The 101,175-nt window shown below is 40.0% G+C and overlaps 2 protein-coding genes across 2 annotated transcripts; both read right to left on the bottom strand.

Moving 5' to 3' along the window:
* Positions 1–12,172: 12,172 nt before the first annotated feature.
* LOC121297913 (gastrula zinc finger protein XlCGF7.1-like) lies at positions 12,173–23,764 on the bottom strand. The gene is made up of 2 exons (XM_041224548.1): positions 23,583–23,764; positions 12,173–13,821 (listed from the first exon to the last, which is right to left on the bottom strand). The coding sequence occupies exon 2, from the start codon at positions 13,770–13,772 to the stop codon at positions 12,828–12,830; it is 945 nt and encodes a 314-aa protein (XP_041080482.1). The 5' UTR covers positions 13,773–13,821; positions 23,583–23,764; the 3' UTR covers positions 12,173–12,827.
* Positions 23,765–31,609: 7,845 nt separating this feature from the next.
* LOC121297908 (zinc finger protein 501-like) lies at positions 31,610–59,957 on the bottom strand. Its single transcript, XM_041224537.1, has 2 exons — positions 59,821–59,957; positions 31,610–33,514 (listed from the first exon to the last, which is right to left on the bottom strand). Exon 2 carries the CDS (start codon positions 33,463–33,465, stop codon positions 32,098–32,100), a length of 1,368 nt encoding a protein of 455 aa, XP_041080471.1. The 5' UTR covers positions 33,466–33,514; positions 59,821–59,957; the 3' UTR covers positions 31,610–32,097.
* Between the last annotated feature and the right edge of the window lie 41,218 nt (positions 59,958–101,175).

Raw genomic sequence — 101,175 nt, 5'->3', positions numbered from 1 at the left:
GAGTTGGTCCTCTGCTACCTGTAGGCAGCGATAAAGAGAACAGCAGCCCAGATAGCAGAGTCTCCAGCGCAAAAGGGAGAAGGCTCCTGTCTCCAGCGCCCGGAATGAGGGAGCATTAGCGTCCAGCACCCAGATGGGGGGAGCAGAAACCTCTAGCGCCTAGAAGGGGGGAGCACAAACATCCAGCGCCCACGAAAAGGAACAGAGCAGGAGCTGCCACTGCCTCCACCGTCAGAGGGAGAAGGGCCACTGTTCCCGCCTCCACAGCAATGGGAGGAGCACGACGGCTGACAGCCTTGCCATTAGCAGCCTTTCCGCTGCTGGAGTGTGCCACACCACTGTCAGCATGTCCGCTGACAGCACTGCCACTGGCAGCATTTCTGCTACCAGTGGTTCAGCAGGAGGAAGAACTCGCCCCGCTGTCAGCATGTCTGTTGACAGCATTGCCAGTAGCAGCCTGGCTATTGGCAACATTGCCACCCAACAACCCCTTGAAGTCGCTGTTCTTGGCCAAGTACTTTGAGCGAGACTTTGGGGATTTTAAAGGGGGGAGGTGGCCATTGAGGCCATGTGTGCTGTGCACACGGGGGGAGGTATGCAGCAAAGTGTCCTGCTCCTGTGTGTATTTTTGTGTTATATGTTGCATGTGGTGTGTTAATGTTGGTGTGTAGGAATTGATGCACGGGCTTTAAATGAGTCTGTGTAGTGCAAGTGATTTAAAATATATAGTTGTACTTAGGCACAGGGATTTGCACAAACCCTTCACGTGCAGATAAGGTATGAATATTCATATTCAGTAAGGGCACATTTCTAACCATTAACCCAGATAAGAGAATTTTGTTTTGGACTCTGATTATTATTATTATTATTATTATTATTATTAACTAGTCATTTAGCAGACACTTTTATCCAAAGCAAATTACAAAAAGTTGGGGGTGAACTATGCATCACATCGGACCTCAATTTTACGTCTCATCCGATGGACAGAGCACAAAGGTTAAGTGACTTGCTCAGAATCACACACAGTGAGCTAGTGGCTGAGCTGGGAGTGAACTGCAAACCTCCTGGTAACAAGCCCCTTTCTTTAACCACTGGACCACTCTTCTACCTGATAGGTCATGTCAGAAGCTTACTGACTGAAGCATACAGAAGCATACACAGTAGGCAATGCATCCCTAATAACTTAATGTGCAGCAGCCTTGACCTCAGGAGCTGAAGCAACTCCTTTCATCTTCTTCTCAGTTCTGGGACATCGTCCCGCATGCTCCATCTTGAAAAACAGAGAAGACACAAGATCAGTTTAACAGTCTACTGTAACACACACCTCTATGATTACTCACTGGGAAGCGGGGGTGACAGGAAGTTGTTTAAATACTTTGCAAGGAGGTTCTCAAAATTAGGAGCTAACCTGCTTGCCCCTGACCTACTTAGATGAAGTCCAGCCTTCTTATAAAACCTATTTCTTCTCCAGAAACAATTCCAGTTATTTATAAAACCCAGACCCTCTTGAGCACACCAGTCAGCTACCCATGCATTTCCAGCCCTAATTCTGCTGAATTTTTCATCCCCACAACCAATAACAGGTAATAGACCTGCCATAATAATTCTGCATCCTGACCTTTTTAATTGTTTTGTTAATGATCTGGTCCTCTTTTAGAACTCAAAATGTCCAATTTCTTATGTCGTTTTTACCTAGGTGTGTAATGACCACAGACTCTTTTTTACCGATTAATTAATGCACACTCTTGATTCAAGGTTCTTAGTTTTTGCTCCAGAGGCAGGTAACAGTTTTGTCAACGTGGAGAACAATTGAGTCGCCCACTAAAAAGACCTCCCCCCTATTTACAGTCAACGCACCGCCAATGTTGCTCAGTGCTTGGAATCTGTTAGATAATTTGATATCCTCTGTATTTTGACTACTTATTTGTCTCCTCTTCCTACCTTGTCTAGCATTTTATTCCACCAATAGCATTAAAGAAAAAAAAAAAAACATAAATCAATGATGTCACTGCACAGCTCAACCAGTTAGATGTCAGTATCCTAAAAGTGGGTAAGTATTGCCAGGTATTACCCCTGCTTTCTGTGGTCAATGTATTTCACTCACAGCATGGTACAGACACATCACATGTCACTGTGCATAAAGCAGACTATATATTTTTGTATGGCGTTTTTTAAACACATAGCCTTGATATATCATAAATGTATACAAAGATTCCCTACGTCATATACTACAGTACTTAAGGATTGCGTGGTTCCTCATATTATTTAACATCACTCATATACTTTTATAATCTAATATTTTACTGGTTTTGATCAGGGAGCTAAATACTGTCATGAAAGATAATCCCTACCTTGGCTTCCAGAAGAGCAGAACCATAGTTCAGATGAATAGATTCAGGAACGCAAGCAATCCGCAACGACTAGATTTTTGCCTTTAATAAACTGTCACAAACAGGATCAAATTGCCCAAATCAACGAGCATTAATTATAAATAAAGAAATCGATGAAACCCAAATTTAGTCTGGAATTATAATAATTATTAACTGTTGAAATGTATTTTGTTTATCTCCTATCCCGCACCAATACAATACTTTTTTTTTTTTTTTAAATTACACTTTAAAAAAAAAAAAAAAGAGTTGGATTATTAAAGCAAAAAAGACAAACAGATACTTTCTTCCGGGATCCAAACGAAATTCAGTGCAGAATGTCTTCCAAAAACTGCCGAAAAACAATTCTATGCCAGATCTATCTAACAAGATCGCTTTTTGTTTGTTAAAGGAAATTCAAACTCAAAATTATGTCCCTCTTCTGTCAACACCACTAAACTGCCCGCCAACTTACAGCACAGGAATCCGCACAAAATGTCACAACACCGGCCTGACGTGCCTCGTTTCCATGGAGACGGTGTACAGTGCTGGCGGCCTGTTCAGTTCCCATCCCCAGAGTTTTACACATCGCCCCTTCCCAGCTTGAGAAAATGGTTAAGTAGTTTTAGTTCCGACAAGTTTTATAGCAGCATATTTGGGGGGGGGACGACCTGGACATTTGTCCACGGCCCTGGGCCGCCGAGAGGGGCCGCATCCCAGGTTAAAATAAATACATAAATAAAAATGTCTATTTTCCAGTTTAAAATCCAACCCGCTTGCCTGTGATCGCGCTGCTAAACACTGGAATCTCTCGCACGCTGGAGGACGCGAGAGAGTGCGAGAGAGAGACTAACAGAAAACAATGGAAAAACTTTGCTGCGCAGCGAAACAAACAAAACAAACAAACAAAGAAAAACTAACAAACAAACAAACAAAACAACTAATCAAATTTCGGTTTTAAAGCCTATAAAAATGAAGTAACGATAACAGCAAATGAATCCGAACAACCGGCCAACGAGAGTTTTGGCGGCTCTTGTGGGATAACGTTCTGGAGATAGTCGACAAAACTACAAAATCCATTCAAGCACAAAACATCGAACTGTCAGTGGTAGGTGAATTACTTGAATCTCTGAAAACATTTCTGGATGAGATTCGTGATCATTTTGATGATTTTGAAAACCGCGCAATGGAAACTGCAGTGCTGAAAAAATAATATTTGAAATATCGAGACGAAGAGCGACGGCAGATACACCAGTGCTCTGCAGGATCACGGTTGCTCCCATGTAAAGTTTTACTACAGGGCTGACAGATTTAGTGTCCGGGTTTTCGCAAGGATCTGGATACTTTTTCAACAGATTAAACGCTTATGTTGCAGTGCATAACTTGTTTTGCTTCCTTACCGACTTTCAGAACATGTCAGAATATGACATAAAAAACAAAGCTGCTGCACTCGTAAAATCCTATCCTTCAGATCTGGACCAATATCTCCCACCAGAAATGCTCCAGTTTACTAAATATGTTTCTGGCAAAGACACGAGATTTGTCCTGAATTGCAAAGTCATTTCCACGTTTCCGAATGTCACCCCTACTCTGCGCATTTACCTATCTTTAATGTGCACTAACTGTTCTGGAGAATGACCATTCTCTTGCATGGGACTCATTAAGAATGAACTGAGAGCCACCATGAACCAGGATCCTCTAAACAGCCTTGCCATCATATCCACAAAATGTGACATAATGAGAAAACTGCATTTTACTGACATTATTAGAGACTTTGCACAGATGAAATTGAGAAGAAGATTAATTTAAGGTAAGTGTATAATTTGCTGTTTAGTAAACATGTTGTTTAGTTTTCTGATAGACTGTGGCATTTACTAACATTGTAATATTCCTAACATTGTCTTTTTTGGGGGGTGGGGGGGTGGGGGGGGGGGGGGGGGTTCTGGTTCCATGTCCAAGGGCCCATTATACCAAAATCCGGCCCTGATTAGACGGTATCTTTTAGTGTGAACCCCTTGTGTATTTCAGGGTGACCCGCTTTTGAAAGTTTTGATTTCATACACTGCTCATCTATCATCACTTCTGACGTGAATGTGCGGCACCGGAGAGTTTCTGAATCACGATCTGCACAACCTGTCCATGTCACAGCTTCTCAATGTCTGCTACATGAACACACACACACACATATATATATATATATATATATATATATATATATATATATATATATATATATATATATATATATAATATAAGAACATAAGAACATAAGAAAACATAATATGATATTTATAATGCACATTTTTATTTCCTGCGTGCAGTACCTTACACTTTTCTCTATTAAATGTCATTTGCCATGTGTCTGCCCAGTTCTGAATCTTGTCTAGATCATTTTGAATGACCTTTGCTGCTGCAACAGTGTTTGCCACTCCTCCTACTTTTGTGTTGTCTGCAAATTTAACAAGTTTGCTTACTATACCAGAATCTAAATCATTAATGTAGATTAGGAATAGCAGAGGACCTAATACTGATCCCTGTGGTTACCACACTCCATTCTGAGGTTTTTCCTCTAATAAGTACTTTCTGTTTTCCACATGTTAACCTCTCCCTAATCCATGTACATGTGTTTCCTTGATTTCCAACTGCGTTCAGTTTGAGAATTAATCTTTTGTGCGGGACTTTGTCAAAAGCTTTCTGGAAATCTAAATAAACCATGTCATATGCTTTGCAATTATCCATTATCGATGTTGCATCCTCAAAAAAATCAAGCAAGTTAGTTAGACACGATCTCCCTTTCCTAAAACCATGTTGACTGTCTCCCAGGACCCTGTTACCATATAGGTAATTTTCCATTTTGGATCTTATTATAGTTTCCATAAGTTTGCATATAATAGAAGTCAGGCTTACTGGTCTGTAGTTACCTGGTTCAGTTTTGTTTCCCTTTTTGTGGATCGGTATTACGTTTGCAATTTTCCAGTCTGTCGGTACCACCCCTGTGTCAAGAGACTGCTGCATGATCTTGGTTAGCGGTTTGTAAATTACTTCTTTCATTTCTTTGAGTACTACTGGGAGGATCTCATCCGGCCCAGGGGATTTGTTTATTTTAAGATCCTAGTCACTTTAACACTTCTGCCTCAGTTCTGCTAAAGTTATTTAAAACTGGATAGGAACTGGATGACATGTGGGGCATGTTGTCAGTATCTTCCTTTGTAAAAACTTGTGAAAAGTAATCATTTAATATATTTGCTATTTTTTTTTCTTCATCTACGATTTTGCCATTTGTATCTCTTAAACATTTAATCTCCTCTTTGAATGTTCGCTTGCTGTTGTAATATTGGAAAAACATTTTGGAATTGGTTTTAGCTCCCTTAGCAATGTTCATTTCTATTTCTCTCTTGGCCTTTCTAACTTCCTTTTTGAATTGCGTTTGCAGTTCTGTGTACTCTTTCTGCGTACTTTCTTTTTGGTCCTTTTTTAATGCTCTGTAAAGTGCCTTTTTTCGCTGAATATTTTTTTTAATTGATCTTGTGATGAGTCAAAGGGTTTTCGGTCTGTGATTCAGCCTCCCGACAGTAGATGGCATCAAACCAACTCGGGACTTCCCTTACCAAGATCTCGTGACCATGGCAAAAGTCATCTTTTGAGGGGCGGCACCTTGGTGAGGGGCGGAAGTACGAGTATGTAACTTCCAGCCACTGGAGTCAAGTGAAGGAGAAGGACACGTGTCGGTTGGGGATTGGTGTTCCACTGACTACAGAGGCGGGACATTACATACTAAAGGGAACGTACTACTGTGTTCGGGGTTGGTCCGAAAGTAAAGTAGGAGGAGTAACGGGTGGAGGGAGAGTCTGGTTTTGTGCAGCGGGATTTTTGAAACACTAACATTTCTTTTGTCTTTTTTTTGTTTATGTATGGTCACCACGAAGACAAATTAAAGACGAGTCATCACAGTTTGTTTTGGATTCCACCCCTGCACTCCTTCCCTCACACCATTTTGTTTTCGTTTGTTATTTAATCCTTTTGTTGTGTATAGAAAATAAAAATATATTATTTTATTTCTGTACACATAAATTACTGTCTGGACATTCCATTTAATACACTCTCGCCTCACAGATCTATTAAACCATTTTGGCAATTTAGTTTTACATTTAGATTTGTCTACTTTAGGGATGTAATTGTTTTGCGCCTCTAGTACTACATTTTTGAAGAACAACCATCCTTCTTCTGTGGGTGTTTTCTCTATTTTACTCCAGTCTGCTTCTGTTAGTCTCTGTTTCATACCTTCATAGTTTGCTTTTCTAAAATTGTAAACCTTAGCTTTAGTCATTACTTTTGGGGTTTTAAAAAACACTTCAAATGAGACCATGTTGTGGTCTGAGTTTGCCAGTGGTTCTCTGACCTCTGTTTTAGTTATTCTATCTTTGTTATTTGAAAAGACTAAATCAAGGCATGCCTCCCCTCTAGTCGGTGCCTTGACAAATTGTGTTAGGAAGCAGTCATTTGTCATTTCCACCATTTCAATTTCATCCTTCGTGCTACCCACCGGGTTTTCCCATTTTGTTTGGGGGAAGTTGAAATCCGCCATTAGTATGGCTTCTCCTTTGCTACACGCATTTCTAATGTCATTGTATAACAGATTATTTTGCTCATCGTCTGAATCTGGCGGTCTATAGCATGCTGCTATTATTATGCCCTTTGAATTTTTGTCCTTATTCTGACCCATATTGATTCGTTTTTATTTTCTTTGTCCAGGTTTAACACCTGGGCTTCAAGACTGTTTCTTATGTACAGCACTACCCCTCCTCCTCTTCTGTCCTGCCTGTCTTTCCTATACAGTGTATACCCACAAATATTATATTCGTCCCCATCACTCTCAGACAACCACGTTTCTGTAACACCTATCACATCATAGTTACTTGTTAGTGCAGTAGCTTCAAGTTCTAGAATTTTGTTTCTGATACTTCTAGCATTTAGATAAATACATTTAATTGTTGTCTTACCTGAGTTGTTGTTCTTGTTTTGATGCGGTCTCCCTTCTGTTTTTTTGTTGATTTCTTCCCCCTTCCTTTCTAGTTTAAATGCTTCTGAACCTGTTCAAGGATCTTTTCTCCAAGTAGACTGGTTCCCTTGCTATTTAAGTGCAGTCCGTCCCGTCTATACAGATAGTCCTTGTTGTAGAATGTGGTCCAATGATCAAGATAGGTGAAGCCTTCCCGTGTGCACCACGTCTTCAGCCATTCGTTTTGATTAATTATTTCCAGCTGTCCATATGGTCCTTTGCAAGGTGCCGGTAGTATACCAGAAAATACCACAGTTTTTGGTTTTCTCTTTTAATTTCCTTCCTAGCTCTCTGAATTTGTTTTGCAGGGATTTTGGTCTGTCTCTTCCAATGTTGTTTGTACCGATGTGGACGACTACTACCGGGTCGTCTCCTGTTCGTTCTAGGAGCCTGTCCACGTTCTCAGTGATGTGCTTGACCGAGGCTCCCGGAAGGCAGCACACTGTTGTAGTAAGGGGGTCCAAACTGCAAACTGAACTTGCTGTGTTTCTCAATATGGAGTCCCCAACAATCATGACCTCCCTTCTTTTTGCTGTCTGGTCACCACTGTCAATAGGGTACTGGATGTTGTTCCTTTCATTCTCTTGTTGTTGGTTCTGCTCATCAAAATTCTGAAGTGACTCAAATTTGTTGGTTGTTTTGATTTCTGGTGGTTGTGTTTGACGAAGTTTCTTTTTTTCCCTGCTTCTGCCTACCTGAACCCAGCTGTTCCGACCTTCTATCTCCCTGGTGGCTTTCATTCTGTTAGGGGTGATGCAGACTTCCATGAATTGTGGTTGTGCCAGTTCCTCAAGATCCTGTTGCTGTCTCACTTCTTCCAGCTCCATTTCTAGCATACTTACTAGTTTATGCAAATCCTGGATCGCGCGGCACTTTACGCACACTTGGTTTAGCTCTGCTGGGTTTTCTCGGATTTCCCACATCAAGCAGGTGTCACAGATTACTGGCTTGAAGACCATGTTGAGGGTTTTTTTTTTTTTTTGAAGTTTAGTTTCTTCTGCAGCTGTCAGCCTGCTTTCCAACTGCTTCTAAACTGCTCTGTACTTTTCCACGCCTGTACTTCTCCCACTCGCTGTCGCTTCCACTCGCTGTCACTGGGAGGACTGCCTCGTTTAACTGCGTTGTTTTGCTGTGCTGTTGGCTCCTCCCCTCGCCCGTGTCTCAGAACGGTGCTGAATTTGAATAATAACACAGGCAGAGGGGGAGACCCGTTCTAAAAATAAACAAACAAATAATGTACGACGCTCCTCGCCCTGTCAAAGTGAATTATACCCAACCCCTACATCTAACCCCTAAACCTTACCCCCTACCCTTAAACCTAACCCTAAACCTAACCTCTACCCCAACCCTTAAACCTAACCCTATCTGTCTCTATTCAAACTAACTCAATTTCAAAATTGAGTCTTATTATCAGGAGTCTAAGCCAAATGCATCCTGTCGGTTTTTATTGAAGTTACAGAAACAAATCAAGATGTTTCAAAACTCAAATTCTCTTTACAATGTGAGAGCTGTCATCAAATCTTCTGAGAGGTATTTAATTTATTGAAAGTCTCGCTCAAAGATTAATAGGTAGGAATACTTTTCCCCTTCATGTCTGCATGCATTTACAGACACAGGCTGGCAATCTCTATGGGATCCAGTGCATAAAACAAGCAGCAGATACTGATCCGGAACAAATGGGAGTCCACAGCATCACAGCTTCCACACGAAGGGTGACAGAAAAGGCTAATTTATGAAACAAGACCACAGGTCTTATCGCCTCACACGTCTGCTGCATTGTCGTTTTCACAGGAGATGGAATTCTTCATACCACGCTATCCTTTGAATTCTACTGAGAACACTTGTAACATCAAGGCCAGTGTTCCACACGACAGTAGGCGAGTAAAACTTATTTTGGGTGAGTAAAATGCAACTTTGAGTACTTTCAATAAATACTGTACTTATTTTAATGCTGACTTGTGAGGTATACATGAACTACATACTTACATTTTAGCTCCAATTTTACTTTGAACTACTGTATAAAAACTTAAAAACAACAATTACTCTTATTTGCTTTATTGACCACAAAAGAATATGGCTGTGAAGCAGATGGAATACACTTAAACGACTGCATGCACATACTATATATTTCTTATTGGTCACCTTGATACAACAATATAAAGCATCCCAACTCTCCAAACACAGACTATTGTATTTATTGAATAGCTTTCAGTTGACAGATTGGTAGGTTAATTTGAGGTGGACAAGACAGTGCTGAAGAATCCATTTACTTATTCATCTGTCACAAACATGCATTGGTCATGTATTTCTGGCAGTTCCAGATTCGTTCTCTAGCTGCCTCATGCAGTACAATACCACTGAGACGCTGGGAACCAATGAAGTACAAGAAGCTTGATAACAAGCTGTATTCTTGATGCATTCAATTGAAACATAATGCAGATTTTTAGAATGCGTAAAACACCTGGTACGCAGCGTATCTGGAGCGCTGCTCAAGACCACGTAGCGTTGACACACCAAGTCCTTAAAACTTCTCAGATTCCAATTTCACACACGCAGCTGAAAATAGCATTGGTCAGCTTGTCCTAATGACAGGGTAGTTTCATGAAGCAATGTTCATTTTTTTTAATGACAGGCTGTTTTATGGCTTATGTTACTACACCAGCGAGCACTTGGATGTGTGTGTAATATTTCCACTAGAGTCTCCTTTGGGAGATGAGAGGTTCTGAGAGGAGAGTCAAGCAGCTGGACTAATGTTAGACCTGTAAGGTATGAGACATGAAGACATGCTGGGGAAATTTATTTACATGAGAATAAAGAGGAGTAGAGGGAGATTTCATCAAAGCCTTTACAAATCTAAAAGGTTCATCCTAATCACAAGACCACAAGCCGTGTCTACAGTATAGTGTTGCAGTATAGTTTTGGAAAACATACTTTAACAATCTTTAACTTGCGCCCGCAAGATCAGTTATTAATTATTCTAAAACCATAATCATTTAAATTGTTACACATTTGTTACACTACAAAGAGTCATTGCACCTTGTATCCACCAGGTGTCGCCCTTCTTAATCCTTCACAGGAAGAAAATTGTTTACTGGGGTTTCAGAAAGACATTCTGAATTAAAAGATAAGATCAGCTTTGTTTGTTTCTAGAAGACTGGCAGGTCAGCAGAGCATGCATTCTAAACCATTCCCCAATGAAAATCTTTTCACGGCACTTTTGATTTATAGTTTGGGGTATTGTGTTTTATTTTGCACTTTTTGTACAGCTTGCTGTATTAGTCCTCTGTGTGTTACCATCGCTGGTAACGTCACACGACCACCTTTATTTTACTTTCGTTTTCTGTTTGTTTGTTAATAAAACCTGTGCGCCTGTGCCGGCGTTTTTCAACATCAACACCACGTCTGTCTGTGTATGCTTGAACAGCGGCGACCCACACGCGTGAATAAGAGGAAGACCCTGTCACATCCTGTTACCAGTATCTAGTCCTTTGAAGTAGATCAATCAAGAATGTTTTGTGGCGAAGGTTGGGTTGAGGGAAAGACAAACCTGCTTAACATCACAGCATCTAAGAATGGAAATGTCACTTTACCAAGTACATTCAATTAAAACTACCAGTGTTCCCCACATCGGCCCGCATACCCGTGACCCTTAGAAGTACCCCCAGGGGTATGCGCCCCCCCGGTTGAAAACCCCTGGCCTAACAGAAAACACAAACACAACTTGTTAACTATTATGAATAATTTAATCCCAAGATCCTATAGAATTTTGTTAACTCCAATCTGCTCTTGTAGATCTCTTGCTGTACCCCTCCTCTATGCACTGGCCTGCGCACCGTAGTACTAGATCCTCAGCTAAGGCATTATCCTTCACTACTAATATGTCAGATATCATTTGTTGTAATCCTAACTTGTTGCATCCTATTTCATATTGTATTTTACTAGTTGTATTTGCCTTACTGTAAACTTTTGAATAGAGTGTGAATTGGAGATGAAAACTGGAGTTCTGATCCCCATGTTAAAGCATAACATTCCAGACTTGACACCTTGAATGTGAGATTCAATTGAATCCATTGTTTTAATTGATCTCCACAGAGCACTCTTGCGAGGAATGTTTACTGCACCTGGTCTCTTGTTCCCAATGTAATGGATACACAGGCTGTCAGATACCGTGTGTTTCGTTTAGTTTCTTTGTTATAAAACACCAAAATAATCAATATACACTTTTTTTCAGAATCTTCCAGTATTTTTATCTAAAAAGCAATCAAGTTTCATTGTCATTCGAGTTCAAACTGTACTGGGTGTGACCTCTCGTGAGTCAGGACTGAAACATGACTGGATGTGGCTCTCTACTGCACACCATACAATCCACCCAATACACTGGGCCATTTAATCCAGTTTATTTTTCACACCTCTGAAAACAGAACACATAGGGCCATACGTTTTAAAGCATTTACTCCAGTCGTTAATTAAGTCTGATTTTTTTGAAAGATGAAAAATGAAACAGATGCTAGTTCTGTAAAGTTTTTCTTTCAAAAAACAGGTGTTAATTAAATTGTTTTCTCTTTGAAAATATAGCCCACAACATTTTCTCCCATCACCTCAAACTTAATCTCAAACTGTTTGATGGATAATCACTCCCCAGGAGCTATTCAGACCAGTGTAATCTATAGAAAACAAACAAAAAAGTTTTTGTTTTATACAACTTTAATTGAAGTTAATAATAAACCAAAAATACAAAGTTCTCTATGTGTAAAGAAATAGGACATTGGGCTTTAACAGCTGATATTCACATGCATTTGGTTAGGATCAACAGAAACGTATATCTTCTGTCTAACTACTATAAAACACAATATCGCATCCTTTTAACAGTTATATCATTCATCCACATAGCCTCTATTTCCTTTGTTATATAAAAGTGTTACATTCAATTGAGACGTTTCTTGTTGAACTCAATAGATTCTTTGAACTTACTCGTAATATCTAACCAAGCTTCTTTATATTTACAGCAGGAATTCAAACATGTTGTCCTTTCACTTAAAACTTTCTCAAATCCAATACACAACATATACTTTTTATATCTTTTCTGGTTCTGCGGCCCAAATTAGTAAACTGCAAATGTGTTGTGTTTGATTGGTTTTGATTTGTGGCAAACTCTGGTAATTTCATAGTTCCTTTTTTGCAGAGATTACCAATTTGGTTGTTCAGTTAAATTAACCATGAGAGACTCATCAGTCCTTCCAAGGTTCAAAGATGTCCTCTCTGAGCTTGGTGTAGAAAAGTTATTTCTGGCATGCTTTTTGATTTTAGGTTGTTTCAAGGGTTCAGTTTGGCAGATTACTTTTAACAGTCTAATTTCTGACTCTTTCCCCGAGGGCTGATGTCCTTAAAGTTTAGGATTGTGGTTATATTCCTCTGTGAATTTGCTGGTGTTGTTTAAGGAGTCCTAACCGACTGAAACTCTTCTCACATTCTGCACACCGATATGGCTTCTCTCCAGTGTGAATGCGCTGATGTGTTTTAAGACTTGTTAAATGATAAAAACTCTTGCCACATTCAGTACACTGATGTGGTTTCTCTCCTGTATGAGTTCGCTGGTGTGTTTTAAGGCTTGTTAAATGGTAAAAACTCTTCTCGCATTCTGAACAGTGATATGTTTTTTCTCCTGTGTGAATACGCTGGTGGTTTTTGAAGTGCCCGGATTCATTGAAACTTTTCTCACATTCAGTACAATGATAGGGTTTCTCTCCTGTGTGAATACGCAGATGTGTTCTAAGGTGTCCTAACTGACTGAAACTCTTCTCACATTCAATACAGTGATATGGTTTCTCCCCTGTGTGAATTCGCTGGTGTGTTTTAAGGCTTTGTAACTGATTAAAACACTTTCCACATTCAGAACAGGGATATGGCTTTTCTCCAGTGTGAATTCTCAAGTGTTTCTTCAAAATTCCTAACTGACTAAAAGTCTTTCCACATTCCGCACAGTGATGTGGTTTAACTCCTGTGTGAACTCGCTGGTGTCTTTTAAGGTATCGTAATTCGTTGTAACTTTTCTCACAGTCAATGCAGGGATACAGTTTCACTCCTGTGTGAACGTGTTGGTGTCTTTCAAAATTTACTAAAGAACTGAAACTCTCCCCACACTCAGTACACTGATGGTAGCTGCTTGTGTGTTTGGAATGGTCAGACACAGAATCCTGAATGGTCTCCAGTGACAAAGGTTCCTCTTCAAAGACGTCCTCAGACTCCTCCTCTTTAATTTGGACAAGCTCCACTTCAAAGACCTCTTCTTTAATATGGACCGATTCCAGTTCAGGGACCTCATCTTTAATGTGGACGTGTTCCATCATTGATCCTTGCCTCACACCAGTTTAATAATCCAGTTGATCTTTCCAACCTCTGAAAAACAGAACAGAAGCTTTACAATGTAATCCTACATTTAAAAAGCACTGCATATATATTACAGTGACATAGATACAGATTATTTTCATGTTTTAGTCTTTTTTGTGAATAGAAATCTGTGGTCCGTATTCATTTACCAGGCACTTAGATGTGGCTAAGAGTTAAACGTGTAAAATTGGAGTTAAACATGTCTGGCTAAAATGGCTTTCAATGAAACTTCAACCAATACTTAAAAAACGACTCAAACATCCTTTTAGCTGTGTATCTAAACGTGATAGGCAGGGTTGAGCTGTGTTCATGCAGATACAAGTAACAAACGTTCAGCTAAATGCATCTAAATGTGATAGGCAGGGTTTAGCTGTGTTCATGCAGATACAAGTAACACACTTTCAGCTAATGAGCATCAAAAGGACAGCAGATAGGATTAGTTTCATGTTTAATGTTCCCATGATTTCTAGGCTACAGCAATGAATCATCGAATTTCAGCTGAAATAAATTAATGCAAAGTAATTATTAGGCATTAGCTAACAATTAATAAGATGTCCCTTTAATTACAATATACACTAAAACGGCATATAGTAAATAAGTTTGATGCTAAAACAACATACAAGGCAGTAAAAACAGTTTCCTTATATATATATATATATATTATATATATATATATATATATTATATATATATATATATATATATAAACATTGCTTAATAGTAGTCTTAAAAAAAAGTTGATGGCAATTAAGGTGAATGTGGGGGTGTGACAGGGAGGACCCTGTTGCTGGTTCTTGCACAACGAGAAATATTGCTAGGCAGCTGTAATAAAAAAAAATGTGTTTTAGAAAGTTCTAGAAATGCGTTCGAATTCATCTTTGCCCTTGCCCTATAATAACCCCATATCTTATATAACTTGTTTTTGTCACGTTTATATAACTTGTTTTGGTTAGAATGTTCTAGGGAAAGGAATAGTTTATTCAGAGGGCCGAGCCTCGAGGGAGTGATCTGGCCAATTACTCTCTCGCATGCAAAAGCCTAACTTGGTAAGTTATAAAGGACGGGGTTCTCCTCTGCTCTGATGAGAGTCAGCCGTGAGGATTAGCGCGCAGTCCTGCTCGGTAATTTCTTGGAGACAGCTGCTTTCTCTTACCAGGGTCGAAGGGCTCTCCCGATCCGCTTGGAAGGGTAAGAATTAGTTCAGTTGCCTCTCATGGATTGTATTGATCTGTGATTAATATAATCTTTGTATGTAACCTTGTTGGGTTGTGTCCCGTTAGGGATATCGTTATTCGCAGTATAGCATCTGTGTATGTAACTGCGTGTGTGTGTGAAATAATAAAGGACCTTTTAAAATTACTCTGTGAAGTAATTGTTCACTTCTTCAATTCCTTATTTACTTCCACATCAACTTCCTTTTAAATTTAAAGTAATTAAATTTCACACAACAGCAGCTAATTGGTAGGCTCGCCCGGTGCTGAAGTATGGGGGGTGTGCCCGGGGAGCCTGCACGCAGCTCAAGACGACCGCACCGCCGTGCTACACAGGACAGGTGCTTTGTTTACATCGAGGAGGAGAGTGTCCACAGGGTAACTACTACGGAACTCTTCAACTGCAAGACGGAGCTTGTGAAGGCAATGCTCAGCCAGGACTGCCGTAAAGACGAGTCTGGGACTTCAGGAGCAACAGCAGTAGGTTAGTTTAAGATGTTGATCCCAACCTGTATACAGAAGGTTTCGTATTGTAGTAGGCCCCTGGAACGGGACGTCTCTTTTATTGAGGCTAGCGCTCGCCATGTGTGACAAATTTTTCTTTTTAGCTTTGTTTTGTTTTCTTTCTTAAATTTGACAGTAGAGCTACCACTGCTGGTACCCTAGTGTACCTTAGTGTACCCCAGTGTGTTTATTAAATCTGCGCACATGTGCAGCGTGTAACACCCAATGCTCTGTGTTTGACTCATTATTATTCAGTGACAACCAACACAGGTAACATGTTGTACTAGATTTGCACAGGTGCCAAAAACAGAAGAATGGAAGAGATCTCTGAAGGGTTTGAGGGAGCTGGAATTCCACGCTATGAACGGGAAACACGTCCTTATCAAGCCAACACCTGCAGGTGGTTCCTATTATTTTAACTATAAGAACATGTTTAGCATTGTGTTGCTTGCTGTAGTGGATGAAGATTACAAGTTTGTATAGATGTAGGCTGGAATGTGCTTGTGTCAGATGGAGGGGTATTCCACAATTCCACCTTAGGACAAGCACTAGATCATAGAAAACTAGGAATCCCTCAACTGAAACAGAACCTCTGCTGTATGCATTTGTGGCTGATGATGCTTTCCCCCTAAAGAAAACATCATGAAGCCATATGGAACACATGCTTTATATGGCGAGAATCGCATTGAAATTATTTTTTTAATTACCGATTGAGTAGGGCTAGGCGAAAATGCATTTGGTATACTATCGAACCGTTTTCGGAAGTCCCCCATGACTCCAGAACCAGAGAAAGTCAAACAGATCGTTATGGCTGTCTGCTCACCTTGGCAGGTTAATGTAGTATAAATGTCAAGGTCATAAAATGATATACAAATACCTGAATGCTAACTGAATCTCACTACATGTAAATATATTTTCAGCATATTAAAAAAAAAGAAATTGCTTGGTATATTATAATCAGTTGGCCACTTTGCACTTCCTAACCAAATTACTCTACAGTGACCAAGTTACAATAATCACCCTGTATCTATGAGATATATGTATTTAGAAAACGATTGAGGGCGAACAGCCAATCAGCTTCCAGCTCTTGCAGGCTTCTATTTTGCATAGATGCCTGCTGGAACAAAAGTTCTTAACTGTGAATTACATTTTAAAATCAATCTGTGCATAAATGCTGTCTTTTTCCCTTAACATTCACAACTAATCTGATAACATAAAAGCTACTTAAACATACTTTCTGACGATGGTCTATCGAAATCATGTCTGTGACAGGACACCGTAATGAAAGCTCAATTCGCAGCTATACTGGACAGCAAATTAACACGGCAGACCAAATTGGTCCACAATTCTGTCATCGGCTGGATCCAAACAACAGCCTCACTCCAAACCAGCCAGTCAAACTGCCAACCCTGTTTCAGTTCTTTCAGCACCAGCCAATCCACTCCCTGCCTGCTTGAATGATGCCCCGCCTCCAACAACAAGTTTTGAGTGAGACTCAATACTACACAGACGATTCAACAATTGTACATGTCCAGATAAATTACAATAAGGAGAGTAAATAAATATGTTATTCAAATAATAATAATTTTAATAAATTTAAACAGCGGTACAGCATCATTGTTTAATATACAGTAGCAGCTCGGGGCTTTAGACTACTTTTATTTCAGATCATTGGAAAAAAAAAAAAAGTCTTGCATTGCACATGCTCTACTAAGAGAGCCAGGGGTAAGCTTTAAGTTTAACTATTTATTTTAGAGTGACCTGCTTTCCACAAAGAATGACACTTTGTATCAAATACAAACCAATTAACATAAACTGCTGCTACATCAAACAAATAGTGGTACAACATTATATACAATGATTATTTAGCCTTTTTATTTTCTCTCATTTGAGTTTGCTTATTACTGATTTTATTGTATTTTATAACTGCTCTTATATGTAATGTGATATTTTGCAACAACTGTAAGTCACCCTGGACAAGGGCGTCTGGTAAGAAATAATTAATGAAATAAATCAAATAATAATAAATAAGCACCACATTTGTGTCAAAAGCAGAACTAGGTAGCAAAGTTTTAAATAACATGTTTACACAGATAATCACAAATAAACTAATATAAAAAGGGGGTAGTGTCTTGCTTTCATCTTGGCAAATTTGTCAACACCAGTCTGTAATAGTAGCTGTACACAGCATATTTTGACCTTTTTTATGCACGAAAATAACCTTTCATTTGCCAAACTAATACTAACATTTGCATACGGTGAAAATATGGTAGAAAAATAATTGCTTCCATTGAATCCACTGATTTTCATGTATAACACTGCCTAACCGTTTATTATGATTTAAACTTCATATTCAAAGTCACATTTTAAAACAGTAATTGTAACAGTACATTTCAATCAGAATGTATTAAATACTGTAGTACACCACCTTCAATATCATTTCTAACACTCTACTGTGAAAAACACAACGATGCGTTTAGCAGCTATACATTCCGTTACCATGATTTCTGTTTGTTTGTAGTTTAAATTATATTTTGTGAACTGCAATACCGAACACTATTGATCATTTCACACTTATCCCAGTATTAAAAAAAAAAAAAAAGAAAACCTGAATTTAAACAAATGACAAGAATCTAAAATTAAAAAGGTCAAATTGAAACCCCAAAACACACAGCACAGCCCTACACATGAAACCTTGTTTTCAAATCTATGGTACTTTTTCTTTTGAGCATGGATAAATAATTGTATCTGGACATAAGCAATATTAATAGTTTCTTCTGCAAATGAATCCCTCCTTGCTGTCTTGCTGTGTTTAATTTCTTCCATTTTCCACCTTCTGTGGCAAACATATCTGACATGACCCTTTGACTCATCAGGGCGTCAATAACATTACATTATTATAGAAATAATGCAGTGCACTTCTGTCTTGTGGATATAATCACTGGACAACAATGAACTATCAATCAAAAATAAATGAGTGTCGCCGATGCTGAGATTCTGAGCACAAGCAATTACATCGCATAGCGACCGTCGCCGACTTCATTCTGGATCCGGGTCAGAGTAGAAAAGAATGATGCTTGAAAAACGTATTTTATTCGTTTGTGGAGAAACAGTCGACCACCTTAGATGTGATTATATTACGTGTCAGGAGGAAAAAGATGATGATCTATCAGTTACAAGGAAACCCACAAATGGCTGCCAAAAGGGCCTCTGGCAAGGCACAGACTTATCTTATAAACTAAAGATATTATTTATGTTTTTTGTAAATTTGAAAATAAGTGATACTGCTTGCTTAATACATGAACCTGACGTTTAAATGCAGCAATCTAGTAAAAGTTACCATGGAAAAATAAAACAAAATAAAACACACCGGTCGCTAAGGTATTAGCAGATAAGAAAAAAATCATGTTGTGCAATTTATAAAATTATTTCTGAGTCTACTTTGTGGTCAAGCATGTATTTGTTGGGATGTTTAAAAAAAAAAAAAATCACAAGAGTTTACAAGAAGCATGTTTAGAAGCTTTCAAGACAAAATTTCCCTGGCACGTGTTTTACTATAATATATATATATATATATATATATATATATATATATATATATATATATATATATATATATAAACATTTTTCAACATTTTGCAAGTGACTCTGCAGCAGATGCTTAGTTCACACACCTAGTCTCTAAGTTGCCTTGTATAAATGTGATAGCTAAATAAAGCCATAATAATAATACTGTAAATATTGCATGCATTTTGGTAGAAAAACTCTAGAAAATGCAGTGGAACTTGACAGGTTATACACAAGTCCTTTAAAAATTCGGGGTTCAGCAGTTATAAAACTGAAAGAACGTCAAGAAAAATCAGAATTGCACAAAGCAGCAGTAATAGTTGCCAATGATTTCATATCTGTAATTCACAAACTAAAACACCTTTATATCGGGAGTTGAATTTAGTGTATGGAGAAAAATACATGCAGAAGCTATTTTTATATATTATAATGGTACTGGCATGACAGTGTTCTTTTGTGTACCACACCCACAACTGAACTTCAGAATGACAGAATAGAGCTGTGTACCGAGTATCAATATCTCAAAGTATTAAACATTTATGATCTGCAAAAACTGGATGATATTGGTCATCCAAGATCACTGGTCATCTAAGATCACGGGTCAAAGTGAACAGTGCAGTTATATTTTACCAACCGTTCCCACAGTAGTCATGAGCTGTGACATCTCTGGTGGCTGTGCTTTTACTACAGAGCCCTCCGCTCCGCCTCCTCCTCGCTCACTTAACAGGTAGGTCAACTAAAAGCACTTTTTTATGTACATGTGCGACATAAAAATGTACAAGCTATGAAAATGATTCTATGTGACATGCGACAAAGCATACTGGCTCTGTTTCTACTATATGGCTTCCCTTTCAGATTAGTGCTGGGTTCCGAATATTCAAACAAATATTTTTTGACATGTATTCGGATACAAAAATCAGATGTTTGCATTAGTTACAAATGACACAAACACCTTGCACTTATTTACCATCTCACCAGAATTTGCACGACAGTTTAAAAAAAAAAAAGGCAAATGAAACGCGTTGTGCTGCTTTAGAGGAGATTCTCATGGGACAGTAAAAAGGCAAGCAAGTCACACTGAATTAAACAGTACCCAACTTCCTGAAAATGTTGTGTAGTGATTTTTATATATATTTTCTATATTATTCAGTACTGTGCAAAAGTTTTAGGCAGGTGTGAAAAAATGTTGTAAAGTAAGAATGCTTTCAAAAATAGACATGTTAATAGTTTATATTTATCAATTTACAAAATGCAAAGTGAGTGAACAGAAGAAAAATCTACATCAAATCAATATTTGGTGAGACCACCCTTTGCCTTCAAAACAGCATCAATTCTTCTAGGTACACTTGCACAAAGTCAGGGATTTTGTAGGCATATAGTCAGGTGTATGATTAAACAATTATACCAAACAGGTGCTAATGATCATCAATTCAATATGTAGGTTGAAACACTATCATTAACTGAAACAGAAACAGCTGTGTAGGAGGAATAAAACTGGGTGAGGAACAGCCAAATTCAGCTAACAAGGTGAGGTTGCTGAAGACACTTTACTGTCAAAAGTCATACACCATGGCAAGACTAAGCACAGCAACAAGACACAAGGTAGTGCATCAGCAAAGTCTCTCCCAGGCAGAAATTTCAAGGCAGACAGGGGTTTCCAGCTCTTTTGAAGAAGCACAAAGAAACGGGCAACGTTGAGGACTGTAGACGCAGTGGTCAGCCAAGGAAACTTACTGCAGCAGATGAAAGGCACATCATGCTTACTTCCCTTCGCAATCAGAAGATGTCCAGCAATACCATCAGCTCAGAATTGGCAGAAAACATTGGCACCCTGGTACACCCATCTACTGTCCGGAAAAGTCTGGTCAGAAGTGGCCTTCACGGAAGACTAAAAAGCCATACCTCCGACGTGGAAACAAGGCCAAGCGACTCAACTATGCACGAAAACACAGGAACTGGGGTGCAGAAAAATGGCAGCAGGTGCTCTGGATTGATGAGTCAAAATTTGAAATATCTGGCTGTAGCAGAAGGCAGTTTGTTCGCCGAAGGGCTGGAGAGCGGTACACGAATGAGTGTCTGCAGGCAACAGTGAAGCATGGTGGAGGTTCCTTGCAAGTTTGGGGCTGCATTTCTGCAAATGGTGTCGGGGATTTGGTCACAATTAATGGTCTCCTCAATTCTGAGAAGTACAGGCAGATACTTATCCATCAGGGAGGCATCTGATTGGCCCCAAATTTATTCTGCAGCATGACAACGGCCCCAAACATACAGCGAAAGTCATTAAGAACTATCTTCAGCATAAAGAAGAACAAGGATTCCTGGAAGTGATGGTATGGCCCCCACAGAGCCTTGATCTCAACATCATTGAGTCTGTCTGGGATTACATGGAGAGAGAGAAGCAACTGAGGCTGCCTAAATCCACAGAAGAACTGTGGTGAGTTTGTTTGGGCCAACATACCTGCCAAGTTCCTTCAAAAACTGCAAGTGTACCTAGAAGAATTGATGCTGTTTTGAAGGCAAAGAGTGGTCACACCAAGTATTGATTTGATGTAGATTTTTCTTCTGTTCACTCACTTTGCATTTTGTAAATTGATAAATATAAACTATTAACATGTCTATTTTTGAAAGCATTCTTACTTTACAACATTTTTTCACACCTGCCTAAAACTTTTTCACAGTACTGTATATGTTTTTGTTGCGACTTCCTGTTAGGTGGAATGTAATAAACAAGAACCAAAATGGTGAATTGTTTTCCCCTTCACTTTACAACACCATTTCCACGTTTGTTTTATCTGAAGTGTTTAAAGTTAATTTTCACTTTTCGTTTGCTTGTTCAGCTACAAAACGACACAAGTAAACCTCATGTTATTACTTTAAGAAAACGTGTCAACGGCCACTTTACCGTGAAGAAACGGCAATGGCAAGGAATGAAAAAAAAAAAAAATCTGTGTTAACGTTATGTACTATTTATTTCGGGAATAAACAAAACAATGTTTAACTTGAGCTGCTATTTGGCATCCTTTGTTTTGTAGTTAATTCACTGCGGTTAAGTAAGTCCTTAACAACTTATTCTTCACTCCTGGGATATTTCTCTAGTTGAACGTGTTACATATTATAAGGTCTTGCTGTAAAATAAAGGCGCACATACACACGGGCCACGCCCCCTGCTGCTATGCTGTCTCTGTGTTCAGAGCAATATAATGGCTTTAATTACTTAAATATCCAAATGAATACTTAAATTACGGGCGAATATCCGAACATGCAAAACCTGTGTTCGTACCTGTACTATTTCAGAGCTGTGCCTGTCTCATGCCATTATTAAGAGGGGTGTGTAACTCTCATCATAACAATACAATACAGACCTCAACTGCTGAAGTGTTTTAAGGGGCTTAAAGATATGCCACTATGAAAGATTTCCATTGAACAAACCAGCATGGTTTTGTTTATAATCAAAAGCTGTTAACTGATAACTTGCAATTCATAATCTACTAACAAAATGCTACCATTTCTTAATTCATACACCCTCAAAATCAAAACATTACAATGTTAACAATAAGGGAATCCAAATAAAACGTACGCAGTTTAAAACTGCAGTAAACAACCACATTATTATTGTATCTATAGTTTAGCATTTATGTACTACTTAATCCAAACCATGTGGACAGTCCAGTTTGTTTATATTCTTCAGTGTTAGGTGAGGGGGCACTTTAAATTATAAGACATGCACTGTTCACTGTAGGTTTTCTTCAAAAAACACTACTGGTCAACGTGTTGCGATTTTAGAGCACTTCGCTGTGTACTATATATACCATATATCATGTAATAACTCTAGCAAGAACCAGACTCTTGGTACTTGATAATTTTACTAACACTTCTAACCAGGACTGGCTGGGTAGTTACAGGTCACCAACACTGCCTCGCTTTGCAGGGTTGTTTTTTCCGAACAGCTGCGTGTGCCACTTTGATCTTAGCTGGCAACTGAAGGCAGCAGCTGCCAGGAGCTACAGAACGATGCTCAATTAGCACAACTCGCCTGTCAGGAGAACCACCCCTGTAAAGTAGATCTGTATTAATGGACACATTGTAAATAAGATTAGCATGGGAGTAGACGTGTTTCTTTGGTTTGGCTATACAGCTAGAATTAACCTACACAAACTGTGCCACACCGATCGTGACTGGATACTGAAGGCACGAGCGTGAACTACAAAGCAATGCCTCGTTCTATTGGTATCCAGCAAGTGGAAGCTCGGGACACAAAACATTTATTCGTAATGGCTTAGTTGTAGGATATACTTTAAGTTTAGGCCTTAACCACAGGTTCCGATGTGATACCACACAGAATATGAAAATAAACACACCTAATATGTGTCTGCCTCTCTTAATACTTATACTTTTGAAATATAAACAGTTTAAAATGCATTTCAAACAGTGTGAATATCTTGTTTGCGAGTGAACTGTAGTTTTCTGCAGTTCATATGGATAGCTTACCAACAGTTTCGCTTAGCTTCCCGAGTTATCCAGCACTAGCAGCCAAGAACCACAGGGGTTAAAAGAAATATAATCATGTAGATCACACAGAAGCGAGAGAGATAAATCAAGTTCAACTGCGGGTTGATTCTCAACAACTCTGTGTACGTTATTTTGGTAAACAAACAAACTTCCGTCTCCTGTGGGTGTCACATAGAATAAAGCCACCAGGACTTTCTACACACGAGTTCCGCTAACGTTGATGATCTACTCTGATAAGGCGAGGTACAGGACAGCAGAAGCTTTGTCTACAAAAAGGAAAAGCAGTGAAAAACAAAAGGCCGGTTGTTGATTTGTTGTTTTAAAAACGAGAAGTCTGTCTCACAAGTGCAATGATCTAGTCAGCGATACCGAGATATTTAGGCCTATTTAGTGAGCGAGCAGTCCGAGTTGGGTTATCCAGCAGCTCTTTATACTCAGGCGCCACTGTCTCCAGACCCTCTTGATAGTATATTACATACTGTACTCCCTGGACACTAAACCAGCCATTAGTCTATTTATATATTCTATGTTTCGTATCTTCTTAAGCTGTTTTTGTTTAGCTGAGATTTTCTGAGTTTCTTTTTCAAGGGATTTTAATGGATTATAATTGATTTGACACGAAATTACCCCCCAAAAAACAAACCAAAACAAACAACAACAAAAAAACAAACAAAAAAAAAAAGTGGTGACACCTGCATTTTCAACACAAACTGCTGTTCGTATGTTACATATCCTGATATTGACTCCAAAGTGGAGTAGATCATTAAAATGTTCGTATTTTGGATTTGAACATGTTATATTTGATGATAACTCAAACGTGCACATTTTATAAAATAATTGAAAGAAGTAATGCATTCTGAATGTAGATATTTACATATAGCAAATAAAATATGATTTTTCTTGTAGTGTAATTATTGACACTATATGTAACATAAATAATGCACTTATGTGTGTGTGTAACTGTGGCAATGTGCCCCGTCCATGTGTTTATTATGTGTTATATGCTGTGTGTGTGGTTCACAGGTGGATTCTGTAGCACAGGTGATGTAAAATGTATAACTGTGTTTAGACATGGGGATGGCACAATCAGTTCACGTGCAGATTTAACTTCACTGTCCACATATGGAGTCAGAAGAGGGATAAACAACACCTCCGACTCGGACCAGGGAGTATTGCATTTTTAAATTATTTTTCCGAAAAGTGTTTTGAAGAGGAAAGGTGTGGGTTTTTTTGTGAAAAAAAAATGGAAAGCTGGGTGTGTGGAGACCGCCGCAATGACCTGGAGGACCTCCTTGGTGGCCTCGAGGACCAAGGCTGGTGCTTTGCCTGCGGGGAGTTCGGGCACGCGGTGGCTATCTGCCTTTTCCGAGAGGAGGAAGAGGAGGAGAAGCGGGAAAGGAATGCTGAAGTAGCAGCAATAACAGCAAACACAGCAACAGCAGGAAGAGGTCGGGGATGATGGCTGGGAGGCCTTTTTAAGAAACCTCGCTGGGGTGTTGTTCCCCGGCTTTGGGGCATATGGGCACACGTTGGTGGGGTGGGGTTGCCTGCGGCTCTGCATCGCCCCGGGAGGCCAGCTCTGCTCTGCCTGGGGTTGCTGCCAGCCCTGCTTTGCCATAGGAAATACTATGGCCAGAGCCCCACAATGGGGGGCTGCCGGCTACGAAGAAAGGGGGAGGTCAGGAAACCACCTTCCCCTGCAGCACTTTCTCTGCAGGAAATTCGGTGGCCGGAGCTCCTGAAGAGGGAGCTGCCGGCTACAGAGCGGAAGGTCAGGCGACCACCCCCACAGGCAGCCGGTCAGCTGCCTGGTTTGTCATGGCTGGAGGAGCCAGAAGGGTGGGGTGGGGGGGTATGTGTCAATGTGACCCGCCCATGTGTGCATTATGTGTTATATGTTCTGTATATGTGGTTCACGTAGAGTGGGTTATGTAGCACAGGTGATGTAAAATGTATAATTGTGTTTAGACACTGGGATAGCACAATCACTTCACCTGCAGATTAAAAGGGGTATTTGTATGGAAGCATGGGAAGTGCACATATTAGTTAACATGCAGATGTACTGAGATTCCAAATTGAATGATTGATTAGCAATCGAGTCTCGGTACAGCTGCATAAAAGCAGCATGTTTTCACTCACTTAGGTTTGTGTGTTCGGTGAGTGGAGAACGGGTGTGGAGAGGAGAAATAAAAAGTAAAAGAAAATAAATTGCTACAACGTGCTGGAAGCACCAGCACAGTCTATTTCTTAGTGTATGTTCGTTTTGTTTGTCTATTTATTTTGGCCCAAAGTGTCGTACTCCTTCGTACATCATCACCTTCTTCAGTGTGCAGTCAGTGTCGCTTAATGTTGACCTCTTATTTCTTCTTTGTTGCCATCTCTAAAAATTAATTCTTGCAAAGTTCTTAAACAATTCATGGGTTATATATGAGTGTTTGAAGGACTTGTGGTGAAATAATTGACGTGATAATCCGTCTCCTTCACAGTTTTATAATTGTCTGTCCACGTGAGGCACCACCACTATATAAAACACTTCAATCTGTCGACAGCAAATCATAATTCATCACGCAGTTGTACCTGTAATTTAGATATCCAAAAACTGCATGAAATACCTGTTTCTATACCACTGGAAAAAACAGATGGAGGCTGCTTACCAAGACAACAAAGAAGAAATAAGAGGTCAACAGTTCCTCTGTAGCCCTATGACAAACCACTTGCATATAAAGATTATACACATTTTATGGATTTAGTTTTACGGATTTATTTATTTATACTTATTTTATGGTTTCTCTTGGTTTAAACTCAAACTATTTGTACAATATAACCCAAAACAACATACACACGTTTGAACATTTTTTAAATTGTGAAGGAGACAGATTACGGGGCCATTTTTGATACTTTCAGCCTTTTTGCGGGGTCATAAAATAGTTAAAGTAGGTTAGCAGAACTGCATACTGAAAGTCAGTTATTATGAGCACACTTAAGCAATTTGAAAGTGATATCTCTTCTACTTTAGAACGAACATGCTCTTAAAAAAATAACGCAAGAACTGGACATTTTTTGCAACACAGAAATACTGAAGCGGTGGTACTTATTTTGCATGAATTCTACAGAAGTCCTCCCTGCTATCTGTACACAAGCATTCACAGGGCCACTGACTTTCTAAATATCATTTTTGCATCCTCAAAGTCACTCCAAAATGAGACGCATTTCAGGAATGCACACACACACACACATACACACACCAAAAGGTGGTGTATCTCATCAAATCTTCATCACTGAGCTTAAATATTTGGCCTGGTTTCATACTTGACCTGTATCTTCCACTACACAAAATAGAAGTAAAATCATAATGAGGTGGGAAGCTCTGGTTGAGTTGACACGGAACGATCCTAGTGCATCGTCAGTCTTTTCTCAAAGCGGGAATCTGTTCTACCTGAGCATTTTTCACATTGGTTTCCAACATTGTTACGTTAATATATCTGAAATGTCGGGTTCGCTAAACTAAAGATGGCGAATGGTAGGGTGGTCATTTAATAAAACTGTGTTACTTCAAAAATTTCTTTTTTTGTTATATAAATCCATACCTTGCACAGTTGATAACAAATAAATGCAATGAAGTAATTTTAAACTTTTGACTGTGCTCCCACTTTTGGTACTAGGTATTGGAGACTCTCCTAGATTATGTGCATATTCTTTAATTTACAATGTTGTAAACAGATTGTTTTCCTTAAAATGGTGTTGCCAAACATGAAATCTACTCGACAAAACATGTGTTGATTCGTTAAGCAAGGCTAAACTAACATGGTGCTAACTACAGTGTGGATGCTTTAAACTAGACTAAGTAAACCACTTTCTGCCTGCTCAGTAATAAGTGCTTACAAAGCGGATTAATAAAATACACACAAGAAAACCTTGTCATGTATGAGCTACCAGATTAACCAGGATACAATAAAGGACTGAAACGTCTTCAACAATTTATCAACCTTATACAGTGTTACCTAGTTTATACTATAAGCGTTTACTTTGATTCATCGTGGTTTTTACCCTTGTTTTACTTGCAAATGATTTCCCCAGCATAAAAAAACAAATGATAATAAATAAATGAAAATTAATAGGATTTATGGAAAGTTTATTTGACCAGAACACATAGCATAAAACACAAATATTTTACACTGGAAGGTCGTATAGATTGAATTTAACAAAACAACTGTAAATTACATACCAATGTCTATGTTCACTATTATAAATGTAATACAAAAACAGGATGGATATATCAAATATAAAAACAAAAACAAGTATCTGCCCTTTTAGATTAAAATAGTACAATTGTTGCACTGGTTCAGAAGCTTAGTGGCTTCGTGTTTTGCTATAGTCTCTTTTTAGGATGTCCAGATGAGTAGGCATTTCTAGTTTTGGTATGCTGAGAGCAGCAAAACAATGCTGAACTATCAGCTGGCAGACCTCTACAAAGCACTACAAGATTTAGGAATGGGTACAAATCCCATTCCACAGTGAGCAAAACAAAGTGTGAAAGTTAGTGAAACTGGCTCACAATGTGTCATCAGTCGTTAGTTACACAGTGTGGTTAGTATTGAGCCTGTACTGTACATACTCCAATTGCGAAGCTGTAATAGTAAATAAACACATTCTCCTTTCTGAATAAGCCTGAGGAGATGATGAGGACAATTCAATCTACAAATTTGAGTTTGATTTCTAAGCCACTGTTCCTGGCTCTCCTTCACTATCACTTTGCATTTGAGTTCTTTGTGCCAATACTGTGCACGGACAGGCCTACAGTGTACAGTTTTAAAGATGTATCTCACCTCAAATGTTGGTACGTGTATTTTAAATAAAGCTTTGTTTTGCTTAAGTTGGCTGCAGCTCTTTCAGTAAGTATCATGCTCCTGCAATCCAAGCAGAATCAGTTACAATAGCAGCAGTGTGTGTGCGTGTTTTATAGAATTCCTATAAACATGGCTTCTGCCACGTCGTTACTGTTAAGTGTAAGCTTGTGTCTACCATTTACTGGAGATAGTGTAAACGGTAAGCAACTACTTATATTAAAAGTTTCTTTTAAACTCTGATTTACAAACTTAATTTGTAATAAAGCTTTGTATATATGTCTTTCTAATTAAAATGCTTTCTGCCTCTGTTTGGCTGGGTAAATAATGGGAATACAGCTTTACTTAGCTCCTGTTCAAGCCAGTTACAAGCACATGTCCAAATAACTTGGTTTACTTTTGGTTGAGGAAAATGATCCACTGTTAGCACATCTTTCCTTTCCCGCGCATGAGAGAATATAGAAGGCAATGGAGCGTCAGCAAGCTCCTGTTATTTTTCTCAGTGTATATTTAAAACGTTTCTTGGGCCCATCAAGTTTCTTTTTGATGCAATGTGCTATATTGGAAATGCTGCCCGTCATGCAATACTACTCACTTTCATTGCAAAATCACTTAGAAAACGCTACATCTTTCTTACAATGTATTTGTACTTCCTAAAACCTGTTTATCTAGGCCTACAAGAATACAATCACATTCTGACACAAATATGTATTTAATATAAACTGTAAACAAATACTCATGTGTAAAATACAATTTACCTTAAAATGACTTGAGTTGCCTCTCTCTCTCTCTCTCTCTAGATGGAATTTTATGAAAAAATATATAAAGTAGTGCCTGCTTTCCACACACAAAAAATATGTTACCGCTCTGGAAATCCATGAGTCAATTAGGTTACAGATTATGATCCTCTTGTGAGCCACAGGAGAGAAATGTTACATTTTTTAACCGCTGTTGCAATGCTTACGTGTTTGTGTACAACATAGGATACAAAACCCAGTCAAAAGTGTCTGTTTTCACTACGGTGAGCAATTACACTGGGACAGTGTAGCAGATGTATGATTTCACCAGATTATCAACAGATAAAACAGATCTATTCTCGGTTAGTTATATAATGTAAAGGGAGGGGATCCCTCTTGTGTTCTTTTAGAGGTACTGAAAATAGGATTTTCCCGGGGTTTAGTAACACAGCAGACTGAACCATTGCAGTACATGGGGGTGTATGTAATATTAAGGGTAAGATAACTAATGTCACATTTCACGTATGTGGAAAAATATCATTGAGGTTCGGGGTGTAAATGGTAGTGATAAATATAAATGTGGGTATTGTCACCATGGAAATCATTTTTACAATATGGGTAAAATGGTTCAGTCCAGAAGTAACAAACATATTAAGTTCGTCATTGCTCCTTCCCAGTCTGAACTGTGTGAATGAGGTGGCTGAACTGTGGGAGGCGACTGATTACACTATGTAACACAGTTTTTGTTCCTGGGTAGTAAGTGTTATTTTCTAATTGCTTATGCCTCAAAAGATAGACTGTAAGTACAGTATAAACGTAAATCTCGAAAAACTACTCACTTCTAAATCTTTTGTAGTCATCTTTGTATTACCTTAGTATAAATACATGTTATTTTGGATTCAAAATTACGATTATACAGTACAGTATAAAGTACAGTATAATCGTAAATCTCGAAAAACTACTCACTTCTAAATCTTTTGTAGTCATCTTTGTATTACTTTAGTATAAATACATGTTAATTTGGATTCATATGTTGTTTTTTTCTGACTTTATGTGAACGAAAAGACACACATTTGCCCGTTTTCCCATTGGAAATAGTGATATTTTGAAATATCACTGTCCTGGTCACAAAAGCAAATTTTGTGGGGAATAATAGCCATTTTCTATACTTTTGAGGCATAAGCAATTAGGAAATAACACTTACTACCCAGGAACAAAAAAAAAAAAAAAAAAATTGTTACACTGTGTTAGATTTTTATCACAGGCAAGATAAAAAGAAAAAGGGAATCTGAAACTAAAGATCGGTCTACACAAATTATTTCATCAAACACAACACAGTCAATTCATACTTAGATCACAGAGTAACCACCTGTTACCACTTGTGCAGCAATCAATTACCCTGTGATGTAATTAGTTACAATAACATAGGTGTACGTTTGCTCAATTGATGATCATTTTGGAGGGCCCCTTAGTGGATTAGAGGTCATCTAAATGTAATCTAGTAAAACCTGTCTAATCTGGCATCGCTCAAGACCTTGGGACGCTTGGGGTTATACAGTGTGCTGGTTTACTGGGAAATCTAATACTGTACCAAAATGGATAAACGGCAAACTATTTGAACACTTTAAAAACTTTATTGCAGTTAATACAGTAGAAGTGCTGTGCAGGTATATTCCTGTGTAATTTTGTGTTTTACTGGAGATATATAATACCTGAGGGACATCTGTGAATCTATGCGACATACTTGACTAGACATTTTGAAGAAAAAAAAAAAAAAAATCACATGGTGAAAGACTGCATAGTCAGCTTTACATTGATTAGACAGACTCACAAATCATACTGGATTCCTGAATAGACAGAATCGGGATTGTACAGAGGACTATAACCGTAAGAGACAGGATCGGGATTGTACAGAGGATCATAACTGGTTTGTAGAGGGGCTGGATTAACCCTTTGCGGTCCTATGTTGGACCAGGTCCGACATTACAATTTTCCCTTTCCAAAAAGACAAAGCACAGGTCTCTAATCGTTTTTTCTCCAGAAAAAGTTGAGAAAACCTTTTAATGGCCGAGTGAGACCAATAAGAGCCAAATGAAGCCGGAAAAAACAGGGTGTATCTGATAACCCCATGCATCACATAGATAACACTGACATAAACAAAGGACATTGCTGCTTCTGCATCCAGCGCTCAAAGAATATCTCAGACATTTGCAGAGCTTTTGAGATGTTATAGTAATAAAATAATGACTTGAATCGCATTATTGAGGTGATAAAACGAGTGACCAGGAGAGAACTTATCAGTATGCATATCTATAAAGAGGTATGTGAAAAATACAGTGGACAAGGGGTAGGGCTTGGCTGGAGATACAGTACTGGAGTGTCCTTTTGTGATTCAATGCCTTTTAAACCTGTTTTACTCGGGGGGGGGGGGGGGGGGCATTTTTTTTTACGTGTGTAAAATAAACAGCGTGTGTGAAAATAAATTGGACCTGGCGCACCCGAATATATGGACCACAAAGGCTTAAACAGGATTTACTGTACTAAGCTCACTATAGTGGTTGTTTGTGGCTGCTGCTTCTTCATTCTCAACTCCCAAGTACAGTGATTCAGGAGTGAATGTTTCTATTGGTTATCCTGGACCGGCTTCTTTTAAAACTACACAAAGATAATTCAGCAGCTTTAGTTCTAGATCTCTTTTGTTCGTTGGGGATCCTTTCGTATGGTGTTGTTCCGTTTCTATCCCCAGTTGACAATTTGTGGGTTCCATGGACAGAATTAAGAAATTGTAAATGTGTTCCCCCTCTGTTTGGTTTTGTTTCATGCCCGGTTAAGGTAATTGGATTGTTACTTTCATTACAAATCAAGTCACTTCCTTGAAGTATGACATGCTCATGGGGGCTCAGTTGACCGGTTTCACTCCTGTGTGTGCATCTGCTTGTGTTTTTTAAAGCTTCCCAGCTGATTAAAAGTCTGCTCACAATGGGTACAGTGATAGGGTCTGTTCCCAGTGTGAGTCCGCATGTGGCTTTTAAGGGTTCCCAATTCATTGAAACACTTTCCACATTCAGAGCAGTGGTAGGGTTTCACTCCTGTGTGAATTCGCTGGTGTGTTTTAAGGCTTCCTAACAGATTGAAGCTTTTCCCACACTCAGTACAGAGATAAGGTTTCTCTCCTGTATGAATTCGCTGGTGATTTTTAAGGTGTTCTGATCGATTAAAACACTTACCGCATTCAGTACAGCTAAACGGTTTCTCGCCTGTGTGAATTCGCTGGTGTTTCCTAAGGTTCCCTAATACATTGAAACTCTTTCCACATTCAGAGCAGTGATAAGGCTTTTCTCCTGTATGAATTTGCTTGTGCTTTTTAAGGGTTCCTAACAGATTGAAACATTTCCCACATATAGAACAGCAATAGGGTTTCTCTCCCGTATGAATTTTCTTGTGATTTTTAAGGTGCTCAGATCGGTTAAAACTCTTCTCGCATTCAGTACAGCGATATGGTTTCTCTCCTGTGTGAATTCGTTGATGTTTGTTAAGGTTCCCTAATTCATTGAAACTCTTGCCACATTCAGTACAATGATACGGCTTCTCTCCTGTGTGAATTCGCCGGTGTCTCGTAAGGGTTCCTAATTCTTTAAAACTCTTCCCACATGCTGTACAAGGATAGGGCTTCTCTCCTGTGTGAACTCTCAGATGCAATTTAAGCTGCCAGAACTGACAGAAAATCTTTCCGCATTCACTACAGTGATGGCCACTACGTATTGATTTGGAATGACCTGGCACTGAATCTTTAAGATTTACAGTCCCAGGGGGTAAGGAAGAGATTGGTCTTTGTTCATATGCAGGGTGCATGTTGACAGCTTTCCTATAAGAGATGCATTGTTTCTGCTTATTGGACTCTTTTTTTACTAAAGGGTCAGGCTTGGATACGTTTGGTTCAAAGTGGACAGGTTCCAGCTCAGGGAGAACCACTTTAATGTAGATAGGTTCTAGTTCAGAGCGCTCCACTTTAATGTGGACAAGTTCCAGGTCAGGGACCTCCTCTTTAATGTGGACAAGTTCCAGGTCAGGGGCCTCCTCTTTAATGTGGACAAGTTCCAGGTCAGGGGCCTCCACTTTAATTTGGACAAGTTCCAGGTCAGGGACCTCCTCTTTAATTTGGACAAGTTCAAATTCAGGGACCTCCTCTTTAATGTGGACAAGTTCCAGGTCAGGGACCTCCTCTTTAATGTGGACAAGTTCCAGGTCAGGGGCCTCCTCTTTAATATGGACAGCTTCCATCTTAGATCTTTGTCTTATAAAAATACACTTCCTGCTCAGTATCTCTGCTCTGAAAAATAGAACAGAAGTGTTACAACAGGAAAAAGGAAGCATATATTGTATTGTGGCATATATCTGGTCAACTGTCTTGTATTAACTTGTTTTTGAATAACAGTGTATTGGGTCAATAATGAATGGTGTGTGGGGCAATGTATTAAGGATTCAATTCACTTTTGCTTTGGCGCTATTCTGTAAATGATTCCCATGAGTGTATGCAGCACTAGAGGGTCACGCTGTGCTGCTGTACTCTTATCTGCAGCTGCACAATCGGCTAGATGCTGTGATTCCATGTAAGAAGTTGGAGGGGACTTTTATTATTATAATAGTTTATTATTTATTTTTTTAATGTTACAATTTTTGTCAAAACATTGGCATGTTTGCTTTTCTTTGTTCAGCATATCTGTGAATGTCAACCTCTTGTAAGTTACTGAAATTATTTGACGTGAAAGTCCCTCTCAGACCTCTTTTTATGTATAGGGGTGTCCATACTTTTTCCAAAGCAGGCCAGGATTAAAGGTTCAGTCCATGAAGGGCTGGTACTCAGCTGGTAGTTTATCTAACTTGACTAAAAATACATTTCAGAATAAAATTCATCAACATTTGTATTTGAGGTTATTTTCATTTTATTTAAAAAAAATGGCAATTTGGAGTAAATAGTTTTGCGAATCTTGTCCATGGCCATTAGATCCCTTATTGCAAGGTTTAACCAAATACCAACATCAACTTAAGAACCTGTAGTCTTTTACTTGTGTTTATAGCCAGGCTGATTAGAAAGTAAGTTTACCACATCAACGCACCATATCATTGATGTGGCAAACTTACTTTCTAAAATCACCCCGTACTGTCGCCTCCGCTTAGAACGGGCGCGTTTGTGTTACGTAATTCACCCACCATGATTGGTGGACGGTATAAACTCCCACACAATAACCTGACAATCAAACTGTCCCCCAATCACCAATACAGTAGTCAAAACAAACACGCGTGTATGCGGTTAACAATCTTTATTAAGACACCCATTACACTAATAATAATTTTTAAAAAATCTATTAAAACCTATGAATGTAATAAAAAGTAAGTACAAAAAAGTATAGTCTGCAGTTTTTTTTTCACTGGCAAATGGCAGCAGCCCCTAAGAAATGTGCCTGACAGACTGGCCCATCCATAGATAAGCAAAGCTGGGCGGCCGCGACTGGAGAGTAAAAAATGGATGCCTACTACAGAGAATGAAATGAGGGTATTTATTTCTTTGATGTTACAATGGGTTGCAATGAAACCTTATCAGGATTGGTACTGGTCAAAACGATTTATTCTGCTGATGCTGATTGATACATACCCGTACCCAAAACTGTGGAAGATAGTAAGCAAGTTTACCACATCAATTCATAGAAGTTATTTATACTTACATAATGCTACCATGGGGAAAAATTATGTTATGTTGTGATTTACAGAGTTATAATGCTACAGTTATAAATAAATTGTTGTTATTTAACTTCTATTGAAATAATATTTCAGTTTTTCATAACAATAAAAGTTTGTGTGTGTTTTTTTTTTAAATAAAGCAAACATTATTTTGCAAACTTTCCAAATTGCTTATTTGAGGGCGAAGAATGAAAAATCTGCAAAAAACTAATGCAAATATTCAACATGGAAATCGCCAAAGTAAATGGGCTGCTGGGTGGTTAAGTAAGAGTACATCCGAAAAATGTGTCCGGATTTGATTTGTTATTGGCAACACAAATACTACCTGAAACGCACATGTGAAATAAACACTCAAGAGACATCGGCAATACAATTTGCCAACGGCAGTCAGACGACAGAAGCATCAAGAATAAACTTTCCTTTGGAGAATTCTCGGGGCCCCACACCAAACCTTTCACTGAATAATTAACTAACCACTCGTGGATGGACAATTATTTACACTGGTTAGACAGGTGCAAAAGTCCCTGCCCATAACAATGAGGGGGAATTTGAATTGCGACCACGTTTTTACTTGAACAAGACAGCTGTGCAAAAAAGTAACTCTATGCAAATAAGTCCCTAGCCCATATGAATGAAATTAGAATTGTACTTTAAAATAACAACCACAAGCAAAACAAGTAAAATAAAAAAGGAGGGCTGAACTACAGGAGAGGAGGAGAGAACATTTTAAACTGCACTATTTGGTGTGTCTAACTGGATAGACTTACAGCAATATTTCTTTGGGAAGAATTATGAATCATTTTGTGCCTTGCACTTGCTTTATAAATGGCTGTGTTACTTGCAAGTGTACCAGCTATTGAGAGGAACGGTATCAGTTAGCGAAGCGCAAGAACTGCCTGACTATACAGCGAGGATATTTTACGTGTTTTCAGGGTATTGGCACAGCAAAAGTAAATTAGGCAAAAGTACCATTTCACATTTAATTTGTAGTTCCCAACAGTCTTAGGCGAAATGTAGAATAAAAGTCAATACCTGTCATACAGCTAGAGAAATAAGTCGCCAAAGTAAGGTAAACATGTCCTAATCCTTTTTGTCCAGACCCCAGGCTCTTTCTCCACACTCTTTCTCCACACATAGGTACATTACAGGACATCCGAGTTTAATGAAATTGACTTGTTTTGTTAACATGGAAATATACTAAGGAACGCACTTATTGTGACGACCATATCATTTATATTAAATTATTTATTTCTGTTTTAAAATGGAACATTTGCCTGCAAAAAATATCTTTTTATAGAAATATAAAAAAAAGGTCTGGTATAGGTGGGATTTTAAACTATAACCATCAGTTTGCAAGCGTGTTGTTACTGCCAGTGCAAAAACAAGCAGTATTTTGAAAGATTAAGTCAGCCAGCTGAAATTCTCAGGACTTCGTTATATTGCAGATTTTTTAGTCATCTTCACTATCAGATATAAATACTGTATGAAACTAAAATAAATACTCAGCAGTTCTTGTTCAGCTGTACATTAGTGAAGATCTTTGTACATAAAGGTCGGCATGCTTTCATATATTTTAACTTTCAAATTCACAAATATATTGGAACGACCCGGAGAATTGCCTTGTTGCAGGACTTGTTGTCTGTTCAGTTTGTCAGGAATTCTCTGTCGTTCCAAATAAAACAAACAGTTTGAGAATTCAACACTGTCTCCATGACTACTACTTCATAAACATGAAAACGTTACAATACCAGTGCTCGAGTCCCCCCCAAAAATGTGCCAGAACCCACTACATAATTTCAACAACAGTTCAAAATTAACTAAGAATAGCATTCAGTAGAAGCATGTTCATCTGAACAGCTGGGGAACAAACTGGTTCATATTCAGATGTTTACAAAAACAGCAATACGCACACTCACACACATATATATTGCACTCTAAAGGTTTATTTAAAAATGTGTGTTTTTCTAATAGCCCAAAACCTGATTATTACACTGCGTCACTCTGCAAAGCACACCTGACAGTGGTGCTGAAGCGTTATATACAAGTACACTCAATATAAAACTGAATCAAACAAGTGAAGCACTGTGTGTGTTTTATTTGTATGTACATACATATCAGTTCATTGCTTTAATAATTTTTAAAAAACGTAAAAAAAGGAAAAACTATAAAACTGAATACAGTACTGAAAACAAGTTTCAATACTATTCTCAAAACAGCAGGCTGTATTTCATAGTGCTGCTGGTCCTACAGTTTGACACTTGCATTTGTGTGGATATTTCCCCCAGCAAAATAATGATGTGCAGATTCTGCAACTGTCGCTGGAATATGAGTGGAAAGACATCGTGACATAATGCGGATCGTGAACACATCACGAGTGCGAGAAAAAAAGAACACAGTGTATTAAAGAGCAGTGTTTTAATACTGTACGTTTAGTCGTTCTACATTTAGACATGTGCATATAGTTTACTTATATAGTTTATTGCAGGAGAAAAGCGTTTTGTATCATTAACTGTAACAAAACAGTTTGTGTCCTTATCAAAAAAGGCATGAATTAAGACTGATGAGAACTAGCAATACTTTTCTTTTTTGTGTGCATTTATATGACCGGCTACCGCTACGTTAAAATTTGGTGACGTTGGTGTTTTGTAACTGAACTGTATCACGCAACATTTGACAGGCTGTACAAAATGTCAGTTTATCAGCTGAGATGATTACTGGTTGTTGGTTGCATTGGAAATGAATTGTTACTTGAATGGTTACTTAGTAAAGCCCGGCCACGCAGCATTTGACAGGCTGCACAAAATAAGCAACAACAATCTGTATTTTGTACTAGTATGCAGATTCTTTGTTTTATTTCAAGTGGTGCAAAGTTTGCACTGAAGCAAATGCTGTTTTTGTTTTCAATGGATTTTAATTAGTGAATCTGCTTAATGTTTAAATACGGAGAAACCCCAAGCTTGTTGTATACTGGAGCCCTGCTTCAGCGCAATGTGATTGAAATACAAATCCTATCAGGATTATTATTATTAGTATTATTATTTTTTTAATGGGTAGATTTCTATATGTACAACTATTATAACAGCACCACAATAGTAGGGCAGTGTGTGTATATATATACACACACACACACACACACACACACACACACACACACACCGAGTGTACAAAACATTAGGAACACCTGCTCTTTCCATGAAATAGACTAGGTGAATCCAGGTGAAAGCTATGATCCCTTATTGATGTAACCTGTTAAATCCACTTCAAATCAGTATAGATGAAGGGGAGACAAGTTAAAGAAGGATTTTTAAGCCTTGACACAATTGAGACATGGATTGTGTATGTGTGCCATTCAGAGGGTAAATGGACAAAAGATTTAAATGCCTTTGAACGGGGTATGGTAGTGGTGCCAGGTGCACTGGTTTGAGTGTGTCAAGAACTGCAATGCTGCTGGGTTTTTTCACGCTCAACAGTTACACGTGTGTATCAAGGATGGTCCACCACCCAAAGGACATCCAGTCAATGGCAGGCCAGTGGTCGAAAATGGCTCATTGATGAAAAAGGCCAAAGGAGGCTGACACGATTTGTGCAGAGTAAGAGACAGGCTACAGTTAGTCAACTGACAGTTCAGTACAACATTGGTGCCGAAAGACCCATAAAAGAATGCACAACTCGTACCTTGACACGAATGGGGTATGGCAGCTGATGGCCTAACAGAGTTCCACTTCTTTCAGCAAAACACAAGAAACTGCGGTTGCAGTGGGCTAAGGAACGAAAACAATGGACACTGGAGGATTGGAAAAACATTGCCTGGTCTGGTGAATCCCGGTTCCTGCTGTTTCATGCTGATGGGAGGACTAGGGTATGGAGAAAGCCACGAGTACATGCATCCATCATGCCACATGTCAACATTGCAGGCTGGTGGTGGTGTGATGGTGTGGGGTGTGATTTCATGGCACACTGGGCCCCTTGATAAAAGTGGAGCAACATTTGAATGCCACAGGATATCTGAACATCATTGCCAATCAGGTGCATCCCTTCATGGCAGCAGTGTATCCATCTCCTAATGGATTTTTTCAGCAGGATAATGCCCCATACCACAAGGCTAGGATTGCCCAGGAATGGTTCCACAAACATGACAGTTAATTCAGCTTACTGCAGAGACCTGCCCAGTCACCAGATCTCAATACAATTGAGCATCTGTGGGATGAGATGGAATGAGCTACTCTGAGTTGAGATCCACTACCAGCCAACTTGATACAACTGTGGGAAGCATTGGAGTCAACATGGGCCAGCATCCCTGTGGAACACTTTCAGCACCTTAAATGGCCTGACAAATTGAGGCTGTTCTGAGGGCAAAAGGGGGTGCAACTCAATATTAAAAAGTTGTTCCTAATGTTTTGTACACTCAGTGTATATACATACACGGAACAAAAATATAAATGCAACATGCAACAATTTCAAAGATTTTACTGAGTTACAGTTCATATAAGGAAATCAGTCAATTGAAATAAATTCATTAGGCCCTAATCTATTGATTTCACATGACTGGGAATACAGATATGCACCTGTTGGCCACAGATACCTTTAAAAAAAGGTAGGGGCGTGGATTAGTAAACCACAGTATCTTCTTTGAACACCATTTGCCTCATGCAGCGTGATCTCCTTCGCATAGAGTTGATCAGGCTGTTGATTGCAGCCTGTGGAATGTTGTCCCACTCCTCTTCAATGGCTCCGATCCAGAGCATCCCAAACATGCTCAATGGGTGACATGTCTGATGAGTATGCAGGCCATGGAAGAACTGGGACATTTTCAGCTTCCAGGAATTGTGTACAGATCCTTGCGACATGGGGCCGTGCATTATCATGCTGAAACATGAGGTGATGGCGGCGGATGAATGGCATGACAATGGGCCTCAGGATCTCGTCAGGTATCTCTGTGCATTCAAATTGCAATTGTGTTCACTGTCCGTAGCTTATGCCTGCCCATACCATAACCCCACCGCCACCATGGGGCACTCTGTTCACAATGTTGACATCGGCAAAACGCATGCCCACACGACGCCATACACGCTGTCTGCCATCTGCCCAGTACAGTCGAAACCGGGATTCATCCGTGAACAGCACACTTCTCCAGCGTGCCAGTGGCCATCGAAGGTGAGCATTTGCCCACTGAAGTCAGTTACGACGCCGAACTGCAGTCAGGTCAAGACCCTGGTGAGGACGACGAGCATGCAGATGAACTTCCCTGAGACAGTTTCTGCAGAAATTCGTTTGTGCAAACCCTCAGCTGTCCAGGTGGCTGGTCTCAGGCGACGATCCCGCAGGTGAAGAAGCCAGATGTGGAGGTCCTAGGCTGGCTCGGTTACACGTGGTCTGCGGTTGTGGGGCCGGTTGAACGTACTGCCAAATTCTCGAAAATGACTCTGGAGGCAGCTTATGGTAGAAAAATGAACATTCAATTCTCTGGCAACAATTCTGGTAGACATTCCTGCAGTCAGCATGCCAATTGCACGCTCCCTCAAAACTTGAGACATCTGTGGCATTGTGTTGTGTGACAAAACTGCACATTTTAGAGTGGCCTTTTATTGTCCCCAGCACAAGGTGCACCTGTGTAATGATCATGCTGTTTAATCAGCTTCTTGATATGGCACACCTGTCCGGTGGATGGATTATCTTGGCAAAGGAGAAATGCTCATTAACAGGGATGTACACAAATTTGTGCACAAAAGCTTTTTGGGCGTATGGAAAATTTCTGGGATCTTATTTCAGCTCATGAAACATGGGACCAACACGTTGCGTTTATATTTTTGTTCATATATATATGCACACACATATATCGGGGATCTATGTTTAGATTTTTAACTACTGGCCCCTCGGGCCACTGAGCTACTGTTTTTACTGGCCCGGATGCAATTTTATCTGGCCCAATATATTTATATATTTTTTCATGATGGTTTTTATTTTCCATACATTTCTAACTGTGTATGGAACCAGAGAAAGCCCACGTCTCAAAAGAAAGTGGCTAAACGAAGCCTTTCAATATATGTTACTTCAGCCATTCAACATGTACATAGCATGTGCTAAAAGTAGTACGGTAATCCAAACTTGGATAACATTGAAATTAAAAAGATAATTTAACGTTATGATGAATATAAAGACATACTAAATGTTAAGCAGAACAACACAGTGAAGAAAAGGCAAGATAATTGAAGTCGGAAAGGAGTTATTTTTTAACTCTGGACTGCAGTTCAATGTAAAACATCTACTGTTGACTTTCTGTGAATGGATGGAGTAACGTCAACATTTGCACTGAGCATTAAAAGTACAACCAGGTGTCCTTGTTTTGAATTATTTACAGGTTATTAAATAAACAAAGTAACCTGACTTCATCTGATGTCAGTACTTGATGGCTAGTTGTAATTAGTAATGTTAAACTATTGTAATTTTGGAATGTATTTTCTATTTTGGCCAGGTTACAATATTTACACTAAGATTATGTTAGAAATATTATTTGTTAGAATTAAACAGATGTACAATATTTAGGTTGCTATATGACAGGTGTTATTTTATTCTGAATACACTACAGCAAAAATTATTATTTGGTGGTTTGCGCAATATTATGCTACTGTTGCTTTAATTGGAAGAGATGCGCGCTGTGACATTGCTGCTGCTTATTGAATTCTGTGTATTTTAATTCAGTAATCAAAAGAAAAAACTTGTGCCTAAGGAAATAGGGTACAGAGCGAAGAAATCTCATCTTGGACATTGTTTGAACACACGCATTTGCCTTTTATTCTTGGGAGCGTAAGGGACCAGAGTTCGGATAATCGAATTCAAATAGGAAACTATTCGAAATTCCTATCCCTAATAATAAACACTATTAAAACAATATTCATAATACAAAATAATAACAATCATACTTAAAGTGTTGTGACTGCTGAAGCCTCTCCCAAGTCAGCGCCACTCTTGCTGAGTGAAACCAATGATTCTGGAAAAACTCTGAACGGCATTTTTGAGCCGAACACATCGGATCCCAAATCAAAAAGTTTGACAATTTGATTGCGTATCCGGGTATCCATCGGGACATCTTACTGCGAGACTGGATATGTAAATGAAATGTTGAATTCACAACAAATAAAGCTGCTGTTTATCTGCAAGTCTGGGAAAATGACGCCAAATAAGGCAAAACGTTACTTTTTTTTTCCTCTGTCATAATGAAGCCTCCACTCTAAATGTTGGTCTTCATTTTCTTTCATAATTACATTGTTTATGATTTATTGATTTCAGTGCGTCCTTTTGGCTTATTAGTTGCTTAGTTGTAGAAAACCCGTTTTGCCGTGGGAACGAGTACCAACACAGCACTTCGGAGCGCAGTCTCAGATTCTTACTGTACAACAAATATGACACGCAGCAGGAAAGTTAGGATTAGTTTGTAGTTATGTTTTTAAAAAATGGTTTGTAAATTAATTTTCAGCTTTTTGAAACACTGGTCCGTTTTCCTGAATTCATGAAAGAGAAGCCACACACACACACACACACACACACACACACACACACACACACACAACACATAAGAACATAAGAAAGTTTACAAACGAGAGGAGGCCATTCGGCCCATCTTGCTCGTTTGGTTGTTAGTAGCTTATTGATCCCAAAATCTCATCAAGCAGCTTCTTGAAGGATCCCAGGGTGTCAGCTTCAACAACATTACTGGGGAGTTGATTCCAGACCCTCACAATTCTCTGTGTAAAAAAGTGTCTCCTATTTTCTGTTCTGAATGCCCCTTTTTCTAAACTCCATTTGTGACCCCTGGTCCTTGTTTCTTTTTTCAGGCTGAAAAAGTCCCTTGGGTCGACACTGTCAATACCTTTTAGAATTTTGAATGCTTGAATTAGGTCGCCACGTAGTCTTCTTTGTTCAAGACTGAACAGATTCAATTCTTTTAGCCTGTCTGCATATGACATGCCTTTTAAGCCCGGAATAATTCTGGTCGCTCTTCTTTGCACTCTTTCTAGAGCAGCAATATCTTTTTTGTAGCGAGGTGACCAGAACTGAACACAATATTCAAGATGAGGTCTTACTAGTGCATTGTACAGTTTTAACATTACTTCCCTTGATTTAAATTCAACACTTTTCACAATGTATCCGAGCATCTTGTTAGCCTTTTTTATAGCTTCCCCACATTGTCTAGATGAAGACATTTCTGAGTCAACAAAAACTCCTAGGTCTTTTTCATAGATTCCTTCTCCAATTTCAGTATCTCCCATATGATATTTATAATGTACATTTTTATTTCCTGCGTGCAGTACCTTACACTTTTCTCTATTAAATGTCATTTGCCATGTATCTGCCCAGTTCTGAATCTTGTCTAGATTCAGACCCCTGACCAATTCTCTCATATTACTGAATTACAAATGGTACATTGAAATTTCATTCTGTTCGATATTTTATTTTAAAACACTTAAACTCAAAATCAATTATTGTAAGGTGACATTGGTTTTATGTTGGGAAATATTTTTAAGGAAAATAAAAAACTGAAATATCTTACTTGCATAAGTATTCAACCCCCACACATTAATATTTGGTAGAGCCACCTTTCTCTGCAATAACAGCTTTAAGTCTTTTGGGGTAAGTATGTACCAGCTTTGCACAGTGTTGGAGTGACTTGACAGATTTGCTCCGGTTGTTCAGGTTGGTTGGTTGACACTTGTGGACCGCAATTTTCAAATAGTGCCACAGATTCTCAATGGGATTGAGATCAGACTTTGACTGGGCCACTATAGGACATTCACCTTTTTGTTCTTGAGCCATTCCAATGTTGCTTTGGCCTTGTGCTTGGAGTCATTGTCCTGCTGCAAGGTGAATTTCATCCCAAGCTTCAGTTTTTTAGCGGACTGAAGCAGATTCTCTTGCAGTATTTTCCTGTATTTTGCTCCATCCATTCTTCCTTCAATTGTAGCAAGATGCCCAGTCCCTGCTGATGAGAAGCATCCCCACAGCATGATGCTGCCACCACTATACTTCACTGTAGGAATGGTGTGTCTTGAGGCATGGGCAGTGTTAGGTTTGCACCACACATAGCGCTTTGAGTTTTGGCCAAAAAGTTCTATCTTGGTCTCATCTGACCACAAAACCTTTTCCCACATCGCAGCTGGGTCACTCTCATGCTTTCTGGCAAACTCCAGACGTGCTTTCAGATGGTACTTTTTGAGTAACGGCTTCTTTCTTGCAACCCTCCCATACAGGCCAGTGTTATGCAGAGCTCTTGATATGGTTGACTGGTGCACCACTACTCCACTCCCACCCACTGAACTCTGTAGCTTCTTCAAAGTGATTGTTGGCCTCTCTGTGGCTTCTCTCACAAGTCTCCTTCTTGTTTGAGCGCTGAGTTTTGAGGGACGGCCTTTTCTTGGCAGTGCCTGGGTGGTGTGATGCAGCTTCCACTTCCTGATTATTGATCCAATTGTGCTCACTGGGATATCCAAACACTTGGATATTATTTTGTACCCTTTCCCTAATCTATGCATTTGTATTACTTCATCTCTAACTTCTGTAGAATGCTCTTTGGTCTTCATTTTCATTCAGATTCACAGCCTTACCAACGATCCTTCAACAGTGGGGTTTTTATCCAGAAAATGTGACAGCAACTTTAATGGTTCACAGGTGGAGGCCAATGGTAAGGTAATTGTGTCCTCGTTTGGGCAATTTCTTTCATCGGTGCAAACTGGGAGCTACCACAGCACAGGGGTTGAATACTTATGCAAGCAAGATATTTCAGTTTTTTATTTTCTTAAAAATATTTCCCAACATAAAACCAATGTCACCTTACAATAATTGATTTTCAGTTTAAGTGTTTTAAAATAAAATATCGAACAGAATGAAATTTGTAATTCAATAATATGAGCGAATTGGTCAGGGGTCTGAATACTTTTGCAAGCCACTGTATATATACACATACACACACATATACATATACATTATATATATATATATATATATATATATATATATATAAATTAAATATAGTAGTTAAATATAACTGGCCCAGTCAGGCCTGTGGTGCTTCATAACTACCGGCCAAACCAAATTGGTTTATACCACTTATAACACGGCCACCTGACATTTGTGGGAAGAAAAACAAAAACAAATAATTAAAACACATTTAAATTAAGATAAAACCAGAAACTTTTATTGTGTATATATCCGCAGTGTAATATAGTCCCAAATTTAATTCATTGTTCGCTTATTAAAAATAAATTGCACATGTTCGTTTATTGTGAATTTCTGCATCAAAAATACCATCTCAATAGAAACTAGAGGGCTGCGCACAAACTGGATGATGGGTGGAGTTTCAAATTGCACTAAGGAAGTAAGGAGAGCAGCTGATAGAGACTGAAGCCGGATCTTGAAGTGAGTTTGTTAACTTGATATATACAAGCATTTACTATAAAGTTTACACATATTCTAAAAGAATGAAAATGTACTAGATTTCAAAGTATGTTTTTGTTATTTGTCAGACCCCCTTGCGTCCCAGTCGTGCCAGATTAAGTTGATGATTGAACCAGACTTTACACACCAATCTGACCGCGGTGTCAGGGGACAGTATCTCAGTTTCCTGCAGATGTTTAAAACTTCTACTGTTAATATAACTTTAGTCCAGCTCAGTGTTATAAAACTGGAGGCTGAATACTGGTCCTTAGTTTAACTTGCACTGGCATAAAATTCCCTTATGTTGTTGAGATTTTCTTGGACTTATTTCCATAAAATGAATGTCAATATTTTTTTTCTTTAAGTACATTAACCAGCCCATGCTGTAGTTTTTTTTTTGTGTGTTTTTTTCAATCTTTGCTTTCTTCTATTTCATTTAGCTGTTCCTCATCAACTGTTGTGTCTGTTCTTGCTGGTGCTCTTTTATTTTTTTTTCAGATGGACTGCTGTCTTCACTCAGAAAGCTGGTATTGTAAAAGTTATGTGGATTTTCATCCCCAAATATATTAAAGGAAATAAGTGAAATGCCACTCATTTTTGGCAGTGGTCATGTGATTTAGAATGTAGTGGTGCGTAGTGATTTATTCAGTGTGAAGCAGCTCATTAGTATGCAAGCCATAGTATATATGGTATATATACGCACAGTCATGTGATGCTGTTTAACCAATCAGGTGGTTATTTTTCCAAGGTTATTTTTCCAATATATATATATATAAATATATATATATATATATATATATATAAATTTTATATATACACACAGTATTTTATAGAGGGCATGGGCAGTATTACTGTAAAAAGGCAGTTGATTAAAAAGATTGAGGGACTGTATATTACTGTTCTAATGAATTATGAGAAATTATTTTTCTGTGTGAGATCTGTCAAAATGTTAAGAAAAGCAGATGTTTAATAAAAATATGTATAGTTAAAACATGATGTACACTCAGCTACTATTGATATACATCTATTTGAATTGTTTTATTAATGTGTAAAAATGATATCTGTGAAAAATAAAACGAAAAATTATAAAAAACAAGAAAAAAGAATTTCACAGGGCTACGAGTATAACCTTTTAAATACCATGTCAGTCCCTGTTTGAATACAATTTTAACTTAAAACAAACTAATACACATTATATTGGACTTGACATAACAAATTATCCATTAAAAATCACACTATATTATTACTAACACTTAAGAATGGACATGCAGAAGATATTCACATACGCAGAGATATTTAAATATGAATTGCAAAAGCCGTTCAAAGAGAGGCTATGGTGGTGCTCGTGTTAATTAAATGTTAACCCTTTCCTAAACTGATACTGCTGCTTAATTATCGTGAGGCAGCATGACAATAGACTAGTTTATGAAATTCCAACAGTAAAATACATCTTAAATATTTCTTATTTCATTATGTACTTTATGTAGGAGCTCAGATATAGAATAACATACAGAAAAACAACTACAGAGTAAATATTAGCTGACTTCAGCACAACTTTCCAAAAAAAAAAAAAAAAAAAAAAACACCCTCATGTTTCCTGTTAGCAAGCTGGCAGTGTAGATAAGCTCCGCACACAGAAATATTAAACTGCAGTGCAGAAAAGTTTCAATTGAAAGAACGCTAGGTATCTGTACTTGCAAAGTAGTTGCAGATTTAAGCTTTGGAAACTTGGTAGCTTTACCTATAAATACAACACAGTGACTCGGATTGTATATGTTACACAGGGAACGAAACTCCTGTGTTTATGTTAAATTGAGTAGAATATATGCTATTACAACTGAACAAAAACGGTCCCATAGATTAGTGCTAAAAGCCAATGCCTGGCTTCATTGCAGGGAGCCATGCACTCACAGGCTCCAATCTGCAGCTCAGGTAAAAGTTTGGCATCCCCCTATAGAATGAACTCATTTTGCTTCATGCAGTCGAATGAAACCAGCTGAATAATGTTACGTTAACATACTGAATGACATACCGCTTTCTAGTTTTCTATATCACTTAACAAAAAACTGACAAAAATTGACATTTCTAAATCTAACATTAAATGCTGTACTATTAATGGTTTCCAGTAGACTTTTGCAATATAATTTAGTAGTTTCTTTGATTACAGGATGTTAAATAAAATATCTAATTTCTGTTCAGTTTTATTTAGTATTATGTCTCAGTCCTAAAATTCTAGTTAATGCAAAACCTTTGGTCATAGCTGTAGGCTGCTGGTTGACTAAAAAATAAAACATTTCTGAATTTAAATTGTTAAGTAAAACTGTGTTTTTTTCTGTGGTCAATAATTAGCTTTATATATGAATCCAACACTTTGACCTTGACTTAAGTTTACTGGCCTTGGCGCCATCTACAAAGTTATTTCAAATTAACAGTGAGGCCTTACTGGAGTTGATGCAACAAGCGAAACTGTACAGCATTGTGACAAAATGAATAGAACGTATAGTTTTGATAAGTATCTTTCACACCACAGGCAACAAGACAGGCGACACAGGAGCGACAAGAAGTAAACAGGACTGTATCCTATATTGTGTGATTTGTTGCGCGACAACTATGGAATTGACCAAACAGAGAACAGTGTCAATGCATGTGGTCCTGAAACTTTTCAAAGGCACTGCTACTAACCAGAAATGAGTGGTTTGACTACTACCTTGTCAAGAAACTTAGCCAAGACTGGCAGGTTAGAAATGGGTCTAACATTACTCAAAACAGTACAATCTACTTTGATTTTTTGAGCAGAAGCTTAACCAAAGCAGTTTTGAAAGCCATTGTATTGTCATCATTACCCAGATAACTCAATACTCTTACCTCATCAAGGGATCTAACTGGAATTGGATCTAAGGAAGAGGTAGAAGATTTCATCTGCATCATTCAAATTTTATAATCAATTTGACAGTTCAAATAAGAATCATCCCAAGGTTATTGCTATGTGTAACCTACACTGGAAGCATTAAATCATTCAAAACGATCTTAAGCATCTGTGAGCGAGAGCTAACAGCCTTCACCAGTCCCCAGTGCAAATCACTTGCATTCCTACAGTATTGTGGAAAACGAATGCATACATACTCCTGAGCCAAGGTACCCATTTCTTACCTGTCCTTATATTACTGAAGTATTTGATTTAAAATGAATCTCCTTTTAGAGAAATCACTTTTTATTTTTCAATCAGATTCCAAATTGTTTTTGCAAAACTGATAAAATAAATGCTTTCTAAAACACCTGTTTCCAAAAACTGCAATAGTATAGATTTGCTTTATTTTGTATTATTATTTACAGTATGCAATTCTTTTAAATAATTATTTTTAAAAGATTAAATCAGAAAACAAAACGCAAAACAGGTTGTAAATCTTTTTTATGACCAAAACCTGTTTTACTCCAAACACTTGCACTCTTACGCTTCACACTTAACTGAGTGTATGGTGATAAGTACGGTATTGCTGATGTACAGCCCTAGTCCAGAAAGGGGCTCGCAGACTACTCTACCAATTACCCTCCCTTGGATCATGGGAAACAATTGAAGCATCGTAAAAAAAACAACTATTGATTCTTAAATGTAATATTTAATAACGCAGCAAAACTGCACCTTTAGCTCATCTACTCTGAATCTCTAACTGATTAATTAAGCAAGCAGGTCAACTAAAAACACTTTCCACAGCATTTAAAATGAACATGCAACACATGTTACAGTATATTATTGCCTAACATACTTCAATGTAACTCGGATCTGTGTTAGGGTTTCAAATTGTGATTCTTCATTAAATCATTCAACCAAAAAAGAAACAAAACCTGACTATATACACGTCAAGGCAAGACTTCAATAAAGAAAGAATCAAAGTTGAAAATTCAGATCACTTCAAAACTGCACCTTCTTTTGTCAGTTACATGAGAAAAATAAAACAGTATTGGCATCAATATCTGCCTATTACTGGCATAATCGGAATCACAATCAGTTCATCCTGTATATGAATAGTTTGGGATGAAAGCTGGTCTGCTAACAATAAGGCCAGCACCTCTAGTTACGAGAATTGCTATGGATATTTTGACAGATCTGTCGACCTGGCCACTAATGTACTCGCCAAGCTGCATCAAAATTGCACGTACATTTCATGTTCAAAGACAGCTCTCTCTCGGAGGATTGTGGGAAGAGCTTGCAGGGAGGCAGTAGCGTTTGAACGCTAGGGGGTAGGAGGGTTTTTTTTTGGCTACATTTTTTGCAATATTCTTTAATTATTTGTTAATCATTTAGTTTGTTTATATTTATTTTTGTTTCGTTGTTTTGGTTTGCATTTTACTGTTTATCAAGTAGTGTGTGTGTGTGTGTGTGTGTGTAGATCCCATTATGGCATCTCACTCTGGAGGGCTGGGGGCTCTCAGCTGCGACATTGGGTTAGCTGCTTGCCGGATACCGGCGTGTTGCCTGCTAGCAGTAGGAGAGGTAGTCGGCTATGAAAACATAGTGTCGGCTTCCCGCATGAATCAGAGGATTGTCATCATTTTAAAAGAGGTATTGCTGGTCAATCAACTGTAGGAGGAAAGATTTTCAGTTGAAGGAGATTTTATTCAAGTGTCCCCCTTAGTAACCCCTTTGCCAAGGTTATTATGTCTAATGTGCCACCATTTTTAAAAAATGAGACCTTGGAGAATGAACTTGCCCGGTATGGCAAGCTGGTGTCCCCAGTTAAAAACATTTCATTAGGGTGTAAAAATGTTAATGTTAAGCATGTCCTGTATTTTTGGAGACAGGCATTTTTACTGCTGAATAATCCGGGGCAGGTGATTGATGTAGCTTGAAGCTTCAGTGTAGATAGAGGGTACGGGCTGTGTTGTATTTGTTAGCTCAAACACAAAGTGGTACTTTAACTGTGGGGAACAAGGACACCAAAGGAGAGCCTGCCTGAGAAAAAACAGAAATGAGGAAAGGCAGGAGCAGGGTACTGATGGCAGGAAGTTGGCTGGGGATGTTGGGGGTGAACGGGAGGATGAGTCAGCTCCCTGTCGCAGCGACAGCCGGAGTCTGCAGAGACCAGGGAGCCGCCGAATCGAATGGAGCCGCCGACACCACAGCCAAGGCTGAAGAGACTCAGCCGCAGTCCTTTCCAAAATGAAATTACTGAAAATGATGAGTCATTTGTCATGGTAACTAAAAAAAAAAAAAAAACAGATAATATACACTAAAAAATAAGGACCCTTTAGATCTGCCTAACAGTGAACTGGGAACGGAGCAGAGCCCCGAGTCTGTGCTGGAGGGGTGCCTGCAGTCTCAGGCAGGGGTGTCTGTCCCTCCTGATATGAAGGCAGAGGGGAGCGGCACGGTGATGGGCTCTAAACCCAGCGCTGTTCAGCTCTCTTCTCTCTCTGAACCCCAGCAAAAAGGAGACAGAGGCGGTGGAGGTGGAGAGAGACATGGATGGCGGAGCAGACAGCAAGGACGGAGCAGATGAAATGGAGGTGGAGCTCTCTGACTCCTCGTTTATCTCTGACATCCCTGATAGCCAACCCATTAACAGAGGAGAAAAAAGTTTATACCCTTGATGAAGAATACAAATGGAGAATACAAAAGGGAAAAGGAGGGTTGAAATTGAAAACTTCTTTCCAGATCTGAGATTGTTCCTCCACTCAGCACACATCGTCACACGAAAGGCAACATTAGAGGAATTTGACCAACAAAAAAGGTACCATCTTAAAAAATGTTCCCAGTAGCCTCTCTGACCACCACTGCCTGGTAGTTACAGTAATACCTACCACTGACTCTCACAGCACCTCCTACATGCATTTTAATGTAAAGTTATTACAGGACACAGTTATTGTAATGCAATTTCAGTAAATCTGGAACATACACAAAAAAGAAAAAACACTCTATAAAAACTTGAGGCAGTGGTGGGACTTTGGTAAAACAGAGATTAAAATCTTTTGCCAGCAATACACACTCAATTCAACTGGGTCACTGAACGCAGCGGTGAGAGAGGGAGCAGATGCTGGGCAGCCTGCTGAAGGAGAGAGTGAAGGTGCTGATGCGCTCTCGCTTCATGGAACTGAAAGACATGGACACCCCCTCCAGTTTCTTTTTTGGCTTGGAGAGGAGGAGAGCAGACAGCTGGCACATGCATTGCATCTGGATGCCTTGCGGCAGGGAGCTGTACAGCCGGGAGGGGATTAGCGGGGAGGCAGTAAAATTTTATACTGAATTATATAGTAAAGAGCCATGTGACCAACAGGATATGGACCTGCTGCTTCAGGTTTTGCCCACCCTTAGCGAAGAACAACAACATCAATTAGATAAGCCGCTAACATATCAGGAGCTGACCACTGCTGTTACACAGCTTTCAAACAGAAAAGCTCCTGGCATTGACGGACTGCCCGCTGAATTTTAAAAAAAAAATCTTGACTGCGATTAAAAAAAATGGAGACCTGTTTCGCTTTTATATTCTGATTTTAAAATAAATTTCAAAATGTCTGGCCAATAGATTAAAAATATGTATAGGAGCTGTGTCATAAAGATGGCCGGAGTGGGGGACGTCAGACCAGAAACAGTATCCAGGAAATAAAACGACAGAGAGGTGGAGTTTGGTGGAGCTGAGCGAATGATCTCGCTCAGCATTTAATAAATTAATAGTCAGAAATTAAACGGTTGTAAGACAAACAAAAACACAGGACATGGCACTGGTAACCAAAATAAACAGACAAACAAAACGGATTAACACTAAACAAAACACGGTGAGCAGATATTTTAACTATTACTATTATTATTACAATTATTACCTCTGTCTCCCATCCTGTTTCCCACTCACCGAACACACAACCCCAAGTGAGTGAAAACATGCAGCTGTACCGAGACTCGACTGCTAATCAATCATTCAATTGGACTTGTGGTACAACTGCACATGAACTAATAAAGTGCAATTCCCCGTGCTCACATATTATTACATTTACATGCATGTGAGGTGCTGTGCAATCCTCGTGCCTAACTACAATCCCGTGTACCAATGACTATACACCAACATTAACACACAACATACGACACAAAATACACACAGGGGCGGGCACTTTGCCACAAGATGTAATTCACATGGACCAAACTTACTGTATACCAGGACACTCCATTTTTGATCATTTGTTTTTAATTCGTGACTTTTTATCAATGGCTAATACATGCAATTTGAATGTTGGGCTGGTCTCTTTAGATCAGGAGAAGGCGTTTGACAGGGTCGACCACACATACCTTTTTAAAACCTTGGGAGCCTTCGGGGTTGGCCTTGTTTTTATTTCTTACATTCAGCTTTTACACTTAATGTTTTTAGCATTTTAAAGATCAGCAATGGGCTTAGTCAACCCTTCCCAGTGTGCATGGGTATTAAGCAAGGCTGCTCCCTGTCTGGAATGATTTATTCACTGGCCATAGAGCCCCTGCTGCACCTACTAAGGGGCAGGCTGGTTGGCTGGGCAGTGCCCTCCTCACCCTCCCCTGTCACAGTGAAGGTTTCTGCATATGCAGATGATGTGAATGTGTTTGTGTGCAGTGACGGAGACAACAAGGCACTACAACAGAGCCTGCACACATTCCAGAGAGCATCTACGGCAAGAGTTAACTGGGCAAAGTGTGACGGCTTCCTGTCAGGCAGTTGGCATGATTGCACACCCCCTGTCCTGCCCGAGGCGCTGAGATGGGACAGGACAGGTATAAAAGTGTTGGGTGTGTTTTTCGGAGTGGAGACTTGCAGAAAAACTGGGAGGGCCTGGTGGAGAGGGTGAGGGAGTGGCTGCAGAGATGGAAAGGACCGCTGATCCAGCTGTCCTTTAGGGGAAGGGTCCTGGTGATTAATAATCTGGTGGCCTCCATGCTGTGGCACAGACTGGTGTGTCTGGACCCTCCCCGGGGTATGGTGCAAGAGATCCAGAGAATACTGCTGGAGTTCTTCTGGAGCGGGAGACATTAGTTGCAGCCAGCAGTCCTGTATCTCTCCACTGATGAAGGGGGGCAGGGGCTGGTCAGCATTACCAGCAGGGTAGCAGCCTTCAGACTGCAGACGGTGCAGAGGCTCCTGTACGCTGGGGAGGAGACTCATTGGAAGAGGCTAGCTTTTTTTCTCAGCAGAATGGGGGGCTGGGGATAGGCAAACATCTGTTTTTAATCGAGAATACTGGATTAGCGAAAAAAGGTCTCCCTTGTTTTTACTTGAGTGTTTTAGATGCCTGGAGCGCAGTGATTGAGGAGAGAGATGAGGGGTCTCTGACAGGCAGGGTCCTGTTGGAGGAGCCCCTATTCTTCAATCCGCTCTTCCCTGTGCGTTTCTTTCAGTCGATGATGCTCTGTGCCAGTTTTGTGAGGGCAGGAGTGACCAGGCTGAGCCATTTGATCAACCTTGACCTCTCCTGCTGGTTGACTGCTACACAGCTGGCTGGGCAACTGGGCTGGCACTCTGAGAGGCTGGTAGAGAAAATGGTTAGTGAGCTGTAAGCTCTCTCTCCCCCCGAGCTCAGGGAGACTTTGAGGGAGGAGATATCCAGTGGCACAGAGCAGAGACAAGACTTCATCTTTCCAGGGTTGCTAGTGTGTCCAGCAGTAGGTGAAGGAGGGGGAATAAAGGGAATGAGGGAACGCTACTCAACTTTAACAGTTAAAGAATTAACTCTTCACACAACAGGGAGTAAGAAAATCTACCAGTTGTGTGTGAAGATATCACATTTTCACCAGTTGAGGGAGTTGGTGTATTCAAGGTGGAAGGGATGTTTGGAGGTAGAGGAGGGGCACAGGCCAGTATGGAGGGTGCTGTATAAACTGCCTCTCACCAACAGAGTGGAGGACCTGCTGTGGAGGATCCTGCACTGTATTGTGTTCACCGGCAGGTTTCTCCACAGAGTTGATTCCAGTAATAGCTCAGAGTGCTGTTTTTAAACTAAATAATAACCTGGAGGACTTCCAGGAGAGGTGGTGTGTGGGAGACACCATGTGTGATGTAAGTGAGGAGGGGGGAGCTCCAGTTTTTGTTCTAATTTTAATTTTATTAATTTTTTTTTATTGTTTTACAGTGTTTTTATTAATTTTGGCTTTAATCTGTTTTTAACAGAAAGACACTGTTTTTTATTATTTTTTATGATCCTTTTATCCTGTTTAAAATCTGTTTAAGGAGAACATGATGTATTTTAGGATTTTTTAAATTCTGCCTAGGCAGTAGGAATCTTAATTTTTCTTGTGTTTTACCTTTATTGAATTTTAGAGGATTTTATTTGGAATGTTTAAATAAAGGATCTTAAAAGTCAACAGTTTAAATACCCAATGTATGTATATTTCCACACATTTGGGTATGCAAGCTTTTGATGACATTTCTCTCTCTCTCTCATAATAACTACAGCACACTTACTGAACCTGACTGCTGGCACCTGCTCATTTAAAAAGGTAGTGATGGTAGTAAGGGCCAATAATACTGCCTTAAATAGCTGGCTACTGAAGGAAGCAGCCATGCGAGCTACAGAATAATAACTCTAGCAAGAACCGGATTCCTGGCACTTGATCATTTTACTAACACTTCTGACCAGGACTGGGTGGGTAGTTACAGGTCACCAACATTGCCTCGCTTTGCAGGGTTGGTTTTTCCAAACAGACTGCCTGTGCCACTTTGATCTTAGCTGGCAATGGAAGGCAGCAGTCATAGGAGCTACAGAACGATGCCCAATTAGCACAACTCGTCTGTCAGGAGAACCACCCCTGTAAAGTAGATCTGTACTAATGGACACATTGTAAATAAGATTAGCATGGGAGTACACGTGTTTCTTTGTTTGGCTATACAGCTAGAATTAACCTACACAAACTGTGCCACACCGATTGTGACTGGATACTGAAGGCACGAGCGTGAATTACAAAACAATGCCTCATTCTATTAGTATCCAGCAAGTGGAAGCTCGGGACACAAAACATTTTACTCCCTTCGCCTTGGTTGTATTAAGTCTACTTTTAAGTTTTTAGGCCATAAGCCGGAACGAGATGGAACGGTACTTTAATCAATTCAACTGCTTTAAAAAACAGCATAGAAAGTTACACACACATGAGGAGAGTATTTTACCAATCAGAACACATTAATAATGCGCTGTCATTAACCTGTTCGGGCCCAGAACCTTCTTTTTATCACCAAAAAAGCTCCCCGAACACTGGGTTCCGAAGGTGCAAAGACGATGAAAATCACACACATAATAAAACTAAGTGAGAACAACATAATACTATTGAAAAAAACCCATCTGTTAAATCCACTTCAATCAGTGTAGATGAAGGGGAGACAGGTTAGAGAAGGAATTTTAAGCCTTGACACATTGAGACAATGATTGTGTATGTGTGCCATTCAGAGGGTAAATGGGCAAGACAAAAGATTTAAGTGCCTTTTAACAGGGTATGGTAGTAGGTGCCAAAGGCCCCGGTTTGAGTGTGTCAAGAACTGCAATGCTGCTGGGTTTTCACACTCAACAGTTTCCCGTGTGTATCAAGGATGGTCCACCAACCAAAGGACATCCAGCCAACGGCAGGCCAGGTTCCTGCTGTTTCATGCTGATGGGAGGACTAGGGTATGGAGAAAACCACATGACTACATGCATCCATCATACCGCGTGCCAGCATTGCAGGCTGGTGGTGGTGGTGTGAGGTGTGTTTTCATGGCACACACTGGGCTCCTTGATAAAAGTGGAGCAACGTTTGAATGCCACAGGATATCTGAACATCATTGCCAATCAGGTGCATTCCTTCATGGCAGCAGTGTATCCATCTGCTAATGAATTTTTTCAGCAGGATAATGCCCCATGCCACAAGGCTAGGATTGTCCAGGAATGGTTTCACGAACATGACAGTGAATTCTGCTTACTGCAGTGGCCTGCCCAGTCACCAGATCTCAATCCAATTGAGCATCTGGGGGTGAGATGGAACAAGCTATTCGGAGTAGAGATCCACTACCAGCCAACTTGACACAACTATGGGAAGCATTGGAGTCAACATGGGCCAGCATTCCTGTGGAACGCTTTTGACACCTTGTAGAGTCCATGCCCCGATGAATTGAGGCTGTTCTGAGGGCAAAAGGGGGTGCAACTCAATGTTAGGAAGGTGTTCCTAATGTTTTGTACTCTCGGTGTATGTACATATATTTGATACAAAATGGATACAATGCAATTACAGTACAAAGGCAAGCAAATATACTACCTTACAGTTATGTAGTTTACAATATGTAACGAAAAATTAGCAAACAAAGCAAAAGAGTTTAAATTTTCATATTACACAGGATGACTTCAAATACAGAAACTCTGATGCTTTTCACATTTTCTTCTTTAAAAAAAAATTGTTTTTACATTGTGTGTCACATGCATAAACAAATAAATAAAATAAAATAAACAGAATAAAGAAACATACAAACTGTTTTGTTTTTATGTCTGTTCAATTTGGGAAACTCCTGTCTTGTCTAGTGCTGTGTGTATGTGTCTGAATACAAGAGAAATGAAACAATGTATTTTGCACTAAATGAGTTGCTGCTATATTAAACTATGTAACCATGCAATGCCTGAGAAAGAACAACTGAACCTTTGAAATACTGTATTGAATTGAAGTATTTGGCTTACACACTAACTAACAGACAGCACTAGTTTGTGCAATATGAGAATTAAAACACACAGTCTGAGTTGGGATTTGAACTGGTAACCACATGGTATGAAGCCTTTGTCTTTAACCACTGGGCCAACTTACCCAAGCTCCATTGAATACCTTGCTAATTCAACTTTTTAACCCTCAACTCTGTTCTTTTCTTATGTCATTCTTAGCTGAGTCCATGACAATTTGTCCAATAATTGCACTGTAGCCTATAATATTCTGTGCACAGAGCGAACACAACTACTAATGTAACAGGAGGAGGGAGAAGGAGGTGTTTTGGGCAGGGGTGTGTTGGGGGCTATTGTTGGTTATTCAGGCAAGCAAGGGAGGGAGGGAGCACTGAATGGCTGGATGTTGTGAGCACGGGTGTGGAGTGTGATTGTGGGATTATCTGGGGTGTTTATTATTGGGCTTTGTGGTGGCCGCCGGGGTTTACAAATAACTTTGTTTATTAGCTGCCTTAGTCTTTTATTTGCTCCTAGTTCCTGTTCCCTTTTTCTTATTAATTTAATAAACACTAGCTTGAGATGCTAGGTCTGACATGCTCTGCCTCATTTGTACCCACAGGGGTTGTATGTTACATTACAGGATAATGAAACCCCAATCTCATTATGCCCAACAGACATCACGTTAAAAATGCGATCCAGTTTAACAATCCGACCTACATCTCACTTGTTTTACATTTTTACTACTTTGCCGCTTTTGCATCTCACTCTAAAAACAGTTTCATCAATAACGCTATCTTGTTAAAGTGAACAATCAACAATTTCTAAGTGGTAACACAGTCAACATCTTAAAAGTACACACATATTTTTTCTTATAGCCTATTATTACTTAAAATATGTACATCTAGTAATAGGGACGAATTGTCGCAGAGGCACATTGTCGGGGACGAATTGTACCCTTGGGTCGTACCTCACTATTCTAATCTATCTATTAGTGATGCATGGACCAAGAAGAAGCGCATGGGAACCCAGGAACAAGCTGATGATCGCTAGCCCCTTCTCATAATTCAGTCTACAACATCCAGCATACCACAAGCTTATCAACACAACCTTGAATTGCTGTCAACCCTAAGCACATTCAGCAGTTTACCGAAGTCATGACATTTTGGAGAAATGAGTACCAAGTTCTCAGCATACCACATTAACTATTACACTGATTATGAGAAAGTAAAAATACAGAATGTTACAAGCGTTCAAACAGCACCAGATAAAAGGTTCCACATCTAACCTTTTTTGCTCAATTTTGTTTTCCTGAGATTACAACACATTGTTGAAATTTGCTTCTAGTGCTTGCTTAATCAGTAAAAACAAGATCTGGTCAATAACATGATACTCTCTGTGGTCACATGTAGTGTTCCAAACCAGTACAGTATTAAAGTAGTGATCAGCACCTCTTTGCAGGTGCTTCTATCAAGGCTGAAAAGTGTAATGTGTAAAGTCTAGTGACAGTGAAAATCAATAAGCATCCCCTGGGCTGAATACCCATTCTTCAATTTGCAGTAGATCAATTCATATTAACCCATTGCATGCAAGGAATTGGCAATTACATGTCGGTTAACACTTCGGACAGTTTTTGTAAGTATGTTGCTCACTGTATCAGCTGTATCCCCCCCCACCAGCAGCTTCTGGGCAGCTTTATTAATCAAGCTGTTTATTGCACGGAATGGGCTGTTAAAGGTTGGTTGTATTTTGGTGATAAAAAGAAGGTTCTAGGTCGGAACGGGTTAATGATAGCGCATTATTAAACGGTTCTGATTGGCACTATATTCTCCTCACGTGTGTGTGTAACTTTATATGCTGTTTTTTTAAAGCAATTGAATTCATTAAAGTACCGTCCCGGGCCGTTCTGTCTTGTTCCAGCTTTTACAGCATCCCTCATTTTCACACTATGAAAACCAGGAATAACGAATTTGGATTTGCCTCTCGTACTACGTATACAGTAGAACCCCGGAGTTACGAACACCAAACATGAACTGACCGGTCTATTAAACCCCCACTTTCAACCACAAGTATGCAAATCACTCAGTCATGCGTGCAATGCAACCAGATAGGTGCTCATACATACGTTTTAATCGGTGTCTTTGCTACAGTTACGATTCTAATGGTAACTTCAATTTAGCCTTTTTCTATTTATAGTACTGCTTTAAAGACTTTAGGACCATAACAATGTGAGTATTGTATTACTGTGCTGTATCCCTGTATTATTCTTCAAATTGAGTGGGTACATAGCAGGTGTAAACATTTATTAAAACCATTAACTATTTTCCATAATTACGGACATTTCCTACTTACGCACAACCTCCATTCACAAAGGAGTTCGTAACAATTTGAGGTTGTTTTTAACTATAAACATTTTAAAATACATTTCAAACAGTTTAATCAGTTTGTTTGAATTGAACTGTTTTCCACAGTCCCGATGTAGTGTTATTTTGTGGTACATGTTAAAACGTGGTACGCTCTGTACAGCATTTCCGCGGGCATGCGCAAATTATTTTAGCAAATCATTTGTACTGGGTTTTGCCCTTAAAGTTATTTTTAACATAAATATCTTAACAATTCAGCAAATGTATGCGACTAACTGACGAGCAACAACAAATGAGGTTATCTAAAATTGTAAACGTATACGATTTGGGGGGTGAGCTACATTTTGTCTTGTTCGTAGTGATTTGCGCAGTAGTCAATCACATTAACAGCGTATCGTTTTCAGGCGTTACACGGGTCAGGTTTTGGTACGGGTAACATATTGTGACGATGGACCACTTACTGGCCCTGCTGGTATGGACAACTTACCGACAGTTTCCCGACTCCCGAGCTGGTTAAAAGAAAGATAATCATGAACATTACAAAACAAAGCGAAAAATAAAATTCATCTGCGGGTTGATTCTCTGCAACTCAATTCGGTTGCTTATTTTGGTAAACAAAGAGCTTCTGTTTCCTGGGGGGGGGGGGGTCACATAAAATAAAGCCACCACGACTTCCCACACACGAGTTCCGCGTAACATTGGTTCCCTACTCTGACAGTAGCAGTGTCGGACAGTGTCGACGCAAGGGACTTTTTTAGCCTGAAAAAAGAAACAAGGACCAGGGGTCACAAATGGAGTTTAGAAAAAGGGGCATTCAGAACAGAAAATAGGAGACACTTTTTTACACAGAGAATTGTGAGGGTCTGGAATCAACTCCCCAGTAATGTTGTTGAAGCTGACACCCTGGGATCCTTCAAGAAGCTGCTTGATGAGATTTTGGGATCAATAAGCTACTAACAACCAAACGAGCAAGATGGGCCGAATGGCCTCCTCTCGTTTGTAAACTTTCTTATGTTCTTATGACAGGATAAGGTGTACAGTTCTTAATTCAGTTTGACGTTTTTCACGTTTTGTTTCTCTTTTCTTGTTTTGGGTTATGCAATAAACACAGTCTTGTACCATCAATCGTTGTAATTCTTTCTAATTCATGTATTATATTTGTTTTCGCTTTTGGAAATGTAGAAGAGCTGCCTTAAACAACTTCTAATTGTATTTGCTTTTGTTTTAACGCCAAAAATGGCAGGTAAGCAACGCAAAATCTGATTGCAACGTGCAACGTATATCAGTTTTTACTGCAGCGCACTGTGCTTGAAATGTAAATGTACCTTATTATTTTTAACCGAGCCGTCCCCTCAGACTGGGCTCAAGTCTTCGCGCTTCTCTCTCACCCTCCTCCCCCCAAAATCGTAGCTGCTCTCTTCAACAGCAAAAACAAAGCACATTTATTGTACCGTCTCAGCTAATCAATCGTACTGCTGACCAAAGCGACTTACCGCGGATCAGGTAAAATTAGGGCTGTGTTCTTTTCACGGTAAATAAATAAATAAATAAATACAAGCTTATTTCCCTACATTTCATTGTCTAAAAATTGGTATTTTAAGACATTAAACAATTAAACATAATACGTATTAAAGGAAAGTCTCTATTCGTCTCGTAGACCCCACCTCCCACGGAGAGGGGTACTACTCGAGGTATTTTTTGGTACCCCGGAGTGGTGAACTGGGCAGCGGACCTTCTTTCTAGGGAGGGTGTGCATCCGTCAGAGTGGCAGCTCCACCCTCAGGTGATGGAGTGCATTTGGGAACAATTCGGGAAGGCGCAGGTTGTACTCCCTCCACCACTTAGACGGTCCACTACGCATAAACGCCCTAGCCCACGAGGGGCCCAGGACACTCCTTTACACATTCCCGCTGATACCGTTGCCCCCGAATTACCAGCCTGGATTTTAAGCATCTGTGGGAAAGTGAGGCACTCTCCCCAGACACAGCGGTCGGCTTGGTGCATATAGTCTGGTTCAATCATCCACTTAATCTGTTAAAACTGTTTAATGATATATTTAGGATACTGTTTAATTACTGGTGATTAAAAAACACATTTTAAAAAAGACAGACTACACAGTATTTATACAAAAATGTATGCTTTAATTAAGTTAGAAGATTTACAAATGGAATGAACAGAGATAGAAACAATAACATTGAGCTATAAAGCACAATATGTTCAACAATATTAATCATATGCATGACAGAGTAAATACAGTAATCATTATAATAATAAACAAGTTCAAATAAATACATCAAACAGATAAACATGAGATTGTACCAAACAAATGTGCTACATCTCAGCAAAGCTGCACTTGTGTGCATGTGTGACAGACAGGTACTGTACACAGGTGTGGGAGTGCTGTGTGTGTGTGTGGTGCAGACAGGTACTGTTCATGGGTGTTGCAGTGCTTTGTGTGTGTGTGTGTGTGTGACAGACAGGTACTGTACACAGGTGTGGGAGTGCTGTGTGTGTGTGTGGTGCAGACAGGTACTGTTCATGGGTATTGCAGTGCTGTGTGTGTGTGTGTGTGTGTGTGTGTGTGTGTGACAGACAAGTACTGTACACAGGTGTGGGAGTGTTGTGTGTGTGTGGTGCAGACAGGTATTGTACATGGGTGTTGCAGTCACAGCCTGTCAGCTCGATTAGAGCTCAGACAGCATCTTTCAACAACAATAAAGCGAGACACAAACAGTCCAGTAATGTTGCTTGATTCTGATATCGGGCACTGTTCAGATAGGCTATAAGTAAGGTGTCTGATTTTCAGGTTTTACCAGATTTAACCCAGTTTCTCCCCCGAAAACTCCCCGACTAGGCACATATTTCGAATAAACACATGCGTAGTTGTCTGTGATTCAAATGCAACAGAGCAGAACTGGCTACCTATTAGAAAAATGTGTCTTCTTAGTGTAATATACATATTTATCAGATTTTTCAAAATTACAGCAATATAGCTTTAATGTTTTTGCTTTTGTTGCACACTTTTCTCGCCAGTTATTTGTTTTATGAGTGTGTGTTTAAGCCAAGAGCATTTAGATGTAAGTCGATCATTTTTCTTTGTAAGACAGCATGGTTTCGTTTTCCTGTATGTAATGTTTGCAATTATACTTGCAACTCCACTACAAAATAAAACTTGATTGGAATGGAGAAATGCCTCCATATACAGTGTGTGTATGGGAGAGGGAGAGAGAGAGCGAGAGAGAGAGAGAGAGAGAGAGAGAGAGAGAGAGAGATGTCGTCAAAAGCTTGCATACCCAAATATGTGGAAATATACATACATTGGGGATTTAAACAGTTGGCTACAACTTTGTACTTAAGCATTTATTTCTTTATACATAAAACCAGATTTCTACATGAATAGTTATTCTTTCTTGATTATATATTTAAAGAAAACCACGGAAATCAGACGCCCTAACTATAAGCAGCTCTGCTAAGTAAAAAAAAAAAGGGATTTGTTTTATAAAGTTATTTATTTCTCAATTATGTGTGTGAACCTTTATGAACATTTTCCTAAAACTTTTCTCAGCGGAAGGGAACCTGACAAATCATTAAAAGTTCAAGGTAAATGCAGGGTTTAAAGTGCTTATTTAAAGAAATAATGAGAAAAATATTTTTCTCCAGTGGTGGTCAACTACCAGACAATAGAGCCTTCATGGTGGGACACTATCGCTTCATTATATACATGGTTGCGATCTGTTCTTCCTGGAAGAAGTTCATGAGCATAGTGAAAATGTTCTTGTCAAATCAAATGTATTCAATAAACATTTAAATAATTCATGTTTTCTTAATTCTTCTTTTCATTGCTTTCCCATCAGTCTGGCATTTGATGCCATGCTTATTCATGTCTGTATTAATGCTGCAGCTAAAATGAAATGGAATATGAAGTTAATACACTTGAAGGAAAAAACAAAAAACCTTACATTACTTTAAAGTGCTTTTCATTAAAGAATCATTATATCTAACAGACACACAAGGACAGCAGCACCTGGAACAAGACATCACAGTCTGAAATGATGTTATTTACTGTTATTAACAGTATGATCTGTCCCTCGGAACTAGGAGCACTTTTAGTTTAAGGCCCTGGCTCAACATTTACCCAGGACAGTTCTGCCACATATTGCAACAAGCAAGTTTAAAAATAAAGTCACATGCACTGGTCCTTAAACTAATATAATTAACATAAAGTGTTAAATGTCAAAGTAACTTAAAAACATTTCGATTTTTACATATCTGTACGTTTTTGAAACTGAAAACTATGCACACCTCATGTACAGCAGGTTCACTACATATTATTTTTCTACAGAATTTGTGTAGATCATGGAAAACTTTATTTTCACTTTCACTCTGGTCCAGAATTGGTCAGATTTGCAGGAACATTGTTATTTCAATAAGAAGATGGACATGCGTCTGGAACAATAATCTGACTAGTTAACCTACCTCATAGATGGGAGACTTCAGAGAGCAAGCCTGTGCCAGCTTTGAACACATTTTGGTCTTCAGGGCCTGAAAATTATAAAAGGGACACGTGAGCTAAGAATGAAAACACTTTACCTTTTAAGTTCAACATTCAACATCTCTAAAACTTTTCTTTCTTATGTTTTAGCATTGTTATTGTAGAAAACTCAATAGTTGAAGCTGGTCTCATGTCTTTTGGAGCACTCCAAAACCAACCTTTTTATTTCTAAGTATGAAACTACAGTAGAATCATAAATGAACAAACCTATCCGAGTCTTGAATATAATGTGTAGTTCTGAATCCATCAAAGACATTTTCATTATGTTAACATATTATTCTTTTTTTTTAAATAAACACATGCACTATAACGTTTCGTGAAGAATTATCTTCATTCATGAACAATTTAACTGTTTTAAACAATTTAAATTTACCAGAATCATTATAACTGGGACAGCCAAGATAGCTAAGCCACACATGACAATGATGGCAACAGCGAACCCAGGAAAGGGCCTTTGGGTGGCTGTGTTGACTGCTGTTGTGGGGGCTGTAGTTGGGGCCACAGTTGCTGCTGTAGTGGGGGCCACAGTTGCTGCTGTAGTGGGGGCCACAGTTGCTGCTGTAGTGGGGGCTGTGGTTGCTGCTGTAATAGCGGCTGTTGTTACTGCTTTAGTGGGGGCTGGAGATGTTGCTGTAGTTGGGGTCGCAGTTACTGGTGCAGTTGGGGCCGGAGATACAGTTGCAGTAGTGGCTGGAGTTGCTGCTGTAGTGGTGTCCATTGATGCTGCTGTAGTTGGAGCCACAGTTGCTGCTGTAGTGGGGGCAACAGTTGTATAGTTGGGGCAGCTTTTTCTGCAGTAGTGGGGGCCACAGTTGCTGCTGTAGTAGTGGCCGCAGATGCTGCTGTAGTGGGGGCTGGTGATGCTGCTGCAGTTGGGGCCACGGTTGCTGCTGTAGTGGGGGCCACGGTTGCTGCTGTAGTTGGGGCCTCAGTTGCTGCTGTAGTTGGGGCCACAGTTGCTGCTGTAGTTGGGGCCACAGATGCTGCTGTAGTGGGGGCTGGTGATGCTGCTGCAGTTGGGGCCACGGTTGCTGCTGTAGTTGGGGCTATGGTTGCTGCTGTAGTTGGGGCCACAGTTGCTGCTGTAGTTGGGGCCACAGATGCTGCTGTAGTTGGGGCCACAGATGCTGCTGTAGTGGGGGCCACGGTTGCTGCTGCAGTTGGGGCCACGGTTGCTGCTGTAGTTGGGGCCTCAGTTGCTGCTGTAGTTGGGGCCACAGTTGCTGCTGTAGTTGGGGCCACAGTTGCTGCTGTAGTTGGGGCCACGGTTGCTGCTGTAGTTGGTGTCTCAGTTGCTGTTGTTGTTGGTGTCTCAGTTGCTGTTGTTGTTGGTGTCTCAGTTGCTGTTGTTGTTGGTGTCTCAGTTGCTGTTGTTGTTGGTGTCTCAGTTGCTGTTGTTGTCGGTGTCTCAGTTGCTGCTGTTGTTGGTGTCTCAGTTGCTGCTGTAGTTGGTGTCTCAGTTGCTGCTGTAGTTGGGGCCTCAGTTGCTGCTGTTGTTGGTGTCTCAGTTGCTGCTGTTGTCGGTGTCTCAGTTGCTGCTGTTGTTGGTGTCTCAGTTGCTGTTGTTGTTGGTGTCTCAGTTGCTGCTGTTGTTGGTGTCTCAGTTGCTGTTGTTGTTGGTGTCTCAGTTGCTGTTGTTGTTGGTGTCTCAGTTGCTGTTGTTGTTGGTGTCTCAGTTGCTGTTGTTGTCGGTGTCTCAGTTGCTGCTGTAGTTGGTGTCTCAGTTGCTGCTGTTGTTGGTGTCTCAGTTGCTGTTGTTGTCGGTGTCTCAGTTGCTGCTGTAGTTGGGGCACACAGTTGCTGCTGTAGTTGGGGCCACAGATGCTGCTGTAGTGGGGGCTGGTGATGCTGCTGCAGTTGGGGCCACGGTTGCTGCTGTAGTGGGGGCCGTAGTTGCTGCTGTTGTTGGTGTCTCAGTTGCTGCTGTAGTGGGGGCCACAGTTGCTGCTGTAGTGGGGGCTGTGGTTGCTGCTGTAATAGCGGCTGTTGTTACTGCTTTAGTGGGGGCTGGAGATGTTGCTGTAGTTGGGGTCGCAGTTACTGGTGCAGTTGGGGCCGGAGATACAGTTGCAGTAGTGGCTGGAGTTGCTGCTGTAGTGGTGTCCATTGATGCTGCTGTAGTTGGAGCCACAGTTGCTGCTGCAGTGGGGGCAACAGTTGTATAGTGGGGGCAGCTTTTCCTGCAGTAGTTGGGGCCACAGTTGCTGCTGTAGTAGTGTCCGCAGATGCTGCTGTAGTGGGGGCCACATGCTGCTGTAGTTGGGGCCACGGTTGCTGCTGTAGTTGGGGCCTCAGTTGCTGCTGTAGTTGGGGCCACAGATGCTGCTGTAGTGGGGGCTGGTGATGCTGCTGCAGTTGGGGCCACGGTTGCTGCTGTAGTGGGGGCCACAGTTGCTGCTGTAGTTGGTGCCTCAGTTGCTGCTGTAGTGGGGCTGTAGTTGGGGCCACAGTTGCTGCTGTAGTTGGGGCCACAGTTGCTGCTGTAGTTGGGGCCTCAGTTGCTGCTGTAGTTGGGGCCACAGTTGCTGCTGTAGTTGTTGGGCCTCAGTTGCTGCTGTAGTTGGGGCCACAGTTGCTGCTGTAGTTGGGGCCTCAGTTGCTGCTGTAGTTGGTGTCTCAGTTGCTGCTGTAGTTGGGACCACAGTTGCTGCTGTAGTGGGGGCCTCAGTTGCTGCTGTTGTTGGGGTCTGCAGTTGCTGCTGTAGTTGGTGCCACAGTTGCTGCTGTAGTTGGTGCCACAGTTGCTGCTGTTGTTGGTGTCTCAGTTGCTGCTGTAGTGGGGGCTGGTGATGCTGCTGCAGTTGGGGCCACGGTTGCTGCTGTAGTGGGGGCCGTAGTTGCTGCTGTTGTTGGTGTCTCAGTTGCTGCTGTAGTGGGGGCTGTGGTTGCTGCTGTAATAGCGGCTGTTGTTACTGCTTTAGTGGGGGCTGGAGATGTTGCTGTAGTTGGGGTCGCAGTTACTGGTGCAGCTGGGGCCGGAGATACAGTTGCACTAGTGGCTGGAGTTGCTGCTGTAGTGGTGTCCATTGATGCTGCTGTAGTTGGAGCCACAGTTGCTGCTGTAGTGGGGGCAACAGTTGTATAGTGGGGGCAGCTTTTCCTGCAGTAGTGGGGGCCACAGTTGCTGCTGTAGTAGGGGCCGCAGATGCTGCTGTAGTTGGGGCCACAGATGCTGCTGTAGTTGGGGCCACAGTTGCTGCTGTAGTAGGGGCCTCAGTTGCTGCTGTAGTTGGGGCCACAGTTGCTGCTGTAGTTGGGGCTGTGGTTGCTGTGCTGCAGTTGGGGCCACGGTTGCTGCTGTAGTTGGGGCCTCAGTTGCTGCTGTTGTTGGTGTCTCAGTTGCTGCTGTTGTGGGTGTCTCAGTTGCTGTTGTTGTCGGTGTCTCAGTTGCTGTTGTTGTCGGTGTCTCAGTTGCTGCTGTAGTTGGTGTCTCAGTTGCTGCTGTTGTTGGTGTCTCAGTTGCTGCTGTAGTTGGGGCCTCAGTTGCTGCTGTTGTCGGTGTCTCAGTTGCTGCTGTAGTTGGGGCCTCAGTTGCTGCTGTAGTTGGGGCCACAGTTGCTGCTGTTGTTGGTGTCTCAGTTGCTGTTGTTGTCGGTGTCTCAGTTGCTGTTGTTGTTGGTGTCTCAGTTGCTGCTGTTGTTGGTGTCTCAGTTGCTGTTGTTGTCGGTGTCTCAGTTGCTGCTGTAGTTGGTGTCTCAGTTGCTGCTGTTGTTGGTGTCTCAGTTGCTGCTGTAGTTGGTGTCTCAGTTGCTGCTGTAGTTGGGGCCACAGTTGCTGCTGTAGTTGGGGCCTCAGTTGCTGCTGTAGTGGGGGCCACAGATGCTGCTGTAGTTGGGGCCGCGGTTGCTGCTGCAGTTGGGGCCACAGTTGCTGCTGTAGTAGTGGCCGCAGTTGCTGCTGTAGTTGGGGTCTCAGTTGCTGCTGTAGTGGGGGCCACAGTTGCTGCTGTAGTGGGGGCCACAGTTGCTGCTGTAATAGCGGCTGTTGTTACTGCTTTAGTGGGGGCTGGAGATGTTGCTGTAGTTGGGGTCGCAGTTACTGGTGCAGTTGGGGCCGGAGATACAGTTGCACTAGTGGCTGGAGTTGCTGCTGTAGTGGTGTCCATTGATGCTGCTGTAGTTGGAGCCACAGTTGCTGCTGTAGTGGGGGCAACAGTTGTATAGTGGGGGCAGCTTTTCCTGCAGTAGTGGGGGCCACAGTTGCTGCTGTAGTAGTGGCCGCAGATGCTGCTGTAGTGGGGGCTGGTGATGCTGCTGCAGTTGGGGCCACGGTTGCTGCTGTAGTTGGGGCCTCAGTTGCTGCTGTAGTTGGGGCCACAGTTGCTGCTGTAGTTGGGGCCACAGATGCTGCTGTAGTGGGGGCTGGTGATGCTGCTGCAGTTGGGGCCACGGTTGCTGCTGTAGTTGGGGCCGCAGTTGCTGCTGTTGTTGGTGTCTCAGTTGCTGCTGTAGTGGGGGCCACAGTTGCTGCTGTTGTTGGTGTCTCAGTTGCTGTTGTTGTCGGTGTCTCAGTTGCTGCTGTAGTTGGTGTCTCAGTTGCTGCTGTTGTTGGTGTCTCAGTTGCTGCTGTTGTTGGGGTCTCAGTTGCTGTTGTTGTTGGTGTCTCAGTTGCTGTTGTTGTCGGTGTCTCAGTTGCTGCTGTTGTTGGTGTCTCAGTTGCTGCTGTAGTTGGTGCCTCAGTTGCTGCTGTAGTTGGTGTCTCAGTTGCTGCTGTTGTTGGTGTCTCAGTTGCTGTTGTTGTCGGTGTCTCAGTTGCTGCTGTTGTTGGTGTCTCAGTTGCTGTTGTTGTTGGTGTCTCAGTTGCTGCTGTAGTTGGTGTCTCAGTTGCTGCTGTTGTTGGTGTCTCAGTTGCTGCTGTTGTTGGTGTCTCAGTTGCTGTCTCAGTTGCTGCTGTAGTTGGGGCCACAGTTGCTGCTGTAGTTGGGGCCACAGATGCTGCTGTAGTGGGGGCTGGTGATGCTGCTGCAGTTGGGGCCACGGTTGCTGCTGTAGTGGGGGCCGTAGTTGCTGCTGTTGTTGGTGTCTCAGTTGCTGCTGTAGTGGGGGCCACAGTTGCTGCTGTAGTTGGTGTCTCAGTTGCTGCTGTAGTTGGTGTCTCAGTTGCTGTTGTTGTCGGTGTCTCAGTTGCCGCTGTAGTTGTGGCCGCAGCTGCTGATTGGGCTGTGGCTGCAGCTGCTGATTGGGCTGTGGCTGCAGCTGCTGATTGGGCTGTGACCGCAGGTGCACCTGCTCCTTGGGTTGGTGCCCAACTGTATGCTGTATAAATAAATACAAAATAAAAAACTGAAGGTAAGTATTTGAGTTCTTTTATTGAAATTATATAAGTGTAGCAACAGTCATCTGAGGATCTACGTCAGCATTTAATGTATATATTACCCTGTCAAAAATGCAATTAAAATGTTTAAAATGTTTCTAATTTATTACAAATGTTGCTGCTGTTGGTTCAATTTTCAGCACTACCAGTAAAGATATGCTAATATTTTCAAAAGGTTGCCAGTGCTGAAGTATAGCTTTTTATATTATAAGAACACAAGAGGATTCAGGTATGACAGGAGGCCATTCTGCCGATGTAAGCTCACCTGGTTCCTAAAAGCTGTTTGATCTCCGGACTTTGTCAAGTTGGGTCTTCAAGGATCCAAGTGATTCTGTCTCAACATCTAGGTAGCCCATTCCATACCCTCTATCACCACTTCATTTCTGGTCCTGGTTTCTGTACTGCGAATAAAATATTTTCTCAATTTTTTTAAACATTTTAAAGACTTCAATCATCTCCCCTAAGTTAACTAAATAAAAGCAGTTCTTTATCCCTGGGGTCAGTCTGGTTGCTCATCTTTGGACTCTCTCCAGGGCAACAATGCCCCTTGGTGCTCTGGTGACCAGTTCTGTAAGTGCCATCTCACCAGCGAATTATACAACCTCAATTTTGGACACAGCAGTCAGTTAACCCTGTCCAAGCAAATATGTACACTACATACATTACAAACTCTGAATGCAGCATCGTATAAATACCAGAAACTATTGTTTTTTTAATGCTCAGAAGTTGCCTCACCTCACAAAGGACCACAAATGTAATTCCTGTGCAATTTCTCTTGCGTATGATAAACTGCTTGTACATGTACTTGTGCTAATGGAAGCATCACAGTAAAGCTGAGCTGCCAATATATATGAAAACAATATAAATTCAGGGCTGGATTTATACCACAGGGAAGGAATTGGAAACAATTTAAACCTACCTATCAGAGCGAAAATCACTTTCAATTGTCGCAGCTGCATTCTGGTTGCTGTGATTTACCTGCTCACCAGAAATCTAGAAAGAGAAAGATGAAAGAAGGAGACAATGATATGATTAGAGTTTACCATGGTAGGATAAACACATACAATATTGGTAAATATTATCACTTTTCATAAAGAAACAGGGGGCACACCCTGTAGAAAAATACTTTCTGTTGAACTCCCTCGGCTATGAGCAGATTTACACAGTTATGAATCACAGAGAGGTGACTGAATAAAACAGTAAAAGCTGCAGTCCTGTTTATCACATATGTCCCATAATGAATGTCTCTCTTCTCTAATTCAAATGCCAACTGTTCACAGACTTTCACAGAATTTAAGCTTTCCACACACAGTACCATATGATTTAGCTTAAATATTTAATACTGACATGTTTAAAAGCTCCAATTACAAAAGAAGCAAGTGTACTCATTGTATAATATATTCTTAACATAATCTGTAATCTAAATATGAATATTCCTTTCAATCATTCATTTTAAATAAAATGCAGTGGTCAATGCAATCAATCAAAACATCAGTTTCAGCCATACAGCCTTTACTATTATTATTATTATTATTATTATTATATTATTATTATTATTATTATTATTATTATTATTATTATTATTCCAGTTATAAATACATTTAAAAAGACTCACACCCTATTAGATGTTAGATATTCTTCACTTTGATACAGAAAAGGGTTCTATTTTAATAACACAAAACATGGTTTATTTAGATTTCCAGAAAGCTTTTGACAAAGTCCCGCACAAAAGATTAATTCTCAAACTGAACGCAGTTGGGATTCAAAGAAACACAAGTACATGGATTAGGGAGTGGTTAACATGTAGAAAACAGAAAGTACTGATTAGAGGAAAAACCTCAGAATGGAGTGTGGTAACCAGTGGTGTACCACAGGGATCAGTATTAGGTCCTCTGCTATTCCTAATCTACATTAATGATTTAGATTCTGGTATAGTAAGCAAACTTGTTAAATTTGCAGACGACACAAAAATAGGAGGAGTGGCAAACACTGTTGTAGCAGCAAAGGTCATTCAAAATGATTTAGACAAGATTCAGAACTGGGCAGACACATGGCAAATGACATTTAATAGAGAAAAGTGTAAGGTACTGCACGCAGGAAATAAAAATGTACATTATAAATATCATATGGGAGATACTGAAATTGGAGAAGGAATCTATGAAAAAGACGTAGGAGTTTTTGTTGTCTCAGAAATGTCTTCATCTAGACAATGTGGGGAAGCTATAAAAAAGGCTAACAAGATGCTCGGATACATTGTGAAAAGTGTTGAATTTAAATCAAGGGAAGTAATGTTAAAACTGTACAATGCACTAGTAAGACCTCATCTTGAATATTGTGTTCAGTTCTGGTCACCTCGCTATAAAAAAGATATTGCTGCTCTAGAAAGAGTGCAAAGAAGAGCGACCAGAATTATTCCGGGCTTAAAAGGCATGTCATATGCAGACAGGCTAAAAGAATTGAATCTGTTCAGTATTGAACAAAGAAGACTACGCGGCGACCTAATTCAAGGACTCAAAATTCTAAAAGGTATTGACAATGTCGACCCAAGGGACTTTTTCGACATGAAAAAAGAAACAAGGACCAGGGGTCACAAATGGAGATTAGACAAAGGGGCATTCAGAACAGAAAATAGGAGACACTTTTTTACACAGAGAATTATTGAGGGTCTGGAATCAACTCCCCAGTAATGTTGTTGAAGCTGACACCCTGGGATCCTTCAAGAAGCTGCTTGATGAGATTCTGGGATCAATAAGCTACTAACAACCAAACCAGCAAGATGGGCCGAATGGCCTCCTCTCGTTTGTAAACTTTCTTATGTTCTTAAAAGAAACTTCATAAATTCAGTGACAAACTTTTCGATTTTCAAAAACGTCATCAGTGAGCAGACTTCTAGAAGAAATGTAAGTTTCTTTTGGTATTTCTCAGTTTAGCACTATTGGGTGTAGTAACAGCAGTACTGAGATACATTGAATTAACCAGCCCACACATTCTCCCCCGTCTCCGTATATACTTTCTAATAAATAGGCGTATAACAATGGGGATAGGGCTGCCACCTGTCCGGGGATGACTCGGACAATCTGGGAATTGGTATCTGTGTCTCGGTGGCAGGAATTAACAAACCCAGACGCCCTAATGTCCGTTTTTAAATGAAGCGCATAAGAAACACCGACCTTCCATTAATTTTTTCTTTGACATAGCTTATAACGGGACATTTTGGAGTGGAATTTATTTTGACTTTATTGTCGGTTTTCGCCAATAATGCTTCCATCAATCAGAGTGTGGCATACAGTGTGCGATCCCGCCCTCTGACAGACTGATGGAACGCAGCACAGGTTAAAGAAGCGCGCGCTGGACAAGGGGAAGAATGTGTGGCAGTGTAAACTGCGTCTGCTGCTGTGGTACCTGTAGGACTGGTCTTTTTCATGTTAAGCTTTTTTTTTTTTTTTTTTTTACAAGGGGTTCATTAAGTAGCAGCCAACATTGTTTTATGCCAGACTTGTTGGAAAATCTGTAACAGTGGTTCAAATTTGGATTGTTATTGTCGATACGTGTAGATCCTACTATCTACCGTGCAGGTAACACAAAGTCTTATTTGTTGTTCTAGTTGCTGCGGTGACAGATGCTATAACTAGTTAGTTTAAATTAGATAGTGTTTTAGCAGACACATTTCATTAAGTAAACATGCATTTGAATGTTTTTAAAATTAAAAGTAGAAATACAAAACTTGTGAACGTGCTAGTGATAATTGCCAATTCAAAAACCGTCAAAATCTACCAAGGTAGCATATCTGCATGACACAAGAGCTGTAAAATAATTCTGACTGTCAAAAACGGGCTTTTCAAGCTCAAATTAAAGAAAAAAAAAAAAACAAAAAAAAAAAAAAAAAAAAAAAAAAAGCATGTGGACAGGATCGACGCTTCAGAAATTGCATTGACTTACTACAGCGTTACTCATCACCACAGCTACTTGTCTCAGGTAAGATTAGCCTCTAATGTACCGTGATACTATTTTTCTGGCTTTGATTGCTAGAAATATCAAGCGCACAGTACTGTGTATACTGCATGATTATTGATTTGTACCGAGATCTGGTGGGATAGAGCTGGGCTGACTGAGAAATAGGTTCGAGTTTGGTCTGTGGAAAAGGTGGCAACCCTAAGTGGGGATGTCTTATACTGTAACATAGATATTATAAAACATAATGTATACTTTTTAAAGTGAAATATATGCAACTTTTGATTGTTTGTTGTAATGACAATGTCAGATAGTGAGGTGGTACATGATACAGACTTATCTAGGAAGAGAAAGAAAACTCGGTATCATTGACCTGTGACCCATCTTTAATAGGGGCAGGGTGAGTCTGCCCATGGAAAGAACAAGGAGAGACAGGATGTGTGGTTTGGGAAAACAACATTAGAAAAAGTTTACAGACGAGAGGAGGCCATTAGGCCCATCTTGCTTGTTTGGTTGTTAGTAGCTTATTGATCCCAGAATCTCATCAAGCAGCTTCTTGAAGGATCACAGGGTCTCAGCTTCAACAACATTAAAAGTAAACGTTATTGTGAGCACAAACAAACATGAAAGTGTGGATAAAAATATGCAGCAGGAGGAGGAGTGGGGGGAAAGGGAAACAAAGAAAAAAAATCAGTTGAAAAGAAATAGGAAACATAGTACAGAAAGTGAAACTGAAGATGAAACACAGGAAAGTAGGAGGGATGTTGAAAGTAATGGTAAAGAATATGTAGTTATTATGAAAACTTTAGAGGAAAAAAACAATTGGATTAAAAGTGGGGTTGGGAACATTGAAAAGGCAAAGGAAGTGCAGGAATGTGATTTGTTGGTCGCGTGTAAAGCAGGCTCAAATGAAACAATTACTGGAGTTAAAAATGTTAGATAAAGTAAAAATAAAATGCCAGTTACCTAAAAGCAAGTTAACAAGACATTTTTTTTATTGCCATAAATAAACTGCTAGCCAAGGTTAACTGTATAACAGAACATCATTCAGAATTGCCGACCTGCAGACAAGGGGGCCTGTCGCTCGCATTCCTCATGCCAGCATGATTATTTTCTCCTGCTGAAGGTTCAAAACAGTTTAGAATCGGGCTTCAAACCACTTATTCTTCCTCCCCACAATTTCTTTCATTACACACCACACTCCCGCTGTCCTTATTGTAATACAGACTACTCAAAACGTCAGAGAAATTCGTAATGATCTCTTTCACAGTCTGAAGCCATGTATATCTCTCAGCTGTTCCTGGTAGTGTTCCCCTAGTGATGTCACGTTAACTTTGTGCATCTCCGGTGCGTTGTCGGTATTTTCTGGAATTATTGGTAGTTTTACATCTCTCAGTGCTCTAAAATTGATCATGGAGATTTAATTTCTTGCTCATTATGAAAATAAACCAAGTATGACCCCATCACCAAAAAATGTTTTTCTATCGTGGGGTTTCCATGAGCATCAATTTACACGTAAAATGGCGATGCGCCTGCACGTTTGGGAGAATTACTCGTGTAAATAAGAACATAAGAAAGTTTACAAACGAGAGGAGGCCATTCGGCCCATCTTGCTGGTTTGGTTGTTAGTAGCTTATTGATCCCAAAATCTCATCAAGCAGCTTCTTGAAGGATCCCAGGGTGTCAGCTTCAACAACATTACTGGGGAGTTGATTCCAGACCCTCACAATTCTCTGTGTAAAAAAGTGTCTCCTATTTTCTGTTCTGAATGCCCCTTTTTCTAAACTCCATTTGTGACCCCTGGTCCTTGTTTCTTTTTTCAGGCTGAAAAAGTCCCTTGGGTCGACACTGTCAATACCTTTTAGAATTTTGAATGCTTGAATTAGTTCGCCACGTAGTCTTCTTTGTTCAAGACTGAACAGATTCAATTCTTGTGCACAAATCAGGTTTGTGGCTGAAAAAAACGGCCAAAGAGAGGGATAGGGTAAATCTCAATACTCGTGTAAATGACGAAACGCACAGGAAAATCCACACCCAGTTTCGCATGGAAACCTGCATTTCACGCAAAATTGTTAATGAGCGTGTTTAACCTTAACTATAAATATTGCAAGGGAGAGGTCAGCTGTTACTGTGGATTCCAAGACGGCAGAAAGTCGTGGCTGATGGGCGATTTTATTGTTAGCAGTGGTGTAGTTCACCTTAATGATAGTGCAGACGTTTTTTTTTTTTTGTTTGTTTTTTGCTGTGTCTGATATGTCATGTTGTATATCTGTGGGTTTACAGTTCTGTATAAAACCACTTACCATGAACTGTGTTATGCCCTTGTTATAGTATTAAAGTACCTTTGCTGTAAAAAAAGCTAAAATTAAACAGTGAGTTGCTTAAATCTATATACATACACACATCTCCACTGGTTTTCAACCATGGTGATCTGCAATACCTGTTGGTCAGTTTCATTTTATATCTCCGAGTTTATTTTTAATGTATTAGTTGTAAGATACATTAGTTGAAACAGTATTCACTACTAATGACATTTGAAAAACAATTTGAGCAAGAGCAGTAAAACACATTATTAACCAGCCAGGCACGAGGGATTTTGCTTTATTACAGCAGCTTAGATTCTCTCTGTACAGGTTCTTAGCGCATGGAAACCACATTTTCACAAAATTCCACTAGTAATCTTCAAAAACAGCACAAGTACTTTATGCATAGCTAATTTACATATAAAGCCCGGTTTACTCAAGTAAAGTAAACTGAGCGAATGGAAACCGAAAAAAGCATTTTACATGAGACATTTTACTCATATAAATGTATCGAGTTTTAAAAAAAAATTGCATGTAAACCTCATGTATGTGAGATATGGACTTTAAAGGTCTCTAATTGTAAACTTGTACATGCATTTCTACATTAAAAATAGAAAATACTGATCCCTCGTAATGAAGTAAAATCATGTGTTGGAATAAATCCTTTTCTGGTCTATGCTGTATAACAGACATTTTCTTTCTAAATAATTTAGAATCCTTTCACCAAAAAAACGTTATTTGAACATTTATGACAATAAAATAATGTTGTGTATTTTAATATATATTTTGATATAAATGAACTGCTCTGGGCTGTTGTTAAAGACAATAATAACATTCTAAACGTTTTCATAGATACCAGCAACTATGCTTTATTAACCCATTAAGTACCAAATTACATTTTCAGAACAAGCTGTATGCATTTAATATGATACATTACATTTATACTTTAATTTTGTGGTTAAAACAGGTTAAATTATCCTAACTATATAATTAAAGAGAAGATTAAACTAGCAGGTAGATGCCAGTTAAAAATGCTACAATGGCACTGAATGGGTTAATAAAAGGAGACTTTGAAAAAATGTGTTTAAATAAGTTAAGCATTAAAGCATTTAGATAATAAATGATTGTGTTACTGACCTGCTTTTTGAAAGGGTTTTGTAGTGTGTCCTAGGTCCTTCGTGCCTGCTTGGCAGTACAATCCCAAAGCCTTGTCGATAGAGCGGGCGAAGCACTTCACTAAGTGTCGATATTAGTGAGATAACTGATCTACTCATTCATTTGTATTTATATTTAAAGACAGACAAGGGGTGACAACAAATGACGTAACAACAATAACATGAATGCACAACCTTTGAGTCACTGCTGCACCCAGACTGACGCAGAGCCCGTTATACTGTACTTGTATATTTTCTGAGCGGGGTGTATAGTATGTGTAACCATGCATGACAATAACCAACCCTTGAGGTACAAGGGATATACAGTATGTGTCCCACAAATAAAATTATGCTAACTTTCTTATTCTTGCAATGAGGTGCAGAAACACGGTTTAAAATGTACTGATAGGTTGGATCTGGTCATCCAAGTTATCTGTTACCTTGTGATACTTGAGTCTCAAATGCATTTTAAAGAAGAAACTGTTTGAACAACAGCTATATAATTCAGAATCGAGGAAACATTTGAATGAGGACAACATGTTTGGGGAAGGCTATCACGAAAATTTAGAACTTACAAGTAAAACTTTATTTTATTGAAAAGTCCACATAGCTAAAAAGTGAGACATTTTGTATTTATTTCAGATCAACAACCACAAAAATATTGGTCATTGCTGCTAGCTGCCTTACTTTGGCATTTGCAGTTTTGAACAGTCACAATTATATTGTAATTATAGGTTATTTTATTTAACCTACTGTGGAATGCTAGTTATTATTAATAATAATAATAAAAACAATAATTAACTGATTTTCTAGGCGTTTCTGGGATGTACATGACATTGATTTGTACATAAGAGTCAGATAGATTCATGTCGTTGGGTGGGGTCTTTTCCATTCCTTCTGTGTCCTGACGTCAGGCTGTGATGTTTATACCTTGTGAAATTTCTACATGTTTAAATGCTGCATGGCAATGTACTGTACAATAGTGCTATAGTTAACCACCATCTTCTTCATTAACATACTGTATAACAAACATTCTTACTGTTTATATTCGTACTGTACAAAACAAAATACAGGCATAGGGAACTGTGATTATTATATTGTGTGTTACACATTACCAAATTAATCCCAGGACTGAGCTACTGAAAGAAAGGCTTGAACTGAATCTATTTAGTCTGGAACAAAGAAGAAGTGGGGGGGGGGGGTCTGATTGGTGTTATTTTGTATTTGTGTTTTATGATGTATTTATTTGTAAATGTATTGATGTCGTAGCTGTATGTTTTGTTTTTTGTACTGTGTTGCAGTGTGGATGGGAAGTCCCACCCACATTAATAAACTTGTGCAGACTGTGGCCGAGGGGTAATAGAATAATTACTAGATAGTTAAATCCCTCTGAAGCCCTGTTTTGACCCACCAGCCAATCATGGCAAAGAGGTTGAGCGAGGGTGTGTCACTCTGACCTCTTTGATTGGTGGAGGGGTGGGTCCTGGAGGAGGGGGGGGGGGGTGGATCCCATAAAAATGACGCTCTCCTATTCCTTGGGAGGATAGCTAACAGGATACCATCCAGCGGAAGCTCTGGCCGGAGAACTGGAGTGAACACAGAGCATAAAAGTCTATGTACAAAGAAAAAGAAAGAAAGAAACTGCTGGTGACTGATACTGCAGCAGGCAGCAGTGGAGAATAACCAAAGGCAACAGAGACGGCTGAAGAGGACAGTCGCTCGATTTGATTTTGTTCACGTACCAATGCTGGTGAAGTACAGTCCCTTGGACGTTATTTATTTTAGCTCAGAGGAACCTGGGCAACCCCCTGAAAGTATACTGAGGGTATAGAACAGCGGAGGCTGCGGGACCCTGCTAAAAGCATCCCTTTTGTTTGTAGTTTTATTTAGTGTTTGTTTTCCTTTTTTATTTCTCCTTTTGATTATGAACTATTATTTCTACATGAAGACGACCTCAGGGTGATACCACTGCTGGTAACAACCCTGAGAGTTTCCAATATAAATAACTCCTATGCACCTGTGTGGCATCTCAAAGACATTTCTGACTCCTGTGTAATCCCATTCCCAATTAAAGGAGAGGTTGCTGTCAAGAAAAACACTAAGGCTTCATACTGTGGGGGAAGCTATATTGAGGTTCTTAATGTTCTCAGGCCTTAAATGTCTTGAATGCAAGCCTAGAGCCGGTCCATGGCAGAGGGGCTACCAGGGTCGAGTTTTAAGTAGAGCTGGGTATCGTCAGCATGGGAGTGAAACATGAGGCAGTGTTGGCAGATGAGGTGACCCAAGGGAAGCATGTAAATATTGAAGGGAAGGGGCCCAGAGGAACAGATCCTCCCTCTTGAGAACCACTTCAATTGTGATGAACCTTGCTAACAACCTTCTTTCTCTCAGTGTAACACAGTCGCAGTGTATACACCGCACATAGTCTCTGTGCTTACACCGTAGAGACTTTCTGTCTATGTCACACTTCTATTTTTAGACTTATCAAGAAAACCACTTATTGAATTATTGTGAAACTTGCAAAGGACATTTGTTATCCTCAATCATTGAGTTATCAAAATCTGAAGTTTGTCTATTCATGTCTGTAACAGGGAGAGATCTGTGCTGACTCTGCTGGCGTGTTCACGGGCTGCAGGAAGAGGGCGGCAGTCGCCCAACAACCGCCTGTGAGTCATGGCAGTGACACGGGGAGGTGGGAAAGTGTGAGTGTGGACTTTCCCCCTCTCTGAATGGCCGAGAGGCGGGTCTTGGGTGATTGTCGGTCCTATAAAATAACGCTCTGTTGTTTCCTCAGGTCTGCCCACTTAGACGCGCTAAGGGTGCGGACACTTTGATTCGGGACCGGGAATCAGCGAGACAGAGAGAGAGAGCGGGGAACCCTTAGGCAGCCCACAGTCAACAGTGCCCTCTACCGGAGAGAAAAATACAAGGAAAAAAAAAAGAGCCGGTCTAAAATAAAACTGGGCACCTGTGTGGTGTTTCCCAAATACACCTGTCTGTCTCCTTGTCAGTGAATTACCCACACCCCTTCCACAATGTCCATAAGCATTTACACTGGTTATGATAAAACTCATCTAAGCTTGTCCAGTTCCTGATTGATCTCAAAACGTTGCCATGTCAGATCTTAAAGGATACCAAGGATTCAGCTTCAACAATATGGTTTGGTAACCAATTTGATACATCACTTGTGTCAGTCTCTAGTTAATTTACAGCTGTGTCCTCCAGTCATCCTCTGTGTTTAAGTATCTGGCTTAAAAACTGTTTTAGGTTAAATATAACTCCTAACTCATTCCAACCCAAGGATTAGTCTGGTTGCTTTGCTCTGGACTCTATCCAAGGGGAAATGGATACGACAAGAAGGGGTGATGACTAGGGCAGGTGGAAGGATGTGAATCAATTGGGCTTAAGGAGGGGTAGGTGCCTAGAACATTTATAATCACCTGATTGGTTAGTAGATGATGAGTGTGGGGGCAGTCCTTTCTCCTGAATGAACATTCAAAATGTTTATTTCAGTAGTTCAGGACCAGTGTTTTTTTAGTTAACTGTAACGATAACGAAACTGTCTATTAACAAACAAATCATATCTGTTAATAGTAACTATAATTAAAAAATAGGATAAAATAATAATGAAATAGTAACAAAAAAAAACATTTTGTTATATTTAGGCTTGCTACTTTGATTGTAATCGGTAAAGCTTGTGAATCGTTGAATTTCCCAAAAATGAGTTTGACTGAAATAAATGTATATAGGATAAACATCTGTAAACCACTCACTATTTTTGGTAATGGTAATCTCTGATCAATACATGTCTGTGGATGGAGTGGTAATCTCTGATCAATATATGTCTGTGGATGGAGTGGTAATCTCTGATCAATACATGTCTGTGGTTGGAGTGGTAATCTCTGATCAATACATGTCTGTGGATGGAGTGGTAATCTCTGATCAATACATGTCTATGGATGGAGTGGTAATCTCTGATCAATACATCTCTGTGGATGGAGTGGTAATCTCTGATCAATATATGTCTATGGTTGGAGTGGTAATCTCTGATCAATACATGTCTGTAGATGGCGTGGTAATCTCTGATCAATATATGCCTGTGGTTGGCTCCTAAGGAGTGCACTGTGAAGAGGTGTAGAGCCTGGCATTACCCAAGTTATTTTTACCTTGACAGATTTCAAGGTCATCACCACTCTGTTAACTGTAATAACTAAATAATAACTACAGTTATATTTAGTTAACTGTAATATTAACTATAACTCAAATTAAACTAATAACTATAATAACTATAACTAAAATAAAAAAAATACATAACTATAACTAAAAAAAATAAAATAATACATAACTAAAAAAACACTGTTCAGGGCAAAACCAAGACGCAAAATTTAGAATAGTGATATTTGTATTGAATACTGTATTTGTATTGAGTATAGTACAGATTAATCATTTTACCTCAAAACTATTTGGTTTTAGGGCCCACCGCCTGGCTGGCTGAATGAGGCGATAAACCCACTCAAAATATAAGCAAGGGGGACCCCAATGCCACAGGTGTTGATTTAGGTGCAAAAAAATGAAAAGCATTTTTTAGATCGCTAATGTCTGTTATTTCGATATAGAGGTGGTAGGCTTCAGATAACCAACAGCCAAGCAGTTTGATGATGTGATCTGGCTTTAGATAACTGACAGCCAAGCAGTTTGATGATGAGATCTGGGATACCACGATGGGATATGGAGTAAGCAGTTCCTATTCTCAATGAGTCTCCGAAGAATGTTCTGCTCAGAACCCGGTTCTAGACCCGACTTGAAGGAGATGGAAGATCAACCAATGGTGAGTGATGACAGTTCCTGGTTTTTCAGGAACAGAGGATTTGTGCAGCAGGCACCTTGAGGAAGATGAAGCTGAAAGAAAGACAAGTGTGATTCAAACAGGCTTTAGGGAGCCTCTAGCTTGAAGTAATACCTGAACAAGCCTCCTCATTCTTTATCTTACTCTTGCAAGTGAAAGGTTATGATATAATTTGAGAGGACAGATAGGTCATCAACATAGGGATCAGACTGAGGCGTAGATGTACTAGTGATGCGGCTGTCGCAATAGTCGTAAACCAGTTGCATTGAAATGTACTTAACAAGCACAGTGCTTTTTAGGGAATGCTTTGCGGCAGCAGTTTTTCTTCGTGATTAAGTCTAGATGAATATGTAATTATGGTTGTTCCTACATAAATTAGCAAAAAATGGGGTGGAGATGGAGGTGCAAATGAGGATTCTGAAATATTTTAATGAGGTGTACTAAAGCTGCCGACAATTGCGACACTTACAATTGCATCAATTTGTTAAGAACTTTTTAAAGCATGTTTTAAACAGTTGCAATTAGCAAATCTTTAAAAGGTAACAAGAAGGAGACACCGGCTTCACCAATAATGAGTGATTTATAGGATGAGAAGAGAAAGGGTATTTCATAACCCTCATTGCATTCTTTGATTTAAATGAAGACCAAATTAAACACAGGTACAGGCTCGGCAGCCTCTTAATTTTTGAGCTGCTGTCTGATTTAAAATACGACCTAGAGCCTGTCAGCCAGAGAAGCCATGCTATCCCTGCACTTGTCAAACTATTGTCCACCCTGCATGATCTTGCCTCTGGGTCCTGTAGCTGGCATTTTCCACTCCGCTTTTTCTCATGCATTGCCAGCTGTGGTCAATGCATTTTTGAGACAACACCCAAACATGGTGTTCTTCCAAGCCTTGTGTGACAGCCCTGTCGCTGGTTCCTGCACAAGTGTGTGCAGCTGAGACGCATTGTTGGACAACCAAATGGGCAGTTAATCTCGCCCAGCACTGAGCAGATTGGGAGGCCCGGACTGGTTGGGGGACATGCCTGGTCATGCCTGGGGATGCCACAGTTTGAGGCTGCTGCATGGCCATTGCTACACAGACAGGCACTGAAAGAAAGCTTCCTTTGTTTAAATCCAGAAGGAGAGTGTCTGCTCCGCAGGACAACTACTACAGAACCCCCTGAGCGCTCGCTTTGTGTGGCAGACTTATTTTTAGGTTTGTTTTCTTTTCTTTATTAAATCCGGCACTAGGATTACCATTGTTGGTACCCTAGCATCAGCCTGTGTTGTTATTAAATCTGCACCCAATGCTCTGTTACACCTTGAAAACTAATTTATATGACATTTCTGGTTTCCCCAACGTATTGAGAACAATATAATGCACACATGTGCTGCTAACCCCCTCCAGTTCATTCTGTGCATCTGTATAGGAATAGGAAGCACACCTATTCTATTGATGATCTATTTTGTGTTCATTGTCTAGACTACTAAGTGGGCCAAGTTAAAAATATGTTTTTTTTTTTTAAACGCTAAGATAATTTAGTTTCAACTTAAAATAATATTTTATTCTCATTGTACACCAATGTGTACAATGCAGCAGCATACATTGTGTGCTGTATTTTAACAAATCTGACACCTGTCCAGTTTAGCGAAGGGGCAACTGTATGATTATAAAAAGCTTTTTGACATATTATATTACATATAAAACACATTTTTTATTTGGGGGTGAAGATGGGGACATATATATATATATATATATATATATATATATATATATATATATATATATATATATATATATATATATATATATATATATATATATATATATATATATATTATATATATATATATATAATATATATAGTGGCTTGCAAAAGTATTCAGACCCCTGACTAATTCTCTCATATTACTGAATTACAAATGGTACATTGAAATTTTTGTTCTGTTTGATATTTTATTTTTAAAAACTGAAACTCAGAATCAATTATTGTAAGGTGACATTGGTTTTATGTTGGGAAATATTTTTAAGAAAAATAAAAAAACTGAAATATCTTGCTTGCATAAGTATTCAACCCCTGTGCTGTGGAAGCTCCCAGTTTGCACCGATGAAAGAAATTGCCCAAACGAGGACACAATTATCTTACCATTGGCCTCCACCTGTGAACCATTAAAGTTGCTGTCACATTTTCTGGATAAAAACCCCACTGTTGAAGGATCATTGGTAAGACTGTGAATCTGAAGGAAAATGAAGACCAAAGAGCATTCTACAGAAGTTAGAGATAAAGTAATACAAATGCATAGATTAGGGAAAGGGTACAAAATAATATCCAAGTGTTTGGATATCCCAGTGAGCACAGTTGGATCAATAATCAGGAAGTGGAAGCTGCATCACACCACCCAGGCACTGCCAAGAAAAGGCCGTCCCTCAAAACTCAGCGCTCAAACAAGGAGACTTGTGAGAGAAGCCACAGAGAGGCCAACAATCACTTTGAAGGAGCTACAGAGTTCAGTGGCTGGGAGTGGAGTAATGGTGCACCAGTCAACCATATCAAGAGCTCTGCATAACACTGGCCTGTATGGGAGGGTGACAAGAAAGAAGCTGTTACTCAAAAAGTACCATCTGAAAGCACGTCTGGAGTTTGCCAGAAAGCATGAGAGTGACCCAGCTGCGATGTGGGAAAAGGTTTTGTGGTCAGATGAGACCAAGATAGAACTTTTTGGCCAAAACTCATGTGTGGTGCAAACCTAACACTGCCCATGCCTCAAGACACACCATTCCTACAGGGAAGTATGGTGGTGGCAGCATCATGCTGTGGGGATGCTTCTCATCAGCAGGGACTGGGCATCTTGTTACAATTGAAGGAAGAATGGATGGAGCAAAATACAGGAAAATACTGCAAGAGAATCTGCTTCAGTCCGCTAAAAAACTGAAGCTTGGGATGAAATTCACCTTTCAGCAGGACAATGATCCCAAGCACAAGGCCAAAGCAACATTGGAATGGCTCAAGAACAAAAAGGTGAATGTCCTATAGTGGCCCAGTCAAAGTCTGATCTCAATCCCATTGAGAATCTGCGGCACTATTTGAAAATTGCGATCCACAAGCGTCGTCCAGCCAACCTGAACAACCGGAGCAAATCTGCCAATAAGAATGTACCAAAATCACTCCATCACTGTGCAAAGCTGGTACATACTTACCCCAAAAGACTTAAAGCTGTTATTACAGCAAAAGGTGGCTCTACCAAATATTAATGTGTGGGTGTTGAATACTTGTGCAAGCAAGATATTTCAGTTTTTTATTTTCCTTAAAAATATTTCCCAACATAAAACCAATGTCACCTTACAATAATTGATTTTCAGTTTAAGTCTTTTAAAATAAAATATTGAACAGAATGAAATTTCAATGTACCATTTGTAATTCAGTAATATGAGAGAATTGGTCAGGGGTCTGAATACTTTTGCAAGCCACTGTATATTAGCCTGCGTAGTTCAGGGGGCGTGCAGCTGGGGGCTTCCAATTTCCTGTCAATTAGTACCTATTCCCTATTTAAGCCATGATCACTTGCACCTTCGCTGTCTAGTGTTTCGTTTTTATAGCAAACGCTCAGACGCCGTCATTTCGTGCTTCACCGCTAATCTACACTTCGTTGCCTTTTACTGGAGGTCAGTTCTCTGCGCAGCGCTCCCAGGATATTATCAATTAGCACAATTTACCTTTCCTTCAGAAGATCCTGCCCTGAATTTTTATTAGCTACATTCAACATTTTGAATACCTATCCAGCCCTGGAAGACCTATAAACCTGTGGCGGCTTGTGCTTTCAACTGGTCACAACATGGTCCAACGACACTGCTGTTCTGCAACTTTTCCACCGGCGCCTCTCAGTCCATGGCTACCACGGCAACGCCCTCATTGAGTGACTATGGGGAGTGATAAGTCGCCATGGTGACTAGGCAGCTTCATCCGGCACTGAGAGCTCCATGCCTCAGTACTGCAATCTTCTGGCTTCCTATTGCTGCGCTTTCACAATCTGCGAGGGCTCGTTCAACTTGTCGAATTTAAGCTGGTTTGCTATCACTGTGAAGCTCGCACACTCCAGTTTTTATATACATTCCTGCAGTTTGTTGTCACTCCGAGGGATTCTCAGGAGTTCCCCCTCCTCCTCAACCTTTTGCCTACCTATATCAACTGACATTCTTCAATTTCAACTCTTCTCCTCTTCAAGGACCTGGTCATGAAGCAACCTTTTGAGATGCTCAGAATCTACCATCACAGTAACGTCCAGCTTTCCTGCATCAGGCATCCATTCCTGCGACTTATTCCTGTTCTCAGATTCGTGTTTCTTCATCGGCTGCTGCTCCTCCAATCTGACCAGCTTCATCAAGGCACCTTATTCAACTTTCAAAGTCATCATTTCATCAACGCGAGCCGCCAGTCAGCCACGGAACCATGTCCTACGATTATCAACGTTTCAGTCAATGTCCTCCTACCCCTAATAGACAATACTCTCATAAACTGCTCCCCGACCAATCAATAGGTTTTGCAGACGCAACATATTCTTCATCCTCTCGGGTTCTGCAGCGGTCTCAGATCTTTGCATTCTTCATCTCTCCCAAAAACAGCCCCATCTCTGGCTCCATCTAAATCTGCCTTAACACTGAAAGACCAATATCTACCGCATTCAGCAGATCCCTACTCTCTGCAGCAGACCACCACACTCTACCGATGGTAGTCCTCTGTTCACTGTTGCAGATCTCTGCTTCATCAGATCTCTGCTGTCTACAGCTGGACCTCTGCACACTACTAACAGCACTCCATCGTTTTCTTCCTCAGACCTCTGCTCTGTTCAGCAGATCCCGCCCTCTACTGTTAATCACTCCTTACTACAGCAGGTGCTCCGCCGGCTGCTTGTGATATTAAAAGAAGCCCTATGGCGATATCTGGGTCCTCCATGGTCCGGCTCTTGGCTTGCATTCAAGACATCGAGGCCTGGGTATCTGCCAATATTGTTAAACTCAACACTAGCAAATCTAAACTCCTTCTAGTAGGATCTAAAACTCAAGAATCTCAATATAGCTGCCCTGAACCTCGTAAACTGTCTGCTGCTGCCTTCCCCCACAGTATGAAGCCTTGGTGTACCCCTTGACAGCAATCTCTCCTTTGATGCCCACATCTCCTCCGTGGTCAAATCTTCCTTCTACCATCTTCAAAGCATCTGCAAAGTCCATCCCTACCTTTCCCACCATTGAATAATTCTTAGTGTTAGCTCTCCTTCCCGACCTGGAAGGGAGACCATGTAAAAGGAACAGAGTACCCTTAATCAAATGGCACAACAATTTATTCCTTAGGGTAGGTGGAAGTCGGTCATTTAGGAAGGGGGCTGAGCTACAGCACCAAAGTTCAATGACTCGGACGGGAGACGGCGTGGCATCTGAGGACTGGAGGAGCGGATGCGCTCGTTAACCTAGGGGTCATGAGCGAGGGTATAAATAGGCTGGCGTAGTGTAAGTGATCTAGTCCTTTGTAAAGGGTTAGTGTTTTAAATTGACAAGGCGTCTGTGTTGCTGTATTATGAACGTGAGTTTTGTCTTGTGTCTGTTAGTGTTTAATAATTGTTGTCTTTTGTTTAATAGACTGCCAGTAGCACGATCTGGAGCTGTAGCGAAAGCCAGCATAAACCCGGACATCACTTTCACCCCTGCATTTTCATGGAGAACTGTAATACACCACAAGCACTTATTCCCTATCACTAAGAACTGTGTTTGTGTTTTGTGTTTATTGTTGGTGTGTTAAACTGGACTTTTGGTTGCGGGTCAAACCCGTGGGATTTTTACAAATAAAGTGATACACGCCGCTGTCAGGTGTTTGCAATAAGGCTCTGGACATTGATGTAACTTCAATAAACACCCTTAGTCTTCAAGAGTTTGAGGCTGTCCGGAACTGGTTGCCACGTTATTCCTCTGTTGTCATGGCCAATTTTTTACCCTGGTTAATCTCCCAATTGTTATCTGTCTCCTCAGCTCACTGCTCACAACGCCCGCCCCGCCGACTCGGGAAATGGTGGCTGGAACATGTGTCTCTGAAACGTGCCAGCTGGAGAACAATAGTAAGGAGACCTGGTAAGTTACACCAGAATGTAGATGCTCTGTCACATGTGGAGGCCAGTGTGGAGGAGGTAAAGGTAAGTACTGAAGCAGTTCAAGAGGATGGGACCTCATGGCACTTAGTTGCAGCCCAACTGCAATCTCTGGTAAGAGGAAGGTACTGAACAGATGCCTGCAGAAATGATGTCTGATGGGGTACAAAAGTTCCATGGCATTTGGGACCAGCTGTATGTTGAAGACAAATTCCTAGTAAGGTTTCTGGTTGGGGGGGGGGGGGGTGGATTTGGCCGATACAAGGCAGATGGTTCTTCCCAAGTCATTTGTACTGCAGGTATTGGAGATGTTCCATAACAATGTTAGTTCAGGACACCTGGGGGTCGCAAAGTTGAATGGAAAGGTTAGGGCTCGATTTTACTAGCCGGGTTGGCAGAAAGGGGTTCAGGAGTGCTGCAGAATGTGTCGGACTTCCATGTGTCCCTCTAGCACTATATGCTATAGATTTAGTAGGCCTGCTTTGTATAACCCCACAACAGGACAGGTACATATCAGTATTTGCTGAGTCTTTTCCCCTGACAAACAGGAGGCTGCCACGGTGGCTAAGACAGTTGTTGAACAGTTTATTCTCTGATTTGAGGCTCCCTGGTTAATACACACTGACCAAGGAGCAAACTTTGACTTGGTCCTGTTTAGAGAAGTTTGCAGTCTACTAGGAATTACCAAAACACGCACTACATCGTGTCATCCTCAGTCTGATGAGTTGGTATAATGTATCAATCGGACACTACTATGCTTTCTTTGTTCGTAGATGCCAACCAGACAAACTGGGATGAATTACTTATGTTATGATGGCATATTGCAGCAGTATACATGCAACCACAAGAGCAGTTTGTTTTGGGAAAGAGATAATCTTACCTATAGATGTAGTCATGGACAAAAAACCTGTTCGGTTGCTATGTTACCTCCCAAGCTGGTAGACCTAGGATGGTGAGGCAGGCAGTGCAGCAACATCAGAAACAGAAGTTTTATTATGATTTTAGGGCCAGTCAACAGACATATGTTGAGGAGGAGAGGGTGTGGGTTAGAGATAATGCCAGGAGACAGGGTCGTTGTCCCAAACTCCAAAGGCAGTTCAGAGGACTTCTGACCTCTTGTACAGATTGAGAGGAGAACAGTGTGACTTTTGTGCTAGAGACTCCAGTACACTGCAAACCCCAGTTGCTGAGGGGATCCACAAATCAGCGAATACCTGCGACCTGGTAGATGCACAGGAGGCTGGATGCACTGGAAAAGCTCTAAAACTATCAGCACGACATATTAAACATTCTTTAAAATAAAATGAAAACATAAATAAATAAATAAATAAATAAATATAGAGAGCTTTGAACAGCCTGCCTGTCACACAGTGCTACTCGGTTTCATTGCAAAATTGGATTGGAAAACACCACATATTTCTTGCAATTTATTTGTACTTCCTAAAATATAACCACTTCAACTAACTAGGCTAACAATAATATAATGCTGTTTGACACAAATATGTATTTTTTGTTATAATTTGTAAACACGTACGTAGGGGGGTCTCATAATAAAATATAACTTACCTTAAAATGACTCAAGCTGCCTCTCTCAGTAGATGGACTGGTATTATTTTTTTAATTAAGGTATAGATTATAAGAACATAAGAACATAAGAAAGTTTACAAACAAGAGGAGGCCATTCGGCCCATCTTGCTGGTTTGGTTGTTAGTAGCTTATTGATCCCAGAATCTCATCAAGCAGCTTCTTGAAGGATCCCAGGGTGTCAGCTTCAACAACATTACTGGGGAGTCCAAATCCTCACGATTCTCTGTGTAAAAAAAGTGCCTCCTATTTTCTGTTCTGAATGCCCCTTTGTCTAATCTCCATTTGTGACCCCTGGTCCTTGTTTCTTTTTTCAGGTTGAAAAAGTCCCTTGGGTCGACATTGTCAATACCTTTTAGAATTTTGATTGCTTGAATTAGGTTGCCGCTTAGTCTTCTTTGTTCAAGACTGAACAGATTCAGTTATTTTAGCCTGTCTGCATATGACATGCCTTTTAAGCCCGGAATAATTCTGGTCGCTCTTCTTTGCACTCTTTCTCAGCAATATCTTTTTTATAGTGAGGTGACCAGAACTGAACATAATATTCAAGATGAGGTCTTACTAGTGCATTGTACAGTTTTAACATTACTTCCCTTGATTTAAATTCAACACTTTTCACAATGTATCCGAGCATCTTGTTAGCCTTTTTTATAGCTTCCTCACATTGTCTAGATGAAGACATTTCTGAGTCAACAAAAACTCCTAGGTCTTTTTCATAGATTCCTTCTCCAATTTCAGTATCTCCCATATGATATTTATAATATACATTTTTATTTCCTGCATGCAGTACCTTACACTTTTCTCTATTAAATGTCATCTGCCATGTGTCTGCCCAGTTCTGAATCTTGTCTAGATCTTTTTGAATGACCTTTGCTGCTGCAACAGTGTTTGCCACTCCTCCTATTTTTGTGTCGTCTGCAAATTTAACAAGTTTGCTTACTATACCAGAATCTAAATGATTAATGTAGATTAGGAATGGCAGAGGACCTAATACTGATCCCTGAGGTACACCACTGGTTACCACACTCCATTCTGAGGTTTTTCCTCTAATCAGTACTTTCTGTTTTCTACATGTTAACCACTCCCTAATCCATGTACATGTGTTTCCTTGAATCCCTACTACGTTCAGTTTGAGAATTAATCTTTTGTGCAGGACTTTGTCAAAAGCTTTCTGGAAATTTAAATAAACCATGTCATATGCTTTGCAATTATCCATTATCGATGTTGCATCCTCAAAAAAATCAAGCAAGTTAGTTAGGCACGATCTCCCTTTCCCAAAACCATGTTGAGACGGGACCTTGTTACCATATAGGTAATTTTCCATTTTGGATCTTATTATAGTTTCCATAAGTTTGCATATAATAGAAGTCAGGCTTACTGGTCTGTAGTTACCTGGTTCAGTTTTGTTTCCCTTTTTGTGGATCGGTATTACGTTTGCAATTTTCCAGTCTGTCAGTACCACCCCTATGTCAAGAGACTGCTGTTTGATCTTGGTTAGCGGTTTGTAAATAACTTCTTTCATTTCTTTGAGTATTATTGGGAGGATCTCATCCGGCCCAGGGGATTTGTTTATTTTAAGAGCTCCTAGTCCCTTTAACACTTCTGCCTCGGTTATGCTAAAGTTATGTATGTTTTGGTGGTTGTCTTCTCTTTCAGGGAGCCAGGGTTACAGTAAGTAACCTAACATTTCCATGCACAGAGAACTGGTACCTGAGTGAATCTACGCTGCTCTAATAAAATAAAATACCTTGTGCCTGGTTGGTTAATAATGTGTTTTACTGCTCTTGCCCAAATAGTTTTTTAAATGTCATTGATTAGGGTGTTAAATGACATGTTTACACATTAAATGTGTTTATCTAAATGCTAGAAGTATCAGAAACAAAATTCTAGAACTTGAAGCTACTGCACTAACAGGTAACTATGATGTGATAGGTGTTACAGAAACTTGGTTATCTGAGAGTGATGGGGACGAATATAATATTTGTGGGTATACACTGTATAGGAAAGACAGGCAGGACAGAAGAGGAGGAGGGGTAGCGCTATACATAAGAAACAGTCTTGAAGCCCAGGTGTTAAACCTGGACAAAGAAAATAAAACCGAATCAATATGGGTCAGAATAACAGACAAAAATTCAAAAGGCATAATAATAGGAGCATGCTATAGACCGCCAGATTCAGACGGTGAGCACAATAATCTGTTATACAATGACATTAGAAATGTGTGTAGCAAAGGAGAAGCCATACTAATGGGGGATTTCAACTTCCCCCAAATAAAATGGGAAAACCCGGTGGGTAGCGCGAAGGATGAAATAGAAATGGTGGAAATGACAAATGACTGCTTCCTAACACAATTTGTGAAGGCACCCACTAGAGGGGAGGCATGCCTTGATTTAGTCTTTTCAAATAACGAAGATAGAATAACTAAAACAGAGGTCAGAGAACCACTGGCAAACTCAGACCACAACATGGTCTCATTTGAAGTGTTTTTTAAATCCTCAAAAGTAATGACTAAAGCTAAGGTTTACAATTTTAGAAAAGCAAACTATGAAGGCATGAAACAGAGACTAACAGAAGTAGATTGGAGTAAAATAGAGAAAACACCCACAGAAGAAGGATGGTTGTTCTTCAAAAATGTAGTACTAGAGGCGCAAAACAATTATATCCCTAAAGTAGACAAATCTAAATGTAAAACTAAATTGCCAAAATGGTTTAATAGATCAATTAAAAAAAATATTCAGCGAAAAAAGGCACTTTACAGAGCATTAAAAAAGGACCAAAAAGAAAGTACACAGAAAGAGTACACAGAACTGCAAATGCAAGTCAAAAAGGAAGTTAGAAAGGCCAAGAGAGAAATAGAAATGAACATTGCTAAGGGAGCTAAAACCAATTCCAAAATGTTTTTCCAATATTACAACAGCAAGAGAACATTCAAAGAGGAGATTAAATGTTTAAGAGATACAAATGGCAAAATCGTAGAGGAAGAAAAAAAAATAGCAAATATATTAAATGATTACTTTTCAAAAGTTTTTACAAAGGAAGATACTGACAACATGCCCCACATGTCATCCAGTTCCTATCCAGTTTTAAATAACTTTAGCATAACTGAGGCAGAAGTGTTAAAGGGACTAGGAGCTCTTAAAATAAACAAATCCCCTGGGCCGGATGAGATCCTCCCAGTAGTACTCAAAGAAATGAAAGAAGTTATTTACAAACCGCTAACCAAGATCATGCAGCAGTCTCTTGACACAGGGGTGGTACCGACAGACTGGAAAATTGCAAACGTAATACCGATCCACAAAAAGGGAAACAAAACTGAACCAGGTAACTACAGACCAGTAAGCCTGACTTCTATTATATGCAAACTTATGGAAACTATAATAAGATCCAAAATGGAAAATTACCTATATGGTAACAGAGTACTGGGAGACAGTCAACATGGTTTTAGGAAAGGGAGATCGTGCCTAACTAACTTGCTTGATTTTTTTGAGGATGCAACATCGATAATGGATAATTGCAAAGCATATGACATGGTTTATTTAGATTTCCAGAAAGCTTTTGACAAAGTCCCGCACAAAAGATTAATTCTCAAACTGAACGCAGTTGGGATTCAAGGAAACACATGTACATGGATTAGGGAGTGGTTAACATGTAGAAAACAGAAAGTACTGATTAGAGGAAAAACCTCAGAATGGAGTGTGGTAACCAGCGGTGTACCACAGGGATCAGTATTAGGTCCTCTGCTATTCCTAATCTACATTAATGATTTAGATTCTGGTATAGTAAGCAAACTTGTTAAATTTGCAGACGACACAAAAGTAGGAGGAGTGGCAAACACTGTTGCAGCAGCAAAGGTCATTCAAAATGATCTAGACAAGATTCAGAACTGGGCAGACACATGGCAATGACATTTAATAGAGAAAAGTGTAAGGTACTGCACGCAGGAAATAAAAATGTACATTATAAATATCATATGGGAGATATTGAAATTGGAGAAGGAATCTATGAAAAAGACCTAGGAGTTTTTGTTGACTCAGAAATGTCTTCATCTAGGCAATGTGGGGAAGCTATAAAAAAGGCTAACAAGATACTCGGATACATTGTGAAAAGTGTTGAATTTAAATCAAGGGAAGTAATGTTAAAACTGTACAATGCACTAGTAAGACCTCATCTTGAATATTGTGTTCAGTTCTGGTCACCTCGCTATAAAAAAGATATTGCTGCTCTAGAAAGAGTGCAAAGAAGAGCGACCAGAATTATTCCGGGCTTAAAAGGCATGTCATATGCAGACAGGCTAAAAGAATTGAATCTGTTCAGTCTTGAACAAAGAAGACTACGTGGCGACCTAATTCAAGCATTCAAAAATCTAAAAGGTATTGACAGTGTGGACGCAAGGGACTTTTTCAGCCTGAAAAAAGAAACAAGGACCAGGGGTCACAAATGGAGTTTAGAAAAAGGGGCATTCAGAACAGAAAATAGGAGACACTTTTTTACACAGAGAATTGTGAGGGTCTGGAATCAACTCCCCAGTAATGTTGTTGAAGCTGACACCCTGGGATCCTTCAAGAAGCTGCTTGATGAGATTTTGGGATCAATAAGCTACTAACAACCAAACGAGCAAGATGGGCCGAATGGCCTCCTCTCGTTTGTAAACTTTCTTATGTTCTTATGTTCTTATTAGTATTGAATCCGGTTTCAAACTAAGGTAATATGTGAGCCTTGGATGCAATTGATTAAAAACAGGTATGACATGTCGGGTGGGTACCAACTTATAAAATGTGGGTGGAAATTGGCTCTCAAATGAAACTGACCAACACAGGTATTGCAGATCACCATGGTTGAAACGCGGCGAAGACGTAGGATTCTAAAGCTCTGTGCCACACATCTTCCACGTAGGCTCCCAAGGCTGTCTGGGTTGGGAACAGTGGATTTTTTCCCTTTGTTTCAGGAGTTTTCACCTCCAAACATTCTCTACCAGCAAATCCTTATGCCATGTTATTTAATGCCAATGGCTAGTGAAAGGACGGTTTGGACACATACTTGTCTGTCTTGCTGGTGGGAAGAGGTTGTGATGCATCACTCTTTCACAGATCTGCAGTGGATAGAGTCCTTTCGCGTCGCCAGGTCAACATTCAGCATTATAGTGGAACTCGACATGCAGCGTCAGATTCCACATGTCTTTATATGTCTATATCTGAGCACACTCGGAAACTCAGAGGAGTTGTTTAAGGAGGTGTGGCAGCGTGGCCAGCCCATGTGTGTATGTTCTGTTATGTTGCATGTAGTGTGTTAATGTTGGTGTATATATATTGGTGCACTTGATATAAATGGGTCTGTGTAGCACTAGTGATTTAGAATATATAGTTGTATTTAGGCACAGGAATTGCACAATCACTTCACGTGTAGATAAAGTATGAGATTGAATGATAGTTTACATGCCAAGATTCAAGTGAATGATTAATTAATAATTGAATCTCAGCACAGCTGTATATATAGAGGCATGAAGCACTCACTCGGTGTTGTGAGGGTGAAAGAAGGGGAGAGTGTCAGAGCACTTGTTTGTGTTTCATGTTCATGCCCTGTTTTTTTAGTGTCTGTTTCTTTAGTGTCTGTTTGTTTAGTGTCTCTTCATTTTGTTTGTCTGTTATTTTGGCCTAAAGTGCAGTGTGTTGTTTTTATTCAACCTTATATTTTTCTATGTATTAATATAACACTGAGTGCCGCAGCGTCTCGGTTTCAGCCGCCAGTACTGCCTGTGTGTCTTTCTTGCCTGAAGTCACCCCTACAGCCAGCCTGTTCACAGGAGGACACAAAGATGTTTCAGATGTAAGTGGATTGTTCATGCACTAGGCTTACAATATATCAATACAACTTTTTAAATAATCAAGAAAATCACACAGACTCATTCAATTTGAAGTTTTAACGAATCAGAGTAGTATCAGTACTCCTTCAGTTTATTCAATGCTTGATAACACCGTGTAACAATTTTTTTTTTTTCGGTTCCTGGTAATAAGTGTTATTTCCTAATTGCTTATGCCTCAAAAGTATAGAAAATGGCTATTATTCCCCACAAACTTTGCTTTTGTGACCAGGACAGTGATATTTAGAAATTTACCTATTTTCCAGAACATTCCAGATAGATTCAGTGCTGAGTAAACTTGGAGTAACTTCTAGAACTTTCCAGTAATATAAATAGTAGTGTAAATACAGGGGCCTTAAGCCCACCAGTTCAGTTTAGTTCCAGCTGCCTAAGTGGATACATATCTGCATTTTTCTGGGAGGTCATAGGAGACTTCAAAATGGTGGCATTCCTGATGGGTCTCCAAGGCGGTTTTACCAAGTTTCCCTGCTATCTTTGCCTTTGGGACAGCCGGGACACCAAGGCACACTACCACAGGCGGGACTGGCCACAGCGGACCAAGTTCTCTGTGGGGGGGAACAACGTCAATTGGGAGCCACTGGTGGACCCCCGGAAGGTGCTGATGCCACCACTGCACATCAAATTGGGGCTTATGAAACAATTTGTCAGCGCTCTAGATAAGGAGTTGGCAGCCTTCAAGTACCTTCAAGACTTCTTCCCTAAGCTGTCTGAGGCAAAGGTCAAAGCCGGTGTCTTTGTCGGACCACAGATAAAGAAGATCCTGGAGTGCAATGAATTCCCCAAAAAGCTCACTAGTAAGGAGAAAGCGGCTTGGAAGAGCTTTGTCGCGGTGGTTCGGGGCTTCCTGGGCAATCACAAGGCCGAAAACTATGTGGAGCTGGTTGAGACTCTGGTGAAGAACTATGGCACAATGGGCTGTAGGATGTCCCTCAAAGTCCATATCCTTGATGCTCATCTTGATAAATTCAAGGAGAACATGGGAGCGTACTCGGAGGAGCAAGGCGAGCGCTTCCACCAGGATATATAACGAGAACATGATGGGAGACTACATTTAGGGGCTGATTCATGAAAGTGATTTTCAGTATAATCGTAAATCTCGAGAAACTACTCACTTCTAAATCTTTTGTAGTCATCTTTTGTAGTCATTTTTCAATACATGTTAATTTGGATTCATATGTTGTTTTTTTCAAGTGAACAAAACATTCAGAAACCCTGGTAACTCCTTTTTAAAATGAATTGGTTATGATCTCATATTCCACCCTCTCTTAATTTCCAACACATGTGAGGTGAACCTTTAAACTGATGTTATTCTTTTCGGTACCAGGGAGTTCCTTAATACAGAATACAAGTGAATGAGATACAAGTATACACACAGGAAGCGGATTTGAAATGTGCAGTTGCGCTATTAATTTATGCACAAACACAAATAAAAACAAAAATCTAGCTCCGTTCTAGAGCACTAAACTAAAACTGAATAGGGTTCCTAACGATTCAATCGGACGGTTAAGCCTTTTTCTGATTTAAACACAGTCAGGGTTCTCCACACAGGAGAGACCTCGAACAGACTGAGTGTTCTCTTTATACTTTAGAAGCTGGTTTCAATTTACAATTTCCCAGCTGCAACTAATAATTACAATTAACAACATAACAATTACATTTGGCAGGGTGATTTGAACCCCTTTCCTGCCAAAACCACACATTCTGTACACACAGTTTGTATGCAAATGAGCACCGCCTGCTTTGTGCTTTCAAACAATTTGATTGACTCTTGTATTGCTAGTCGGGGAATGTGGACATTTCAGCATTACAATAGCCAATCAAATCATGTGAAAGCACAAAGTGGGTGGAGCTCAATTGCATTCAAACTCCAGATTTAGCTGGCTAGTTAAATATTTTGATGTTAAATCTTGACAAGCGATTTAAGATTTAGTTAAATATTTAACTAAATGTTAAATCTTTTTTTTAGAGATTTAGCTGGCCAGTTAAATATTTAGCTAAATGTTAAATCTTGTTAAGAGATTTAAGATTTAGTTCAACATTTAGCTAATTGTTCAATCTTGTAACTATATTTATAAATTAAATCTGAATGTACACATTTAATAAAATATTTATTTTCACAACATTCATAAATCTGGGGAAAAAATACAAGATTTAAGTTAAATCTGGGAAAAAATACAAGATTTAAGCTGGTCGCCTTATCCCATGTGTGAACGCTCGAAAAATGAAAAGGCGTCCCTGGGCCGGGTGAAATTTAGACCAGCTTTTTGATGCGGCCTAAAGTACCAGTGCCGCCTCAGGGCCGGCCTATCTGCCTGTGTGAACCCAACGCAGGCCCTGGGTCGGCCTTAATGCGTCAGTGCGGTGACATAGCTCAAACCACTTCCCTACTAGGTCGAGCATAGTAGATCAAACAATGTCGGTGACGATGGGACGATGCAGAAATTCACCCTTAGCGGTCCATTTATTCAGCGCTTGTCAGGCGCGTCAGGTCCAATTTATTTTCATACGCACTGTTTTAAATATTTTTTTTCCAGAGTAAAGCAGGTTAAAAGGTATTGACTCGCAAAAGGACAGTCCTGCATCTCCAGCCAAACCTCACCCCTTGTTCGCTGTATTTTTCACATACCTCTTTATAGACGTAGATACTGTCCAGATCACTCGTTTTATCACCCAACTCCACAATAATGCGATCTAAGTCATTATTTTATTACTATAACATATCAAAAAGCTTTGCAAATGTCAGAGATATTCTTTGAGCGCTGGATGCAGAAGCAGCTACCTCCTTTATGTAAGTCTCTTTATGTCATTTATGTCTTATCAGCAGTCTTCCCAGCGACAGCGTGTGGAAGCGACAGCGAGTGGGAGAAGTACAGGCGTGGAAAAGTACAGAGCAGTTTAGAAGCAGTAAGGAGAAATTGCATCTTTAATTGCTTTAATGAGAAAACACAGGACATTGGGGAAACAAAGCAGCAGCTCAAAGTCAAACAGCCGCGTGTGTTTTTCTGATAACAAACAAGCTGAAACTCGGAGCAGCTGATTCAAATTCAGCGCCGTTCTGAGACACGGGCGAGGGGAGGAGCCAACAGAACAGCAGAACAACGCAGTTAAACGAGAAAATCCCTGCAAAACAAATTCAGAGAGCTAGGAAGGAAATTAAAAGAGAAAACCAAAACTGTGGTATTTTCTGGTATACTACCGGCACCTTGCAAAGGACCATATGGACAGCTGGAAATAATTAATCAAAACGCATGGCTGAAGACGTGGTGCACATGAGAAGGCTTCACCTATCTTGATCATTGGACCACATTCTACAACGAGGACTATCTGTATAGACGGGACGGACTGCACTTAAATAACAAGGGAACCAGTCTACTTAGAGAAAAGATCCTCGAGCAGGTTCAGAAATCAACAAAAAAACAGAAGGGAGACCGCATCAAAACAAGAACAACAACTCAGGTAAGACAACCATTAAATGTATTTATCTAAATGCTAGAAGTATCAGAAACAAAATTCTAGAACTTGAAGCTACTGCACTAACAAGTAACTATGATGTGATAGGTGTTATAGAAACTTGGTTGTCTGAGAGTGATGGGGACGAATATAATATTTGTGGGTATACACTGTATAGGAAAGACAGGCAGGACAGAAGAGGAGGAGGGGTAGCGCTATACATAAGAAACAGTCTTGAAGCCCAGGTGTTAAACCTGGACAAAGAAAATAAAACCGAATCAATATGGGTCAGATTAACAGACAAAAATTCAAAAGGTATAATAATAGCAGCATGCTATAGACCGCCAGATTCAGACGGTGAGCACAATAATCTGTTATACAATGACATTAGAAATGCGTGTAGCAAAGGAGAAGCCATACTAATGGGGGATTTCAACTTCCCCCAAATAAAATGGGAAAACCCGGTGCGTAGCACGAAGGATAAAATAGAAATGGTGGAAATGACAAATGACTGCTTCCTAACACAATTTGTCAAGGCACCGACTAGAGGGGAGGCATGCCTTGATTTAGTCTTTTCAAATAACGAAGATAGAATAACTAAAAAAAGAGGTCAGATAACCACTGGCAAACTCAGACCACAACATGGTCTCATTTGAAGTGTTTTTTAAATCCCCAAAAGTAATGACTAAAGCTAAGGTTTACAATTTTAGAAAAGCAAACTATGAAGGTATGAAACAGAGACTAACAGAAGTAGATTGGAGTAAAATAGAGAAAACACCCACAGAAGAAGGATGGTTATTCTTCAAAAATGTAGTACTAGAGGCTCAAAACAATTACATCCCTAAAGTAGACAAATCTAAATGTAAAACTAAATTGCCAAAATGGTTTAATAGATCAATTTAAAAAAATATCCTCAGCGAAAAAAGGCACTTTACAGAGCATTAAAAAAGGACCAAAAAGAAAGTACGCAGAAAGAGTACATTGAACTGCAAACGCAAGTCAAAAAGGAAGTTAGAAAGGCCAAGAGAGAAATAGAAATGAACATTGCTAAGGGAGCTAAAACCAATTCCAAAATGTTTTTCCAATATTACAACAGCAAGCGAACATTCAAAGAGGATATTAAATATTTAAGAGATACAAACGACAAAATTGTAGATGAAGAAAAAAAAATAGCAAATATATTAAATGATTACTTTTCACAAGTTTTTACAAAGGAAGATACTGACAACATACCCCACATGTCATCCAGTTCCTATCCAGTTTTAAATAACTTTAGCATAACTGAGGCAGAAGTGTTAAAGGGACTAGGAGCTCTTAAAATAAACAAATCCCCTGGGCCGGATAAGATCCTCACAGTAGTACTCAAAGAAATGAAAGAAGTTATTTACAAACCGCTAACCAAGATCATGCAGCAGTCTCTTGACACAGGGGTGGCACCGACAGACTGGAAAATTGCAAATGTAATACTGATCCACAAAAAGGGAAACAAAACTGAACCAGGTAACTACAGACCAGTAAGCCTGACTTCTATTATATGCAAACTTATGGAAAACTATAATAAGATCCAAAATGGAAAAGTACCTATATGGTAACAGTATCCTGGGAGACAGTCAACATGGTTTTAGGAAAGGGAGATCGTGCCTAACTAACTTGCTTGATTTTTTTGAGGATGCAACATCCATAATGGATAATAGTAAAGCATATGACATGGTTTATTTAGATTTCCAGAAAGCTTTTGACAAAGTCCCGCACAAAAGTTTAATTCTCAAACTGAACGCAGTAATGGGATTCAAGGAAACGCATGTACATGGATTAGGGAGTGGTTAGAATGTACTGAAAGTACTGATTAGAGGAAAAACCTCAGAATGGAGTGTGGTAACCAGTGGTGTACCACAGGGATCAGTATTAGGTCCTCTGCTATTCCTAATCTACATTACTGATTTAGATTCTGGTATAGTAAGCAAACTTGTTAAATTTGCAGACGACACAAAAGTAGGAGGAGTGGCAAACACTGTTGCAGCAGCAAAGGTCATTCAAAATGATCTAGACAAGATTCAGAACTGGGCAGACACATGGCAAATGACCTTACATTTAACAGAGGAAAAGTGTAAGGTACTGCACGCAGTAATTAAAAATGTGCATTATAAATATATTAAAGGAGATATTGAAATTTTGGCGGAGAAGGAATCTATGGGAGAAGGATTCTATGAAAAAGACCTAGGTGTTTTTATTGACTCAGAAATGTCTTCATCTTTACAATGTGGGGAAGCTATAAAAAATGTTAACAAGATGCTCGGATACATTGTGGAAAGTGTTGAATTTAAATCAAGGGAAGTATTGTTAAAACTGTACAGTGCATTAGTAAGGCCTCATCTTGAATGGTGTGTGCAGTTCTGGTCGCCTCGCTGTAAAAAAGATATTGCGGCCCTAGAAAGCGTGCAAAGAAGAGCGACCGAATTATTCCCTGTTTAAAAGGCATGTCATATGCAGAAAGGCTAAAAGACTTGAATCTGTTCAGCCTTGAACAAAGACCTGATGACCGCTGGATTTCAAGCATTCGAAATTCCAAAGTTATTGACAGTGTCGACCCAAGGGACTTTTTTCAGCCTGAAAAAAGAAACAAGGACCAGTGTTCACAAATGGAGATTAGACAAAGGGTCTTTTGAAACAGAAAATAGGAGGCACTTTTTA

The sequence above is a fragment of the Polyodon spathula genome, chromosome 23 (assembly GCF_017654505.1).
Source record: "Polyodon spathula isolate WHYD16114869_AA chromosome 23, ASM1765450v1, whole genome shotgun sequence".
In the NCBI taxonomy this organism is placed as follows: Eukaryota; Metazoa; Chordata; class Actinopteri; order Acipenseriformes; family Polyodontidae; genus Polyodon; species Polyodon spathula.
Note: the sequence above shows the minus strand (reverse complement) of the source record. Positions and strands in the feature narration are given on the sequence as shown.

Bases quoted from the DNA above. Each gene is read 5' to 3' on its own strand.
- LOC121297913 (XM_041224548.1), bottom strand. From the start codon at position 13,772: ATGATGGAACACGTCCACATTAAAGATGAGGTCCCTGAACTGGAATCG.
- LOC121297908 (XM_041224537.1), bottom strand. From the start codon at position 33,465: ATGGAAGCTGTCCATATTAAAGAGGAGGCCCCTGACCTGGAACTTGTC.